Here is a 144,179-nt window from a genome sequence, read left to right on the forward strand (position 1 = left end):
AAAAAATGGAGTGAAAATATTACAAGCAGAAAGCCTTTCTAATATAAGTTTTTACCTCATTTTTTGCGCTAACATTTATTCAACCCTGCCGAATGATCAGCTGTGTCTTAAAAGGATTAACATATTTATAATACATACAGTGTGCAAACCATAACACCTAGTTACAGAAAAGATGTTTTGAAAATTATTTCCTGTTTACAAGTGCATCTTGGTCAGACAACATTAAATGGTTGTTTCTCCTGTGAAATTCTGAGGCTAGGCTGAAGATGCCAAATTTGGCCAGTGATGCTTGGAGTACAATCTTGACAGGTACTCTCTAAGGCAAAGGAGAACATGTGTTCAGCAGCACCAACGTGAGCTTCTACTATTCCCTCTCTCACCATCATGTGCACAATGGAGTCTCCAATCAGCAGGGTCAGGTCACAATTAGGAATGGGAAGGCGAAGTTGACAAAACATCATATTACTCTATAGTCCCTGCAAACCCTCCCTCATTGCCAGGCCTTCTCATTTTCTCCATTCTGAACCGTATGACCAAGAGTTTAAGTCAATACTAGTGCTGCTCTCTTATATAATTTTCCCTTTCTGTATCTGTAGTAATTAACATGTAACAAGGACTGAAGGTGATGGTATCCTGGAGTTCTGGTTCATACACCTCTTTTCCCAACAAAAACCAGGAAATTAATTTTACCACCTCTGCTACAGAAATGGAAAAGTTAAAAAGCACTCCACTCTCCCAGCAAAACCTTGAACGAAAGCAACAACACATCTTGAAATCCTAGTTAAATTTATAGGCAAAACTGGAATTGAAATGAAATGATTAATAGAATGTTTCCCAGAGATCAACATCCTCATGTATTTTCAAATAAGCCAAGAATTCAGCATTATAATCCTTGCCCTGTGGGAGTGGAAGTTAAGACACAAACTGATAAAATTCAGATCTTAAGATACCCCTGCAAAAGTGTTCACACGCAACTGTGTAACTGAGTATTTTTTGTAGCCACAACTTACAGCATGAGTATTAAAAACATGTCTGTAAATGTATAAAAGTGCAAACTTCTCAACAAGATACTGTAATGCTACCATAATGGACAGTAGGGGGAGCCAAATCCTACATCTCAGCTTGTGCTTAGCCTCCCCAGACACCAAATCAGCACATGCATGTGTGTGCCCAGAGCACAGAAGGTTAGTTTATTCTGTGAATAAATAGGGCCAGGGAAGTAAGAGAAATGACACAAGAGAAGATGTCAGAATCAGCTGGCATGGGACTCCAGTGAAATACTGTGTGGAACTGGACAAGCTTGGAGAGAATTATAACACAGAAAATCAGATTGCCTGACTGACACAGAGGAGCAGTGTAGAGCACAGAGCTGCTTATACTTATGGAGAATATTTTTTAAATAAGAACAAGCTGAAACAAGCTAAGGTATCTGATGGGCACGTACTCAGGGTAGCTAGCCGGTCCTGCTGGTCACACTGCCGGGGCTATGTTCCGATTTTACTGTTCTAACTCAATGGGAACTAGCCTGAGTAAGTCTCCTTGAGCAGGGAATTACATCCCCAGCTAAAAGGGGAGACATACCGTAAGACTGGTCTGTTCTGGGAATGGAGGCTGGAGCCTTGGAGCCCAAGCTTACTTTCCCACACTACAAAAGTTCACTGCATACTTCTTGATTGAAAACCCTTCCCGGCCCTCTGAACACTGAAGCAACACTGGAAGGAAACAAAATCTGAGCTGCTTGAATAGATAAAACATCATCATCAGCGAAAAAGACCAACAGAAAACCATTCTGGATTTCCCCTCTCAGTCCCTGGAGAACACATTAGCTTTGTTAGCTGGGATAGAGGTACTTTAATCACTGCTTTCCAAATGACAGCTTTTAAAAAAAATCATGTGTGTGAAATAAGAAGCCATCATTTGGGAAGAGAAAGCCCAAGGAGTGAAGGTTTTAAAGGATTAACACAAAAGATAATCTAATGTTATGAAAACCCTTCACTGAAACAGACATATAGATAGATGTAGACAGAGAGCCACAAGGAGAAAGATGAGAAGACCCAACAGAAGGATGCTCTTATATTACAAAAGTAGAGAGCTGTGCACTCTTAATTTAGTGGAATATTTTTTACTTGGTCTACGTCTTCTCTGGAGCCTTATCGGGGAGAGAGCACTTTATGCAGTGTGTGCTCATGGATTACATTTTAGGCCGTATGAGGGGCTAGCGAGCTGCTATTTATCCCCACACATAGCACCATCTGGTGCTAGCACTACAGCACTGCAACTTTCCCCTGAGGAGTGGGAAATCCCCAAATATTAGTTGTTTGTTGCTGCTTCTTTGCGGGGCAACATGTTTGTGGGCGGCTGGTGGGAGGCCTGGCCAGAGGAAGCTAAGGTGCTTTTAAATGATTAAAAAAATAAACAAGAAAAAAAAAAAGTGTGTGTGTGTGGTTGGACAGGTGTGAGGAAACAGCACATAACGATAAAAGGGGCGCAGCAGCTAAAGACAAAGCGAGGTGAAGTCAAAGGTATGTGGAGCTGCTCCCAGAGCTTACTGCTCAGTCCCAGTTAGGATTCAGTGCAGATAAGACTGACTCAGGCCAGGATTCAGTTAGCTCTCTTACACTGTAAAATAAGGAAGAGGGAACTATCTAAAGATGTCACCTGCATTTTGTTATGGGAACTTTAGAAGTTCATTTACTTTTTAGGGGCTTTTAACTTAAAGTATCCTGGATACACAGTGAACTGCTGATTTCCCCCCCCCCCCGCCCTTCCTCCTGACACTGATTTTACAAATCCGTGAGTCACAGCTCCCACGCTACAGCTATAGTGGGACAACAAGCACAAAACCAAGCCACCACTGTGGGCCCTTAGTGCAAATCCTGCAGCAAAGAAAAAACAGATCTTAGGGACTCTATACATTTGTTTCAAGTCCAAGCAAACGTCCCATCCGTTCCATGTTCTTGTCAATTGTGGCTTGACATGTGATTTCCTTGGCACACTCCATTGGAAACCAACCTCTCTCACCATCCCGCAATCGTTCACCTTCATGCCAACCTGCAAGGGAGAATGGGGAGGCAACAATAAATACATGTGTAATATACTGTGTATGGCATGTTTATAGAGAGACTCCTGTACGCACAGTCTGTCACTGTATCTGTAATATGGTTATGTTTACAATGAGTCAAGTATAAGGTATAGACAGGCTACACTGTTTGGAAACATTGTGCATGCAGATTAGGAATAATAAAAATAAAGCAGTAAAGGTACAGTATATTTGAAAAACCACACACCTTCTTTGGATCTCAGGAATATAAACAAACAAATCAGCCTGAGGTTTTCCATTTGTTTTTTACTCTTTACTGTCAAACAACTGGGTTAAAGCTAAGGGTTGCCTTCTGCAAGGTGCTGAGCACTCAAGTCCCACTGAAGCTACTGGGAGTTGACTGTACTCAGCATCTTTGCAGGACATGTTCAGCATTGTTATAACATTTTTATTGTGGTAGCAATAAACAGGTTGGGCCCCAACATGATTAGCATTTACATAACAAATGACAGTCCCTGCCTCATATGCTGCAAGATTACCCCTTAGACAGTCACCATGTACTGAAGCACAGCACAAGATGTAAACACCTTGAATGTGTGCAGTATTCAGACAAATCAACAAATACATTACTCACAAAGCAATGATGACTCTTGAGAGAGAGAGAGAGAGAGAGATTTAAAGAGGCCTTAACCTAGTTTCTCCTCTATGGGCACTTGGCTCCTTGGGGGGAGGGGGAATTATACCCACATTGCTGCACCTGAAATTAATTATCTATGCAAATCCTCTGAGTTGGATGGAAATGTACTTGAATGCGGCCACAATGCCTGCATAAAGAGTGGCTGTCCTTCAAGAACCTAGGCCTAAACCTATGGCTTTCTGTGGCGTGTCTTCTAGGCTGACACGCCATTTCATTGTGAAGCTGATACTAGACTAGGACTCTGTTTCCCAGCTTGACTAATCTATCTTGGTGGTAGCAAACTGGAAAAATGTTTACTCACCATCATTCACTTTTTGATAAACCAGAACCACATCGGCAACCTGAAGAGACAGTTCATCTGACTGCTTTGCAGTGTAAGTTCTGACAATCTCTACCTGTGTCAATGCTGAGGAAGAAACAGGATAAACTGAACCACATGATGTGTATAAGCAACTGAATACCTTTATATTTAAGCAACATACTCAAAAGTCATTTTAACATCCCATTTTAGAATGTGCCAAAACAACCCAAGTAATCTCAGTAATGGAGCACATTAAACATGCTGGCTTCCCAATGGGGAACTACACACAAACATGAATTTGGTTCAGACATAAAATCAGCTTGCGTTCTCAACGTAGTCACTAATAGGCTGATACAACTGGCCAAAGCAGTTTTAATGAATGCAAGTAAAATAACTCCTTGTACCACACAAACCTTGAAAAAACTTCCTCAGCAAAGGTCTTGATAAACAGCATCCACAGAAGGTCAACAAATATGTGCTATGCTAGACCAAAAGGATCATCGCAAAGGAAATCTGGATAATTTGGTTTTTTGGAAGGAAACACATTTATTCTTACAGTCTACACTTATTCAAGCTATCCACTGAGGGGCAGTATATTTCTATTTTCACGTTAAGTTTCTGAAAAGTCTTACTGTCTCTCACTTACTTGTCCTGTCTGCATTCTGTCTGTCACTGTTCTGTCCAAGTGCAGTAATCCAGCGAGCTCTTTCACTCCTGCAACCAATAGAGACAAAGTCAGTTTCCAAGACACCTGACCCTTAGAGTGCTAGAGATCACACCTTTTTCAGGATCCTAGATTTAAATCTTTCTTCTTTCTCCTGGGAAGAAACCATATTACTTTTTTTTTTTTTTTAATTAATTAAAGTCAAGAGCTTTCTTAAACATAGCAAGATATATTTTCCTGTAAACACTTCATGATTCAAGTAAAGTGAAACATATTAAGTGACCAACAATAATGGATTGCTTAGAAGAGGTGGTATTCCAATAAAGGAGGAACAGAACAACATTCTACACATTTGGAAACTGTTTTAAGAAAGTTGCCTAAAAAGGATGGTCTCTTGTGCATATTTTCATTGTTTTAATTAAGCTTCATTAAAATAAGCTTTGTCCTAGTATCTGCAACTAATGGCCTTCATATTAATTATTAGTCTAACACACACCACAGAACTTAAATAAAAATAACATTTTAAATGTGTATTTATAAGCAGCCTTCTCCACAAAAAATATGCAGCATATCTGGCAGATTTAATGGGCACAGCACACCATTCATATGTAATGTAAGCAGACAAAAATCTTCTGTTTCCCTGTAACTAACAATTGGCTGGATGTATATTTGGAAAGGAAAGCAAGTCCCTTACAAAAATCAAATGGTGCTCTGAAAGGGCCACGTTCTGTCACTGATGTGCTCACTTGGGAAGTCAGAGAGATGTGCCACAAACATACAAGAGCAGAATTGTGCCATAAAAGAATAATTTAAACTTAACCTTGGAGAACTAGATAATAAGGTAAAAATTGATTTCAGCTAGAATATCTCAATATTTCTGAAGAGACGGGCAGAGGAATAATTAGATTCTAAGTATCACACAGTTCTCCCAAAGGAACAAATTGCTAACAGAACAATTTTTGAGGGGATTGCGTGTGTGTGTGGCGGGGGGTGTGTGTGTGTGTGTGAAATGGGGGTAAAAGAGTGGTAATGGACAGGAGATGAAGGAAAATGGTAAGAGATTATGTAAACGATATCCAAATAAACAGCAGAGCCATAATAATTAAATCCAAATGGATTTGGGTTTTGACAAATTAAGGTCTGAATCTGACGCATCATGCCTTGGTACAATACAAAGTGTGACTGTTTCAGTTAAACTAATTCTTTTGTCTTGTTGAAGGGAGTCTCACACACTGAGATGGTTTAGGCAGCAGGAAAAATGCCACCCACCTGCTTCAATGGGTGGGGGAACTTGATGGGGCCAGTGATGAAAGGGAGTCCCAGCAGTTAGCAAGGGAGACCCTTGCTGAGGGACACCAGGTAGCGCCTCCTGCCAGGAGTCTCTGGCAATCATTGTCCAGCTGTGGGGGAGGGGCCACCGAGGTGAGGGGGGGTCGTCTCTGGCAGTCATTGGGCCAGCATTCCCCAGCTCCCAGTATTTAACCCGGCACGGGGGCCATGTGGAGCCTCTTTTGGCTCTGTTCCAGCAGGCCACCCTACCCACCTGTCAGAATCCAGCCTGACAGAAGCTTTAGGTCTAGCTGATCAGCTGTTTGGGGGTCTGTAAGGAATTTTTTCTCACATGGGCCAACTGGCAGAGGACCAGGAAAGTTTTTTTGCCTTCTTCACAGCACTTCCTAGCCAGGAATGTGCATGGAACCTAACTCAGGTAACTTGGGGGTTGAGTGGTTAATGTGTTGCAACTTGCGGCCAGTTACCAGTGTGGTTAAGAGAATAAAATGAACGGTTCCCAGAGGTAAAAGACCTGGGATTTTGGTGATGGGCCTCGGGCTCACAGGATAAGGTGAGATCTTGTGGCACTTGCAGGCCAAGGTCCTCACCCTTCAGCACCCTCTGTTCTCCTCATGTGGGTTGGGGAAGATGCTAGGACTCAGAGAGAGCCAAGTCCAGGGGTGTATGCTGAGGAGAGCCTACCCAACTTACAGGTTATATGGGAAGGAGCCATGTAACTTCCACACTGGAACCAATGAAATGTCTGTAGGGGGACAGCAGGGGTGACGGCAGGTAGTGCCCCCCTCCTGTGCTAAAGTTTAATAAAAGTTGGATCATGTTACTTCACTCCATGCATGTGTCTGTCCTTGTTTCTCCACTGTGTCTGCCTCAATGCATTTCAGTAAAAGGTTAGAGTGCTTTTAAAATCTGCAATCAACATTACTTTTAAAAAACAGTTACTGTACATGAAAAAGATGAAAAGCCTTTATATTCCATGTTTCAGATGAACAACTATGTGCATGAAACTGGCAACATGCTCAGAGGTTTATCAACTAATACAATATTTCAGTACATCAAAAACTGTTTTCAAGGGAATAAGAAATCAAGAGAACTGAAAAACAGAAGCGTTAGGGCAGTCTGAAAAGGTCACCAGAAAAGAGAATGTCATCTTGAAATCTCCCCTCGCTCCCCCCCAGTCTTTTGAAATGCTGCCGCTAAAAACGTCTTCTGACATTTGGACCAAGTCTTTGAAACCCTTTCCCTGGCATCCCCTCAACCTCCCATGTCAAATTCAGAGTAGATATGGTGATGAAACATAATCCTGGATGTGAACTTTGAGGTGTTTGGAACCTAAGCCTTACAGTTGGCTCCCCTTTCTCTTGTGAGTAAAAATCCTTTATGCAAACCAAACTGTAGGGTTTAAAAATCTCAAATATGAACCAGAGCCCCAAGATTCAGTTCTGATTTGGGCACCCATCTCCTTCAAAGCTCTGTACAACTCTGTCACTGCCTGCATTTTGGCTATCATGTGCTCAAGATCCCCATCTTGCTGCCTATACACCTCCCAAACGTCTCATTTGAGCGCTTCCTTGTGCTGCCTAATCTATCATGCCATATTCTAGGCTTGCAAATTCCTCCTTAGAATACATTTGTCCCACAAGTCCTTTCCATTATACCCTCCTAACAGGATGCTGGCTTGACTCAAGTGGGGGTTATACAATAAAAGTCTAATGATATTGTGCTCTCTTACAAAGCATTGGTTACACTGCCTTGGGGGCATAGTGTTGTTTAGGTTACCTTACTTGAAGAAAATTATGATTAAATTAAGGACACAATGGTGTAAGGCAACAAAGAGGATAAATGGAATACGGAGTTGTACTTAGATTGACAAAATTAGGATTATTTAGTTTTGAGAGAAGATGCTTCAAGGGTGACATGATTTAGACGAGGGTTATTGCCTCCTGATTATTAATTAATCCTGATTATTGGTGGTTGCTGGGCACACCAGAACTAGGGGATAAAGGTTTAGTTGAGAGAGAGAGAGAGAGAGAAAGAGAGAGAGAGAGAACATCTGTTGAAAGAATTTGAGGTATTAATTTACAGAGTGATAAATAGTTGGAATGGACTTCCAACTTAATATACATGACCAAAAATTAGATATTATATGAATAATATTTTAATATTGTACATTAAATTCAGCAAGTTAATGGGATATTAGTAGGGCTGGTTGAAATTTTCTGATGAAATATTGGATTTTTGCCAAAATATTTAGTGAAAAATGTCACCTGAAAACCAAACAATTTCCGTTAGGAAATGCTTCCACGGTGCCTTGTAGGAATTATTGTTTCTGTATCTCATGTTCTCATTCTCCTCTATGGGCCACGTTCCATGGCCAAACTCCACCTCTCATGATGCACCGTGGAAATGGAACTCCCATGAGGCACAACAACGGCTCAGCAAGAGGGGAGGTGCTGCCTCAAGGGAGATGGAGACTGTCCAATAGAGAATAGGAGTTTGAGGCATCTGAACTATAACTCCTATGAGGCACTGTGGCAGCATTTCAGATTGAAGTTTTTCAGATGAAAGTTTGGGGGCTTGGTTTTGGGGGTTTTTTTGGCCAAAAAGTAGAAATTTTCCCTGGCCACCTGCTCCCTGCCACCCCAGTTTTCCAACCAGCTCTAGGTAGTTTTGTGATTAGAAAAATGCACTTGTTGGCTGGAAGAAAATTTTGAAGAATCCTTCTTTCCCCACATAGGCTTCAGGCCATTTTGCATGGGAATATTTGTATTGTCCTCTGGAATATAGAAAGTAAAAACACAATTTTAACATTTTAAAAAGTTATTGCATCACAAATACTCCTCCCTTTTCCACTGAAAATTTCCATACATGAATGGCCCACAGCCCGCTTGTCATCCTCCACAGACAAGGTAATCATCAAGTGCTGATCACATATTGATGACTAAAACAAAAATGAGAGAAAGATCCACTAGCTTCAAGAAGATTAGCACTCTGTCCAGGAATACTGTATCTTTGTTTCATCATTTGTAATTCTGTACTGTACTACCCCACTAACTTGTGTAGTCATTTACAGCTGTGCAGAGGAGTGTAAAACTCTACCATTCTGATCTGGTGGCATTTTACACCCACTTTGCACAGGTGTGAACAATAGAAGGTATAGGACAATGGAAAAAAATAGATCTTCTCTATCTCAGGCCTTGTGTACACACTAAAGGTATGATTTAAAATCAGTTTAGTTAAATTGACCCAAAAACCTTTGTGGACACTCTTAAATCAACATAATTCTAGAGTATGCTGATACAGCTTAAATTAATTAGAAGCAAGTTTATGCTAAACTGAAATACACCACTCTAAAATTAATAGAAGAGTGTATTCAGTGTGCTTTGAATGGGTTTAATTTAAACCTGGTTTTAACAAATGAAAAACATACTGCTTACGGATTCATATTTTCCATTTTTATAACTGTGTTGTAGACATTTTTAATAGGAAAACAATTATCTTCATGGCACCTATCATTCCTCTCAGGCAGCTCAGAGAAATAACAAATGGTAATTGACTGCGCTGTAATGTAAACATTAGCGTCTTTCTAATCTCTCAGTTCATTGCACTGTACACAGAAAAGAACAAAACATGCAATGGTTGGTGCATATACCATCTAGGCAAGAAAATGTTTCTAAACTTATTCCAACTATAAAAACAAAGAGCAAATATGATTTTGAACAATGTGCAAAAGCTGAAATGCACTCTCTTCTGAAACTTTCAAATAAGGTGTCAAGAGTCAGATTAGTCTTGTGTGGAAGCCAGTGTGGTGACCAGGTGAGTTGAAATAAAGACAAAAAATAGATGCCAGTGCCAGTAATGGTTTTTCCAATTCTAAGTGACAATTTAATTTAAATAATTGTAGTCGGTGGCAGGAGCCTTACAGCTATCCCAAGAAGAATGTGTAAGAGATGGACTTTAATAATGCTCATTAAAAAGCACATTAGATTTTCTGATGAATGGCTCTTTATAGATATTGTTTCCCTTTTTTGACCCAAGTGGCTAGTCACAGTTTGGGGCCCTCCGGATGTGCCAGTTGGGAGGAGAAATTGGTGATAGTCAGCTATGCCTTTGATGCAGTTTTGTTTATTTTCAAAGAATGTGCAAAGTTGTGTCTCTCTGAACACAGAAGGAATCAAATAGCAGGAAACAGCTTCTCTCTCTCACAGCACCAAGCACACACTTTTCAGCTCTCTTGCAGGGCCCTGCTTTCAGGCGGGCTCCCTCTATATTTCAGTCTCTTTTGCTTTCCGACACACAGACCCATACCAAAAACAACACTCAGCAAAAGCACCTGGTCAGTTCACACACTATTTTTGTTTTAGTGGAGGCGTATGCTTACAGCTGTCTTAAGTGAACGGTGAGTTCACACCTATCAATCTCAATGGGGTTTTAACTCAACCCATAACAAGGTTTAATCCAGCTCATAACAGCAGCTCCCCCACCACCTCAGCTTCACCCATAGTCCCGATGTGGCCTAAAATGATGATATCCAACAACCAATCCCAAACAGAATGAAAAGAAATAATTTAACATATTAAAAAGGATACAAGGTTAACTATTTGCATATGTACAGTTTTTCTGTCAAGATGTTTTCACATTACCAATCCCCAAACATTTTATGTGCACCCAATTTTCTCTCCCTAGATTTCGTTTAATAAGCAGCTGAAAAATGCCTATTGTTTCCAGGAAACTTGCTGGCTACAGCAGGCCCTGATCAGTTTGTTAGAACAGGGAATTAATCTCTAACAACTTTCCCAGCCTCAACTTCCACAGCTACATTCTCAGATTCAGGGGGCAGTTAAAGTGCAGCTTGCAGAACCCCCCACACTCCTCCAATTCTCCACCTACCAGACTGGGGGGAGGAGCTCTGGACCTCTGCCTTACAGTGAGGTGGTGGGGTAGGACCTTCTGCCCAGTGGGGAGTGGGGTCTTGGGCTTCAGCAGGGGCAGGGCTGAAGCCATGAGGCCTGGCAGGCACTTCCCGCAGGGCTGAAGCCCCAAGCAAAATGGCCAGACAACCAAATTGTGGCTGAGAAATTAAGTGCATCGTCGAATTAACAACAATGCATTACATTTAGAAATGCAGCGATCTCTACACCTATAAGCATCTCTAACCCATTCAGTTTGGCCTGCTTAGTGCAGATATTTTCCTTCTTTGCTTTCTCTACTTTTAGCATCCAGTCTTAAAAGAGAGTGTAGACTGCTATCAAATTCCTGTCTGGATTCTTCCTCCCACCAAACTTTGTGGTATTGGCATTTTTGTTTTTTACCTAGTGCCATATAACAAAGTAATTCTGTAATTGTCAAGAACACAAACTAGTAAAAAATAGTAAAGTTTTACTAAACGTCCCCTCCCCCCCAAACAACTAAAAAAAGCACACAGTTTTTGCCACGAAGCATGTCATTCCAGAACATGTTTTACTCATCCTCTGATTACAGTAATGAGGTCTTTAAAGAATCATTAATGATCTAAAGCTTCTTTCAGGGTTATTCTAAACTTTGAAAGCAAATCTACGAGTAAAACTTTCCAAGCACGGATATGCCCGGAGCATTGTGTGGTTAATGTTTTAATGTGTTCCCTCCAGTCTTTACAGTCCAGTGAGACAGATAAAATCTTTCACTTTTGTGGAGGGCGGCTTGGATGCTAATGGCATCTCAGAGATGGCCTCTCACAGGGATTTGTACCAGAGAGAACAAGACACTATTTGTTGCTGTTGTCTAAAGCAGAACACTCCCTGAAACAGCTCCAACAGAACAAGGACCACCTCTATCACTGCTTCCCCTAGACTATGCAAAGTTCTTTCAACACAGCAACTACTGTTTAACAGAATGCTGTATCTTCCAAGCGTTGTGGTAAATAATACTCTACAAATCAGTCACAAGAACAAAAATTACATTTTTTTTGTTACTCCTAATCTGTTACATCTTAAATTAGGACTGTGATTTGCCACAGCTCCTGATTGTACTATAGTCTGTGTCTAGACCTAATTTTATAAAATGCCAAGATGCTAAAAATATTAACCAACAGTTAAGACTGATATTCTATTACACCAATGAGGGAAGAGGTTCAGAAGGAATTAAGGGTGCAGAGGAATTGTTTGTGTCACTGTGGTCAGTATTAGTTACGAACTTCAGAACTCATTTCGAAAGGGGGTCTTGAATTGCAACCTTCATAAAACCAGCAATTTTCCCTGCTTTTCTGCTCAGTTTTGGTTCCTTGATTATCCAACATGCACAGGCAAATATGAAATTTCACAAACAGGTGTGCCTGCAATATTTATTAATGCAGTTAGGGAGAGTATGAAAATGTGGCCCTTGACATTTAATTTGCCTTTGAAAAATTCTTTCCTTTGAGATTTTAAAACATGCATTAGTTATCTCAGAGACTGGAGCTATTAGTGCTCCAACCCATTTGGATGAATAGACATTCATGCTTTCAAATAAATGCATATTATTTACCCTTCCAGTTTACTGTATGCACTTATTCTCTGGATATATGCAAGGAATTATAACCACCACCACTTTATGCTATCCTTCATCAGAGAATATTTACAAATATTAAGATGCACAAGGCAGGAAATATCATACCAGTTCTTCAGATGGGTAAACTTAAGCAAGAAGATGTTAACTCAGCGGGCCAGTAATAGAATCCACATCTCTGGAGTCCCAGCCCTCTGCGCCAATACTTAAACCAGTGTTGTCAAGTGGATAGGAATCGGAGTAGTCCACATTACCTCTCAGATTGAAAAACAAACAAAAAGCAATAAAACTTAGTGTCTGGTCATGTGCTTTAGCCACTTTATAAAAAGACCAGGTAGGTGAGCTAATTACCTCACCACCTTGTCTCTCTAATATCCTGTGACTGACACAGCTACAATTACAGTCACTTTCTGTAATGCAACACCCCAGCTCTTTTATTAGTTTCCTTTAGAATATCTAAAACAATTAGACCATGGTACTGGACATAACACTTAAATTTCTGGAAGCATTTTTGTGCATTTAAACTCAAAATTGTATTTCATGTGCTATGACAGATTGAAAATGGCCAAAATAAATTACATTTAGAGGAAAAACAACAAAAATAAACCCCTCCCAAATGGAGATTTAAGTTGCAGCTCAGACTGAATTGCTAAGGCCATCCTTCAAGGAACAAGAGACTTCACAAAAGAACTCACTTCTTCCCACTATCAATACATGCACAAGAGGGTGAAAGTGAAGTGACAGGAGTAGAGGCCTGGCTTGGTGGGATACACAGTGAACCCTACACTTCCTCCTCATTCTCAGACACTTAGATCTAATTTTTCTGACCTAAATCCCTTCCCTACGGCGCTTACTTGTTTTCCTCTTCTTTCATTATTGAAAGAGCTTTGGTTATCCAAATTATTACTGCATGAGCTGTGAAAAGCCATGAACTGGCCTTGTGTAGCAGTATTAGCATACAAACTTTTTTCTTTTTTAAATCTGCACAAAATCAAATTGTTAAAAATACTCAGTACCACTAGGCTAATTCTTCAATTTAAAGAGACACTGAAACAAATCAAGACTTTATATTTTTGATTAGAACACTCCACCTACATTTTTGGCACCGGTGGACCCTGGAGAATGCCTATGTTCCTAGCATGCAATAAGCCATAAGTGGTAGAACTGAGTATGGAGCTATAGTCCTTCCCCACAACATAAGACTTGTATATGTATTTCACTCTGCCCTGTACTTTGGAGAAGACAGGCTTTGGGAACATCCCTAATAGTTGTGTTCTGCTGCCAATGTAAACTGTCAACTGTTTTAGTGCTCCAGGTGTCTCCTTGCTTTGTCTACATGGTAGAGCCAGCTCTGCAAGATACAAACCTAGTGGCTTAAAGGCAAATATCCTTGTAATTTTGATGCCTTTATAAGGTCTAAATCAAATCAAAATTATAACAAAGGACATCAATGGAGAAATATAGCAGGGATGGACAGATTCAACAGTGCACACCACTTAGAAACATAGTACACAGAAACCAATAAATAATCAGCATAACAAAAGTTGATAATCATTTGCTCTGCCTCTTCTTAAAACACATTAGTCCTATCAATCTAATTAATCTTTTAAACGTAACAGTCAGTAGTTGCAAATTATAACTCAAAACTACTTCTTTTACTATCTGCACTACAGTTCCCAAATTAGACTGATTATATGGCGTTCTCCTCAAATTGTGTGAAGATAAACCACTATGGCTGACTGTAAATTAATATGATTGTGTCCTTCCCTGCAAGCTTCCCCCACAGATTTTTGCTTTGAATTTTCTCACTGATATAAAGAATTATCCTAATAAAAAGACTGTCAATTTACTTTCTGATGTTGATTAAATCATCAACAGGCAGGCAGGAAAGGAGGCAGAAAAGTTAAAGAAAAAATGCATTCATCAAATTGTCTCAAAGACTGGTTACTTGGATGGCTTATTACTGATTGCATTCACCATGACTCCCTTTGTTATGAGAGGAAAAACTTTCTGTAAGGGTTTTCAATTACTAGGGAGGAAAAAAAATCACAAAATTAAATCTGAATAATTTACTGCATGTTGATCAAGCATGCTGATAATTCTTGAGACACACAAGGTGGATGAGGTAATATTTTTTATTGGACCAATTTCTGCTGGTGAAAGAGACAAGCCTTCGAGCTCCACAGAGCTCTTCTTCAGTGCTGGGTGTAGAGCCTGAAGACTTGTGTCATTCACCAACAGAAGTTGGTCCAATAAAAGATATTCCCTCACCCACCTTGTCTCTGTCATATCCTGGGACCAACATGGCCACAACAACACTGCAAACTACCACTAATTCTTAGCATTCAGCAGACTTATCCCAGTTGAAAAACAGCCCAGATTCACTTGTCTACTTTGAAGAATATATTGTGTTGTCATTTCTATTGTCCATGTCAGTTGCAAGCATTTGTGATTCATCTTGATGAATGCACACAAAAGGGTTGTTTGGGTGGGTTTTTTGGCTTGCATATTCCTCTTGGAGAGAGTAGACCTAGACTGCCTTTGACTTCAATGGGCTTTGGATCAGACCCCTAATGAAGGCACATTTGTGCCCTGTACTGCAACCTGCAATATGTACAGCTAATAACTGGTAGGAATTGTATTAATTGTAACTTTCCAAAATGCGTGTAAAACTACATGAAGTGCTTTTATATTTACAATTTTAATCAATTTTGTTATGTTACAACAAAAAAATTAAAACATTCATAAGATAACAAAGCTTGATACTCATTTTAATTTAAGTATCAACTTTAATCGATGAGCACCCCAAACTGGGTTGAAAACTTCACTAGATACATGTACAAATGACTTTGTCTACCACTGTATTACAGTGACACAGGTGAAACAAAGCATTTGTGAAATAGAGCAATCACTTAACAGCAATCATCAATAGTATATAATGCCTAGGATAGGAAGTGAGAATGGAATATATTCCAACAAAAGGTGATTTTAAGTAGAAAAATTATTCAAGGTAGAATTTGACCAGGATTAATACACTTACTGCTGCAAAAAGTGCGAGCGGCTTGGCTACACTTGCAAGCTAGAGTGCATTAAATCAGCCCCGGGCGCCCTAACTCCTGAGGTGTCCACACTGGCAAGGCACGTAAAGCGTCTGGACTCTGCAGCTGGAGCACTCCTAGTAATCTACCTCCACCAGAAGCATAAAGCTTGATGTGCCCTGGTTGAAACGCCCAGGCGTCAGTGTGAACAAGGTGTTGCATTACTGTGCTGTGATTGGCCTCCGGAAACATCCCATAATCTCCTGAAGTCAAGTGGCCACTCTTGTCATTGTTTTGAACTTGGCTGCAGGCATGTGGATATCCCCTTTCAAAGCTCCGTTTCTGACAGCCGGCTGCTTATCTGCTCCGGGACAAGGCAAGCCATTACTGTGGAATGCTGCGGCTGGGAGTGTGAGAGAGAGAGAGGCTGGGGGAGGGGGGTCTGCTGCTGTCTGAAGTTACAAGACAGCATGCTGACACACTCTCTGATCCCCAAAACACACTGTCTCTCCTGCCACATACACACATCACACTCCCTCCCTTGCCATTTGAAAAGCATGCTGCAGCCACTTGCACACTGGGATAGCTACCACAATGCACTGCTCTTTGTGGCTTTGCAAGAGCTGCTAATGTGGCCACACCAGTGCACTTGCAGCTGACAGTGTAAATACACGGCAGCGTTTTCCCTGCTGCGGTCTCTGAAGGCTGGTTTAACTCCCAGCGCTCTACAAATTAGCTGTTACCACTCAAGAAAGATCTTGGAATCATTGTGGATAGTTCTCTGAAATCATCCACTCAATGTGCAGCGGCAGTCAAAAAAGCGAACAGAATGTTGGGAATCATCAAGAAAGGGCTAGATAATAATACAGAAAATATATTGCCTCTATATAAATTCATGGTACTCCCACACCTTGAATACTGTGTGCAGATGTGGTTGCCCTATCTCAAAAAAGATATACTGGAATTGGAAAAGGTTCAGAAAAGGGCAACAAAAATAATGAAGGGTATAGATAGAACAGCTTCCGTACAAGGAGAGATTAATAAGATTGGAACTTTTCAGCTGCGAAAAGAGACGACTAAGGGGGATATGATAGAGGTCTATAAAATCATGATTTTATAATAGGTAGGTGTGGAGAAAGTAAATTAGGAAGTGTTATTTACTCCTTCTCATAACACAAGAACTAAGGGTCACCAAATGAAATTAATAGGTAGCAGGTTTAAAACAAACACAAGAAACTATTTTTTCACACAACACATGTCAACCTTTGGAACTCCTTGCCAGAGGGTGTTGTGAAGGCCAATACTATAATGGGGTTCAAAAGGGAACTAGATAGATTCATGTAAGATAGGTCCACCAATGACTATTAGCCATGATGGACAAGAATGGTGTCCCTAGGTTCTGCTTGCTAGAAGCTGGGATTGGGTGCCAGGGCATGGATCACTTGATGATAAACTGTCTGTTCATTAGATGGGGGCACTTGCCATTGGCCACTGTCAGAGGACAGGATACTGGGCTTGATGGATCTTTGGTCTGACCCAGTATGGCCATTCTTATGTTCTTATCTGCAAGTGTAGCCCAAGCCCAAGTGGCCAGGGCAGATACTGTAGACAGATAGATGGATATCACAACTGAGTATGTATGAACTTTGAGATTTCTCTCCCCTGAACACAATCTGAACAAAAACAAAAAATCTGGATTTTCCCTATTGTGTTGTGTGTTGAAAAGCATCTGTTTACATTTCTCATTGAAGAAGTCACAAGTAATTAGCCAATAAATTAAGTCAAATATATATTTGCAGTTTGCAATAGATTGCTGGATGGATTCTGTAAGTGCTCAAACATTACGGTTCAAATCCTCAGCTGTGTAAATCAGCATGGCTACATAGGTTCCAATGGAGTTACATTGACTTAAATAAGCTAAGGATCTGGCCCTCTGACTGAAAACTCCCTTGTGTCTGGGAAATACTAGATGAGTTTTCCATTTATAAATGCCCTACTCCAGTGTTTCTCAACAGCTGGTCCCCGAGATCTCCCTGACACAGTTTAGGAAGGCATCAAGCCTGTCCCTAGTATCAAAAAGGTTGAGAAACACTTCCAGTCAGAGCCTCCTGACAGGAAAAGCACAATACAAAGACCTGCATACGCCCCCGAGTGATTCTTCTCCATTTCAGAAGCAAGCACAGTTGCTGCCAAACTCTTAGATCATCTCAGGCAATTGTTTTAGGCCTTGAGGCATGATAACCAGTGCATTCCTGGAGTTACTGCACACCTTGGTTTCCCATCTCACTCCTTAAACCATCCAAGACAAACAGGCTATGTCTACACTGGGATTGGGAGCAAGCCTCCCAGCTAGGGTAGACGGATTCATCTAGCTCCACCCCCAACTGCAACATCCACATGGCTATTTTTAGTGTGCTAGCTTGAGCCCCACTAGCACGAGTCTGTCTACCCGGACTGGCTCACATGCAGCTGCAGTGCAGACATACCCATCCCTCCACCACAAGATGTACTGCCTGGCATATTTTTTGCTGCTTATATAACACAAACTGCAAAGTCATTTAACTATTCAGTGGGGGCTCTTGACATGGGTATGAAATTACTGACATCAAATCAGAATGCTTCAGTTGTAACCAGGTTCTATTTCAGAACATACTAGTTTCATATGCAAATCAGTTTTGATTATGTCGTTTTTTCTCCTCCTTAACTCTATTCCTGCTCTCTTACTGCATCAGAGCCTGAAGTAACTTCTGCTAGTAAGGGTATTGAGTAGCGGTCTTCATACCTAGAGCTATGCCATTGTTTCAGTGACTGGAGAGTTGACAATCTTCATGGCACAGACATTCTGATTTCTTGGCACCAAGATCTAATACAAACACTGTGGTATCTCATAACAGACAGATTTTTCAGTACCCGGGATTCTACCTCGTTCACTCAATATCCCTTGTCCCCCAGCACACAAGACCAATGAAGGAGGAGTTAAGAGCAAGTAACCACTGCATCACTGATGGAGGTACATCCCTGCAGTGGTGGATTAGCCACCGGGCCAATGGGGCCGGTGCCAATTGAGGCACCCCTGCGCCCCGACCTGCTCCTGCTGGGGAGTGGGATCGGAGCCCAGGGGCTTGCCCTGCTCCACCTGGCACTTCTGCCAGGGCACGGGGTCAGGGTACGGGGGTTTGCCCTGCCCCACTTGGCACTCCTCCTAGGGCATGGGGTCAGGGTGCAGAGGCTTGCCCTGCTCTGCCCACCCAGCATTCCTGCCAGGGAGCAGGGGAAGCCCCCGTGCCCCGACCCCATTTCCCAACTGGAGTGGGGGGACTACAGGCAGAAGGGGCGCCCACTTGCTCTGGCCCAGGGCCCCACAAAGCCCTAATCCACCTCTGCATCCCTGATTCTTAGGACTGAATGTATTTTCCCAGTACTAGGTAAAGTTTTAGTCTCGGCTGGAAATCAGCTACAAAAAAATTACTATTATTTATCCTATATTTATTCTCCTTTTAAAAATTATACCCATGGACTACAGGCTTTTAAAAAAGCTCTATTTATTCTGAATTCATGGCCCGTGAACTAACACAGCTCCTTCTTGAAACAACTCCTCATGTGAGACATCAGAACACCTCCATGAACTATTGGGGGGGGGCTCAATCTTGGGTTCAAGGACTTAGCGCACCTCTAACATATTTCAGAATCAACACAACAAATACGATCACATGCATTATTAAGGCTGTTTACCAAACTGAAGTATAACCAGTGAATAAACATCCACAAAGAAGAGTTTGTTTACACAGACTCAGTGCAATGTAATCAACTGTGTGCTGTATGGTTAGTCATAAAATGCAGAGATATATAATTACTCAATCCTTTCATGACAGGATTATATGAGACAACGGCTGCCTAGTTTGGATTTATTGTTTTTAAAAAGAGTTTCTCTATAAAAATGAGTTAATGATAGCAGATTAACCTGTAGCAAACAGGAGTGCAAGTTTCTGACAATGCAAAAAAATATTTCATATACATAGGTATGTTTTACAGAACGTATAAGAAAATGGCTTTAAGTGGTGTAATTCACCCACATCTCACTATGAAAATTGTCTCCTAACAGCTGGGTTTAGCACCTTGGACTGTGCCCCTGAAGCAATTTCCCCCCCTGAAGTCCATAATGTAACTCACTCACATCCACTGTGATAATTAAACACCACCATTTCCACCAAGCTGTTATAAGGCAGTTTTCATCCACCTAAAAGCAGACACATCTCAAAGTGTCTTACGAAGGTGGGAAAGGGTTATCCGCTCTTCACAGATGGGAAACTCTGACACAAAGGGGCGACTGACTAAGATCACATTACAAAGATAGTAGCAGAGCAAACAAAACTCAGGTCTCATGACCGCCAGTCTTGGGTTCTATCCGGTGGACCATGTGCCTCCATGAATCTATGGCCACACTAAGGATTTTGGAGAAGGCCAGCAAGATGGTTCTTTGGGTCTCCTCTAACTCAAACTTAACTGTCTCATTTCTTATAGTAGGGTAATGATTTATGAGCAGCCACTGCCCTTCTCTGCTGCAGGATAAATGGAGCCCAGCTCCATCTATATCTCTGCCAACACAGTTATATTTTCAGATTTATTCCTTGAAAAATGGTTGATTTGAAGGCTCCTAGGCCCTGCCACCATCAGCCAGAAGGCTGTGCATAAATTCTAGTGAATTCTGCTTTCATCTCCAACCCAATTTTTAATCCAGAATAGGCAGTAATATCCATATTAACGTAAGTGCTCAAAATACCCATCACATATCTTTCCTCAAAGCATGGAGATCGATGTCTGCCAATGAAGTATAATTTTATTTATGCTCCTTTATTGAAAACACTAACTTCTCCATTTTTGTGTCATTTGACACTTTTCTTCTTCTCCCTTTCACCTCATTCACGCCATCCACCGCCATATTTTATTTTTTCCTCTTTTTAATATTCCCTTTTCTCTAATTTAATTCTATTTCATATTCACCCACCTTCTGTTTTTAAACTGTCCAGGAAAACCTGAAGATCTCTGACAAAACACCATTCATGAACAACATTCAGATTGTGCCTAGATTTTACCTAAAGGCTTGTATACATTTAGTTCACAGCAGGCTGGGCAACTCAACCCCATACTAGCTTGCCTCATACTAAGTTTCTGTGTGGAGCTTACTTTAATTTTCTCCCACTGCAAAGTGGGGTTGATCAAAGCACACTAACGAATTATTAGTGCACATTTGCAGGGTTCACATGGACAGTTAGTGCATGGCAGGCTAGTGCAGAGTAGATTCACACCTAAGCTTGTGGCAAAAAATGTTCATGTAGACAAGCCCTTAGATCAGTGGTTCTCAAACTTTTGTACTGGTGACCCCTTTCACACAGCAAGCCTCTCAGTGCGACGCCCCTTATTAATTAAAAAAACTTTAAAAAATATTTAACACTATTATAAATGCTGGAGGCAAAGAGGGGGCTTGGAGGTGGAGGCTGAGAGCTCACGACCCCCATGTAATAACCTCACGACCCCCTGAGGGGTCACAAGCCCCAGTATGAGACCCCCTGCCTTAGATGGATGAAATATTTAACAGCTAACATTTGTATCCTCAGAATGACTCTACTGCTAAGACATGTAAGCCTTTTTTCATTTGCTAAAGTCACTGACTGACAGAGGCCAACTCACCACAGTTTACATCCGCAACAGCATGGTGGGTTTGAGGTATGCTAGGTTAAAATTAATTTCACTTTTAGATCCTGTTTTGTGGCCAGAGAGGTTTGGCAAAAATCACTTACAACTTTTGAACAATGAGTTTGACATAAAGTAACCTCCTACACTTAATTGCGGGGTTATCATCACTAGAAGAATGCATGACCCATGGTTTAAAACATAACAGTATTTTCTGTTTCAATATGTATTTGACTCTTTCATGCTTCTGAAAGAAGAGACAGTGAAGTAGTGAAGTGTGTGGAAGTATAGCATTGTATAAGTATAACATTGTATAAGGGGACATGCTGGATACATTGTATATGAGAGGGCATGCCAAAACATGTTACAAAGTATCTGAGGGAGCACATGTAGGGACAGTTAGCTTTTGAATGGAGAAGCAATTAAGATAGAGCCAGCACGTCTAAGAAGCAGGCATCAGAATGGAAGGTGTGAAGGGCAATTAGTTAAGTTAACTGGAAGCTGTTAAAGGAGATTGTTAAGCGTGGCAGGTAATTGAAGATACGTGACTGGTCTCCGGGATCTCGAAGGGTGGTGACTAAAATCTTTTTCTTCTTTTGTCTGTAACTTCTCTGCAACTTGTTCTCCAGCAAGCTGTATAAATTAAGAGACACAAGCCCCACTCGGGGGGCTCACTTCTAAATGTATTAGCAGAGCAGCTTTGCTAATAAAACAGAGTGGCCTGATAAATTGTGAGTCAAACTTTGACAATTGTTTCATTTATCCAGAGGCAGACATAGAGATATTACCTCTCATTAGGGTTTTCCCTTAATGTTCAAACTTTAGCCCTCCCTTAAGAGCAGGAGTAACAAACCACTTTGTCCTCAATCGCTCTTGAGGAAGTCTGATCGACATGATCAGCTGGAGAAGTAACAACTGTTCAAAGACCGATAAGATCAGGTAAATCGGGATTGTGATCTTGAGGAAGAGGCAGTAAAAATTAGTTTTAAGAGGCCAAACACCCTGCATAAAATTGTTTGCATGTACAATGGCCACCATCACCTAGCCAGATTTAGTTAATCTCTGTTGAACATATACACGTTGGCACCTTTAAAAAGGACTTAAGGCTGCAGTCAGTGGAAAATTATCTGGGTAAGGTTGATGTTGAAAGTTGCAGGAGTGGAAATAAGGAAAACACTTTTCACTTTGAACTCTCATGAAAACTTTTTGTGAGTGATATTTCACCTGAGCCTTCGGTGACCATTCTGAAAGATTCTGCTTTGGTAAAGCTGCCAGAGGCAATGACTTATATACACAGAGCCTTGCACCCTCTACAAGTCCTTGTTCACTGAATTGAACGTGGAATTTGGCATTTTGCCAACTTGCTGCAGAATTTCATGTTCTGGCCATGGAATCTGCCCTTTGGATGCAGCCAGGCACCTAGCATTTTGTTCTTTCTGCCCTCTTGGGATCTAGCTGCAGCTTCCTCTGTCTGTGCTGCTCTCGCCACAAGGGGAAGTCTCACTAGCCACACATTCTCCTGCCCTGTTGCCCACAGAAGGAGACAGAAAGCAGGACAACAGCTCTCCTGGCTTGTCAGGACTGCCCTTGCCTATTTTTAAAAGTGTGTGCTCTGGTGCAGGTGACAGTCTTGGGCTGAGCTGTAGGTACTGAGCAGAGCTCAGCAGTCATCCTATACTCTAGTCATAGAACTCCACAGAACCTAACAGCCAGCAATTAATTATGCTAGTGCAAAACTGCAGATAGCTACATATTACCATTATCTCAAGTATGGAGAAGTTTGCATCTAAGTTCTCTTATACTGATGCAGGTTTCAGAGTAGCAGCCGTGTTAGTCCGTACCCTCAAAAAGGAGTACTTGTGGCACCTTAGAGACTAACAAATCTATTTGAGCATAAGCTTTCATGAGCTACAGCTCACTTCATCGGATGCCGATACTGCTGCAGAAATGGTCTCTAATGCACTCCACAGAGTTTTGTAGTGTACAGATGTCAAATAATATCCCAGGCTAACATTTCATATTGCTCTTTAAGTATGGGCTGTATCTTGACGTGGGTTGACATTATATAATTTGCATACACATTCAGAGCACAGGAGCATCCATATAGTTTCTTTGTCTTGTTCTAGTTTACCATGGCTCCAGTCAAGTTACTGATCTGACTAGTGAGACATAATTATATGAGCTTAATCAGCTCAAAGAACAGATATTCTGATTGGAAAAAGAAAAAAAAACCCTCCCTGTACAGAACCTGGAGTGGAATTCATTTGATACACATGAGAGAAATACACGAACTTCCCCAGGAGGCAAATTCAAGTGCCACTATAACTGCTCCCTTAACTGTTATGGGTAGAATTTTGCATATTCTTTGTTTCTACGCCATTTTGGTCCAACACATTATAAAACTATAATAAATAGTGACTCCAACACTTAAAAACCACAAGCAAATCACATACTGTGCATACTTTTAAAATCTTATATGAGCCAACAATATGCAGCTTACTTCTACTATAAGATGAACAGGTTAAGTTATTATATTTGACCAATACATTATCTAGCAGACTGGGTCTGGAATTGAAAATGCTGTTTCATTGAAACCAACATTTTTGGTGGGAAAGGGTCAGTTTAATCAGAGTCAGAGAGCAATAGCTGCATCCTATAATAGTCGATAGCCCAATGGTTAGGGCACTCACCTGGGATGTGGGAAAAGCAGGTTCAAGTTCCTGCTCTGCCTGATTCAGACTACTTGCTATTCTGGTGTGGGTCTCTCAATCTCTTCACAAAAAAAACCTCAATGTAGAATGGGGAATTTTTGACATCACAAATTTTTTCACAGGATGGTAGAACAGCTTCTGGCCCAGCCCTACTATCCAGTGCAGTTAGTGTAATGGCTTAGCCCTGGTCTACACTAGGGCTTTAGGTCAAATTTAGCAGCGTTAAATCAATGTAAACCTGCACCCGTCCACACGATGAAGCCCTTTATTTCGACTTAAAGGGCTCTTAAAATCGATTTCCTTACTCCACCCCTGACAAGTGGATTAGTGCTTAAATCGGCCTTGCTGGGTTGAATTTGGGGTACTGTGGACACAATTCGATGGTATTGGCCTCCGGGAGCTATCCCAGAGTGCTCCATTGTGACCGCTCCGGACAGCGGTCTCAACTCAGATGCACTGGCCAGGTAGACAGGAAAAGAACCGCGAACTTTTGAATCTCATTTCCTGTTTGGCCAGCGTGGCAAGCTGCAGGTGACCATGCAGAGCTCATCAGCAGAGGTGACCATGATGGAGTCTCAGAATCGCAAAAGAGCTCCAGCATGGACCGAACGGAAGGTACGGGATCTGATCGCTGTATGGGGAGAGGAATCCGTGCTATCAGAACTCCGTTCCAGTTTTCGAAATGCCAAAACCTTTGTCAAAATCTCCCAGGGCATGAAGGACAGAGGCCATAACAGTGACCCAAAGCAGTGCCGCGTGAAACTTAAGGAGCGGAGGCAAGCCTACCAGAAAACCAGAGAGGCAAACAGCCGCTCCGGGTCAGAGCCCCAAACATGCTGCTTCTATGATGAGCTGCATGCCATTTTAGGGGGTTCAGCCACCACTACCCCAGTCGTGTTGTTTGACTCCTTCAATGGAGATGGAGGCAACATGGAAGCAGGCTTTGGGGACGAAGAAGATGATGATGATGAGGTTGTAGATAGCTCACAGCAAGCAAGCGGAGAAACCGGTTTTCCCGACATCCAGGAACTGTTTCTCACCCTGGACCTGGAGCCAGTAGCCCCCGAACCCACCCAAGGCTGCCTCCTGGACCCAGCAGGCGGAGAAGGGATTTCCGGTGAGTGTACCTTTTAAAATACTATACATGGTTTAAAAGCAAGCATGTGAAAGGATTAATTTGCCCTGGCATTCGCAGCTCTCCTGGATGTATTCCCAAAGCCTTTGCAAAAGGTTTCTGGGGAGGGCAGCCTTACTGCGTCCTTCATGGTAGGACACTTTACCACTCCAGGCCAGTAACACGTACTCGGGAATCATTGTACAACAAAGCATTGCAGTGTATGTTTGCTGGCGTTCAAACAACATCCGTTCTTTATCTCTCTGTGTTATCCTCAGGAGAGTGAGATATCATTCATGGTCACCTGGTTGAAATAGGGTGCTCTTCTTCAGGGGACACTCAGAGGAGCCCATTCCTGCTGGGCTGTTTGCCTGTGGCTGAACAGAAATGTTCCCCGCTGTTAGCCACGGGGAGGGGGGAGGGTTGAGGGGGTAGCCACGCGGTGGGGGGAGGCAAAATGCGACCTTGGAACAACATGTGCTACGTATGTAATGTTAACAGCAAGGTTTACCCTGAAAGAGTGTAGTCACTGTTTTATAAAATGTGTCTTTTTAAATACCGCTGTCCCTTTTTTTTCTCCACCAGCTGCATGTGTTTCAATGATCACAGGATCTTCTCCTTCCCAGAGGCTAGTGAAGATTCTCCTTCCCACACACTCGTGATGAAATGTTCTCTGAGCTCATGCTGTCCTCCCACACTGACAGAGCACAGACGAATGCGTGGAGGCAAATAATGTCAGAGTGCAGGAAAGCACAAAATGACCGGGAGGAGAGGTGGCGGGCTGAGGAGAGTAAGTGGCGGGCTGAAGAGAGGGCTGAAGCTCAAATGTGGCGGCAGCGTGATGAGAGGAGGCAGGATTCAATGCTGAGGCTGCTGGAGGATCAAACCAGTATGCTCCAGTGTATGGCTGAGCTGCAGCAAAGGCAGCTGTAGCACAAACTGCCACTACAGCCCCTGTGTAACCAACCGCCCTCCTCCCCAAGTTCCATAGCCTCCACACCCAGACGCCCAAGAACGCGGTGGGGGAGCCACCGGCCAACCAGCCACTCCGCCACAGAGGATTGCCCAAAAAAAAGAAGGCTGGCATTCAATAAATTTTAAAGTTGTAAACTGTTAAAGTGCTGTGTGGCATTTTCCATCCCTCCTCCACCACCCCTCCTGGGCTACCTTGGTAGTCATCCCCCTATTTGTGTGATGAATGAATAAAGAATGCATGAATGTGAAGCAACAATGACTTTACTGCCACTGCAAGCGGTGATCGAAGGGAGGCGGGGAGGGTGGTTAGCTTACAGGGAAGTAGAGTGAACCAAGGGGCGGGGGGTTTCATCAAGGAGAAACAAACAGAACTTTCACACCGTAGCCTGGCCAGTCATGAAACTGGTTTTCAAAGCTTCTCTGATGCGTACCGCGCCCTCCTGTGTTCTTCTAACCGCCCTGGTGTCTGGCTGCACGTAACCAACAGCCAGGCGATTTGCCTCAACCCTCCCAACCCGCCATAAACGTCTCCCCCTTACTCTCACAGATATTGTGGAGCACACAGCAAGCAGTAATAACAACGGCAATACTGGTTTCGCTGAGGTCTAAGCGAGTCAGTAAACTGCGCCAGCGCACCTTTAAACGTCCAAATGCACATTCTACCACCATTCTGCACTTGCTCAGCCTGTAGTTGAACAGCTCCTGACTACTGTCCAGGCTGCCTGTGTACGGCTTCATGAGCCATGGCATTAAGGGGTAGGCTGGGTCCCCAAGGATACATATAGGCATTTCAACATCCCCAACAGTTATTTTCTGGTCTGGGAATAAAGTCCCTTCTTGCAGCTTTTGAAACAGACCAGAGTTCCTGAAGATGCGAGCGTCATGTACCTTTCCCGGCCATCCCACGTTGATGTTGGTGAAACGTCCCTTGTGATCCACCAGAGCTTGCAGCACTATTGAAAAGTACCCCTTGCGGTTTATGTACTCGCAGGCTTGGTGCTCCGGTGCCAAGATAGGGATATGGGTTCCGTCTATGGCCCCACCACAGTTAGGGAATCCCATTGCAGCAAAGCCATCCACTATGACCTTCACATTTCCCAGGGTCACTACCCTTGATATCAGCAGATCTTTGATTGCGTGGGCTACTTGCATCACAGCAGCCCCAACAGTAGATTTGCCCACTCCAAATTGATTCCCAACTGACCGGTAGCTGTCTGGCGTTGCAAGCTTCCACAGGGCTATCGCCACTCGCTTCTCAACTGTGAGGGCTGCTCTCATCTTGGTATTCACGCGCTTCAGGGCAGGGGAAAGCAAGTCACAAAGTTCCATGAAAGTGCTCTTACGCATGCGAAAGTTTCGCAGCCACTGGGAATCGTCCCAGACCTGCAACACTATGCGGTCCCACCAGTCTGTGCTTGTTTCCCGAGCCCAGAATCGGCGTTCCACAGCATGAACCTGCCCCATTAGCACCATGATGCATGCATTGCCAGGACCCATGCTTTCAGAGAAATCTGTGTCCATGTCCTGATCACTCACGCGACCGCGCTGACGTCGCCTCCTCGCCCGGTATCGCTCTGCCAGGTTCTGGTGCTGCATATACTGCTGGATAATGCGTGTGGTGTTTAATGTGCTCCTAATTGCCAAAGTGAGCTGAGCGGCCTCCATGCTTGCCTTGGTATGGCGTCCGCACAGAAAAAAGGCGCGGAACGCTTGTCTGCCGTTGCTCTGATGGAGGGAGGGGCGACTGACGACACGGCTTACATGGTTGGCTTACAGGGAATTAAAATCAACAAAGGGGGTGGCTTTACATCAATGAGTATTTCAGGCAGGACTTCACGGAGGGTTCCAATAAGAAATGGTGCACCTAAGTAATTGTTCTTATTGGAACAAGCAGGTTGGTCTGGCCTCTGATTGATACATGGCTAGATTTACCTCGCTGCACCTTCTCTGTGAGTGACTGCAGTGTGACCTAGAGGAATGAGTCCCCTAGACGGGGGAGGGGGGAAGCAAATGAGTACAAAACAAATCTGGTCTATATCTTGTTTTGATCCACTCCATCTATCTTTTACATCTTTGGCTGGCAGCAGATGGTGCAGAAGGACTGCAAGCCATCCACATCGCATGGCTGCCCGGCAGAGGACGGTGCAGTAGGACTGCTAGCCATCCTCATCTCTTGCCTGCCTGGCAGAAGACGGTACAGTAGGACTGCTAGCAATCTGTATTGCCTGCCTGCTCACCATAAGATGGTTCAATAGGACTGACTGCAGGACTAAAGAGAATGACCTGATCAAGTCACTCCAACTTTAGTCCCTGCGCACATGTCTGCCCAGGCACTCCTGGCCGACGTGGCCAGGAGCACCTCGGACATGACGATGACGGCTACCAGTCGTACTGTACCATCTGCTGCCACAAGGCAATGGGTTGATGCTGCTGTGTAGCAATGCAGTACGACGTCTGCCAGCACCCAGGAGACATACGGTGACGGTTACCTGAGCAGGCTCCATGCTTGCCGTGGTATGGCGTCTGCACAGGTAACTCAGGAAAAAAGGCACGAAACGATTGTCTGCCCTTGCTTTCGCAGAGGGAGGGAGGGCGGGAGGGAAGGGGGGCCTGACGATATGTACCCAGAACCACGCGCGACAATGTTTTAGCCCCATCAGAGTGCTCCATTGTGACTGCTCTGGACAGCACTCTCAACTCAGATGCACGATTGTTTGCCGTTGCTCTGACGCAGGGAAGGGCGACTGACGACACGGCTTACAGGGTTGGCTTCAGGGAGCTAAAATCAACAAAGGGGGTGGCTTTACATCAAGGAGTATTTCAGGCAGGACTTCACGGAGGGTTCCAATAAGAAACGGTACACCTAAGTTATTGTTCTTATTGGAACAAGGAGGTTAGTCTGGCCTCTGATTGATACATGGCTAGATTTACCTCGCTGCACCTTCTCTGTGAGTGACTGCAGTGTGACCTAGAGGAATGAGTCCCCTAGACGGGGGGCGGGTTTGCAAATGAGTACAAAACAAATCTGGTCTATTTCTTGTTTTGATCCACTCCATCTATCTTTTACATCTTTGGCTGGCAGCAGACGGTGCAGAAGGACAGCATGCCATCCACATCTCATGGCTGCCCGGCAGAAGATGATGCAATAGGACTGCTAGCAATCCGTATCGCCTGCCTGCTCACCATAAGATGGTTCAATAGGACTGACTGCAGGACTAAAGAGAACGACTTGATCAAGTCACTCCAACTTTAGTCCCTGCGCCCATGTCTGCCCAGGCGCTCCTGATCGACCTCACACAGGCGACCAGGAGCACCTCGGACATGATGATGACGGCTACCAGTCCTATTGCACCGTCTGCTGCCAGAAGGCAAGGGGTTGCTGCTGCTGTGTAGCAATGCAGTACCGCGTCTGCCAGCACCCAGGAGACATACGGTGACAGTGAGCTGAGCGGGCTCCGTGCTTGCCGTGGTATGGCGTCTGCACAGGTAACTCAGGAAAAAAGGCGCGAAACGATTGTCTGCCCTTGCTTTCACGGAGGGAGGGAGGGAACGGTGGCCTGACGATATGTACCCAGAACCACCCGCGACAATGTTTTAGCCCCATCAGGCATTGGGATCTCAACCCAGAATTCCAGTGGGCGGTGGAGACTACGGGAACTGTGGGATACCTACCCACAGTGCAACACTCTGGAAGTTGACTCTAGCCTCGGTACTGTGGAAGCACTCCGCCGAGTTAATGCACTTAATGCACTTAGAGCATTTTCTGTGGGGACACACACACTCCAATATATAAAACCGATTTCTAAAAAACCGAATTCTATAAATTCGACCTAATTTCGTAGTGTAGACATACCCTTACAGTGTCCAGAGAGATATCTGGATTTGGCAGCAGTTCCGTTTTGTTTTGTTACTTTGACCACTACAGTTTAGGCCTCTCATCAAGATGCTGTACAGGGACTCTGCTATGTTTTTTAGACTTGCTGAACAAAACAGAGTAGAACTGAAGAAGCTCCAGCACCTTAGATAAAAGAAAAATGCCTCAAATGGGAGGAGAGGGAAGGAGAGTTGGAGAAGTTTTTAGTTATGTACTTACTGAGTCTCGGTCCCCAGTAGCATCTCCACCTTTTCTCCTGCATGGTTGCTAAGGACAGTTAATCTGAAGAGGTGACTTGTAGAGCTCTGCCGCGAGTACAACATAGTGGAACTGTTCTTTACAGGTGAGGAATTCAGCTCCTCACTGTCACATTGTTCAACCAACAGCTGGTCCCTCAAGGAATAATCTGTGACATTGTAGCTCTCCTCACTGCAAAACAAGGAAAAAAACCTAACACTTTTGCTCAGAGTAAACAATTCTCCACTAAACGTGTCCAGAAGCAAATTCAGGAGTAGCACTCATTTCCAATGCTTTTCTATGGCACATAATTATTCTGACACTTTCAGCCCTTTAGCAAAAAAGTTTTTTTCAAAAATTTAAAAAGCATCTGCTTGTCAAAGATGCAGAAGAAATTAATCTTTGCGCTTTAAGGCACTTCAGTCAGCAGCACAGTTTACATGGCTTTGACACTCCTTGGGTGATGTAAGCTTACCTTACTCCATAGCAAATGGAGAATAATGTTTTCTGGTTTATTTTCTGTAACTCCTAAGCAATACCTGACATCCAAAAGCAACTCTGTTTTAGAATATAATTTACTAGAATGTTACACACTTTGTTGCTTCTGTAGGCTGAGCACACTACACACACCAGGGGCTCTCTCCACCCCCCGTATGCCACCCTACCATCTACTTCTATTTCAGGGACTCCTTGCAACCTCCACCCTCATGCCAGGGACCCTGTGCACCTCCCCTTCCCCCACACGGGGGGCTCTCTGTCCCCCCCATGGCCCCCATCGCCCATATAATTGTCCCTCATGCTTCCCCCAATTGCAGCTCTCTGGGTGCTCCTTCATACCCCTCTTTCCCTCCACACCAGGGTCCCCCATTGTTCCACCACCACGGGTTCTGTATTCTGCCCCCCATTCCCATCTTCTTTCCCCTGCCCACTCAGTATGCACCCCAGGCCCCCCACAGCAGGGCTCTCCATTCTCTCCCACTGCCAGAGGTTTTGTTTCTGTTTACCCCCCATTTCTCCCATGGCCGCGTCCCCCATTTCTCCCTCAGCCATGCCAGGGGCTCTTTGAGCTTCCCCATTCCCTTCTTCCCCCATCATTCTTTTCCCCCCACCCCACTTTCTGGCTCGGAGAGAAGTTATTCAGAGTGTCAAAATTTTTTTAACTGTATTAGGAGGCTGAGTAAAGCTAAGCTGAGCTGGAGGGTATTACGCTGGAAGATGTTAATTGTTGCCATCTTTGATCTACAGACAATTACAAAGGTGGCTGAAGTGCTGTGCGCGCTAACCAGATGCCTGGGGCACTGTGTACTCCTCATTACTCTCATTTGGTTCCCCCCCCCTTTTTTTTTTAAATATATTTTCACTAAAATAGGGTTCTACCCAATGATTCCTAGGACAGTCCCTGAAATTTTGGACTTGATCAGATGCAACATTCAAAAGTTAGCACATTACAAAAACAAATAGAGAAATGCCACTGAATCCATTAAACAGAATATACTTTCCCCACTTCCATTTTTCAAGTTTCCAAAAGTACGAACGCCTACATTTATAATGGATTGTGCAATATAATAAACCTGTGTTTAAAAAGGAGGCAGAGAAAATGATGCTTTTTTGTTAAGCTTCTTGTTAATCTGCATGTACAGGAGCTGGACCACAATCTATTTTTACAAAGTTTCAAAAATTGCTATATGGTCATAACGCCATTATGGCTTCAAGTGAATAGTTGATAACTGCTGTCACCTATTCTTCTCACCTTGTACTGGCCTTGCGGAAATATAGTATAGTAATGTATATCTTTTAGACACATGATCTCTTTTCCCATATGAGATAAATAAAAAGATACTATCTATTCTAGTGAATACAAAAAACAAGACCACTGTGCGTGCTCGATAACTGCACTAAAAGTATTCAAAGACACACTGACAAGAGGTAGAGCTCAAAAGCTCCACTTTACCTTACAATGCTTATTATGAGGTGGCTTTGGGGAAGAAGGTGGGCATGGATGTGTCATCTGAATTCTATAAAGATATGTATTTTAACATACCACTTTTCATTTTTTTTTTAAAAAAGTGATACTCTAAAACAATACAATGTGTGTACCTCCGTGCAGGCTCTGAAAGCAGCTGTTAACTGACAAACACTCTTTACACTGCTAAGCACATTCCTGACAAAAATACTCAGAGGATTCTGGTGCAAAAGAACTAATAAATTATGGCTACAAATAAATGCACCACAGCTGTCAGCTACCCACACACATTGGGTAATAGACATTTGGAAACAGAAGAACTCAGGACCTCTTTTCAGTCGGGTAAGGATAGGTTGCACTAGTTCAGACAGTGGTGGTGGTGGGGGGAGGTGTAGAGGGGAAAACAAACACGAGAAGATGCGACATTCCATATAGTAGAGGGTGGTGGAGCGTGCGCACACGCACACACACAGAAGCTGTTTGTTACAAACCAAGGAAGCAAATAAAATGAAGCACCATTAGCATCTGAAGCACTACTCTGAATCATATTCCAGGATTATTTGGACATGCAATAGCACTTTATATATACATTTCTGCATTACTTTTGTTTAGGGTTACTAAAAAATACGATTTTAAAAAATCTGTTACCCAAGCACCAAGACTTAAAAACTGACACTCCTTCTCCCTAAACAACTTAGTCATTCGTTCTCCTAAATCTGAACTACTCTAGCTAATCAAAAAAATCTCTCTTTGCCATGCCTTCAGCTGTTGCGTAAGAGAATGCCTGGTCAGTTCATCTTGTTACTTGAAGTTTCTGTGCGCTGTCAGTAAACAGTTACTTCAACCCCTCCCGGGCCCCAATCCATTAACATTTATCTGTGACAACAGGTGCCTGAACTGTGGAGTCTCCAGACATCAGAAACATGCCTAAGCACTCCACACTGTGAATCCAAGCTAGTTTCTTTTATATTTGTTGTTTTAGCCAACTTATCCATTCATGTCCAATTAGTGTAAAGAAATGCTAGAAAAGCCTTTCAAGGAGAAGTTCATCTTAATTACATTTCCAGTTCTTTAAATTGTTTACCTGCATTCAGCTACCAAAACATGAGTTAAGGAGCATTTGAAAGAATTTGCACCACTTACTTTGGAAACAGAAAAGGAGTACTTGTGGCACCTTAGAGACTAACCAATTTATTTGAGCATAAGCTTTTGTGAGCTACAGTTCTTTTTGCGAATACAGACTAACACGGCTGTTACTCTGAAACCTGTCATTTGGAAACAGAATTGCTCAGCTAGAAAAAAGGCAAATTGAAAGCCTTTTTTCCTTGCATTGGAGTGTGTGTGTGTGTGTGTGTTTCCCGTAATTGTCTTATATGTGATTGTAAATTCACCAGCTGTTCATCAAGATGAGATACTTTTTAAAGGCAGCTGATAACTACCTAGCTCTATCAGTTTCAGTAAGGCTACTCTGGATTGTAAACTGTGACAAGGCCCCCACTACTAAAACCAGGCATGGTCATTTTTCAGATTTATTGCCCCCCAAGGGATTGATGAAACAAAGAAAAACCCCAAATCTACTAATCTTCTGTACAGCAGCACAGAAAAAAAGGATCTCATGGTCAATATATTTCTCAATTGTTTTTGATTGTGCAGTAAGAAATTCTCCTTAGTTCAAACCAGTATAGTATTTATAGTTATATTAGCTATACTGGTATGGACTACTAATCCACGAATTAACCAGTCGCCAGGATCTGAACCGATTAGATACTAACCATCTAGCAATGAGATATGAATAGAAGACAATAATAATTCTACGTTTCACAGTAACTGCTCTGTTTAATTTCAGAATGTTTGCTTTATTCAGCTCCCCTTAAACAGATAATCCAACTGAACCATTGCTCTTTCAGAGACTGACTCGATGAAGTGAGCTGTAGCTCACGAAAGCTTATGCTCAAATAAATTGGTTAGTCTCTAAGGTGCCACAAGTACTCCTTTTCTTTTTGCGAACACAGACTAACACGGCTGTTACTCTGAAATCTCTCTCTTCAGTGAGTCAAAATCCATACTAAAGCTTAGTCAAGTCATGGACTTCACTTATAGCCTATGGGGTACAATATGAGTTGCACGGCTCCACTGAGGTACAATCTATTTTGTAGGTCTTTCCTTATTGTCTGCAGTAGAGAGATAACAGAAGTGGATAGTGGTAATAGGTGAAGTCTGAAAAACAAACTGACTCAGGATAATAGGTGGATATATACAGAAAACTGAACACCTTTTAAGATGAATTCTACATATTTCATAAGAATGCCCATAAATCCTTATCAATTCAACAGTATAATAGTAAATGACTCTACATTCATATGAAGAAATGCATTTTTAATCAACTTCAGAATATTTGCTACAATGGAACAGCGCAAAAGTCCATTCTGCCTCAAAGCATGAGCCCCTCCTGATGCTTTAGTACCCTGTGAAGCACTAGGACCATTCTTTTCTGCCCTACATAGCGAGCGGTTTATGACTGAAATTTGTGAATTAGTAGTCCCTGCCAGCATAGTTTAGGTAACTATGAATATTCTTCTTATTCACTCACTGGGATTGTTTACACACATATTTACTTTTGTTCTGCACAATCTCCAAACACTTATTTTATAACTTTGTGAGAGCAAATTTCTAAGAGATTTAGGAATTGAACAAAAAGTCTGTTTGCATTATATTCTGGTGCCTCCAAAGAGTGTGTGTTTTGCCCCTACTGATGTTGGCAGATATACATCAATTCACAAGCACATGCACTGTCCAACAGAAGATGGGAGACTGAAGTCATTAATTGCCTGAAAATACCGGATGCAAGCCCTGACAAAAGTCGCATAACTATTTAGCACTAAAAAGATTAAACAGCAACTCAATCAACATCCCATTTTAGATTATCTAATATCTATGTTCATCTTTTTGAGATTACAGTAACGTTGATGCTTATTTCCAAGAAGTTCTTTCAAGCTTTCTTCTCTAGGCAGTAAATCACACAAAACAGACAAGAGTACAGCCCCAAGGTATAAGATTTTACATCGCACACGATCATATTATTGTACAACCATGCAAGATAAAATCAGCACCCAGTCAAATCAGAACATATGGTATACGCTTCTTCCCACACACAACTCGAGACTTTTCCCCCGTCAAGGTTCCTTCCCCACTCTGAACCCTAGGGTATGGATGTGGGGACCTGCATGAAAGACCCCCCCCTAAGCTTATTCTTACCAGCTTAGGTTAAACGCTGCCACCACCAAAGCGTTACACAAAGAACAGGGGAAGTGCCCACTTGGAACCACCGCACCCCCCAAATATTCCCCCAACCTCTACACCCCCTTTCCTGGGGAAGGCTTGATAAAAATCCTCACCAATTTGCATAGGTGAACACAGACCCAAACCCTTGGATCTTAAGAACAATGAAAAGCAATCAGGTTCTTAAAAGAAGAATTTTAATTAAAGAAAAAGTAAAAGAATCACCTCTAAAATCAGGATGGTAAATACCTTATAGCGTAATCAGATTCAAAACATAGAGAATCCCTCTAGGCAAAACCTTAAGTTACAAAAAGACACAAAAACAGGAATATACATTCCATTCAGCACAGCTTATTTTATCAGCCATTTAAACAAAACAGAATCTAACGCATATCTTACTTTGCTTACTGACTTTTTACAGGAGTTCTGACCTGCATTCCTGCTCTGGTTCCGGCAAAAACATCACACAGACAGAGAGAATCCTTTGTCCCCCCGCCCCTCAGCTTTGAAAGTATCTTGTCTCCTCATTGGTCATTTTGGTCAGGTGCCAGCAAGGTTATCTTAGGTTTTTAACCCTTTACAGGTGAAAGGGTTTTTCCTCTGGCCAGAAGGGATTTAAAGGTGTTTACCCTTCCCTTTATATTTATGACACCCCCTTTTTCTGATTTTTTTTTTTAAGTAATGTCTCTGCTCAGCAGAACAAAGATTGAAGAGAGCTAGCTTAAGATTCATTTCAACTTCTGGAAAGCCACTTGTAATATGTCATTGACCAACAGCTCTGCTTTCCTTCTTTCTGCTTCTTGAATTCAACCAAAACATCCAATTTAGACACTGGCAAGGTTCAGAAGGCATCAAACTGCACAGAACCTCACTGCAAACTCAGATATTTAAAAATACTTATTCCCTGTCCAAACAAAGTCACAGTGAATTCAGTGTGTGTTTTGTTATGGGACTGTGACATTGCACTCCATATGTTTTATGGAAATATGCTTATGAGTGTGAATATGATGTAACTGAAATATGCTTTATGCAAAAGGTCTCTTGAAAGGTATCATAACAAAGGTTCTAAACTACTGAATACATTCCTTCTATTTGTATGCATGTATCTTTTTTTAATCTGAAGCTAGAAATATGAAATATAACTCTGAGATCCTATTGTAATTATGCAAAGTGTGGGCCATTAATGGTGGTTTAGAATCTTGATGGCTCCCATTGACTAGGGCAATTAGTTGTAAATGGCTCTGTTTACATGCAAACCTTCCGGTGTATGTGTGGGCCAGCCCTGGAAGAATGGAGGCTGGGGTCTCACAGGACATGTGAACATGTCAATGATACTGGAATCCATCTTAAACCTGGTGCTTTTCCATTTAGAAGGAGGGGTGGGGACCCAGAGAGACAAAAGATTCCTGCCTTGTGCCAAAGCTATAAAAGGGGGTGGAACAGAACAAAGGAGACTTCCAGTCATGAGAATTCCCCTAGTTTCCACCTAAGATGTCTGCTGGAACTAACAAAGACCATACCAGGGGAAAGGACTGGGCCCAGACTAGGAAGGAGTCTAGTCTGTGAAAGAAGCTTATTAGAACATCGCTGAGGGGGAGATATTACCTGTAATCAGTTTCTTAATGTATTAGACTTAGACATGCTTGTTTTTGCTTTATTTTGCTTGGTGACTTACTTTGTTCTGTCTGTTATTACTTGAAACCACTTAAATCCTACTTTTTATACTTAGTAAAATCACTTTTGTTTAACAAGAAATCCAGAGTAAGTGATTAATACCTAGGGGAGCAAAGAGCCGTGCATCTCTCTCTATCAGAGTTATAGAGGGCAGATAATTTATGAATTTACCCTGTATAAGCTTTATACAGAGTAAAACTGATTTATATGGGGTTTGGATCCCATTGGGAACTGGGTGTCTGGTTGCTGGGGACAGGTAACCTGCTGAGCTGTTTTCAGTTAAGTCTGCAGCTTTGGGTGTGTGGACCAGACCTGGTCTGTGTTGCAGCAGACTAGCGTGTCTGGCTCCACAAGGCAGGATTCTGGAGTCCCAAGCTGCCAGGAAAAACGGGCTCAGAGGTAATTTCAGCACATCTGGTGACAGTCCCAAGGAGGTCTCTGTGACCGAACCCGTCACAAGGACTATGTCAATTATTTTAATATAATTAAATAAAAAACCTGATATCATCTAGATAAGGTTCCTCTAAGCAGTGGCAGGACTCTGTGCCCTAAATCATATATCACCACTGTACAAACCAAAGTAAGCAGTACTATATAATAGAGTAGGCGAGCCAACAAAGGCATCAACCTTGTTCTGGCTTATCTCTCTGTCCATGTAATACTGTAAGCCAAAGAAATGCCAACCCAGTGAGTATGTTCTTGTAAGGATAACGGCCTTATATAGCACTCCATGGGTTTTCTTATGAATAATAGTTTTGGACAGATTCCATCACTTGGCATGGACTTTAACTTGGAGCTGCAGCACCTTCATTTGTTGTAACTAGCCAGATCTATAATCTGAACCAGCGGTTCTCAAACTGTGGGTTGGGACCCCAAAGTGGGTTTCAACTCCATTTTAATGGGGTTGCCATGGCTGGTGTTAGACTTGCTGGGGTCTGGGGCTGAAGCCGTAGTCTGAGCCCCACTGCCTGGGGCTGAAGCCCAAAGACTTCAGCCCTGGGCAGAGGAGGGGCTCAGGCTTCGGCTTCAGCCCTGGGTAGCAGGGCTCAGGTTACGGTCCCCCCTGGCTGGGGCTTTGGCTTTGGACCCCCGTCCTGCAGTGGTGTAATCATTTTTGATGTCAAAAGTGGGTCATGGTACAATGAAGTTTGAGAATCCCTGATCTGAAACATCATTCTAATGTGGTGCTACTCTCTCCCTTCTACTTTATTTTGAAAATATGAATATGGTAAGTGCATTTATGAATTAGAAATACAACCGTAACGGTGCAAGCAGTTTTTGTTTGGTCTGTCTACTGTACAGGTAAAAATGTATGTTATTTTACAGGACTGTAGGAAATCAAAGAGTTTTAATTTTTAATATTAAGTCTCAAGGTATTAAGAACAGAGTATACAACCAATGACGCATACGCCTTAACACCTCAAAAATGTATTTCCTCTCTTGCAAAAATATAGTTGTGGGGAGGGAAGTTAAATGACTTTGAGATATTTACACTCTACTGGAGGGCTGGACCTCCTATTTTAATAGTACTCTATATCTGTATACTCTATAATATTATATAAAGTATAGCTGCTTAAAACAACATTTGCATTATATCTTACTGCTGGCAGTCTCTATAGGAAAATAGAGATTTTGATATTTTCAGTTCAAGCCAGATTCTTGATCTTGATAGTTTTACACTATCATAAAGGAATTCCTTCTGACTTACACTAGCGTAAACCGAATCAGTCAGATCCCAAATCTATTTTGTTCACAAGGAGTGAGAAACAGCTGCAATTGCCAGACAGAATGAAATTTCAGTTTTTGCACTAAAATTAATACATGAGAGTCTTCAGTCCCCACACACCCAGGAAGTTAATTTCCTGAGGAAGCAGCGTGTATTGCAAAGACAGACAGAGATAAGCACAGGTGCATTCTATTGGGATTGTCATACTGGTGCTCTGAATAATTAATATGATTCCACCCCTTAGGGGGAAAAAAAAACAAAAAACAAAAAAACCCCAACAACTCATACTCATCCCAAATCTCAAAATGCCACCTGCAACCAGGAAATAGCAGCTCTGGCAGACAAACAAAATATGCAGATAATATGTAAAAGTTCAAAGACTACACTATAGCAAGCAATTTTAATGATTTTTTTAAAAAACAAAGACCAATTTTGAGTTAGATTGTAATCTGCAAGTTAGTTTTCTAGGCACCAACTCAGCAACAATATAGGATTTCCCACAGCAAGCAAGCTCATACAAGATTGCAGAAGCATACTTTAGATATATGAGACAAAGAAGACAGAACTATTGTGTTGCTAAACTGGACTTCCTTAAGATTTGAAGAATTCATTTTAATCCCCGAGATGGAATAATATTTTACAATATTGGAAGATTTCAGTAAATGTTAAAAAAAATTAAAAAAAAAACCAAATAAAATAATTAAGCGACATGCAGTTGAAGAGTTATGAGCAGCTTCCACTTTTCAGCAGGCAGGCAGTTAAATTATTAGTTTTTGCAAGACCCCATTATAATCCACCAAGAAGCCCAAAGCCCCCACCCCTGCCCCAGCTCTTCCTGCCCCCACCTCACCTCTTCCCACCCATTTCCATCCCCTTCCCCAAGCGTGCCCCATCCTCGCTCTTCCCCCTCCCCCAGCAGCACCTCCTGCACGCCATGGAACAGCTGATCGCTGTGGGTGGGAAGCACTGGGAGGGAGAGGGAGGAGTTGATCGGTGGAGCCACCAGCGGAGGGGAGGCAAGGGGGGGAGGAGGGGAGTTGGCTGTTGATGAGTGCCCACTAATTTTTTTGCATGGTTCCTATGCAATAGCTATGCCCTGAGACCCCCCAGAAATCTCCAATAAAATCATGGGGGGTGGAATAAAAAAAAAAAGACAGACTTGACAATCCGGATAGTTCTAAGCTAAAAGTAGTTGTTATTGGGGCACTGGATAAGGTACACCACATGTTGGGATAGGCATGTGTGGAATCCAGGGATCTTGAAAGATGTGTTGTGGGGGGGTGTTGATCATTGCAGCAGTGGAGCTATGTCTGCAGGTTTTGCATCTGCTCTTCCGGCAGGATCTGGTGCTGCTTTGAGAGTTGGTGTGTCCTGGTCTGTGGGGAGCTCGTGTCTTATGATAAGCTTAGAGAGATTGGGGAAGGGAGGTGTTTGAAGGTCAGAAGTGGGGGTCTAGGAAAGATTTATTTCCTGAACTAAATGCCCCAACAACTATGTGGGTAAAACCAGACAATTCTTCGCTCTCAAATGTACTCACACAGGAAAATGATAAAAGACAAGAACACCCTATTACCTGTTGGCGAACGCTTATCACACAGCGATCACTCAACATCGGACCCATCAGTCCTCACCTTCAAAGGAAACCGGCACAACACTTTCAAAATATGAGCCTGGGAGCTTAAATTCATTACTCTGCTCGACACTAAAAATCAGGGACTGAACAGACACACTAGACCAGTGGTCTCCAACCTTTTTACGCAAAAGATCACTTTTTGAATTTCAGATCAACCCAGGATCTACTCTGCCCCTTCCCTGAGGCCCCACCCACTCCATCGCTCACTGTCCCCCACCCTCACTCACTTTCAATGGGCTGGGGCAGGGGGTTTGTGTGTGTGTGTGTGGGGGGGGGTGCAGGCTCTGGGCTGAAGGGCAGGTGGTTGGAGTGTGGGAGGGAGCTCCGGGCTGAGCCTGGGACAGGAGGTTGGGGTGCAGGAGTGAGGGGTGCAAGCTCTGGGAGGGAGTTTGGGTGCAGGAGGGAGCTCTGGGCTGGTGCAGGGTGTTGGGCTGTAGGAGAGGGTGAGGGGTCCAGGCTCTGGGAGTTTGGTGCAGGCGAAGGCTGTGGGCTGGTCCAGGTGATTGGGGTGCAGGAAAGGGTGTGGGCTCTGGGAGGGAATTTGGATGAGGGTGCGGGCTCTGGGCTGGGGTGCGGGAGTGGGTGCGAGGTGCAGGCTCCGGCCAGGAGGCACTTACTACAGCTGGCTCCTGGTTGGCGGCACAGCGGGGCTCAGGCAGTTTGCTTGCCTGCCCTGGCCCCACACAGCCCCCAGAAGTGGCCGGCTGCAGGCATATCTCTGCAGCCCCTGGGGGGGACAGAGGCAGTCCATCTCCGTGCGCTGTCTGCGCCCACAGGCACTGCCCCAGTTCCTGGCCAATGGCACTGCCGAGCTGGTGCTCGGGGCGGGGGCAGCGCATGGAGCCCCGTGTTCCCCCCGCCTAGGAGCCAGACCTGCTGCTGGCCACTTCTGGGGTGCAGTGAGGTGTCAGAACAGGTAGGAACTAGCCTGCCTTAGCTGGGCAGCACTGCCGACGGGACTTTTTAATGGTCCGGTTGGCGGTGCTGAACAGAGCCACCACAACCCAGTGCCTTACATTCCACGAGCCAGTACTGGGTCGTGACTCTCAGTTTGAAAACCACTGGAATAAAAGACTTTACCTCACCCTCCTGGCCTCTCCAGTATCCCGAGTCCAACATGGCCACAAATACACTATATAAGTTAAAAAAACAAAAAACAAAACAAAAAAACAAAACAAAAAAACCCCCACAACCCTAGAAAACGTAAGATAAAAAATCCCAAATTATTCCTTCACTCTTTAAAATGGGTCTTTTTAAACCAATAAAATGTAAGTACCTCCTATTTTAGCTTACCACCATTAAGAATACTTGCAAGTTACACACTGAAATCTTCAGTATTTCATTACAAAAGTTGCTTCCTTTTGTTTGTGATGCGATATCTAACTTGCCTCTTTAATTAGGAAACTGGGTTTTTCCTTTTGGGGGGGGGCAATCTGGTACACAAACCCAGTTTTGCGAGCAGCTGCGAACAGGTAACATTCCGAAGTATTATTTGACCTTTGGGTGGTTTCCAATTTATGAAGTCCAGCTGCATTCCATTGCCAAGATTATCTCAGGAGTTGACAAGCCATGCAGCCGTTAAACAGACATGATTTTAGTGAGCTAAAAACATTTAATAACTCTATATCCTCACTAAAATAGAGGTATCCTTGCAGTTTGTGAGAAACCTTTTAATAATCTACAATATTGCAGTCTGAGGGTCTTTTTTGAATGGGTGAATAAAGAATGTCCGCTTCAACTATAGTTAAACATAGCATGAACTCACTACTTCTTGAGTAGAAAGGCAGGACCACAGCATGCCAGCTCAAATGCAGCCACTCCAGATTGAAAGCTGGAATCCTTAACCAGACCTTCTTGATCCCAGGACTGTGTGCATAGGAGCTATCCAATCCAGGCAGGTTCAAGAGGGAGCTCTGTTCTATCCTTAGCGGAATGCTGCCATGGCAAACACTTCCAGGCTTCAGTGAGAAGTTATAGGGCTGTTCCTACAGACAGTTCATTTTCTGAGCTCTCTGACTGGTTGGGAAAATGTAGGTTATAGAAACAACAAGGAGTCCGGTGGCACCTTAAAGACTAACAGATTTATGTGAGCATAAGCTTTCATAGGTAAAAACCCCACTTCTTCAGATGCATGGAGTGAAAATTACAGATGCAGACATAAATATATTGGCACAAGAAGAGAAGGGAGTTACACTGTGATAAATGGCAACATATGAAGAGTTCTCTGAACGTAGCAATTCCATAACAGTGCCTCGGGTCAAGTTCAGAATGGATATGTTTTATATACACAACTGTAGCAAGAGGAGAGGGGATGGCCCTGGAAGTTCAACCTGGGAGGAACACATAAAAGTAAGATTAATATTACCTAACAAAAATATATAGATTTCTATTGGGGTACCTTTCTTTTAAAGCAGCGCTGTCTGTATCTCAGGTGTCACATGTAAACCCTTGTATAGGTAGATTTAGCCTGCTTGAGGTATTTATGTGAGGTATTTACATTAAATACTTGGTTTCTGTAGAACTGAATATTCATTTTAAAAAACTGCTTGCTCTCATAGTTGTGAAGAAAACCTTCAAGATGTGACCCAAGTACAGCCAATAAAGGGCTGTCCACCTGATACAAAAAGCCTGAAATAACGACTTAAGAGACAAAGGGTGTGAATTCCTCTGCCCCCTAGGATGTTTACATTTGAAGGGTAATTACTGGACTTTAATGTCAATGTGAACCATTTCATTAGCAATCATATTAGTAGATGTAATGGGGATAAGGATGAGTGTGAAGCACAGAGGACTAGAATTTGGTGTTGCTGCAGGAAGGAAAATGCAGAGGAAGAACAAGAAAAAAAACAGGGAAGAAGGACGGGAAAGGTAGGAAACAAAGTAAAAATAGTGGTGGTAATTTTTCTCACTGAGCAATGATGAATACAACATATACTGAATACATACATAACAATAGCAGCTGAATACTTAAGCTGTTACTTAAGGGCCACTGTCTACCATTAAATCTTTGACATCAACGGGAGATCCGCCATGCATGGTGGTTAGTGACCGGCACTAAAGTTATGCCCCAGTCCATCAACCATAAAAGTGGGATTTGAGTCTCTCCAAGAGTCTGACACCCTGGATACATGCAGTCTTCCATCATGCATTCAAGAGATAGAAATCAAAGTTTGTATTAAGAAGGCCAGAAAAGTTTACGTAAAAAGTCCATGTGTGATTTTTACATTAAAAATGCAGATATCGTCTACGTCCTGGAAGAGTCCACAGAAGCTGGAGAATAAACTGAATCAGGATGACAAGAAGCTGAATGCTAAACAATGGAGAAGGGATGGAATTTTTAGCCACTATTTAAAGCTCTGGGCCAGAAGGTAAAAAAAGATGCTGGATTCAGGCTATAACTTGCCAACTGTTAATTCCCCCCAGCAAGGTGGGATGTGGAAGACAGTGACTCAGTTGAGGTAAAAACAGCGGAGCCCAGGCCTCTCACACTTTTGAAGGAACAGTGAAGAGTGAAGCAGTGGAAGAGCCACTCAAGCAGGCTCCCTCAACCAACCTTGTGGATTTAATCATTAGAAATCCATTTGGTGTTAATGCTCTATGGCCCAATGGAATCATGCTGCCAGCAGGCCAGCTGCACAAAAGCACAGGGACTCACTGGGTGTCTCCTGTGATCTGCTAGCTTCAAGGGCCAGGCTGTTCTGCAGCAGACGCTACAGTGCCCTAACCCCTCAAAGAACAAGCATGTTGAAGCAACTCTGAGTTTCCTGCTTCTTTGTGATACACAGAAAAGTAAATGGGGCCCTAAGCGATCCCCAAAAGCGCATTTAATATACTTATGCATGATTGGGCTGCAAAGCAGCACGATGTTTAAAGCATAAGCCTCTAAAATATTTCAGAGTTCCATGGGATTTGGCCATATGATGCCCATTAAAGCAAGGGGAATTGGGTTGCTAAATCCCATTCAACTATTTGAGAACATAAAAGGTAGGCCATTAAGTCTTACCATTACAAATGCAGGATGAGCTCAAACTAGGGGCTGTGGGTGGATCTGACGAGGAAAGCACTGTAGGAATGAAAGCCTAAAACCTGATGCGGAGCATGCCTACATGTACAGTATCATGAGGTTTCTTGACCTTTATCATCTTATAGCTAAATCTCACTGAACAAATGCTTTTCTGGAGTGCTTGCTCACTGTAATACACAAATGCAGTTCTTTTAATTAAACTTCTGGTAGGTAAAACTTTTGTAACAAAGTCTTTGTATCAAGATTTGAGGATTTCAGTAACTCAGCCAGAGGTTAGGGGTCTATTACAGGAGAGGGTGGGTGAGAGCCTGTGGCCTGCAATATGCAGGAGGTCAGACTAGATGATCACGCTGGCCCCTTTTGTCCTTAAAGTCTGAGTCTAAATGTAAGTACTGCTCTACATGCTGAACGTTGTTGGACCAACACTGCTTATCAGTTATCTGTGGGACTACTCTGACATATACCATCAATCCTGGCCTTTAAAGAATTTGGACTTAATCACTCCTCATTGTGCTAACTGAGCTCTACAAATATGGTTAATGACTTGGACAGGGCAAGTGAAAATAAGCTTCAGGATACAGAAAGAAAACTCATTTTGTACAATTTCATGCAGCCGAATGATTAGGACTTATAATGCAGGGGTGCAACAAAGTTAATTTTATGGCAGCAGTGAAAAAAGCATGTGAAACCCAAATGTGCAAATGTAAACACAGTGTCTTAAACGTGAATATCACCTTCAAAATATCCCTGGTTACATCTTAAAAACTACAGGAACTGTACCAATGGTGTTACTACAGTCATTAAATTATTTAATGTTATAACATGTGCAGAAGCCAGTTCAAATTTAACTTTGAAAAACTGCATGGGAATGGATTTTTTTTGCACAGCTAAGGTGCAATGGATCACATAAAAGAATGTAATTAGTAAGTTTGTCTGCATTTGTGCAGTACATATTTTGTGATCAGAATGACTGTGGTAGGATCACAGGAATCAATACTTTTCAACTTCACGTGTTTATTTAGAAAGATCTTGGTACAGTGAATATATAAACTCCATAATTAAGATCAAGTTTTATTTACTGTAACTTATAGGGTCCACTAGGATCTCACAGATTCCAACAGCTGGAAGATGTTATAAATCAAAAGAGCCAGAGTTCGGAAAGAATACATTATTACAAAAAATTATCTTAGAATCTGGGTAACCAAGCTATTCCACAGGAAACCAATAAACAATATAACACAGATAATAGACTTTTTCATTATTTTCCAATTCAGAAGTTTACTTAGCTACCAGCACAATAAAATATTAACTCTAGTCCCCTGAGAACAGAAAGAAACACACTGTTTAAAGATGCGTGATACAAATCTTTGATGCGCTGCCAATGTTTCAAAAAGGGGCTCCCATAAAAGTGTTCCCTGTAGCCTGTGATAAACCCTGTGTCCCAGTGGTGTGTGTACTACAGTGAACAGGATGGGGAGAAATCTATTCACTTGAATATAACCAAGAACTAAGGCAGCAAACAAATCATGCCGTACTTTGCTGGAAGTGTTCACATTTTGTTTCTGAAAAATGCATAAACTACAACAGAATTAGAGTATAGTGCTCAATCGTACTGTTTGAAGCACAGGCTCAAGATTTTCGAAATCATTTTTAAAATACCTGATATTTGGTGTAACTGGTCAACCCAAAAGCAAAACATTTGCTCTTCAAAAACTATTTTTTAGTAACCACAGGAGCAAATCATCTCTGTCAGGAACGACAGAGCAGCATCTGCAGAGGGCATGAACTCCATCAAAGGCAGAGGAATGACCATAACGATCCCTTCAATTTGGTGGTGGAATTTTAACAGGGTGCTCCCAGCAGCCTCCTCTATCACATCACTGATACCGATTCTCCAGGAAAGAATAGTATGGAGAGACATTCCTGTTCTACATATTTATTTATCTTGCTAAAACGTATACCTTTGCTGAGTCACTATGACTGGATTGGATTTTCATTTCTGTTTGACCTCCAACCAATGCAATTCTGAGTATGATCTGATGGAGAAATAGGAGAGACTCAAAAATGCCTCCTTAATTCATTCATTCTTTGTCAGGCACAGCATACCAAAATGTATGACTACAAAACTGTAGATGTTTTGACAGCACTTAACGCATTTTTAGTCAACATTTCCACTCACATGAGGTTTTGTTTTTGTGCTGCAAGCGTATTATGCATAACCGCTTCTTCTCATATCTTCCTCATTCACTCAAATATGAAAACAGTTGCTAAAGGAATAATCTAAAAAGGCTTTGGGAACAATAAATTATACTTGAGGTAAATATTGAATAAACTTAGCCGTTGTGAAGCCAGGAAGTTTACGTTCTCATTTCCCCAGGGTGACTCATGCAACATTCAAGACAATTGTGGCTCGCGTGTGACTCAAGGAATTAGACACACATGCAGTTTTAGAGTGTCGAAGCGCTTACCTCTTCTTCTTTGTGATAATGAGAACATCATTGAAGAGGAAGAAGTACACTTGCTGCTTACAGGTCCTTTTAGAGAAGAGTCCAGTGTCTTCCACATATGCTGTTAATTCACCCCTTTTCACTAACCACCGGGAAGAGGAGACCAGTGGAAATGGCTACAAAATAAGAAAAAAACGTTTTAATCATAAGTCACAAGCCTTCTGTGAGACAAAGGAGTATCAGGATCACTTGGAAAAATGCATGAATAAACTCAAAAACATAAAGATAGGCGTACAGGTGTCAAATAGAGACTTCAAGATTCAAAGTAATGTACAATGCAGGAGACACCTGCCAACAGTGGATGCTTTAGAAGTACTGGCTACCTTCACACTACATCTGCTCAAATCAATTAAGAACAAACAGAATCTGGAACTGAGCACACTGTGAAATGGACCTACCAGCATATTTCCACCTAATGCAGAACTAAGTAAATCTCTTCAAAAGGGCAGAAATAAAATGGCATTTAAATATTCCCAGCCCACCGTCTCTCATAAAGCAGAATTCAAGTCACAAACAGAAAAATTTGCCAGATTAGAATACTGCAGTTACTAAAATAGAAGAGGTCTGAAAGTCAGTAAAGTCACAGCAAAGGTTAAAAACCAAAAGCAAATGTATCTGAAAGTCAAAAACCCGTAGCTATCAACTCCTAAACATCAGAAAAAGAACAGTTACTTGCCCTACTACAGTAATGGTGGCTCTTGGAGAGGATGTTGTCAGGTATAGATCTTACAGTAGCGCACATGTGCCCCATGTGCACATGCCCTTTTGCAGAGCAGTCCACTGGAGCCGCACATGCATCCCGTGCCTCCTCATGCTCCTCTATGAGAGCAAAATGGATTGGACTGGCTGCGACTTTCCCTTTGTTCCCTCACAGTTCAAAGCCCACGGTTGCAGAGGACTCTGAAAAGCAGGGATGGAGGGTGGGCGTGGGACCCAAACCGACTGCATCTTATAGCTGCTGTTGGGTAAGTAACCCTTCTTTCTTCTCAAATGTGTGTCAGTATGGATCCCTTTGTAGTTGACAGGCAAGCAGCATCCTCTAAAGAGTGGAAATGATTAGTGAAATAATGATTGCAGCACCGCTCCCATCAACTTGGCATCTGACCTGGCTGCCATTTCAAGGGTGTAATCTTTAATGAAGGTAAGTGAGTTGATCCATGTTGCTGCTTTGCAGATCTCAAATAGCAGCATATTTCTGAAGCTCAAGGATCAAGATACTGCCTGTGCCCTAGTGGAGTACGCCTTGATATTTGGAGGCACAGGGCCATCGGCTATCTGAAAGCAGGCAGAAATACACTGCACGATCTACTCAAAGTCTCTACGATGAGACACATTGGGCTTCTGATGGGCTGAATATAGCCACAAAGAGGTGGGGACATAACCTAAAAGGCTTGATCCTATTAAGGTAATAGAGCAGGGGTAGTCAATTATTTTTTTATCAATATCCAAATTTCTTGCTCAAGGTATAGTCAAGGTCCAGACTCCAGAGCAAATAAAAAAAACGAACAATAATGATCATAAGTAAATAAAAAGATTTCAGGGTCCATTCAAAAGTGTCTGGTGGTCTGGATTTGGCCCGCTGTCCGACTATTGACTACCGCTATAATAGAGCTCGAGACATCCAGAGCCCACAGCTTCTTTTCTCCCAGCATCAAGTGAAGTTTTAGGAAGAACACTGGCAGGTTTACTGACTGATTGACGTTGAATTTGGAGACCACCTTAGGGATGAATTTAAGGTGCAGTCTCGACACAACTTTATCTTTCTAAAAGGCTGTAAAAGGAAATCTGGTTAGAAGGGCTTGGAACTTGCTGACCCCCTCCTTGCAGAGCAACTATAAAAACACATCTTGAGGGTAAAGGGGCGTACCAAGCAATTTGACAGTGGCTCAAAAGGAGGCTCCATATGTTTTGGGAGGATGACATTGAGGTCCCACCTGGGGTTGGGTCTCTAACAGGAGAGTAGTATGCAGAAGGGCTTTGAGGAAAATGGATACTGTTTGATATGAGAAGACTGAGCAAAACTGCACCGGAATGTGACTTGCCAACGTTACTACAAGGTGGACCTTGAGAGTTAAACGCTAGGCCAGTCTGAAGCTCAGCACGTAGTCGAGGACTCTCAATCTCAGGGTCTATACTCAGTCTAGATTGTCAGGTTCTCAATATGGAAAATCTTTTCCATTTAGAGGAGTAGGATTTCCTAGTAATGACTTCCTGCTCTGGATGAGAATTTCTTGAATCTGTATAGAGCTGTGTCTGTCTGTAGCCAACACCCAAGCCATTAAGTGCAATGATTGTGGGTCGTGATGCAATACCTAACCATGATTCTGAGATATTATGACTGGACAGGCTGGGAGATATACTGGAGGCCAGCTGGATATTTGCAATGGGTCTGACAGATAGAACTGCCTTGGCCAGGGAGAAAGCTGTCTAGACAAACATGCTAGTTTGATAAAATTCAGCCTTGGACACTGGAAAGCATGTTTTATTATTTTGTTTGTTACCATACCTGTTTTTTTTTCCCCTCTTACTTAGTATCACTTACATCTATTTTCTTTACTATAAACCATCTCAGTGCTGTTATACTGAAGTAAAGTGTCAGTCCTCAGCTAAACTAACAGGCTGGTGTGTGCACTCTCTCTTTGGAAGCAGCGAACTTAAAAATTTCTGGGAGTGTCCAGTGAGAGGGACTGGACACTGCAGAGAGACATCACTGGAGAACTCTGGAACTGGGGTCCACTGACGGCTATGTGCAAGGCAATGTTAAGACTGGCAGCGTCTCAAGAAGTTAGCTGATGAGGCAGGGAGCTGACACAGATTAAAGCTCCAGCAAAGCTCTCTCTTGTGAGGCAAGGAGGTAACACAGTAGCTTACGGTTCTGGGTGCCCTGAGGAGAGCGTCACCCCAGGTTGTTGCTGGTTCCTGGAACATGCCAAAACAACAGGATTATCCTGATGACACCATGTCCACAGCCTGATGGCTTCTTGGCAGAAAGGGGATAAATTAATGCCTCCTTGTTTGTTTATAACAGTGCACTGAGGAGGGGTTGTTTGTAAAGGTCTCCCCTGAGGAATTCTGCAGAACAGACAGAAATCCTACACAGGCCAAGCTTATGGCCCTGAGCTCCAGGACATTTACACAGTTTCAAGTCATCCTGGGACCAGGTTCCCTGCATCTGCAGATGGTTCAACCTGTCCCTGAGGTGTCTGTGAGGAGTGTTGTTGCCAAGGCAGGGTCACAGCATTCTTCAGCTGCAGCCATGAATTCAGCTACCACAGGACCTGAGGTGGATCTGTGGCTCTTGTTCAAGTGGTGACTAGATAGTGAGTGATCTGCCATAGAATTAGGGACTGCACATGAAGCCTGGCAATTGGAATCACATATGCACATGCTGACAAGTAGCCTACTAGTCCTAAGCAAGCATGTACCATTGTCATCAGATCAGATTTTACGCAATTTGTCACTGATTGAAGAGACTAGAACCTGTCCTCTGGGTGGTAGGCTCTTGCCAACTGAAAGTCTATGACAGAATCCCTATGGGCTATCATCTGTGATGAGTTGAGAGACAATTTCTCAAAGTTCACTAGGAGGCCTAGCGGAGGAAACAGGAAGAGGACATACTCTAGGGCTGTTGCAGTCTCCTGTTGAGACCTGCCTCTGATCAGCCAGTCTTCTAGGTAAGAATAGATGTGAATGCCCTGTCTTCTTAAACATGCTGCTACCACTGCCAGGCATTTTGTGAATACTCCTGATGGCATGGAAAGTACTGGTAATGGGTGGAGCCTATTATGAATCTTAGGTCGCATTGTCACTGCTGTGGCGATGGATCTAGTCACGGTGTTTGAAACATCCATTGCAGCTTAGAGGGCGTTTTAGGCACTTACTGGTCCTCTTCAACGATATCCTTGAATACTTCTCAGGTGGGAGCTTAGATAGAAAGGCCGTTACTTCATCACAATTCAGGAAATTATTATTTGGCCAGAAGGGTCTGACAATTTACACCTGTAGCTGAAAAGAGGTATAGCAGTAGGATTTCTCCCCAAACAGGTTGAACTTTGTTGGGTCCTTGTCCTTTGGGATGCTTTTGCTGGATGTGGATTTCTCCTGCACTACTGAGATGACAAAGAGGTGGGCGTACAAGTACTCAAACTTTTTTTTTTAGGGACTTAATACCATTTTCCCACCCTTTCTGCAGCAGATGGTATAATGGCAGGTGTTTGCCACAGGGCCTGTGCAAGGTACCCATTTGTTGGAAGGCTGATCCTGGGTGGGCCTGACATTGCTAGTACATCAGGTATCAGGTTTATCAGACCCATCAGGAATGATTAAGAGGGCTGACAGCTGAGTGGGAAAATATTCTTCAAGCATGTGAAAGGTTTTCCAGAAAGCACAAGAAGGCACAGGATGCATGCATAGCCCCAACGGACACAGCTGTTCAAAAGACTCCAACCTTGCTTGCATGAGGCGCATGTGCTCCTACACGGGGATCTGTACGGACATCATCATCTCAAAGACTAACATGGAAATACTTGGGCTAAGTCCAAACATCTATGTTAAAAAGGTTTCTGGCTAGGATTTTATTTTCTTTTTATGATAATGAAAATGTCTGATGTATATTTCTATTTCTCCTGTACATAACTTAAAAGTATTAATTTTCTTGGTTCTCCCCCAAGAATAGTTATGAAAATTGTTATAATTCTAGTTACTTGTGTGTATGCTTGTAAACTGCTTGTAAAAACAAAAAAATATACCTAAAGTTTAATGACCCTTATATGAACCAACAGGGGTTCTAGGACTATAATGTATCCTTATAGATGGTTGCAGCAGGAAATCAGCCCCCACCAATTCAACACCCAGCCAGGAGAATATGACACACCTTCTGGGACAAGGGGAATATGGAGAGATTCACTGCTGCAGAGTTTATAAACTCTGCTAGAGAGAAACTCTGACTGCATTCTTGATGTGAAAGCCAGGCCCTATTGAAGTAAATGTCTAAACTCTCATTGTCTTCTGGAGCTTATAAAATCACTGAGCGCGCCAGTCTCAGCCCCTCTTTATGAGACACAGATAATCGCAGAAGACCTAGCGAGAGATGCTGGGGCTGGGACCAGGGAAACCCACTGGGTCAGGGCAGACTGTGGCGCTTATCAATCCTGCCTGTTCATGGTGTCTCTCTTTCTCTAGTCCTAGATGCCAAGGGGTGCCTGAGCATGGTGAATGTGTCTGCTCCTGCACAACTTTAAAGCCCCATGTGAGTCACAGCGAAGTATCCTGAGGTGAGTGCTCATGTAGTCGACCAGAGACCCTGGGAGACTGGTTAAATTCTGATAAAGCTAAAGGTGGGTGGAGGGAGTGTCAAAACTGAGTTTATAATGGAAAGCCAATCAAACTTTAACCATGAGGGAACACACTCTTTCACTAATATCCTTGTGTTTGATGATCACGTGAACCAGAACCAGTACAGGAGGAAAGGAAATCTGAGAGGTCTTTAATCCTCCATTATTGTGGCAGAATCCTAATACCACTAACCATTTCCCATAGTCCATTATGAAATTTTGATTCTGCCCCTCCCTCTGTTATCTCACTGTTCTATCACCACCAGTGACTGATTTTTCAGCTATGGAATTTCTCTGCACCTGAATTTAAACTTTCTTGGCTGCTGCTGAAACCCATTACCTGTCTTGTCATGTTTGACTAATGAAGACAACTGCTTTATTTCATCTCTAGAACACCCCTTTACATGCTCATAAAATATTTCTCCATGCAGCTGTCAGCCCTTGTAATCATTCCTTATGTGTCTTATTTTTCTGGCTTTTAAGTATTTTAGCTGCACTTTCCTGAACTGTCTCCAATTTGTCTGTATTTGTACTGTAATATTATGTCCAAAAGGGAACACAGTATTTCAGCTGTGATCTCACTGGTGCAAGAATTAAAGGGTGAGAATAAATACATCCATAGTTTTAGAGGCAACAACTTTCTTCTTGCATATGAAATATATTACTGCATATGCCTTTTTAATGACAGTAAAATAATAAAATTGTTCACAAAGTGCCCTTCCTGCCTATGCTATACAACATAGAAAAGCCAATATAAAATACAGTAGATGCTGGGCCAGAATCTCTCTCTCCACCCCCCGCCAGCTGCTTTTCACTTAACAAAACTTGCAAGTTCTTGTTCAATGAGGACTTCCCTTTTAAGTGTCCACAATTTTCTATTATCCATTAATTTAATCTCTTTTCTACTATTTTTTCCAAGTCATAAATATACTAAATATTGTTATGCCCTCTTTTAATCTATATATGACACCACATAGATGCTACTCTCCAAGCAGATAATGAACCAAACCCCAATTGCTCTCAGTGGACTAGAGTGTGCAATCAAACTGGTTTTATTTAAATTGAGATTATTCCAATTTACATCCATGCAACAGTACAGAATTAGGTACTGTGTTTGGTTTTCTAACCAGATTTGTAACCAATTTACAATAATTCTAACTAACCCACATTTCTCAATTTTTCCTATAAGAATATCATATAATTCCCTTTATCAATAGCTATCTCACCTTGTCACTGTCACCTCATTGTCACCTTGTTCAAACTCACATCCCATGAAAGGTCTAATTCAGCGGTTCTCAAACTTTTGTACTAGTGACCCCCTTCAGACAACAAGTCTCTGAGTGTGACCCCCCCCCTTATAAATTAAAAACACTTTTTTATATTTAACACTATTATAAAAGCTGGAGGCAAAGCGGGGTTTGAGGTGGAGGCTGACAGCTCGCGACCCCCATGTAATAACCTCAAAACCCCCTGAGGGTTCATGACCCCTAGTTTGAGAACCGCTGGTCTAATTAGTTCAGTACTTGGATATGAAACTCATAAGAAACTCCTCACTGCTGCAGGAGGTATTGAGTTTCATCATTATGAAATCAAAGTAATAAGTTTCCACAGTTTCATAGCAATATTTGGCTTGAAATTTTGGCTCAGTTTGAACCAGAAACTCAGCCCACTCATCCAAAACTCAGGGATCACGAAATCATGTGAATCAAACCTAACATTGCTAAGACAAATGCCGCTTCCCATCTTTCTCCACCAAGTGATCAAGACTCCAATTTCTGTTGGAAGTTGATCCAATTAAATATATTAACTAACCCATTTTCTCTCTTTAATATCCTGGGACTGACACAAATACAACTAAATTAATATCCCAATATCATGTTTTCATAACCATGCAAGCACAGCTCTTGAGTTTCAACAATGGTCTTTGACAGTAGCAGTCACAAAATGCATGCTGCTCCAAATAATTAAATTCTTATTTCTGTCTGCAGGAAAAAAGCCTCTCACTTCCCCAGTACTGTACATGAAATCTCAAACTGAACAACACTGAATAAATATTCTCTAATCTCAACTAAAAATTAAATCTTCAGGATGGGCAAACAGCTGAGTAAGTACATAAAAAGGAAACTAAACCATTTTTGGAGTGGCTTTGGTTATTCAAGCTTCACGAACCAAGTTAGATTGAATGAAACATTGTAGCAATTCTAAGAATGTCATATGGGGGCCTAGAGATTATTTTATAGTTTAAATTATGTGTATTTCTAAGAAAGACAGTCCCAAGATATTCAATTATTTTATACCTAAAAAGGGCTTAACTAAGCTTTTATTTGCTATTAACTCAACATACCTCAAAATTTCTTTCTATGCCAAATAAATTCAGCATATGGTTTCCTAACAGGTTAGATTCCAGAGAACACTTGCTTTGACTTTTAAAAATATTTTTTTCTAACTGTCAAATATATGTAATGCTGAATGCAGAATGTCTTCTTCCTATATACAAGAAACAGGCTCAGCATAATAAAGTGTATTGAAACTATGCCAAGAAAAATCAGCCTTTTACAATCCAACTGGCAAACTCTCAAACCACAGTTAAATTTTAAACCACCAAGGAGTCATGTTTAAGATATACAGAATGGTACTCTAGCAAAAAAGCTAAAGAATAAAAGTTGCTTTTATTCCCATGAAACTGATGAGAGGGGGAAGTTGCAGTATACATTCTAGAAGAGGGTACACTGTAAGAGATTGATCCTTCTGCCTAAATCAAGAACAACAGATTATGGACATCTTTTGTGGTGAAAATAAAGAATATAAGCCATTTACAGTGGCATTTTGAGAGCCTTTTGGCTATAAAAACTCCTAGAAATTACTTAGACTTGAAGGCTCTGGAATGAAAAATCTGAAAAGATGGTCTCCCAAATCTCTTGAGAATATTATCCCAAGGTCGTTAGTGAACTTCATGATCACCTTATAAAGAATTTCTTATTTTGTTTTTGTTATTGTAAGTGAATATTTACACCCTATTTTTCTATTTTTATTGGATATATGTCAATAAAAATGCTGTGGACCCTTTGAAAAGTCTTGCTCCAGAGTCATGAACTTTCCCTAGCCAAGATGGGGGTACAGAAATCCTTTAAAATATACAGACTTTAAAAAAAAAACAATACGCAAAATGGTACATTTTGTCACTGCATTAGTAAGAAGTATTCTTGAGAAATAATGTCATCCCATGGGTATGATATTCCACTTACAAAATGTTGTTTTAAATGAACATTTTTGAGGTACAAAGAAGATTTTTTTCTATATTGTTGATACTTTGAAAATGCCACCAAAAACTTTGTAAATCACATTTGACTCTTGTTCGACAGGCCACTGATAAAGGAAACAAACACCACAATCTGTAACTTTGGTTGTACTCAAAAGATTTGGAAAATATCACTATCATATGCAGCCCTTTTAATAAGTACTAAACTCTAATCATTTTAATGAGTTTAACACAATATGTCAACAGGCAAAACAGCTGTGAATTTAATAATGTCTGATACTTGTTTTTTCCTGCTAAACAATATATATTTTACCACTTTTAAAATATGTTTTAGTTAAATTATTACAGTATTTTTAAAATGCACTGCGCTTCTCATAGTATCTTCTTAGTTTATTGAAAATATCCAAGAGCTGACAAACCCAGAAAAGGTGGGGAGAAAGAAAGAGACAGAGAGAAAAAGACCAATGAACGGTTCTATATATCATCTGTGTTTAAACACTTCTACAGAACTTCATGAGTTAAAGAGACAAGGTGAAATCCTAGCTCCACTGAAGTCAATGGGAATTTTGTCATTAACTTCAACAGGCGGGCAAGGTTTCACTGACAGTGAGACGCCTTCTGTCCGAATATCCTGGTTTTTATGTCAGGTTTCAGAGTAGCAGCCATGTTAGTCTGTATTCGCAAAAAGAACAGCTTATGCTCAAATAAATTTGTTAGTCTCTAAGGTACCACAAGTACTCTTGGTTTTTATGTGTAACTCGTGTAGAGAGTGACCAGATGTCCCGTTTTTTGGGACTTTTTCTTATATAGGCACCTATTAGAATCATAGAATATCAGGGTTGGAAGGGACCTCAGGAGGTCATCTAGTCCAACCCCCTGCTCAAAGCAGGACCAATCCCCAACTAAATCATCCCAGCCAGGGCTTTGTCAAGCCTGACCTTAAAAATATCTAAGGAAGGAGATTCCACCACCTCCCTAGGTAACGCATTCCAGTGTTTCACCACCCTCCCAGTGAAAAAGTTTTTCCTAATATCCAACCTAAATCTCCCCCACTGCAACTTGAGACCATTACTCCTTGTTCTGTCATCTGCTACCACTGGGAACAGTCTAGATCCATCCTCTTTGGAACCCCCTTTCAGGTAGTTGAAAGCAGCTATCAAATCCCCCCTCATTCTTCTCTTCCGCAGACTAAACAATCCCAGTTCCCTCACCCTCTCCTCATAAGTCATGTGTTCTAGCCCCCTAATCATTTTTGTTGCCCTCCGCTGGACTCTTTCCAATTTTTCCCATCCTTCTTGTAGTGTGGGGCCCAAAACTGGACACAGTACTCCAGATGAGGCCTCACCAATGTCGAATAGAGGGGAACGATCACGTTCCTCGATCTGCTGGCAATGCCCCTACGTATACATCCCAAAATGCCATCGGCCTTCTTGGCAACAAGGGTACACTATTACCCCCCACCCTCTGTCCTGTTTCTTCACGGTTGCTATCTGGTCACCGTACTCAGGTGAGTAGTGTTAACTTGTGTAATTACTTTTTGTTTAAAGCTCTAGCTGCTTGGTGTTCGTAACTGAGATATGGTTAGCAATGGCATCTGTTGCTCTTTGAGCATTCACAGCCTCAGCCGCTCTCAGGAGACAAACTTTTAGTCTTTTGTTGAAAGGTCAGTTCAGCATCATGGCTTCTACAGTCCCCAGCTAATTTGCTTCATTTTCTCTGGCTGTGAATCTGTCAGTCTTAAAACTTAAGGAAAGGCAAAAGTTCTGCACATGCTAAATGAGTTCATGAACGGAAATATCATACCTTGATTCTAAATTCCAGCTGGTTGTTAATTGTGTACATCATTTCTGTCCTTTCCATTTTTCGAGCCCCTTCGTTGCATAAACGGACCAACTAGAAAGAAAAAGGAAAAGTGTTCCTACTTTAATGTATTTAGATATTGCATTACTAGTTTTTCCTTTACATGGCAACTTTTCTGTGGAAATGCATACCACTGAAGAAGCAAGAAAATCAAAGAAACTGATTTTTTTTTTACAGTAAACCACAAAGAGGATTGATTATTCCACACAGAGCAGTACAAGTGGCACAAAGTATTTAACTCAAAAGGATCGCAGATCTTCAGTCCAAAAAACTTAATGGGCACCCTGAGAGAACATAAACTCTAACTCTGGCAAGTAAGTGAGTTGTATAGTTGTGACCCAATGTTATATGCTGCCCTTATAACTGCAGATATGCAAACTGTTTATTGAAGGACCAAGGCAAACGTTATGATGCTCTTTTGGCAAGCTAAGGAAGGTAGTATTTTACAAAACTATTCACTCATGCTTTAGAATGTGATTTGAAAATTTGTCATATTCCTCTAGAGCCCCGCCCCCAAAAAGGGAGGAAGATCAGGCATCCAGATACGTTAAATGGAAAAAATAAAATACACTCCTTAACCCCTTCCATGGGCTCCCCAAAAATCAATGGGCCCCTTCTTGTTTCTCAATTCCTGGAAGGGGAGAGAGTTATGTCTGAGCAACAGCATACTCCATTGATTCACTCAGTTCCCCAGATCCTTCCCGTAACACAGCAATTCAATGAAAAGGATAGCTAATGTACTGAATGCTAACACCATGACTCCTGCTAATCGCTGTCAGTGTTGAGTAGTGGAGAGTAGGATGAAAGTAGGAACACAAATCAATTGAGTCTGTCTGGATAGCCTTCTCTAAGCTAACTTGCAGCATCAAAAGTCTAGAAAGGACAAAGGAGCCTTCCAGCTTTTCGAATAGGAAAAAAAGCTCACCTTTTATTTTGCTATAATTGTTGTTGGGGAGATAGGAAGCAGCATGTTAAGCAAGTTAGGCTGTTATATTTTTAGTGGATTTTATATAGGAGACAAATTAAACTATTTTGTTGCACACGACTAGGCAATGAATTCAGTACAACAACTGAGTATTTGAAGACGATGGGGACAAAGCCCTTATACACTAAGCTCTAGATATCCTTCCCTGAGGAAAAAAAAATTGTAAAACATTTGTTCTACAGGAGGATTTGTATGAGTCAGGGATAAAAGTCATGCTTATCGGGTATAGTTAAGCAGCATCCGGAGAAAGAGGTATGAACAATATCAGTCAGGCAAATTCTCCTCCCCTTTCTCCTATTCAGTCTGAATACTCTGTACACTACAAGAAGTTCCCACAATAAAATTCAAGTGTGTTGGCCGCAGTATTGTGTTACTGCAGCAGTTCAGAATTTTTTCTGAGAAACAGAATCATTTAAATGTGAAGCTGATCTGTCAGTGACTGTTCCTGAATAAAGCAATTTGACATTTTCATCCTTCATTACTCTTCCACTTTAAGAGAAAAATTGTCAATTTCCATGCATAAATAATTTAAATGAGCCAGGAATGCTCAGAGCCTAAGGCAGTGTCTAATCCTAACATGTAGGGAACCTTATTTCCAATAGGGGTATGCCCAATCCATCAAATTTAATGACATTCAATTGTGTACTGTAGGGTCTCAAATTCTAAGATCTCAGAGGCTAGTTTCTAGATTTCCATTTCAAACTGTCTTTCTTTTTATTTCAAAAAGCTTTCGAGGCCAACAGTTTTCATTGTGAAGTTGGAAGTTGTCACCAATGCCAAATTCTAAAACCTCATTATCAGCTTTAAAAGAAACCCACTGGAGGTTATTATAGAATTAATTATGGGCAATATTTATGATTTGGGTATTAATGGATTGCTCCTCTATTGTTGCGTGTACTCAATACTTGTTCCAAGCTGAAAAGAGATTTTCAACACAGCTCTTATTGACTGAAATGGTTTAATTTCATTAAAAAAAAAAATCCTTAAATGTTGTTAGGTGCTCCAGTTTTCTAACTCTAGAAAATCCATGGCAATTTCCAGGCTTTGGGTGTTGTACCACTTTCCTTTTTTTGGACAATGACGGGAGAATAGAACCAAGTTGTCCAATTTCATTATGAAATGCGTGATCAAGAAAATAATGAAGGAGGTAAATAATACATCAAATAAGTGGTGCTATATATAATAAAAATAAGGGGCCAAAGCCATTTGGAAAAACAAAAGAGAGCATGTCTCAGATTGGCATATTGAATTGGCCAAAGCACACCGCACAACTGAGGAAGAAAAGAGTCTAAATAGAAGCAGGTTGGCTGTGTAGGATTTGCTTTTTAAAAACATACCTTGCTCACTTCTTTTAATGCTCGTTTGCAGATCTCATATTTTGGTGAATCTTTAGGGGTTTTCTGGCAGATGGTCTGAAATAAAAGTCAATCAGTTCACAAAACTGAAATCTGTATATTGTTAAATCTAAAATCAGATGAATACAGAATTACAGTACAATTAATGAAATTAAACATGGAGGGGCAACATAGAAGCATATTTTCCTACCAGCCAGAACTCAGTGCACATAGGGTGTGTCCTATTTATGTGCTCTTCAGGGAGCGCAGCATGCCGATACCAATCTATGGTTTAATGCTGAGGGAGGGGGTAAGCCACGGACCTGCCTGCTTGGAGCACCATGTCCTCCCAAAGGCCCTGGAGAGAGCAGAGCCTGTGCTCCCTTTCAATTGTCTCTGGCCCTTAAGACGACCATGGAAAGTGAGGAGGGAGGGAAGCTCTTTGCACCCTTTATTCCTACTGTATAAAGGTTCAACATAATCCAGTCACTAATGTTCAAAGCACTGTGGAACTTCTGCTGAAAGCTGGCTAACCACGTGAGTTGGTCATGAAAATAAAGTTCGGCCAAAATAAACACCTTGTATCAATATGTTCCTAACAATGAAGGGGCTAAATTATGTTTTTGGTAGAGTTACACAAATATTGTAAGACCTTTAATGTGAAACCATTCTTCAGGTGAAATTATGTTTTTACAGTCTGAATGTAAGAAGAGAATCATACTTTTCATATTACAGTTTAAGTGAAACAACGAAAACTCACTATAAAGAAAAAATTTCAACATAAAGTTTAGAAATTATCTCCTAGAAAAAACTGTTTTGTAATTTTCCATTCTGTTCAGCTTATTAGATGCTTTCATGCCTGAAGAATAGAGGTATCCTGAATTTAAATAGTTTGGATTTTTTCTTTTTCTAAACAAACACAGGGATTTACTGAACAGTAGAGTAGCGCCCATGTGGCCAGGATGTCTAAACTAGCAACTGTAGATATATATAAAGGACTATTATTTAATCAACCACTGTGAAGTATTGAACACATCCCCACAGTTATAGCAGTATTCATGATTACAGAGGAGACTGACGTGCATAAGTCCTGATCTGGGTCCTACTAAAGCCAGAATTCAGGTGTGGATTTTAATCCATATAATTGGCAGCAGTGCAGATCACATTCAGTCCTGGCATCCAAACCAAAATGCCACAGACCTCATGAGTATGTATGTTTCCATCAGATTTCCACCTCTGCTTCCTAGCACGCTCCCTTACTGTAGGCTCTCCCAATCACTGCAGCTGTCTGTTGGGAGAGAGATCCCCACACACCCCAACATAACAGGCTGGTTACTAGCTATGGATGTAAATGAGGTTTCCCTAGTGGCTTCCCCGCCGCATTGAGGGCACAGGAGCAATTACTAAAATTGTTGGCTACGGATCAGATTGTGACCCCCTTAATTTTCATAGTGCCAAAAGGACTATTCCTGTGAGAAAAGTGGGGTGCACAGTCTGGCCCTAAAGGAGGGGTCCTTTAGTCTGCATGGCAGAAAGCCTATGTTTTGAACTGAAGGACCAGGTTCTAGGCCCAATTCTGTATGTATGTAACGTCTATGGTAGTTGTGTCTTAACTTTGACTTCGACATACAGTTTCATTAGAGACTGGTGCCCAACTGTTTGACTTGATCTTCTACACAGTTCCTTGGTCAGTGCAAGTGCAAATAAATGCCACTACCCACTTCACAATTTCCTCTTTGTTGTTGACAGACCAGTTTATACAGCCATGGCTCCAGTCTAAACAAAGTAAGGTGGGAATGGGCCAATAACTAAAAAAAGAAAGGTTGCTTAATTTCCAAGGACACAATATACACATAAAAAAAAGAATCTCTGTTCTCACATCCATCAGCAATGGAAGGCGTGTAACCCTCTGCATTGGAAGAATGAGGAAAGAGATCATAGGTAAATTCCTGCAGTCTTCATGGGACTCAATCCGTGACAGCATTTCTTTGAAGGCTGGATTTGTAGCTCTGAAGAAAAAAAAGAAACCACAGGTTTTTAAAAGACTGCTTTAATTTAGAAATGTGAATTTCTCTTTTCAAATAGCAGTGATGTCACTAAATCAGAGGAAGGGCAGTCTGAGGGAATCTCATCCTTTTAGTGTTCGACAGTTATATTTAGAAATATTATACAAATATAACGGCTATTTAGATACATCAGTGCGCGCATACACACAAAAATCAACAAAATGCAATACATGATATAAAGGGAAAAGTATAAAAGCATTGCTATGAAGAAACTAGTAAAACTGTGCTGGTCAATGAAGACAATTTAGCACATGACTGCAAATAGGATTGGACTCTACAGCCAAGTATATTTTCACCCTCAATTACATCAATTACATCAACATGTGCTTTAAAATAAGCATGTGCTTAAGTGATTTGCTGACTTGGAGCCCAGATGTTATTCTTTAAGAAATCCTGATTGCTGCTGTTAAGGGGATGATTTAAAAACATGCATTTTAAGCATAATTTCTTACAATAGTTTCTGGAGCGTTCGCTGTTGGTAGACTTCATTAGTACAGTATTTCACATATGGGTCAAATGTTGATGCAGTATGCTTTTCAACAATATCACTAATATCCTCTATGAAGATATTGTTCTGATGCCTTGCTTCAAGTTCTTTAAAGAACCTGCAAAGGAAGAGAAGAAATTACCAATTTCACTAAACATAATTCATAATGGTTTGCCTCTTGCAGCATTTCAAACTTCGCCTGACACGATATGGGATCATTTCACAGAACTTTTAACCACATAAACAAACAAGGGGCAATACAGGGACAATCTGAGAAATTGGGGGACTCTGTAGGGGAGGAAAAGATTAACTGATGTGAGATCCTCATCCCGTGGGCTCAACTGTCCATGTATTTCTTGCACAATATATGTAAAGGAAATGCGGCGTAACCCATCAGACTCCAGCAGAAGCAAAGCTGGTCAAGTTATTTTTCACAAACGGTCAAAACAGAAAGAGTACTACTAATAGGGTTGCAATGGTACTTTTCAACAATACGGCTGAAAAGGAAGTGAAACTACTTGAAACGCATCATCTATGGTTCTATGAGCACTGAATCTTTTCTCCTTGTAGTAATGGACGTGCAACAATAACCGGAAAACTTCACATCAACTTAAAAGTCAACTACAAAACTAAAAAGAAAAAATTAAATTGCTGGTTGATGTGCTGAATGACCTGGTGAACAAGTAGAGTTCCCACCCTGCTCCAAATAGAGCACACGCTGCCTGCTCTATACCATTCAGCATACCATTGAAGTCAAACCCAGAAAGGAGATACTGAAGCCTAAAAAACTTAGGTTGACCTAAGCTACGTCACTCACGGGCATGAAAAATTCACACCAGAGACACGGTTAAACCAACCTAAGCCCTGGTATAGATACCGCAGCGTTGACAGAAGAATTCTTCCATCAACCTAGCCACCACTTCTTGAGGGAAGGGATTTACTAGAGTGATGGTAAAACCCCATCTGTCGCTGTAGCAAGTGTCTACACTACAGTACTGTAGTTACTGACAAAGCTGCTGTGATAAATGAAGGGGGTTGGGGGTAACTCCCTTTTATGGACTTCCAACCAGCCAGTAGCTATAAAATCCCTCTTAATAGCTGTTCTCTAATTGCTCTACCTGTAAAGGGTTAAAAAGTCTCACTGCTATGCATAGGTAAAAGGAAGTGAGTGGGAACCTGGCCAAAAGAGACAAGGGAAGGTCTAGAACTTTTTAAAATTGGAACAAGACTCCCCTTTTGTCTGTCTGTTGTTGTTCTCCCGGGGAGAGGTGGACAGGGCAACAGCTATGCTGTAAGACGCTTGGACCAGGTATGAAAAACCATCAGTATCATACCTAGAAACTACTAATTTAAAACCCCAGACATGTAACTAGATCAGGAAATGTCTAGGAAGACGCAATTAGATTTATCCCTTTTATTTCATTATGGCTTGTGGATTCCTCTGTGCTAACCCCAGGTGCTTCTGTTTTGCTTGTAACCTTTAAGATGGACCTCAACAAAGCTATTCTTGGTGCTTAATTCTTGTAGTGGCTCTTTTAAAATCTAGCAATAGCCCGAGTTCCCAGATGTATTTTTTCTTTCTTTCTTTCAATAAAATTTATCTTTTTTTAAGAACGGGATTTGGATTTGTGTGTCTTAAGAGGTCTGTGCACATGTTTAATTAGCTGGTGGCAACAGCTGATTTCCACCCCCCACCCTTCTCAGCTCTTCCCTGGGGTGGGGTGGTGTGAAAGGGCTTGAGGGTACCCCATAGGAAGAAATTCCCAAGTGTGCCTTCCTGGGTTCTCAAAGGAGTTCTGCACTTGCGTGGTGGCAGCATCTACCAATCCAAGGTCAGAGAAAAGCTGTAACCTTGGGAGTTTAATAGAAGTCAGGAGTGGCCAGTACTGATTTTTAGAATCCTTGTGGGCCCCCACCTTCTGCACTCAAAGTGCCAGAGTGGGGAATTAGCCTTGACAGCTGCTGAAGAACATGGTTATAAAAATATATTCAGCGTTGTCTCCCTTGCAGTTTTTCTCTATTGATAGAGCAGTCTTTCCTGGCTGTAATGACCCGTCTCCAATTCTAAGAGGCATAATCTCACTGGAAAGCCTCTAACCCCTGCCCCTCTCATTTCAAAGGATGAGATAATATAATATAAATCAATGACAATGTACATTAAGTACTGTCCATGTGATCTGGAGAAGAGTAGTGGCTGGCAAAGAACACCAGTCTGCAGTTCTATCTCCTACTACATATGCTGACTTACTCATTGTGAACTGGTGGTTTGCCAAAAGAGTCTCTGGAGGCTTTCAGAATTCTACTAATCAAGCAGGGCAAGTTTTCAAGTTGGATCATCTACTATGTTATGAACTACAACATTCAGATTTAAAGTACAGACCAACTTAGGTGCTGTCATGATCCACGGATATCGAACCCAGGTCCGCAGGGTTTACAGGAGTGGCCAAGCTCCAACCCTGTACCTGCCAGCTTGCTGACAGCTGCGTATCTGGGACCCATGAAACCCAGCCCCAGTTTGAGGCTCCACCCCTGAGGTCTTACTGATGGAGTCCCAAAGCAGCCAGCTGGTCCAACAGGAAGCTGTCTAAAAACTGGGCTCCACCCTGCTCCTGCTCCATATGTTGACTTCCTGGCATCCTGACCAGGGTTGACTCTTGGCATCTGACTTGTGGTTCCTGACCTCCAGTTTGTCTCCTGCCTCAGACTCCCTCGTATCTTGACCAGGCCTATCGTTCCTGACTCATGGTTCTGATCTCAAGTTTATCTCCTGCTTCTGATCTCCCAGTATCCTGACCCAGCTAACTCTTGACTCCTGTCTTGTGACTGTGGACTCTGGCTCTGACACCACTAGGTCTGGCTGCCTGCACAACCCGACTGTGACAGTTGCAGGCAGTGACTAGAAACCATTTCCACCATTTTTGTAGTTGGTAGAAACTCCTGTATAAAATTAAATCAGCAATATGCTAAGAAATGATGAACTATGACATTTCTTCCCATTTCATATTCTGGCATGCTGAAAAGATCATAGAATCATAGAAGATTAGGATTGGAAGAGACCTCAGGAGGTCATCTAGTCCAACCCCATGCTCAAAGCAGGAGCAACCCCAACTAAATCACCCCAGCCAGGGCTTTGTCAAGCTGGGCCTTAAAAAGGATGGAGATTCCACCACCTCCCTAGGTAACCCATTCCAGTGCTTTACACCCTCCTAGTGAAATTGGTTTTCCTAATATCCAACTTAGACCTCTCCCACTACAACTTGAGACCACTGCTCCTTGTTCTGTCATCTGCCACCACTGAGAACATCCTAGCTTCATTCTCTTTGGAACCCAACCCCCCCTCAGGTAGTTGAAGGCTGCTAATGTTTGAACTAGAAAATTATCCTTATGTTTTAAAAATTAAATCATATTTTTGGCATCAGGTGCTCAGTCCATAATCTTTTCAGGGAACAGTAAAAATCTAGGGTAGGAATGTTTTAGAAGACAAGGGAAAATCACACTTATTTAAAAACAAAAAAAACAACCTACCTAGAGCAGCAGGCTATTCTTATACAGAGTGCTATGAATCAAGATTTGGATCAACAGGTTCCCTTTGTGCATCCAGCTTGCTATAGCTTATCAGTAAACCAGCTACTTCAATAAATCCTTTAGGTTTGAAGATTAAAAATTAGTTCTGATCAATCACAAGAGCTGCTCATCACAAACTGTGTCTGGCCTTTTAATACCAGAAGACTTAAATAAAGTGTTGCTGTTTCCTTTAAATCTAAGAAATTTTTCTGATTAAACTTTGAACCCATTTAAACTAAAGTCAGACAAGACCTTGAAAGAGGGTCTAATTCTTTCACCATATCTTTGGTAATCCAAATAAATATCCTGTAATTCGCTAATGTAAGTCAGGCTGCCTCTTTTTTAAGGGCTATATAAATTTATTTAGAAAATGCATCTTCATTGATTTCTTAGATCAAGGAACAACAGACTAAGCTTTAGTCAATCCTAACTCCCTAACGAGAAAGGAAGACTCTCTCCAAATGCTTGTTGCTTTAATTTGGCAGCTCTTTGTTAAGAGCCTTTCTATATTTTAAGCTGATCATTAACCTTCAGTTAAGCATTACGCAGGAACAGTGCCTTGATATTTGTGCTGGCAATTTGCTCATGCTATGTTTTCCTGCTAATATGAACAGTTTTAACCCCTGATTTACCATCACAAATGCCACCACAGTTAATTGATATAATTCATATGAGCTAACTACTGTAGGGGCCAAATCATGCCCTATTTACACAAACAAAATTCTCACAGACTTCAGTGGGAGTTTTGTACAAAGCAAACAGGAATTTGCTCCAGCTAGTAGCTCTGAGCGCCCTAGAAGGAACCAACACCTTAAATCAACCATTTCATTTTGGCAAACATTTCCTCTCAAATTAACCACAAGAGTTACTGAACAAGACTGACAAATTTGAAGACACTTGGCAGTTGAGTATGCATTTACGTGGACACTTGAGTCCTTTAACCAGGATAATTTAGGACTGGATCTGTCTCACATTAGGACACACTAAAGTAAATCGGATTGCTTCACAAGTGGTCAGTTTGTACTTCTATTTCTCCATGTGCTATTGATTAAAGGGGTCTCTAAGTAGGGAGGTAGACAATCAGTACTTAATTTCCTTATCCTATGTGCACTATTTAATATGAAAACTACAACTATAGCAAGAGAATATAACTCGGACATCTCTAGGTATAACTGGGTCCTAGACTGCTTGTTCTGTTTCCTTTGCCGTTGTAAATTAGGGCTCCATTCTTAGAAACATTGAGCATTGTTGCCAGGTGCTAGGCCTTCAATTCCCATCCAAAGTCACTGGCAAGTGGGGGTTCTCTGCACCTCACAGGAGTGCTCTTCACCTTGTAGGATTGAGGACTCAAAAGATCCTTTTCCATCCTCATATTATTTAATGTCCTCCAGTTCTTAATTCATAAAAAGCCATGAGAAACAGGCTTACTCTGCATGGATTCAGGGAGATGTGTGGCTCTTCTGGTGTCTCGGCCTTTTCTTCACTGGTTGTCTAGCTAAGTACAAACATTATTCGCTCTCCTCTGCTCCCTGCCCCCAAAGAAAAATTTCAAACTGCCCACTAAAATTATTTCACTTATGTCTTTCTCCACCCAGGTTCTTATTGTTTAAATTACAGCATATTTATTGTTTCACACAGGGGACTAGGATGTGCATCATGTTCTAACATGCTAATTTCTTCTACAAACAATGTAATAGTTTGGTGGGCTTTTCAAAATCCTTCCACCAATTTCTGAGATCACCACTAAACAATGGGTCAGATCCTCAGCTGGTGTAAGTGAGCATACCTTATTGACTTTGATGGAGCCATAGTGATTCATACTAGCTGAGATCTGGCCTTAAAAAAAAAAAATCACAAGTCAATCTTATCACTAGGAAGGTTTTAAATTAGGGCTGTCAAGCAATTAAAAAAATTAATTGCAATTAACTGCTCAATCGTTCTGTTAAACAATAACAGAATACCATTTATTTAAATATTTTTGGATGTTTTCTACATTTTCGAATATATTTATTTCAATTACAAACACAGAATACGAAGTGTACAGTGCTCACTTTATATTTATTTTTTATTACAAATATTTGCACTGTAAAAACAGAAGTGTGGTGGGGCAGTGCCCCACCCTCAGGCCAGACTGGGCTACAGCAGGCCAGAGCAGCTACATAGACAGGCAGTCAGAGAGGGCCTGCGGGGAGCCAATCAGGGCTGAGCAAGAGGCAGCCAATCAGGGCCAGGCTAGGCCCTATATAAAGGCTGCCCAGGCGAGAGGCAGTCAGTCTCTCCCAGACCTTCAAGGGAAAAGGTCTATCTCTTGAGTGAAGGAGACCAGCACCCAGAACAGTGCAGTGTCGGGTCATCACCCAAGACTGCTATAACATAATATATGGCAGAATGTGGGGAAAAACAGAGCAGGTGACATACAGTTCTCCCCCAAGGAGTTCAGTCACAAATTTAATTAATGCATTATTATTTTAACGAGCATCATCAGCATGGAAGCATGTCCACTGGAATGACATCCGAAGCATGAATAGGTATGAGTCTTTAGCGTATCTGGCACGTAAGTATCTTGCAACACCAGCTATAACAGTGCTATGCGAACACCTGTTCTCACTTTCAGGTGACATTGTAAATAAGAAGCGGGCAGCATTATCTCCCATAAATGTAAACAAACTTGTTTCTCTTAGCGATAGGCTGAACAAGAAGTAGGACTGATTAGCGCCTACAAGTCCAAAGTCTTACATTGTTTTATTTTTTGAGTGCAGTTCTGTAACAAAAAAATAATTTGTAAAAAGCACTTTCATGATAGAGATTGCACTAAGGTACTTAGTATTTTTCAATTCACCTCATACATCTTTTTTACAGTGCAAATATTTGAAAAAATAAAAAGTGAGCACTGTACACTTTGTATTGTGTAACTGAAAATGTAAACCTAAATATTTTCAATTGGTATTCTATTGTTTAACAGTGCGATTATTTGCAATTTTTGAATTAATCGTGCATAACTGCGATTGACAGCCCTATTTTAAATATTTATTTTTTAAGCTAGACAATAGGGATATTAGAGGCTTGATGTCAGTTTCTCATCTCAGTTATGCTGGTGTAGATCTGGAGTAACCCTATTGACTGCAATACTTATGCTGCATTTACACCAGCATAAGTATTGCAGTCAATAGGGTTACTCCAGATTTACACCAGCATAACTGAGATCATTATCTGCTCCTTCGTCTTAAGAGGCATTTAACATATTCCAATTATTTAAGCATTGTTCAATGAAACCTAGAGTTATATCTTGCATTATTATTATTTACTGCCGTCCCTATTCAGCACTTCACATGTTTCAAAAGACTTTACAAATTTTCTAAATTCCTGTAAAGTATTAGCCCCACTTTACAGATCTGGAAAATGAGACAAGTGATTTGCCAACGGGAACATAGTAAATCTACTGCAGAGACAGGATAAGAATGTATGTCTTCATAATTCTTGATCTTGTACTCACTCCACTAGTCCATTCTGCTTCATGCAATCAAAGCATTTACTCTTTGCTCACAAAGTCTCTCATTCTAAATGCAAAGTGTTAAATAATATACAGAGCACTGAAATGCTTTAGAAGCTACTCTGTTGCTGCTATAAGGATGCTAAGTTCCTTTTCTCCAGCTCTAATATAAGAAGGAATACAGTCAGAAACCCAACAGTAGTAACTTGGCCATTAATAGTGTACAGTCAAGCTGCTTTAACTAACATAAAAGATTTGCCAAAGTGCAGGATTAAAAAAAGACTTTAAAGGAAGTAACTGTTTTGCATTAGTTAGATAACCAAAATATAAATAAAGTGATTGCATAAACCATAGTTTGCTTTGCCTGATATCAATATGGGACTCTAGTCTTTTTGACACTGGAGTCCTCACAGTGGGGCGAAGTAGGGGAGGAATAGGAAGGGAAGGGTGGGGCTACTTTTGCATCAAATTGCTCAGCTTATATCCATTTTGTTCTCATCAGCGTAAATGACTTTACAAAGTCTGATGTGTTTCTGAAAATGCCTAACAGGTTGACCAACCAAACCTGGAACTTCATTATTTCCCTAATGAATAAGTATGAACATCTCTCAGAGAAATGTTCAGTTAGACCAAGCAGTGACAGTTAACAGCAGTTTTTGCAGGGCAAACTGTTTAGAGAGCTCTGCTACTCCAACAGGACTAGAAAAGCTCTGAATCAATGTACTGCACCATGTATAACTGCACACCATGCATACCATTTATACCATATATACTGCATATCATGTATAACATGTCGGAGTTATTGCTTCAAACCCTCACACTAGCTTCCAGCATCTTTAAAAACTACAGAGAAGTACAGATAACATTTATTTCTGAAAGATTTATTTTCCTCATGCTGTAGCCAAAAGGTCAGAGTAAGAACACTGCACATTTTAGAGTGTTTTGTGGATTTTTATAACTTCATTTTAGTATGCATACACGAAACTGAGTAGAGCACAGCACACGTCTGTTTTACATGACTTCATCTGGTTTATTGTTTAGCTTGAGCACATTTTAATAATACTACTACTTTCCCCTCCTTGTTACATTATAGTTGACAGCCCTCCAGGACTGTCCTGGAGTCTCCAGGAATTAAAGATTAATCTTTAATTAAAGATTGTCATGTGATGAAACCTCCAGGTATATGTCCATCCAAAACCGGCAACCCATTGCTACCTAAATGCAGTTGTCAGAAGCTACACCCACAAGTGACAAATTAGTTTTGTCTTCATGGTCTGTTGCTAACACTGTCAAACTTCTGAGTTTAAAGGCACACTTCCCTGCTACACACTTTTTGCTGTAACAATTTGTTAAATTTGGCATTTAACCTCTGTACTTTAAAAACAGCTCACTCACTGGATTGACCTTGTGCCCATTTACCTATATTTACCACAGTATTTACAATGATAGAAAACAGAAGCACAAAAGCTGGAAAGAAAAAAAACAGAAAACATAAGCAGAAAGGCCATTGTTATCCCAGAGGAATGAACAGGATAAACTAAAGACTATTTCAGGACTCCTGGATGTGAGAGGTCACTAACCACCTATTTCAACTTGCTGCTTTGCCAAACCATTTATATTCATCAGCAGGTGACTCTCCCAGGATGGACAAAAATCAATGATTTTTAAAAAATTTATTTAAATAGGTTTAGTTTTAGAAACTAAACATATTTAAAACTGACAACCTACATTAAGGCCTACACTATTATAATTTATTAAAATCACTTAAATAAAAATCAAGCAACACACACTTGCTCCCAAAGTTTTAAATAGTCAAACCACAGAACTGTTGGAAGTCACTGGATAAAACACATGGAACCAGCGTTTGTTGAACCAGCTTTTGACAGCAGTAGCCTTTTCTGAAGGTGCAAAGAGTATTTTCTTCATTGAAATTTATTCAACTAGTTTAGTTCAATGACTCGTTCATTCAGAGTTAAAGTAGAAAAGCCTGTTTTCCTTTTCTAATGGATGAATAAAAACTAGGTGTGAAAGGGTGATATCTACTAGTTCTAAAATCTTGAAGGACACAGTGACCAGAAACAGTCAGTTGATTTCAATACAGATACTTCCTTTGTTTCATAAATTAGTTTTAAATGCAAAACATGTTTTGGTAAATGTCTTGTGTATCCAGCACACTTAAAATAGCTTTAATTTAAAATAAAATGCTATTTTATGCATTTTAATTTAATTTAAATTTCCATCCAAATAGGGTTTGGCACAAATAACAAGTAAAACTTTATCATCATCAGGTAAAACATTAAGCTACATAATTGGTTGTATAAATGCAGTGTATCTTCCTGGTTAGCAAAAAAGCACCAACTTTAGGGGAAGGCTATATTTAGTTGCCAATCAAGTGTTATTGTTACCAACCAATGAAAGTAGTTATTTTCCTTCTTTAAAAAAATGTCAAGGACAAATGCAAAACATGATTAGGACTGATTTATTTAAATCAATCCACTTGGGACTCTAATCTTAAACTTAATTCTAGCCTCAATAAATCGAAACCACAGTCTAACCACCTCAACTGAAATAGTCTTGCTTCATGAAGTCACATTTGCAATGTATTTGCTTAAAAAAAAATCCATAACATTCCCACCCTTTACACAGTGATGTTTGGTAGACAGATAATTTTTATGTATTTTAAAGATTATCCCATCTGGGTTTAAATGTATTCCTGTTAATTGAATGCCTGGTATCAGAACAGTGAAAAAACATTTAACGTATGCACAACTTTGGCTGGTAAAATACCAGTAGCCTTAGTCTCTGAGAGCCTTTCCTCGAACATCAACATCCAAATTCTTACAGAACTTGCTAACTTAACTGCAGCTGAGGTCATAAATTTTGGCCACTTTCTATATATGTACATTAGGGCTTGATACTCTGTGCACTAGTCAGGTATGTGTTGGCTCATTCAGGAGCATACACTGAGGCAGCACAGAATCAGGTTAGTTTCCATAGATGCTCCCATAAGGCAGCTCTCTCAGGGCCCCATCATACAAATACTTAGGGATGACTTTAGTGGGACTACTCAGCAATAAGCATTAACCTCACTATTAAAATGTGTAAAAAAAAAAAAAAAAGTGTATGATTATGTAATTAAAACACTGTATCACAATGCATATACAACATGCTCGGCCAACCTTAATTGTCACATTTCCTAATTTTTGAGTATTTGACTTTGCAACTAACATTCTTCTACTGTAGTTTTTGTAGATGAATTATACATAGAATCAAATCTTGTCACCTACACTGAAACTCCTACATAAATACATTCAAGGGCTGTTTTAATTTCACCAGCTCCATAAAATTTCACCAATTTTAGATTTTTACAGTAATAAACTAGTACACAGCATCAGAATATAGTAATTAGCAACTTTTAAAATGTTTTCTTACCAAAAAATATCTGATTATTGCTTATCTATGTGAGTGGTATATTTATTTCTAAATGAAGAGTGGCAATGAATGGAAGGGAAGAATAGTACTTTTAGTCTAGAGCTACAATGGTATTGGGCAGGAGGGGAAGAAACGCTAACAATGTTTTGTATCAAATTTAATTTTGGTACAAAACCACAGCATGAACTGGTCTTAACTGCATGATGTTAACAGAGCAATAAAAGACTTCATGTCTGTTTTGTCAGTGTATGCTTGTACAAGTCAGTCACACGGTTCTGTCTGGTCATCCACATTGCCAGAAATGTAGCTCAACAGCCTTGCTTTTAAAATTGTTTTGAGCACCATTTAGGGATAATATAGCAGGTCTCCCTGAAAACTGCAGGCGCGTGCACACACCTCCCACCCCTTTTGACAAAAACAAACTATGCTTTCTAAGCTCTAATACTCAAGGACTGATTCTGGCAAAATCCCATTTCTTGCAAAACATAGGATCACAGCTTCAGATTTTTGAACAACTTACTTGGAAAGATGCAAAATACGTGTTATATAAATTTATTATTTACATACAATACTTTTATATAGTTTTTCTCTACAAATGTAGAACTGGAGACAATAATTCTTCTTACATGAATACTGTGACAGCTTTCTAAAGAAAGATTAAACCAGCTGTGCTGCAATAGGTACTTTTCATGCTCCCTGCCTGCTCTGGCCCCGTGGAACTCCTGGAAGCAGCCAGCATGTGTCTGCGGCCCCCGGAGGGGAAGTGGGGGCAGGGGGTCTCCACATGCAGCCCCCACCCCAAGCGCCAACTCCGCAGCTCCCATTGGCCGGGAACTGCGGCCAGTGGGAACTGCGGGGACGATGCCTGCGGGTACAAGGGCAGAGCACAGAGCCTCCCTGCCCCCACTCCCAAGGGCTGCAGAGACATGCCGTCCACTTCCAGGAGTGGTTTGGGGCCAGGGCAGGCAGGGAGCCTGCCTTAGCCCTGCTGCACCCACCAACCGGGAGCAGCCCAAGGTAAGCACCGCCCAGCTGTAGCCCGAATCCCTCACCCCCTCCCACACCCCAACCTCTACCGCAGCCTGGAGCCTGCTCCTGCACCCAAACTCCCTCCCAGAGCCCGCACCCCCTCCTGCACCCAAACTCGCTGCCCCAGGCTCAGCCCGGAGCACCCCCAGAGCGCACCCCAACCCCCTCCCCAAGCCCGGTGAAAGTGAGTGAGGGTACGGGAGAGGGGATGGAGTGAGCAGGGTGGGGCAGGGCAGGGTTGTTTGGGTTTGTGAGATTAGACAGTTGGCAACCCTATGCTACCAGAATAAAGCACTTAAGAGCCAACAAAAAAGCACACTCAGCTGAAAGGATATGTATGTGTAACAAGCTTCCAGAGGAGATGGGATGAAATCAGTAGTCTGACCTCCTTCAGAAAATGCTGCAAAAACTTACTTGATAAAGCTTTTCCAACCATAACTAGAATATTCGAATCTCTCTATCCTATCCAACCACTCCCCACCCCCCCAAAAAAGCTTACCTCATTCAGAGCTTTCTATAGGCCTGAAAAGATGACAAATCAGAGACTCCATGAAGCCCACTTGGCTACTGGCATTCTATTTTACATAGGAAAAGCTTAGACACTATGGGCAGTTTGAAAACACTATGATAGACAGAAGTCTCATCAGCTTGCATACAATAAAGCAGGGGTCGGCAACCTATGGCACGCGTGCCAAAGACAGCACGCCAGCCGATTTTTAATGGCACGCTGCTTCCTGCTGGGTCCCAGCCACCAGCCCCGCTCAGCCCACTGCTGAACCCAGGCTGGGACCCTGGCAGGCAGCAGCGTGCCATTAAAAATCCTGCCCGCTCTTCTCCGCCCCCCCCCCCGTCCTCTCCCGCAGGGGCAGGGTGAAGAAGCTTGGTCCTACCCACTGCTGCTACAGGGCAAGCGAGCCCCCCCCCCTTCCCCCAGAGTGCTGGGTTCCTGCCACTCCCCCTCTCTCTCCCTGCTGCCGATCAGCTGATGGCCCTTGCAAGGGAGGGGGAGAAGTGGAGCCCCAGCGTGCTTGCTGCTCTGGGGAGGAGGCAGAGAAGAGGTGGGGTCAGGGCATATCCCCTCCAGCCCCCTGCCATGAGCCGCTCTCGGCAGGGGGCTGGGAGCACCCCCACGACCCTAGCCCACGCCCCCAGCCCTCTGCCCTGACCCCTGTACCCCCCTCACATCCCCCAGCCCCATGCCCTGACTCCAGCACCCCCCCACAACCCCAACCTTGACTCCAGCACCCCCCCACACCCCCAGCTCTCTGCCCTGACCCCGGCACCCCCCCACACCCCAGCCTCCTGCCCTGCCCCCAGCACCCCCATGACCTCAGCCTTTACTCCAGTCCCCCCACACCCCATGCTCTGACTCTTGCACCCCCCACATTCTCATCCCCACCCTGAGCACCGAACGGGAGCTCCTGTACACCCCCCCCCACATTCCTGCCTGCACCCCTCACACCAAATGGGAGCTACCCAGGTAAGCACTCCACACCCAAACCTCCTGCCCCAACCCTGAGCCCCCTCCCTCATTCTAGCTCCTGGCCAGACTCTACAACCCAACCCGCTCCTTCACCCCCAGCCCTGTGCTCAGTGCAGAGAGAGGGGAAGAAAATGGGCTAGAATCAGGGAGAAGGTTGGTACCCAATCTATGTGGGCAGGGCCGGGATCCCGCGCCGGCAGCTGAGACCCTGGCTGGTAGGAGCCAGTGGACAGAACCCCGGACTAGCAGCAGGTTGAGCTGCTCAGTGGTCCCGGCCGCCAGCCCCGCTCAGCCTGCTGCCAGTCTGGGGTTCTGGCTGCCAGCCCCTTGCCAGCCGGGGTCCCGGCCGCAGGCCCCACTCAGCCTGCTGCCGGCCTAGGTGAACGGAGCCGCAGGCTGAGCAGGCCGGCGGCGTAAGATCAGCATTTTAATTTAATTTTAAATGAAGCTTCTTAAACATTCTGAAAACCTTGTTTACTTTTTATACGACAATAGTTTAATTATATAATATATAGACTTAGAGAGAGACCTTCTAAAAAACGTTAAAATGTATTACTGGCAAGTGAAACCTTAAATTAAAGTGAATAAATGAAGACTCGGCACACCACTTGTGAAAGGCTGCCGACCCCTGCAATAAAGTGTAATGTGGTAACCTACCACTCTGGTGCTGAAAAGTTCAGTACACATGGAGAACATGGAAGCTAGAGAAAGCAATGTTACATGCAGTGTAAAGAATCATCATTTTCAGTTGAACTTAAGTGGTAGCTGTTATATTTAATCCCTATTATTGCTATAGTTCAAACAACTAAATTAAAACATCCTTAATAATCATTCAGAACTGAAGGGATGCTATGCTACAGATAACTGGGTTCATTTAATCTTTTTGTCATATAAGTATACTGTGCATACTCTAACAAAGATCCTTATTTTCTTTCCTTACATCCACTGTGCATTATGGGAGAATTATGGGTTCCTCATACAGCTTGGTACCTCTCTGTTTTACTTCCAATATAGCAAGCTACCACTTGCAACTTACTGAGGGAGAAACAAAGACTGATAAAATCAATACTCCTTTTCTTTGGCCAGTTCTCGTGTTCCTTCTCTGACCACTAACACTTACTTTATTGAAGATGGTATTGCAAAACCAGAAAAAAAAATTTTAAATGCAGCAGAATTTGTAACACAATTTGCTGCTGAGAGTTTTAAAACTGCATCTGTAACCGTAAATTATTCCATTCTAACGTTTTAGCATCCATGAACATCTCAGTTACCGTTATCTAGTCAATTCACATTAGACAGTTGGATGTGAAAGTTTCAAGGTCAAGCAAATCTGAGCTAGTCAAATCTAATGTGGAGGTACATCACAAACAAGAGTTTTTTTCTGGTTACTGGGTGGCAAGTCCAACAATGCGTTCAATAATGTTGAATATTTCTGTTTTTATTCCTTATTTTAAGAAGGTGGGGAATAAATCTGTTAAATTATTATTGCACTGAAAAAGAGTGAACTACTGACTAGTGGGGAGATTTTCAAAGATACTAACTGCAGTTAGGCAACTGATTCTCATTGAAAGTCAATGGGAACTAGACACCAACTCCATTTGGTGCCTTTGAAAATCTGTACCTGTGTATCAGCACATAAGGAAGCACAATGCATATCGCCCCACCCATCCCTAGCAGTGCACCTTTTAAGTCATTTTCCAACTTCGTCTTATGGGTGGGGGATTGAACTATACTTGCTCACCAAGGGCCATGGTGTTCCAAGTGCAAAAGTCATCAGAAATCATTCCTAACACTACTATGAGACATAATTTTTGGCTGGAATATTTTCAGTTTTATGGCTTGGATAACTCAGATTTCTGAGATTACTGCTGGTGATAAACTTATTTGTTGATACATAAGTACAAAGAAATATAAGACTAATTCAACCAATCTTTTTAGAGGGCTGACATACAGAAGTGCGCGTGTGTGTTTTCTCATTGAGGGAGTTGTTGCCAAAAAAAAGCAGATTGGTAATTTACTGACATTATCAAAGATAAAAAGTTAGATAATAAAGAATCAGGCAGGATAAGGACTATTAATTCATGTGGGAAAAACAGAAGACAATCTGAACTGAGCATGAGCCCCTCTAAACATACTTGATCCTAGAGGCAAAAGAAAACTGGGACATAGAGAAGTCCTAGGCAACAGATCTGACAGAAGAGTGTAGAATAAATCCACAGTTATAAAAGGGAATGCTCCAAAGGGAGCTCCTATAGTGAAACGCTTCTCATAAATATGTGGCGCAATGAGTTATGTGCCATCTGTGTTGTATTTCTATAGGGAAGACATACTGATGGAATAGAATTCTCCAGAGTCATAAATCTTTCAGAAAGGGGCACAAACGGAGGGAATTCATTTGTCAGAATACCCTTAATAGAAGAACAACACACAAAGAATACTGACAATCAAAGTAGGAGTGAAGAAGCTTCTATAGATGGGTTGCTAGGTAATCAGATAAATTTCACTAATGCTCTGTTTTAGGTTTATCACATAATTGAGGCCAATTTATCTGAATGGGGAAAGAGCCAGAGGTAAAATACAGAGACATTTTAACAGTGGCTAGATTAATCTAAGAAAAGCTGCAAAGTTTTTTTAACTGCAAAAATGATGACATTGAACAATCCTTACCTTGGCAAGCACATCAGCCTTACTGTTAGGCCTCAGTGATCACATACTTCAGAATTCATAAACACATTATGATGGAGCAGTTAAGATTACATGTGCATTAGCTTTGCTATTTCTTGACCTTGGAGGTACTTAACTATTCTTTCACCAGCGCCTTTTTCTATGGAATATACATGTTACTTCTTTCACACTTAGATTTGCTGCTGATTCAGTGTAAAAGAGACAAGGTGTACGGACTAACTATTGAAAAAGAAGAATATAGAAACAGTATTACAGGAAAGACCAAGTAAAGGCCTTTTATGGGAAACACCTATCCAAACAGTAACAACGAATGTTTTCTCTAGCCACTTGTCTCTCCTAAATGTCTCTAAAGAGCACCAATTGCCTCAACTTTACATTAACCGTCTATCATTGCCCTAAATGTCATTTAGAAAATTATTCTTAGGAAGTGAAAGTGCATTTTGTGCTGAATGGTTGACAGAGTTATTGATACTGCAAATGCTAAAATTCATGTGCTGGCATCTACAGAAATCCATGGACCGTAGCTAGGAAATGGACACTGATACTCTGGAACTTGCTGCTCTAGAGCAGTAGTTTTCAAACTGAGGTACGCAAACTCTCACTAGGGTTACTCAAGAAAAATCTTACAATGGCAGACAATGCATTTTATTTAGTAAGGCTTGGCAATTTAATCATAGCTATATTATGACCCTATCTCAGATTGGGGTACACAGACTACATTATTTCAAAAGGAGTACGCAGCCTAAAAAAGTTGAAAACCACTGCTCTAAAGTCTCTGGGCTCCTTGGAATTTTGTGACAGCCACAGAGGGTGCAAAATGCAGGATACAAGGGGATGCTGGGAAAGGCAAGGACTGCAAAGGGGAGATGCAGCAGTAGGGTGACCAGATGTCCTGATTTTATAGTCCTGATATGAGGCTTTTTCTTATATAGAAGCCTATTACCCCCCCCCCACCCCCGATCCCGATTTTTCACACTAGCTGTCTGGTCACCTTATGCAGCAGTCCCCTGCAACGTGGAGCCAAACTCTGCTGCAGATCTCTGCATAGTTTTACTCCGAGTAGGAGATTTGGGCCGAACACAGGAGTAATAGGGTACGGTCAACAAGTCAGCACGCTGCACGGGTCCACAGGCCACCAGCACTGCGAGTGCAATAGACTACAAGTAGTAAAACTCCTCATGAGTTGTAACAGTAACAGCCATGAATCAGCTGAGTAGGTGGTTCTCACACCTTGCTTCCAGATTACATGGGAGGGTTTTGTCCCTCCCATCCCTGTTTGTCTGCCCTCTTTCTCAAAGCCCATTCACTCAGATCTACTGCCAAGGAATTAGATTTTCCCCCTTACAGATTAACCCATTGTGTCCAATGTGAAAAATCAGAGTTCAAATCTTTAAACATAAATTGGTAATGCTAATACTGTGGTTTTACCTATCCGTGTGCTTCCAACTTGATTTAGAAGCAACACCTTGAGGGGTTAGAGTGTAGCTAATTCTCCTTGTGCATTCAGTTTAGCACTTGGCCTGTTTCTGCTGAAATGGCTAAAAAAAAAAAAGGACAACTGGGATACAGACACTTGTCCACTATAAACTGGACTGAGAAAACCAACTCATTTCAGGCCACTGTAGAGTCAGCAGATGGTAATGACTGTTAGTCTCTGTCTTAGATTACACTCAAACTGGTGATCTAGAATTTGTGAAAAATTCTTTCGTTACCATTCACCTACTATACATGAATATATTACACAAACTCCAAACAATTCACCATTTCTAAAGATCAAAAACGATTAAGAGTGTCAGTATGTACCATCTCAACAGTCTGAGAATGAGAGAACATAACAGGAATATTCACCAGCAGGAAGAGTATTATATGGCAAAAGCAAAAAGTGCACAATATCAAGATATGGGCAAGTATAGATACATTAGTTTGATTTACAAAGCAGTACTATTGAAAAGCTACCTGTTCCCAACACAGGTATGTCTTACATGTGTAGCTCATATGCAATATATATTTAAAAAAAAACATAAGAATGGCCACACTCTGAGTCAGACCAATGGTTAGTCTTTCAACAGAAGCCAGTGCCAGATGCTTCAGGGAACATAAGCTCCCAATATGTGCTAGGTTCCTCACAAGCCACATACCTCTGAAATCATTAGGCATTACATAGTCTAAACAACTTTGTGAATCAGTGTGTTTTCTATTTCCTTGTCTTTCTTCCCTATTAACACTAATCTTTTGATATTCTATAGGTTTCTAAGCATTTGTTGAACTAATGGGAGAAAAGGGAACACCGCAGTAAAACTCCCAACAGTCTTGTAAATTTGTTGTTTAGGGATGTCGGATAAACTGTTTTCAGAGATGCTTAAATAATTTCCTTTTGACTTTTCCTTTCCAAGACAGATTCTTGGGAAACTGACCATTTTTGCTCAATGCATTGAGATTCAAGCTCTTTATTTGACTAGAAAACTGATTTATTCTCAGGCTATACAAACTTTTACTTCAGCGTACATCAGCCTATTACATCCCCATTAGCTTCTCTCCCAAGACAGTCCACCTCTCACTGAATTTTGATAAAATTCATGTGATTTTATACATACTGTATATCCTTTGTGAACAGGCATATTATATAATCAGATATATACTCATAATTATGAGACTTTAGCTTTTTGAAGTAATCTTGCAAAGTACTTTATAGCTAAACATGACTGTGCATATTGCACCCTACACAAATTATTCAAATCAACCCTTCTTTTCTGAGGAGAGATATGTCAATAAGCTTCCAAACGCAGAGACAGGCTTTGCTGTCTGTTTTTTACCTGTTACAAAGAGAGCTTTGTTCAATTAGGAATGGCCTTGTCATTTATTAGAAGCTTATCTTGACATTTCTGGGGAGCTTTTCCACTGAACATGTTCAACCTCAAGATACCAGATATAAACTACATGTGATCTTCATTAAAATGTAGCATGTTTGCCAGTGCATTTGTTTTTCAGTAGCTACCTTCCTGTCTCAGAAGCCAACGAATTCCAGCTATTACCCTAATATGCAATTTGAGACTGTGTTTTTAAAAACAAAAGGAAGTTTGGTTAGAATATACCATGTAAAATAGGACAGCTGTATTAAATTACTACACTTTCGTGACTGGGGAATGTTTTTACACCACCTTTGAAACTTTTGAAAAGGAGGTCAAACAGTTTTGATGTACTAAGAGAGAGGTTTTAGTTGCAAAATCCTTTCCCATGGGCTTGTTTGTATAGATGAAGCTGCAGAAAGATAGTATTTCAAAAGCACCTTGTTCACTATGGTTTTACAGAATCCCGTAATTGGGGAAATAAAATATGCTTTAAGTTTTGAGAAAGGAACAACAACCCATTTTTCACTCCAAACTACAAAAAAAAGTTCTTGAGCCACTAACTAAATTTTCTAGACAAGCAGAAATAAAATTATAATTTTAGGCCAGTTTGTTATTTTCCATTGTTTCCCCTCTCTCCTGCTCCCCCTCCCCCATTATTTTGAAGAAAATTATTTAAAAGGAGTTAGAAAGATTCCTCTAAAAACTTTTGTTTTCCTTTTGCTACTTTAAAATTCTCATTTAAAAATAGTTTTAGTGAATTTAGTTATAAGAAAAGCTGAAGATTAACACTGGATCCCAGTGTAAACTTGATCACTGATATGCCAGTATGCTGTGCCCTACAGGAATGATCCATAGGGCAAGGAAAGTTTCTAGGCTAACTAAATCGTTGCTATGTATTAAGCTAACAAAAACAGGTGCCAACTACTACCTATTGCAAGAGTGGTTTTGTAACATCAACACCTGTCCATTAAGAACTGGAGAGAGATAACCAACTCATATTATTCTACCAAACAACCGTCAGACAATATTGGTTTTCAGAATTGCCAACCTGGGGCCTTGCAGATGAGTTACCTGGAGATGAAAGATTCCATCATCAGCCATAAATGGTGGGCCATTTCATTTTATTTGCAATGCCCTTACTAATAAAACTACTAATTCCTTAGAACACAGAATTATTTAATAAGTGGAGTATAAAACAGTCAGTGACAAATGTGAGAGAGCACTCTAAGCCGTTAGACTAAAAGACTTACCTAGACAGGCTCTGGGTTCTAATTCAGACCAAAACATTCAATCTTTGTGGGTCAGATTTTCACATCCTTAGTCAGGATGCTCCTGACTCCTGTTGGCTTCATTGGGACTACTTGTGAAGTAAAGATCTCAGAATCTAACCCTGCCCAACTTGGGACAAGAAACTTTTAAATGTACTTGTGCCATTTACCACAAGTTGAGTAAAACTAAGACATCACTAGAAAAGAGATGCTGTATCTGTGTTGTGCTTTATGGGGAAATTAATCCAAATATTGAAATGTACAGACACATTCCAATCAAAATAGTTATTAAGTATATGGCAGCAGTGTGCTTTCTCAAATCATTTTGTCCACTCAGATCTATACTTAAGCCAAAATCCAGATTGTGCTTGTTGTATACCACTTCCAGTTTCAAACTCTGAGAAATAAAATCATATTACAGCACAACCTTGGGGGATATGAAACTATACTACCACACAAGGGACATAAGATTCACTGGGATACTTGAAATAAATGGGAAGCAAGAGGTGAGGTCAGTGGGGCTAGGAGCCTCCAGAATTTATAAGATGCACTAGGGTGAATGGGGAGAGTCTTTCCCCCATATGGCCTACAAATTCTGCAGCCTTAAATGCTAAAGAAATTCAAGCCACAGCAATTTCTACATAGAAAAGGATACAAAATGAAGGACCGAAGAAGAGGGAAAAGGTAGCAAATGCAAACGTGGAAGGATGGTCTATGATTGAGGTGCTAGCCTGAGACTCGGGAAACCTGGGTTCAGTTCCCACCTCTGCTATAGCCTTCCTGTATGACATTGCGCAAGGCACATAGTGCCTCTGTGTCTCAGTTTCCCATCTGTAACATAGGCATACTAATCCCTACCTCAGATGGGTGTTGGGAGGATCAATACATTAAAGACTGCAAGGTGACAGGGGCCTTTGTTTGAATCCTTCATCCAGTTTGCTGACTTTCATATTAGAAACCAGGAAGAGAAAAGAAAAAAAAATAGCAAAAGCTTTAATTTCTTTTACTTATTTGGGACATAGCAATTCAGGCCTGTCAGCCAGTGTAGTACCCACTCACCAGGCTGTGGACAATGCACAAACTATAGTAATACAACCCCTGAGAAATTAATTGGATTGAGAATTACATATGTACCTACAAGTGTAGCATACGCATACACACTCCATGAAAAAATTACTTTGCCATTTTTAGAGTACAAGAAAATGACTGAAAAAAGTCTTAATATAAGTACAAATAAAAGTCTGAACAATTGGCCAAAAAAGAAACAAAATTAGACTTTACAATGTTAGCAACCATTTAAAGATTTGCAGACACATCCATTTCATATGACCTCTGTTTATCTAGCACTTCTTCCTCTCTCTGCTGACTGTCTACTCAAGAAAGTTCCTTTCCAAACACAATGCAGCTTTCTGAGACAGGTGCTATGACATACACAGACACTGTTCAAGAACAGTAAAGGGACTATGCACTTTATGAAAAAGATAAAATGGAATGCTGCACAATGACATTCAACAGAAGGTAAACGGTTACTCACTGATTAGAGAATGCATTTGCAAGAGCCAGTACTTGAGGACAAATATTAAACTGTTGCTGAATTTAGGACAGTTCAATAGACTCATATTAAGATTAGTTTAAAAATCCTGAAAGACTAGATATGGCTGTTTTATTTTCCTATTTTTGGTTATTAACGGTTTAATGATAAAAACAAATGTGTTTTAAATCCAACAGGTAATTTTAAGAGTACATTAACTTATATTTTCAATTTTCCCCTCTTTCTGGGCATCTATCCCTACCTGCCTAATTAGAGTGTGTTAAAACAGTGTTTCATGTTCTCCTGAATTTAAAGTGAACTGCTAAGCAATATATTTTTGCATACTTCCTTGGAAATAGTAGACAATTCTTCAACTATCCAGGACTGGAAGTTGTAATGGATATAGACAAGGCACCTGTAGTTGTACTGGATAGTGCAGACCACTGTACCCTAGAGATGCAGTGTTCTAACATATTTAGATGTATTTATATGATCCTCCCCTCCAGCTACTGTAGGTCAGTTTCCCAAACTGATTAACAACAACTGGCATTTAATTAATACTTTCTATGAAATCTAAATAATTGTCAAGACACACTTCTGACCAGGTCCATTCAAGCATTTTCTCATCTAGTCACTACAGTCACAAAAGCAAACAATTATCTGCTGTTTATTTTGCAAGTACTGTGGTGAGGAAAGCATTAGAAAAAGCTAACAAGATAAGAGATGGGGGAGGGCTAGCTCAGTGGTTTCAGCATTGGCCTGCTAAACCCAGGGTTGTGAGTTCAATCCTTGAGGGGGCCATTTAGGGATCTGGGGCAAAAATTGGCAACTGGTCCTGCTTTGAGCAGGGGGTTGAACTAGATGACCTCCTGAGATCCCTTCCAACCCTGATATTCTATGAAAGATATCTCTCAATATAAGAGCCTGTTCAAGATACAGCCCGAGTCCTGCAAATATTATGGTAGGACCCTGATGATACAAGATCAACAATCTCAAGAAGCTGCACATCAAGAAAATACAATCCAAATCATTGGACTGCTTCACTAAAGGAGTCACTTTCTAACATCGATTTTTAAAAAGTTAGAATCTCAGACTGGTAAAATCCAAGCTATGGAAGTTAGGTTGATAGTCATGAAACATGGTTCCTCCGGCTTGAAAGCAGAGGGCTCAATCTTCAAGAGCTACACTTTGAACATATTGAGAGTGGTGCCAGAGCTGACATTATGCCACTTGACCATCTCCACCCAATCTTGGTCCAGCCAGAGGCCCATTGCACTGGCTTTCACCAGCCCCAAGGGGCCATTATTCCAGGCAAAGATTGCTAGAGTAGCACAAAGGAAGCAGGATCTGTTCCAGTTTCTCTTTCAATTAATGCAAGTAGCAACCAGATTTGCTGCTTTGAATAATAAAGTCTATTTAACCCAACGGAAAAGTCTGAATCCTGAAAAAATATTGGAAATAGGTTTCTGGATGTTGTCAGAAAACTTTTTTTTTTTTTTTTCCCATCAGTTTTTTTGGTTACCCATCTGATGCTCGTTTCCATTGATAGCTCCACTCTGGACAGCATCCCAAATGTTTAATGTAGTAAAGAAAAAAATGGCACTGACAAGATGCAATTACACATATGGTTATTCCATGACTTCTTATTACTGTAATCCACAACTTTTCTTTCCCCCTTCTTCACTCTCCATTACTGTCATCATCCCTTCTATCCTAATTCAGATTAAAAACTCCATGAGGCTTGGAATTATTTTAGTTGTCTGTAATGCATCATGCACACCAATGACATTGTCTGTAACAACTAAACCCTAATTAAAAAAAAAAAAAAAAAAAAAAAAGGAAGGAAGGAATATGGTCAGATTATTTCTGCAAAAAGATTTCCTGTTAGAAGAGACTTCAAGAATTGAAAATGACATTTGATATTCCACAAATGAAGAACCTAAGTCCCTGATTCTGCAAACTTTGTGCTTCACTTTATACACTGCAAGTAGGTCAATGAAGTCAGTGGGGAAGCCGTATGGACCAAATCTCAAAGGACAGCAGGTGGGAATAGTATTCAAAAATATTCTTCTATTCCCTTCAAATGCTATGACATTCCAGGGATAGAAAGAGGTAGTTTTTCTCTTATCACTTCATATCAGTATAATATCAGGCAATGATTAGTTGTAAAGTTATAATTCTGAGCTTCTACCATGAAAGACTAAGGGCATAATCCTGAAAGGTACTGAGGATCTTCAACTCCCACTGAAGTTAACGGTTTGGGCCCTAAATGGGAGTTTAATTGTTATTTAAAACAGTATCTTTCTCGCAGAATGTTTTTCCTTTTTCTTATACTGTTCATTCTATCACAGTACTTTGCTCTTTAGTATTGTGTTATTTCCTTCAAATTTATTGAAAAAGTAAATACAAAATAAAGTTTTAAAACTGATCTCCAGTATTTGCATTTAATGTTAATTTCCAAAAAACCTGTAGCTGGATATAAGAATATTTATAATATAGCTGGACATCAGTTTGGTAAAAAGAATGAGACAGAGTCAAAACTCCAAAAACTTGTCTGGATGAAAACTAGATTTGAGGATACGGTGCTTGGACAGAAATAAAAAAAAAAGTGAAAAGAGTCCGATAGAAATTTTACACTTTATTCAGAAGAGCCTACTTGATTTCAGAGCTTTAGGTACAAAAGGAAAAAGAGTAGCTTCATTATACAACTTGAAATTAAATGTAATTAATTTACCTCTAGCATACTGGTTTTCAAATTCTGACACACAATACGTGCCCCCAAACCATGTAAACAATGCAAAAAAGAAAATGTATTGTTTCATGGAAAAAAAAAAAAAAAAGAGAGAGCTATGCAGTCATTTCCAACTACATAGTACACTGTTTTGAGGTTGCCAAGAAGACTGATGACAAAACACAAAGGGACTAATTTGGTACGGATTCCATTTCATTCCATGCAGGACTGGGATTAATAAGCACAAAATTTGGACCAAAAACTAAAGAATGAACAAACAAAATGAATCTCCCTCCTCCTCCTCCAGCCAAACAAACAGACACATTTGTGCGTGTACGATACAAGCAAGATAAACACGGAAGTAGTTTCTGCAGCACCTGTTCAATTCACATAAAGAATCATTGAAATATTTTTCTGCTGTTTTGGTTTGACTTAATGATACTCATGCTATTTCTTATTTCATATTTCTAAGTACTTCGAAAGTTTTATCTCCCTTTTAAAAAACAAGAATGTTTATTTAATGCCTTAAAATATTCCAGAAGATTAACCCCCGTTTTGACATCTTCTCAAAATGATTTCCATTCAGTTTTAATGTATTATTTAGTAGCTAATTTTTCCTCTCAGCACAGAGTTATAGTAAGGCAACAATAAATCTGTTGCTAATAACTGGTAACATACCATAACTCAACACACACCTATTACGAAATCCATCTTCTCAAACATATTTTGTTGTTTTTAAACAACGAACAACTTCATTTCCTTGTCAATCATTAAAAAAGTAACTGAAGTACCACAATTTTATGCTTTAGTTATTGTATTTTACTTATTCTGAACTGCTGCAAAACGTATTTTACTATTTTAAAATATGACAGGACCATCTATCATCTGAATGTATTAGTCTTTTTAAAGCATAAAATATCAACCTTTTGTATTTGTCATTGGAGACCATTTGGTTTTAATGAAAATTAGATTTGTTTTTTTCTTGCTATCACCACAAAAATCAAGTAGAGATGCTTCCTACTGAAGTCATGAAATATAATGCACACAGTAATTTATTTCTGCGCGTAACCACCACTCTCAGAATTTCATGCAAATAAAAAAGGGTTTTGTCCTTTACAATAAACTTACTTTTTGCTCGCTTCACAGACATCAGCAATATTGGAGAAAAGATGGTGTTTTTCTGTTTTGGTCATTGTTAAACTCAGGTCTTTGGAATTTTTAAACATCCGGATCAGAATCTCCAAGCTCAGCAAGTATGAATGTTCAGATGATATTACTTCAAATATAGCCTGCACGGTAGGAAAAACAGACTTACAATCAACTGTTTTGTTTTGGATGAGTTATGGTATAAATTACAACAGAAGAATTTATCATCCAGACAGTTTGCCAATACAAGTTTGAAAGTAGTCACAAAATTTACTTTTAAATGTAAAGTGGAGTACTGCAAAAAACAAACAAACAAAAAAAAAGCGCAGCCTTTTCAACTCTGACTCATAGTCAAAGGGTATGTCTATACTGCAATTAAACATCCACGGCTGACTCACGTTTGGGCTGCAATATTACAGTGTAGACGTGGATCCCAGAGCCTGGGCTCCAGCCCAAGCCCCACGAGTACAAGTGAGCTGATACAGGCCAGCTGTGAGTTTTTAACTGTAGTGTAGACATATCCAAAGAATGTTAAGCCAAGTGTTAAACTCAAACCAGTTGTGATCTTTTCAGTTTTGCAGACATCAACATGTCTCTTAAAAGATTTGCCCACTCCAGTACTCTGGGGCAGAGAATTTAAACATAGGCAGGCTGCTACACATCCGTTAATGTGTCTTTTCAAGTTATCTACTAGGCCAACATTCTTGTGTAATGGAACCTTGATTACCCAAAAGTCTATGGGAACACTTAAAACCTTTGGATAATCAAAGATTCAGCTAGTAGACAGAACTAGGAGGGTGGACCAGTTAGCTGAGGAGGAAAGGGTAGACCTCTGGCACACATATACAGCCTCTCACAAAAAGATTTCTGTCACTGCTTCTCTCTCTCCCCATCAGTCAGCCAATATAGCACCATACCCCTGGGTCTTTCCTCCCAACTCTTCCTTCAGCTGGCTGGCATACATAGAAAACCTTAGTGATACAGTTGATCTTTGAACTGCAGAGGTTTGGTCAACCAGGGTTTTACTGTTTCAGATGTAGAAATGTATCCAGTTGTTGTAATATCCTCCCCTGCCCTGCTTTTAGTTTTTCATTTGAAAAATCTAACTGGGGTTCCTGGATCTTGCTGTATATACAGACTGGCTGATCACTAAAGAATGTTGACACTTCCTTTTTAAATAGCACCATGGGGTCCCACTGGCTCTGAGACATTTGTTATTCCATCTACTTCCTAGAAATTTTTGACTGTCTTACAGTAAGGACACTTGGATTTATAGAACTTGGCTGCCAATATAACAAATGTAAATATCTTCACATGAATTTCAGGAACTATTTGTAATTAGTGTCTCTAAGCATCTTCAAACCTGAAGGGAATATACTTCAGAAGCTGACTGTATGCTGAAAGTTCTGATTGTGGATTTTTACTAACTGAGAAGTAACATATATGTTGACAAACATGTTGAACACATTGGACCTTTCCAGCTTCTGAAAGGACTGATCAGCATCTCAAGTACAGTGGACTCTTCTGTAGATGATGTTAATGAATGCCCTTCAGTGCTTACGGGTGCTCGTGATTATTCCCTTCAGATCCCAGGTTTTTTATTCAAAATCCTTCACTTACTTCTAAAATCTCTTCTCCTTCAAAGAACTGGAATTTTAAAATTGGAAACAAGTAACAGGTATTGGATAGTTTAAAAACTCCAGCTTTAAATCAAATCCACAAAAATGTATTCCTTCTGTGATTGGGTGTACTAGGGCTCTTCATGGCCCTCTGCTGGAAGCCCCATGGTCCTACTATGCCGCGCCCCAGGAGAGGAGCGGCAAAGGTGGCTCCTCCAGGCCTGCCTAGAAAGGCTGCATGGAAGCAGCCAACTGCTGCTTTATCCCAGCAGGCTCAGATAAAAGGAGTCTTAGCCCTTGTCTACACTAGGAGTTGAGGTCGAATTTAGCAGTGTTAAATTGATTTAACCCTGCACCGGTCCACATGACGAAGCTTCCCCCCCCCCCCCCTTTTTTTTTTTGGACTTAAAGGACTCTTAAAATCAATTTCTTTACTCCACCCCCGACAAGGGGATTAGTGCTGAAATTGGCCTTGCCGGGTCAAATTTGGGGTAGTGTGCACGCAATTCGATGGTATTGGCCTCCAGGAGCTATCCCAGAGTGCTCCATTGTGACCACTCTGGACAGCACTCTCAACTTAGATGCACTGGCCAGGTAGACAGGAAAAGGCCCGCAAACTTTTGAATCTCATTTCCTGTTTGGCCAGCATGGCAAGCTGCAGGTGAGTGCAGAGCTCATCAGCAGAGATGACCATAACGGAGTCCCAGAATCGCAAAAGAGCTCCAGCATGGACCGAACAGGAGGTACGGGATCTGATCACTGTGTGGGGAGAGGAATCCGTGCGATCAGAACTCCGTTCCAGTTTTTGAAATGCCAAAACATTTGTCAAAATCTCCCAGGGCATGAAGGACAGAGGCCATAACAGGGACCCAAAGCAGTGTCACGTGAAACTTAAGGAGCTGAGGCAAGCCTACCAGAAAACCAGAGAGGCGAACAGCTGCTCCGGATCAGAGCCCCAAACATGCTGCTTCTATGATAAGCTGCATGATATTTTAAGGGGTTCAGCCACCACTACCCCAAACCGTGTTTGACTCCTTCAATGGAGAGGGAGGCAACACGGAAGCAGGTTTTGGGGACGAGGAAGATGATGATGATGAGGTTGTAGATCGCTCACAGCAAGCAAGCAGAGAAACTGGTTTTCCCGACAGCCAGGAACTGTTTCTCACCCTGGACCTGGAGGCAGTCCCCCCCGAACCAACCCAAGGCTGCCTCCCGGACCCGCCAGGTGGAGAAGGGACCTCTGGTGACTGTACCTTTTAAAATACTATACATGGTTTAAAAGCAAGCATGTTTAATGATTAATTTGCCCTAGCAATCGCGGCCAGTACAGCTACTGGAAAAGTCTGTTAACGTGTCTGGGGATGGAGAGGAAATCCTCCAGGGACATCTCCATAAAGCTCTCCTGGATGTACTCCCAAAGCCTTTGCAAAAGGTTTCTGGGGAGGGCAGCCTTATTCCATCCACCAGTGTAGGACACTTTACCACGCAGGCCAGTAGCACATAGTCGGGAATCATTGCAGAACAAAGCATTGCAGTGTATGTTTGCTGGAGTTCAAACATCCATTCTTTATCTCTCTGTGTTATCCTCAGGAGAGTGATATCATTCATGGTCACCTGGTTGAAACAGGGTGCTTTTCTTAAGGGGACATTCAGAGGTGCCCGTTCCTGCTGGGCTGTTTGCCTGTGGCTGAACAGAAATGTTCCCCGCTGTTAGCCACGGGGAGGGGCTAGCCACGCCGTGGGGGGGGGGAGGCAAAATGCGACCTTTTAACGAAAGCACATGTGCTATGTATGTAATGTTAACAGCAAGGTTTACTGTGAAAGAGAGTACCCCTTGTTCTATAAAATGTGTCTTTTTAAATACTACTGTCCCTTTTTTTTTCTCCACAAGCTTCATGTGTTTCAAGGATCAGAGGATCTTCTCCTTCCCTGAGGCTAGCGAAGATTAGAAGGCGAAAAAAAACACACTCGCGATGAAATGTTCTCTGAGCTCATGCTGTCCTCCCACACTGATGGAGCACAGACAAACGTGTGGAGGCAAACAATGTCAGAGTGCAGGAAAGCACAAAACGACTGGGAGGAGAGATGGTGGGCTGAAGAGAGGGCTGAAGCTGACAGGTGGCGGCAGTATGATTCAATGATGAGGCTGCTGGAGGATCAAACTGGAGCATATTAGTGTATGGTTGAGCTTCAGGAAAGGCAGGAGCACAGACTGCCGCTACAGCCCCTGTGTAACCAACCGCCCTCCTCCCCAAGTTCCATAGCCTCTTCACCCAGACGCCCAAGAACGCGGTGGGGGAGCCTCCGGCCACCCAGCCACTCCACCCCAGAGGATTGCCCAAGCAACAGAAGGCTGGCATTCAATAAGTTTTAAAGTGCTGTGTGGCCTTGTCCTTCCCTCCTCCACCACCCCACCCGGTGCTTCCCTCCTTCACCACCCCTCCCGGGCTACCTTGGCAGTTATCCCCCTATTTGTATGATGAATTAGTAAAGAATGCATGAATGTGAAGCACTTTATTGCCTCTGCAAGCGGTGATCGAAGGCGGGAGGGGAGGATGGTTAGCTTACAGGGAAGTAGAGTGAACCGGGGGGGGGAGGGGGAGGGGAGTTCATCAAGGAGAAACAAACAGAATTTTCACACCGCAGCCTGGCCAGTCACGAAACTGGTTTTCAAAGCTTCTCTGATGTGCACCGTGCCCTCCTGTGCTCTTCTAACCGCCCTGGTGTCTGGCTGCACGTAACCAGCAACCAGGCGATTTGCCTCAACCTCCCACCCCGCCATAAATGTCTCCCCCTTACTCTCACAGATATTGTGGTGCACACAGCAAGCAGTAATAACAACGGCAATACTGGTTTCGCTGAGGTCTAAGCGAGTCAGTAAACTGCGCCAGCGCACTTTTAAACGTCCAAATGCACATTCTACCACCATTCTGCACTTGCTCAGCCTGTAGTTGAACAGCTCCTGACTACTGTCCAGGCTGCCTGTGTAGGGCTTCATGAGCCATGGCATTAAGGGATAGGCTGGGTCCCCAAGGATAACTATAGGTATTTCAACATCCCCAATGGTTATTTTCTGGTCTGGGAATAAAGTCCCTTCCCGCAGCTTTTGAAATAGACCAGAGTTCCTGAAGATGTGAGCATCATGTTGATGTTGGTGACACGTCCCTTGTGACCCACCAGTGCTTGCAGCACTATTGAAAAGTACCCCTTGCGGTTTACATACTCGCCGACTTGGTGCTCCGGTGCCAAGATAGGGATATGGGTTCCGTCTATGGCCCCACCACAGTTAGGGAATCCCATTGCAGCAAAGCCATCCACTAGGACCTGCACATTTCCCAGGGTCACTACCCTTGATATCAGCAGATCTTTGATTGCGTTGGCTACTTGCATCACAGTAGCCCCCAGAGTAGATCTGCGCACTCCAAATTGATTCCCAACTGACCGGTAGCTGTCTGGCGTTGCAAGCTTCCACAGGGCTATTGCCACTCACTTCTCAACTGTGAGGGCTGCTCTCATCTTGGTATTCTGGCGCCTTAGGGCAGGGGAAAGCAAGTCACAAAGTTCCATGAAAGTGACCTTATGCATGTGAAAGTTTCGCAGCCCCTGGGAATCGTCCCAGACCTGCAACACAATGCGGTCCCACCAGCCTGTGCTTGTTTCCCGGCCCAGAATTGGCGTTCCACGGCATGAACCAGCCCCATTAGCACCCTGGTGCCCACACTGCCAGGGCCTGTGCCTTGAGAGAAGTCTGTGTCCATATCCTCATCACTCTCGTCACTACGCTGACGTCACCTACTCGCCCGGTTTCGCTTTGCCAGGTTCTGGTGCTGCATATACTGCTGGATAATGCGCATGGTGTTTAATGTGCTCCTAATTGCCAAAGTGATCTGAGCGGGCTCCATGCTTTCCGTGGTATGGCGTCTGCACGGAAAAAAGGCACGGAACGATTGTCTGCCATTGCTCTGACGGAGGGAGGGGCGACTGATGACATGGCTTACAGGGTTGGCTTACAGGGAATTAAAATCTACAAAGGGGGTGGCTTTACATCAAGGAGAAACAAGAACAACTGTCACACAGAATGGCCCCCTCAAGGATTGAACTCAAAACCCTGGGTTTAGCAGGCCAATGCTCAACCCACTGAGCTACCCCTCCCCCCGGTATTCCGGGCAGGACTGAATCTCCATTCAACTTTTCAAGGTGCCCCTGAAAGACCTCACCGAAATGATTGTCGGCTGCTGATTTCATGGAGGGAGGGAGGGGGAGGGGGACCTGGTCGAGTCACTCCTATTTTAGTCCCTGCACCCATGTCTGCCCAGGTGCTCCTGACCAACCTTACTGAGGTGGCCAAGAGCACCTTGGACATGACGACGATGGTTATCAGGCCTATTGCACCATCTCCTTCCAAAAGGCAATGAACTGCCGCTGTGTAGCAATGCAGTACCGCGTCTGTCAGCACCCAGGAAACGTACGGTGACTGTGAGCTGAGCGGGCTCCATGCTTGCTGTGGTATGGCGTCTGCACAGGTAACTCAGGAAAAAAGGCACGAAATGATTGTCTGCGCTGCTTTCACGGAGGGAGGGCGGGCCTGACGACATGTACCCAGAACCACCCGCGACAATGTTTTTGCCCCATTAGGCATTGGGATCTCAACCCAGAATTCCAATGGGCGGTGGAGACTGCAGGAACTGTGGAATAGCTACCCACAGTGCAATGCTCCGGAAGTTGACGCTAGCCTCAGTACTGTGGAAGCACTCTGCCGAGTTAATGTACTTAATGCACTTAGAGCATTGTGTGTGGGGGGACACACAATCGACTATATAAAAACAATTTCTAAAAAACCAACTTCTATAAATTCGACCTAATTTCGTAGTGTAGACATACCCTTAGTAGGTCAGGTCCTGGCTGGGAGCTCCTCTCTGGCCACAGGAGCATGACCAGCTGCATTTGCTTAAATTGGGAAAGAGAGGGCCTGAGAACTTTAACCCTGAGGTGTGGGGTGAAGATAAAGGGGCTGTGGGAAAAGGCCCATGGGAAAAGGCCCAAAATAGCAGCAGCTAATTCAAGGAAACAGAACATGGCTTCTCTTTATAGGGATCTGGTCTGGGACCAGGAGTAGTGGGCGGGCTTGGGTTCCCCTGCTGGCTACTGACAAAGCAGTCTAAGCTCTGAGAAAAGGACCAGGTGCATTTAGAAGCCAGAGCGAAGGGCTGGATTTAAAGGGCCCTGGTGATGGCAGATGGACAATTTTTGTTGGACTCTGCTACCCCAGAAGGAGTATGTTTGGACTGTGAGACCCAGCTGGAGGGCACAGCCGTTGAAGACCCACCAAATAAGGTTGACAACCTATAGGGGCTGCCAGGAGCAGGAAAGGCCTGTAGTATTGCATGTAGCAGCAGGAGGCGCTCTTGTTACACTTTTCTAAAGCCTCTGCTGTGTAAAGAGAAGGCGCCAACTCCAAGGGAAAACTGTAGGGATGCCAGAAACGTCAGAAAGGTGAGCATGTGGGATGTTCCCTCCTCCCCATTGCTAGCCACTCTCAGTTCCCTCCACAAGATACCTGTATAGCCAGCAGACTCAAAACAAAAAGGGATGTGACCAGAAACGTATCAGGAGCCAGATAACAGCTGCATTAAACAGCATGGTCCTTGTAAAAGTGCATTGTCTTAGTATAAGGAGATGTATAAAGTTAATGACACTTAAAACATTATATTCCAGCCTGATGGATCCCTCGGCCCTAGAGGTCTACAGAACATAGCCAGATGCTAGCTGGACTAAGGCAACAAAGCTACCTGGTCAGCTATACTTATATGGCTGATGTAGGGGGGAAAAGGGTGTCTGAACACAGCATTCTGGCCATTTTCCTTTGCTCACCACACGTATTTCTAACTTCACCCTGGCTACATTGCGTTTCCTCCAGCTGCACTCATCAAGAAAGGATTTGCCTAAAGAGAACTGCAGTGTTCCATGACTAATTTGTTCTGATCTATGCATTTTTGAACTTAAGGAAATACATGAGCCTTCCCTTCACTGTATTATTGAGGAGCTTCTTTGTTTCTGATTTTTATGAGAGCCCTCATTGACTTCTTTCAGTTTGAGAACTGCAAGGCCATGCTAGTGTGTTTGAAAGTCAGCACTAAAGCCAATTTGCTATTAATATCTTCTATGTGATGACTGCAAAGTGCAAACAAGCTTTGGTATACTACCACTTTATACCCAAAACACTTAGCATGACAGAACAAATCAAGATAATCTTAGGTTCACATATACAGCAATAACAGTAAACAGAAATAGAGAAAGCTTGAGATCATATGTACCAATTACTACTTTATAGTCAACTTAGGAGACTTTCTATGAAAGAGTCTGAAAGACTTCATTTGCATTGCATGAGCAGTTGTCTGTATCGCAATAGCTAATGAGTGCTTCATGAAAATATTAACAGACTGGTGGGAAGAGCAGTTGTGTGTAGTGGTGCAGAAGTACATGAATTCAAGATTAGAACCTGATGGTTTGAAGGGAAGTGAATGTATTAAAAAAAGTATTACTAGTTAGAGCACCATAATTATAGAAGAATTTCCTTTGGACACAATATACACACGACTTAGCATATTAAAATCACAGTTAAAGGTAGTGCCTCAATTTAAAATCTTGTTCCTCTTAAACCCCACCCAACAGTAGCAAACAAATTTTTCCAGAAAGTTTCCATATTGATGGTGTGTTACAGAAATTTAGCTAACAAACAGGCTTTTAAGTTTAAACTACACACACACACACACACACACAATGAGAATGGTGTAAAACCACCACCAACTACAGGCATAGCTGCATCCTAGGATTACTTCTTTTTGATTCCTGTAAAAGCTGCCTCTGCTGAAACACTAGCACAAAAACCTGAGGCTTGCAAGACATATTTTGGCTAAATCTAAAGGCTCTAACCCTGAAAGACACAAAGGACTTGCTCTCTCTGAGAAAGCATATGTAGATCTGACTTCAGAAAGCCGGAGTAATGGCTCCTGAGGAATTCAAAGGGATGAAAAGGAGGCCCCTCTCCCAGGCCCAAAAGTGAAAACAGGCCAGAGGGTGTAGCACAAGTGTCCACTAAGGTGACAACAGGCAGAAGGAGAACCCCTGGTTTGTTCAGGGACAGGTCACATCTCTTGGGATTTTCCTCATCCATAAATAATGAAATACATCAAAATCCTGCAGAGAGCAGACAAGAAATCCAAGGGGATGGGGGAGTTGCAGAGAAGGAGACAGTTATAAATCTTCTGTACACAATCTAGAGATAATGGCCTATATTCTCTGCTTGAGGGTGGAAGGGATATCACACAAGGCACTAGCTGCAGCTCTGATTCTGGAGCTGGTTCCATGCTTGCCCCAGCATAGTGCAGAGGGGCTGACTGGCTATGACCTCTAAGGAGCCATCCATCAGCTAGAGTTCACTGGAGTACAGCCTGCCTCAACCACACTTCTACCAAGAGCACACAGGGGGTCATCCCAGCTACCCAAGCTGGAGACTCACATGCTAGGGAGTTCCAGTTGGTTTTACTGTCCCTTGGTGCAGGCAAAGGAGTCACAGTGAGGGAGAAAATCCAGCCCATTTTATAGGGCAGCAAAGAATGGAACTAGGAGGTACTAAAGTTGTCCCCCTTATGGGCAGGTACATAAAGGAAGTTCACAAAATATCAAATCAGGCATGCTATATATTACTAAATAATCAACAATTAAAAAAATTACTTAAAGAATACCTCTTGCCTCTTTCTTTCCTCCTGACTGATCGCCTGAGACAGTCCATTCTTTTTCACCTAAAAGACAAATTTTAGTATTTAAATATCCTTATGAAAAACACTTTCTTTTACATTATCCAAGTAAACAAGGATTCAAGTTTTGTGCTAAGAATTAAGTGGCAGATTTTGCACACCCAAGTATTTAAGTATGTAGAACTTTATTTTTAAAGTTAAATTACTTAACTTGCATACACACAACATTTGCAATTTCTGAGGCCTACTTGAAAATTTGTCCCTAAATATTTTCTCTCTCATCTCAGGGCCTTTTTAGAGAGATTGTTCATTGACTAAAATTTGATGCTGGAGGAGCCCTATACATATCATATGGTAAAGATCCCAACATCACAAATTCACTTGAGGCTGACGTTAAATTTATAATTTCGCCTGGTCTCACCTTTCCTACTCCTCCCCATCCTACTCCACAGTCACTCAGTCTCAACTCCTACCTATCCCCTCTAATTCTGTCTCCCAGCCCCAGCCTCTCCCACTACATTCTACCCCTCACAGCCCCATCACAACCCTTTTAAGCTCTGCACCATCCATTCTCTCTCCTCCCTTCCGACTCTCTTAGCCTACCAGACTAATCTAAAGTTAAATCATCATCAGCAACTTTTTTTTCCCCTCTACCTCCCACTCTGTTATATCATCCCCATTCCAATGATATTCCACCTCCCTCTCTGACTTTCAGCACTTGGTATGTCATTTCACCCCTACATCTTTTCTACACATAATTTCAAACAGTGATGTGGTTTTGTGTTAATTATATACACACACACACACACACACACACGCGCGCGCGCAATTTGGGTTTGTTATTTCAATGAGACAATGCATATTTGAATATACAAACTGGGATATTTCATATCTGCAGTTTGCGTGCAATTTTTCAGGCCTTAGCATGAACCTACCTCTGAAAAAATCAAGCCACATCTAATTAGATGTCTAAATACAGACTAAGAAACCTGACTTAGGCAGCAACGTTTGAAAACGTGGGCTTACATGAATGTCAAATTTTTCACAAGTAAAACATTTCAATAGCCCCTTTTAAAAAACAAACAAAACAAATCCAATTTAAACCTGGTGTTTATCAATAAAAACATCAGCCTTCCATATTAAGGCATCACAGATAGTCTCACTAATCGTGCAACTATGAGCTAAACTTTGAGAATCATTAGAACCAGGGCTCTCAAACTTCATTGCACCGTGACCCCCCTGCTGACAACAAATACTACTACATGACCCCATAAGGGGGGACTGAAGCCTGAGCCCACCCAAGACCCACCACCTGGGCAGGGGAGAGGGCAAAGCCAAAGCCCCAGGGCTTAAGCCTCAGATGGTGGGCTTGTAACCTGAGCCCCATCTCCCAAGGCTGAAGCCTTTGGGCTTCAGCTTCAGCCCCAGGTGGTAGGGCTCAGGCTTCAGCTTCAGCCCCGGACCCCAGCAAGTCTAATGCCAGCCCGGGCGACCCCATTAAAACAGGGTTGTGACCCACTTTGGGGTCCCAACCCATGGTTTGAGAACTGCTGCATTAGAAGAAACTGAAAATGCAGGACATTATGTGAAAGTACAGAATGTTGAATGTTTATTTTTATGATCTAAACATTAAAACCATATAGTAAACAATTCCTTTCTATTGGTAATCTGATTTCAGCTTGGGTTAACTAAGTTAATAGATCATTTCTCCCGCCCCCGGGTTCTCGATGCAGGAAATATCTAAACAGAGACAGACTCATGGTGCTTGCCTGCTATAAACCTGGGTAAATATGCACCTAAATGGCTCTCTTTGTTTCTTCTATTACTTCCTTGATAATGGGTCATAGTATTTACTTCACCATAGAGGCAGCCTATGGAATTTCAAAAGCATTCTAGACTTACTGCCAATAGCTGCATTCAGCCACTGACTCTACTTGTTTTCATATGTTCGCACGCTGGCCATAAAGTTCAGAGAGTAAACTTAGTCCTAAGAGATCTTTGGTACAAATTACCTAAAAAATGAAGGACTTAAAAAAAAAATTTAAAAAAAAAAAAAATCAGATTTTATTCAAAATCTTGAGAAATAATAATAAATAAGTTTCAGATATAGGTAAGATAAAGAACTCAATTTAGAAAACAAAATGGAAAATTAATCTTTTTCAGTTCCTCTGCAATGTAAGCGTAAATTTAAAATTGGGAAAAAACCCTTGAGATTAGATTAGGTGAGATTGGACTGGACGTCACAGTGAGTTTCAGTCCCAGTTCTGATGGCACGTTAAAGACTAACAGATTTATTTGAGCATAAGCTTTCATGGGTAAAACCCACACTTCTTCAGATGCACGGAGTGAAAATTTCAGATGCAGACATAAATATACTGGCACATGAAGAGAAGGGAGTTACCTCACAAGTGGAGAACCAGTGGTGACAGGGCCAATTCGATCAGGGTGGCTGTAGTCCACTCTTCATCTACTACTGGGAAGTGTCAATTCCAGGAGAGGCAAAGCTGCTATTGTAATGAGCCAGCCACTCCCAGTCCCTATTCAAGCCACAGGAAGGAGGCCCTTGAAGGATTCCACCTGGATTTCAACAATTTCCACCCCACCATCAACCTCAGCCTGGACGAGTCCACACAAGAGATCCACTTCCTGGACACTACCGTGCAAATAAGTGATGGTCACATAAACACCACCCTATACCGGAAACCTACTGACTGCTATACTTACCTACATGCCTCCAGCTTCCATCCAGGACACACAACACGATCCAGTGTCTACAGCCAAGCCCTAAGATACAACCAAATTTGCTCCAATCCCTCAGACAGAGACGAACACCTACAAGATCTTTATCAAGCATTCTTAAAACAACAATACCCACCCAGGGAAGTGAGGAAACAGATTGACAGAGTGAGACACGTACCCAGAAGTCACCTATTACATGACAGGCCCAACAAGGAAAACAACAGAACACCACTGGCCATCACGTACAGCCCCCAGCTAAAACCTCTCCAGCACATCATCAATGATCTACAACCTATCCTGGAAAACGATCCGTCACTCTCACAGACCTTCAGAGGCAGGCCAGTCCTCGCTTACAGACAGCGCCCCAACCTGAAGCAAATACTCACCAGCAACTACACACCACACCACAGAAACACTAACCCAGGAACCAATCCCTGTAGCAAACCTCGTTAACTACTCTGTCCCCTTATCTACTCTAGCGAGACCATCAGAGGACCCAACCACATCAGCCACACCATCAGAGGCTCATTCACCTGCATGCCTACTAATGCGATATATGCCACCATCTGCCAGCAATGCCACTCTGCCACGTACATTGGCCAAACCAGACAGTCCGTACGTAAAAGAATAAATGGACACAAATCGGACATCAGGAATGGTAACATACAAAAGCCAGTAGGAGAACACTTCAACCTTCCTGGACATTCTATAACAGATTTGAAAGTAGCTATACTTGAACAAAAAAACTTCAGAAACAGACTTCAAAGAGAAACAGCAGAACTAAAATTCATTTGCAAATTTAACACCATTAATTTGGGCTTGAATAGGGACTGGGAGTGGCTGGCTCATTACAATAACAGTTTTGCCTCTCCTGGAATTGACACCTCCTCATCTATTGTTGGGAGCGGACTACATCCACCCTGCTCAAATTGGCCCTGTCAACACTGGTTCTCCACTTGTGAGGTAACTCCCTTCTCTTCATGTGCCAGTATATTTATGTCTGCATCTGTAATTTTCACTCCTTGCATGTGAAGAAGTGGGGTTTTTAACCCACGAAAGCTTATGCTCAAATAAATCTGTTAGTCTTTAAGGTGCCACCGGACTCCTTGTTGTTTTTGTGGATACAGACTAACACGGCTACCCACTGATACTTAAGTCCCAGTTCTGGCACTGACTCCTTGCTTGTGCATACAAATTACTTCACCTTTCTCTGTGTCTCAGTTCCTCTGTCTGCAACACGGGCATAATACTCTTCCTTCCAAACGTTGGGAGCTGGTTACTGAATTTGGAGCTAAATGCTTCTCTGGGCCAGGATCCATATACAGAGACGAGGCACCTCAGTCAGGAGAGATGGGACAGGGTTGTTTTGTGGGGTTTTTTTTGCATGCTGCTATCTCATGGAGTGGAAAAAAAGAAAGCAGAGAGTCTGAAAGCACTACTATGTGTGGTCAACACTATGCCATTGTCTTCTGGAGAAAGACATGGAGACTGCAGAAGGCTGGAATGTGGAAGAAAGAGAAGAAACCAAATTTCTGTAGGAGGACTACTGTGACGATGGGGGGCGGGGGATACAGATGCAATTCTGAGGGACAAAGGGAAAACCAGGTCTGATCATGTGGCCAGATTTTGTGGGCCTCATAATGACTGTGGTTGGGAGCAAGGGATCAAATATTGGGGGGGGAGCACTACTGGGACCAGACAAGAATTAGGTATATAAATAGTGTTGGATGAGTCTGGAGAGGAGGGTGTTATTCCAATGCTCTGAAGTGTAAATTCTTCAAGACTTGAACTTATAACCTTCTTTCATAAACTGTACCGACCCCCAATGCCAGCATGTAGCTAGTGCCTAGGTCCAACTGGGACCTCCTCTTGTCCTGGTAGGCATGCTCCCTTTCAGCCATCTGTACCTGGGGACTCACGGCTGGGTCCTGGGGCTGGCAAGGAAGGTCAGTTAACAGAGTGCACTCCAAACACTATCCACAGTTTCTTGTACCTCCACAGAAACAATCTGCTCTCAGTATTTATAAAGGTCTATGAAGATGAAGAGTGTTTATAAGTGTGTGTTATTATAAAGGGCTGTAGCTGAATGTTTCCCTCAACAGGCAACTAGGGATCAGCTGTGAACAGGAGAGCGCGCTATGCCTTACGAGTGAAATGGCATGTGTATGCTTTGTATTTTAATTAGCAATCATAAAAAGAACAAAACAGACTACTAGGAAAGGTGGTGCCACCTTTTTTGATGCTGTTGAATATTTGCTAAAAATTTGCAGAGACAGGGAGTACCTATGAACATGTACAAGAGAGCTCTAGAATTCCTGCTGCTACAAGTGACTAAATTTCCAGTGACGGTGCTATCACATTTTCTGCATTAGTTTTCCAAAAATTGCAGTTTTGTGTTACAATTATTTTGCTAAATATGGGCATGTGAATACAAAGATAATTCCTCTTGTTGGCAAGTGGTTCAGTACTGTGCACACAGAAGTCAATGACAGAACTTCTCTGACTTCAGTGGGAGCAGAACTGGGACCAAAGTGAGTACAGAACTACCCTCTCTACTCTCAGAAGGACTATACCATTTCCACTTTGCAATGAGGCAGGGATGCTTTGGCAACAATAGGTTGACAGCAATGGGACCACTGAGACACTAACTAGTGATCCAACTGGCTGGCAGTCTCAGGGGTTGGCATACCCATACAATTGTCTAGCTCACATTCTAGCACCATTTCAGTTTCTGCTTCACTGCATCTGCTTGGGTAGGTGTTTTAGGCTGTGCACTAGTCTGGGGAGCAGGACTTCCCCAGGTCAAATCTCAGAATACCCAGTTAAGAAACACACGAATAGCCAAACTGGATCAGATCTGAGATCCATCTAGTCCGGTATCTGATCTCTAACACGGGCCAGTATCAAATGCATCATAGGAAGGTATAAGAACCCTGCAGTAAGTAAATGTGGGAAGTCTACCCCAGACATTAGGCCTCATCCTGTTCTCTTAATAGTTACAGATTGGCTTAAACCCTGAAGCACGAGGTTTAATATCTCTTCCAACATTTTTATCTTGAAAACAAATCTGGATATTCTTTATATCCATATAAGTGAATCTTGGCCTCATAAGTGAATCTTGAAGTTCTTGGACTCAATGATTTCTCGTAGCAAGCCAAAATATGTATTTCCTTTTACCAATTTTGAATTAGCTACCTTTTAATTTAATTGAATGTTTCTTTGTTCTGATATAATGAAACAGGGAGAATGGAAGTTCCTGATCTACCTTCTTTAAATCATGCATTATTTTAATATGCTTTTATCATGTCTCCTCTCATTAGTCTGCTTTCTAGAGTAAGCAATTACAGTCTTTTCAATCTCTTTTTTCCATGTCCCTGATCATTTCTTGTTGCCCTTCTCTGAACCTCTCTAATTCTGCAATATCCTTTTCTGCAAAATCCAGCTCTGTGCTTATGGGTAGAAGAGAGGAGTGGTTAACAGTAAAAGGGCTGTAGCCTTAGGCAAAATAGTTAAGTGATCAAATAACTCAATGAGGAAAATATTGGAAAGTAAAGCACAGAGAAGCGAGAAAAAAACCTTTTTAATACACTGCATGCGCTGTAATTTTCTTTTTTATTATTATCTATATAGCAACAGTACCTACGACGGGCAGAAATGGCACTATCCAAAAGGATAGTGAAAGACGAACCCACCTAAAAGAACTCAGAATCTAAGATGACAAACAACAAATGAAGATTTGGGGCAGGGGAAGAGAGATAACATCCGAGCTCTTTCTCTGCTTCATTGTTAGTTAGATAATGTCTTATAACCATCATGATAGAAGTGGGTCTTGAAAAGGAATTTGAACAAGACACATTTAAATGCCATGACATTTCAGAGCTTTGAAATATTCTTCAAAGCTCAATGTTACTTTCACATGCATATGTGTAGCAAGAAGATGGGAACACCAAAATCACTAATTATACCATCCAGGAAGATTTTGCTTATAACTCCCAAGTAACCAACACAGTACCTTCAGTTTCATATTTGTTCTAATGAAAAGGCTGACCTCAGCCCAAGCCTGCATAGCTGGTTTAACCAAGTTCTGCATGTCTAAAGTTACCTTTTCAGAATTTCCAGATTCATTTTATTCTTCACCTTTTTATATGTTTATAGCTTAGATAGCCAATTTATTTTCTTGCCCTCATTACAGGTTGTGAAATTTACTAGTTTGGCATGATTTACTGGACAATCTTGTATTTAGTTCTTTAATACATCACTGCACCATTTAGCTTTCCCACAGAACTGAAAACATAGGCTCTTTGAGACCCAGTGTGTCACATCTCACAGGAGCTATGCTTGGTTTTCAAAGCCCTCTCCTACCCAGTACTTCTCTCACTCCCCCACTTACGAAATCAAGTAAAGAAGGGTAAGCAAACATCCTGATACAAAGTCTGATGTGCTGGGGGTGAAGGATGAAACATGTTATGCAAGGTGACCATTAATAACTACAACCATGGCATATCAACTCTAATTTAAATCAGACTTTTTTATGCTATGTCTGGCACCAGTGTAAATCATCAATAAATGTTCAAAAGCAGTTATTTTGTAATGGGCAATACTCAATAATAGGTATCCAATAATGAAAATAATACTTTAAAGAAGCCTGGCTCACAGAACTAGATATAGAGATATATAGAGAGAGACAGAGACAGAGACAGAGACAGGGCTTGGTTATCACACTAGCATCAAGAATGTAACAAAGAAATAGGTGAACTCCTGCCTCCAGTCTCCTTGTTATTTACACAAATGCAAAGATAAAACCCTAAAACATATTGACATTTGTCTTTTGTTGCATAATATTAGTTTGTTACTATAACTAAAATTAGTTTAAATTCTCAATTTGCTAAAGAAAAATATGGACCTGTGTTGCTGGAGTTTTCTTTAAATACCAACAAGACTTTTATTGCATTGACTGCATTTTAAATTGATCCATACAGAAAGATAGATTTCATTAACTGGCAACGTAACAGCGTGATAAGTCAGTTGAACTTCTAAGTACTTAAATAAGGTGCTCTTATAATCACAAAGGCATCTATATAGCTGTCCATAGTACAAAACGAATGAAGACTTTAACTTATAACTAATGCACGTAAGGGTAGAACTTCTCCTATTACACTACCTGGAACTGCAAAGGAGCCAACATCAGTAAGACAGCTCTTACGAAATTTACAACCTAAGTAGGATTTTATTGAATCTTAACAACTAGTGCTTCAGTGTGAACAGCCAGCAGTCCAAGTTGTCAAGGCACACAACCTGACCTGTTAACATGTGACCTCTATTTTACATCCAAGCTAATCCTTTTTAACTCCATATATAGAAAAGATGTTCTGTTATAGCTTAAGAATGCAATGAACAAAACTTTCCCACTCCATAGGCATCATCCAAAAGCTATAAACAGCAGCATTCAGAGGATTAAGTTAGGTACAAAATCGTGGAACTTCTAACTTTTTCTTATTCTCACCAGACATAACCTCAGGATTTTCCAAATTGTACCAATTTAGCATTATTGTTCCTTTGTTCACAGAATCATAGAATATCAAGGTTGGAAGGGACCTCAGAAGGTCAAAGCAGGACCAATCCCCAACTAAATCATTCCAGACAGCGCTTTGTCAAGCCTGACCTTTAAAATCTCTAAAAAAGGAGATTCCACCACCTCCCTAGGTAACCCATTCCAGTGCTTCACCACCCTTCTAGTGAAAAAGTTTTTCCTAATATCCAACCTAAATCTCCTCCACTGCAACTTGAGACCATTAGTCCTTGCTCTGTGATCTGGTACCACTGAGAACAGTCTAGATCCATCCTCTTTGGAACCCTTCAGGTAGCTGAAAGCAGCTAACAAATCCCCCCTCATTCTTCTCTTCTGCAGATTAAATAATCCCAGTTCCCCCAGCCTCTCCTCATAAGTCATGTGCTCCAGACCCCTAATCATTTTTGTTGCCCTCTGCTGGACTCTCTCCAATTTTTCCACATCCTTCTTGTAATGCGGGGCCCAAAACGGGACGCAATACTCCAGATGAGGCCTCACCAATGCTGAATAGAGGAAAATGATCACATCCCCTCGATCTGCTGGCAATGCTTCTACTTATACAGCCCAAAATGCCATTAGCCTTCTTGGCAACAAGGGCGCACTGACACATATCCAGCTTCTTGTCCACTGTAACCCCTACGTCCTTTTCTGCAGAACGGCTGCCTACCCACTCGGTCCCTAGTCTGTAGCGGAGCACGGGATTCTTCCATCCTAAGTTTAGGACTCTGCACTTGTCCTTGTTGAACCTCATCAGATTTCTTTTGGCCCAATCCTCTAATTTGTCTAGGTCCCTCTGTATCCTATCCCTACCCTCCAGCGTATCTACGACTTCTCCCAATTTAGCGTCATCTGCAAACTTGCTGAGAGTGCAATCCACACCATCCTCCACATCATTAATGAAGGTATTGAACAAAACTGGCCTCAGGACCGACCCTTGGGGAACTCTGCTTGACACTGGCTGCCAACTAGACTTGGAGCCATTGATCACTACCCGTTGAGCCCTATGATCTAGCCAGCTTTCTATTCACCTTACAGTCCATTCATCCAGTCCATACTTCTTTAACTTGCTGGCAAGAATACTGTGGGAGACGATATCAAGAGCTTTGCTAAAGTCAAGGAATAACACGTCCACTGCTTTCCCCTCATCCACAGAGCCAGTTGTTCCCATATATTAATACCTTTATGGGGTTGCTAGTAATATCGTGGTGATGACTTAAACAGCTGGATCTTAGTTGGTTTCCTGTCACCTCTGAGGAAGCAGTGCTGTGCATACTGAATGAAAGACTGCAATAAGGGTGGTGAACACCCATCCCTCTTCTACACACAGAATTTGCACTGGTTTAACATACAACAGTTTAAAAATTATTTAAATCAGTGCCAAAACACTTATTTATAATGGCTTATTTCAGTTTAACTTAAACCTATGTTTAAAATATGCTAAAATTTGTTTCAAGCCAAGTTTGTATCAGTTTAAGAGTGGCCACATGGCCTTCTGCACTGGTTTAACTAAACTGATTTTAAAATAACACTTGTAGTTAAACTGATGCAACTTTGCTTGTCTGTAACCCTCTAGCTATGCCCAGAAACCAACCATGTGTCGGTAGAGAGGGGAAGATCAGCGAAACTGTCCCTTCTCTCTGTACATTTTGGAGTTACTCCTGGGAAATGAAGGGGAGTCAAAGAAACCACCTGCCAAACAAAGTGAAAATGACACGGATTACTTCTGTTAACTAAACCACTTTAGAGTGGCAAAAAAACACTCTTACATAAGTAACAAACCTCTACCAATAGCCCAAGAAATTTGTTGAATAATGAAGTCAAGAGTTTTTCCTGCAGCCAATTCACCATATTCCTACAAGAAAGCAAACAGAAGCCTCCTCCAATAGCATGAGCCTTTCCTTTTTTACCAGTATAAGCGAATTCAGAATGCTCTCATAGCTTTGACAGACACAGCATGTGTTTCTGGCACTGCAAACTCAACCTCATCCTTTTGATAGGATCATAAAAAGGAAACTCTTCAATACTCCTCCTTCTTCTGACTACTACAAAAGCATGTAGAAAACTCACAGAAATGCCTATACACGTACTTAGATTGCATGCTCTTTGGGGCAGAGACCATCCTTTTGTGCTGTATTTATACAACACCTAGCACAATGAGGTCCTGGTCCATAACTAGAGCTCCTAAGTACTATCATAATACAAACAGAAAATAATAATTTTTTGCTCTCCATCTTCCATGCCTCCAAAAATCATCAACGAGGAGAATTAATCAACAATATGCTTAAAAAAAACCAAAACACACTTTTCTAAAGATAGCAGACAATCTCTGCATAAGAGGTGCAAAACTGTTATGTGCATTAGAGAGATGAGTCTGGCAATTTCACAAAACATGAGAATGTGAAATTATCCCTGTGGCTGGTGGTTAGAATTCCCGGGTTTACCATCTACATTTGTTCCTTTCATATTTCACTATTAATCATGAACTCTTTGGTCACTATTTTTAATGCACCAAATATATATGTAGAAGCAAAGAAATGCAGCAACAAAAATAATATTTAGCAAAAAGTCACCACATTACATACAGCACACTGAAATGCAGCCCCTTTGGAGAAGGCGGGGGGGTTGTAAGGTGTGATGCACGTGTGGGGGAAGTACACTGTTGACTAAAGGCATCCAGGCAAACCTCTATTCTTATGAAAAGTCTCATGGGAACTGAAGAGCTTTATTGCTGTCACCAGAGAAGCTTAGGGTCACATGCAAAAAGCACGTGTATCTGAGCACCCAATTTGCATGTGCAGTTACCACAATGGTATACACCTAGATTGTACATGCAAGTATTTGCATGTGAGGACATCTGGTTGAATGCCTAACTGTCCAGTTGTATCTAGAACTGTGTGCATTTATGAACTTTTAAACACATGACCATGACCTTTTCAAATTTGAAATTCAGGAGCTATATGTCCATGCAAAGCACAAGAGCTCTCAGGTTAAAATGAGCTTCTCCACTCACAAAAGCCACTTTCTATGACAGTGAGCATCAAGGGGAGTAAACCTCCAGTCCTCCATGGTCTTCTTCTAAAACTCAAGGGTTGTGTGTAAAAAAAGAGTTCACTCACGGTTTATGGTCCTGATCTAAAGATTGTCCATAGCCCTTGCATGCAAAGAAAAAAGTGCAAACACATAGAACTCAGTTTAATCTAAAGGGCCATGTCCACCCTAGTAGAATCAGAACCAGTTTATCCAGCAAGTCTGGATATTTTGAATGTGATCCTTCAAACAAGGGTAAACTGCAGCAGTGTAAAAATTCTATCTATTCTAGGGGGTTACCATGATGTGGCTACACCAGTGCTAAAATCCTGGCGTAGACAAGGCCTGAGCAGTAATCACTGTGCCCTGTAGGAAGTGTTTGCAAGATCAGGTCCTTAAGATGGCAAATGTGCAATTATTTTCTGGATTGTGGCCATTCAGCACATCCTTTAGTTTGCATTTTTTTAAATTATTTATTTAAGTTTGCAAGTCATTTGTAAGAACGTAAAGCTGAACTGCAATACACTATCCTTTGTTTTACACACATACATTTTTAAAAACCCTTTATTTTGATTGCAGTGTTGGTGTAGCCATGTTGGTCCAAGAATATTAGAGAGGTGAGGTAATATCTTTTTTCCAGCCAACTTGTGTTGATGAAACCCCCCCCCCCCCCAAGCTTTCAAGCCTACACTGAGCTCTTCTTCTCTTTCACCAACAGAAGTTGGTCCAACAGAAGATATTACCTCACCACCTTGAATCTGTTTATTTTGATTGACAATATATACACCAAAAAATGTCCTGTTAATCCAGAGCAATCATTTCCATGTGTACCAAATGATCCTCCTCCACAAGCGTAGGCCAGCATTTCTACTAGAATGAGACTGAAATTACTAAATCCTCAGGTCACACTTACTTTCTCATGTCACCCACTTTATTTAATTTTGCCTTATGTTTTTGTTCTATAGATACTTAATTTATCTTAATACTTCACAGATACTGGCTTTTGTCTTTTTCAGTGAAGAGACATTTCCAATAGGCCTTACTCTTCAAGATGATTTAATAAAGAGATTTGTGCAGGTAAGAACTGAGTAAAGCAGAGCTAGGACTTCAGGATTTGGCCCCATATCTGTAACACATGGGCAATTACAACTCCGAGTATTAATAAAATGTCCACAATCACTTTACATTTGAAAAGGGGCTGGAAGTCAAACTTCAGGCAGAAAATGCCACGGGCAGATAAAATCCTTGCTTATATATATTCTTGCATACTATATTTTTACTGGCTATATAACCGTTAAATACTCACCACTGATAGCTGACTCCATGTTGATCTCAGAGGCGTATACTGAATAACTATCCTTTCCTCTGATTTTTGTTCTTTGGACTCAGAATCTTCATCAGAATCTATGTCCAGAGCCTTTTCTTTGTAGTTTTGATACAATACCGCATTTTCTACAATGCAAAGGAGAGTGCCATTAATTGTCAGAAAGTTATAACTTTTGAAAACAAATGGCATAAGTAGCATTTAAACAATGAAATAAAGCGAATTGTAGATGTTGCTCACAAACTGCATGAAGACAAAGACAGTGTCTTATTAAAGATGGACAGTGGCACAGTAACAATGGATCACTGTACCATTATTTAAAAAAATGCCTTCTGACTGAATTAAAGAACAGATGTGTCCTTTGTTGAGGAAAGCCAGAAAACAGGTTTATTTCCCCCTAATTTGTTGTGCAATGTGTCATAAGCTAAAGATTAAAAAAAACAAAAACATCAGTACAGTAAGGTCAATCATCCAGGTGTGTGATTATCTCATGCACATAGTAAAAGGTATTAAGAACCTATTACCAATGGCAATTTTTACACTATTAGCCTTAAAAATTTTTCATATTTCATTGGGGAAGGGGGAAAAATAATCCCAAATTTTGACTTCAGAACTTTAAAATCAGGACTGACCAAGACAGAGCCTGTGGGGCACACCCAATCATCTTCCGAGACATGCTAAATGTGGGGCCTGCACACTTTCATGTGCACTCAGATTCCTCTTCTATGTGCTTCAGTGCTACCAGTATTAATGCAACAAAACCACATGGGGAAGGAGCACAAACATGGAGACCAGCTTCTTCTAGTGCTCACACTCTATATATTAAGCACAAGCACATGGAGAAAGAGGGAACTCAAAATACAGGAACTAAGCCACGAAGAGAAGAAACGTTTTATAGGAGAAAGGCTCATGATACTTTGAAAGGCAAATACTTTTATAGGAGAAGGGCAGGTGTTTTTTACAACCTACTATTTGTAGGAAGGAAAGTGAAAGAGATTGAGCTCCTCAGTGAGTCTTTAAGAGTCTGCTAAAGTCTTTCATCAAACTGGTCAGATTTGCTTTAGCTGCTGTGTCCATTAGCACTTTGCTCAAGGGTTGTACGTAAGGGCTAGAGTTTATAAGGTGTGTACACACATCATATAATCATAAACACATAGCATAACTGCATATGGTGCTGTGTAACAGGGGAGCTCTGCCAAAAAAAAAAAAAAAAAAAAAAACCCTAAGACTTTGCCCAAAATGTTTACAATCCAAAGAATTACATTAAGAAAACAGAGTGGGCCAGGATCATTATAGACAGCATGCTCCAAAGAATATGTGAGATTTTTATAAACTTTTCGAGGATGGAAGCTTGGCATATAATAACTGAACCCTGAATGCCATTCTAGGGAGCAAAGAGTAAGAAGTGAACAACAGAGATGAAGGGAGCAGTCAGAAGAAAACCTTGGACATAGAATCAGGAGAGAGGAAGGAGATATCTTAGAAAATGAAGGCAGGGCATATTTGTGGATTGCTTCAAAAGCAACGAGTTGCTTAAACAATGCATGAGACCTGAGAAGTTAAGAAAAGAAGAGGAGACAAAGCAGTGGGAAAGGAAGATGTTCACAGCAACTAGGTTTTGAATGGACTTGGGGAGAGATCCAAGATGGGCAAGCAGAGACAGTGCCGATTACCATAGTCAGGAGAGATTACAAGAGTATGGACTAATGTTTCGTTGTAAAATAGAGAGGAGGGGACGCAGCCAGTTCATCAAAAATCAGAGTCAGAGGAACAGGGAAGAGCGGAGACAAAGATGACATTGAGACTACAAGCTTATGGGTCAGAACGGCAACATGAGAAAAAAGATTATGTTAGACTGCAGGGATAGTTTTCATAAGCATTGGTGGTTTACACCTAAAATCCAGAGAATGGCACCTTGCCACCCCCCCAGTTCTGCAACCTGAATCCACATAGGTTAATCCTGACACTCACATAGACCCCAATGAAGTCAAAGGTCTATGTATGAGGTCTGACCACTGAAATCAGCTTGCAGGAATTGGCTTTATTTTATGCAAATCCCATAGTGTTTTTTATAAGAGCTGAAGCTTAAACTATATACACAAATACATATAAATAGTTCTTTTTTATATTCCAGTGTAAGGTATTGTTTACCTGCCTTTCTGTATTCTTTAAGCAATTCTACAAACAGAATTTAATGGCAGTTGTATGATTATTAAAAGTATTTCCAGCTGATAACTGAAATCTAAAAATCTTGAACTAACATGCTTTTCTTTGATAAAATCTACAGTATTTTGACATATTGTTCTGTTGAGGTCAGCTTCTCTTGAGATTTATTTGGTCATTTGAAAGCTTGGGTTTTTATCAGAACATGCATTCAAATAATAAAAACCAGTCTCCACAAAATCCAGTGCTTACCTTCCCCATCAAATGTCCCTTGTCCTTTCGGTGCTTTCTTCTAGGATGTTTTTGTAAAGAAAAGAAACATGAAAATAAGAATACAAAGCCACTGACTGCAGCAAAGGTTACGCTATTTTATTTAATATTACCTAAGGCACTGAGTTAATTATTTCTAGTTTATAAACTTTTGACAATTAGCAAATTATTCACACAACCATTGTTTCACTACAGGTGTGACATTAAAGTTGCTATGGACTTTCTTCTAATTGCTTAGTCATTCATCACGTTGCATTTTTCCTACAAACTGAATAAAAAGCTATTCAAAATTATTTCATACTATAACATTACAAGAGTTCAATAAACTCGCATTTCATTGGCTCTGAGCTATCCTATCAAGTATACATTCTTCTTGTTAGAGGGACTAGCTTTCCTTCTTCTCATGCTACAAAAAATTCACATAAGGCACCATGTAAGCTATTTTCTGAGACCGTAACAAACCGTCTAAAATAAAACAAACTTATTGGTGAACTACATTTTAGACCTTTATGTGCTTCAATACTATTAGTTCAACTGGCAAAAACAAACAACAACAAAAACCACACTAGCAACAACAACAAAAAGTCATCTCTGTATAAAGACAGGGCAATATAATGTCTTCCTATTTTAAGCAGAACTCCTCAGTGCTTTCAATGGGGGAGGTCTGTAGGAAAAAAAACTAATGGAATGATACAGCCTACAATCTGACCTACTGAAACTGCTTGTTTGTGTAATTTCTGTGAAAGCTCCCAACCCCCACCCCCTTAAATTTTTTGTTTGCCTGAGAACTGTCATACACTTGATAATTATTCTACTAGTTACAGCTATTATGCCTTGCCTGGAGTGCTTTACTGCACAATTCCAAGTCACCCTGCAGAGCTTTTTAATCTACCAATTTATTAAAAGCATTCGATGCTTGAAGGGTAGATTGCAAATGAAACACAACAAAAAGACAAAGATTAACATTTTTTCAAGCCAGAAAAAGTTTTTACTATTTTTTTTAAGCAAGGTTTTGTGGCATAATTATAATATAATTAATTTAGCAAGAGAAAATGTAATAAAACTATTATTCAAAAAGGATTAAATCTGAGGACTGAAATAGGACATTCTACTTTTAGGATACACCTGAGGCTGTTTCAAGATACTTTAAAAGGACTCTGTCAATTTAAAAAGTTCACTTCTACCTGAATTTTTTAAAAACATACTGTTACAAGTAACAGGCAAGGTTACGATAACTGAAAGAGATTGGGGGGGGGAAGTAGTTGGACTATTTTTTTGCCACTGTATTTACTTTTTACATTAGGCAGCACTTTGTGAAGTCAGTTTAATTGTCTCCCCTATTCAAATGTATATAGGGGTGGGATAAACATTTTTAAATCTAAGCAAATATGAATGCAAAACAAAAACTAAATTGACAGGGGGATTCAGTGACAAATGTAAAATATGAAATTACCTTTAACTCATATTTTAAACTGGCTAGGTTTCAAATTAATGGTATCCTTAAAAGTACTGTTTTCATTACAGTAAAATTGAGGAAATGTTAAGTGACCATTTATACCTGTCAAATGTCACAGAGGAGTTTCTAATAGTAAATAATGAACTCCAAAACAAATGCATTAAAAGAAAAATACTTAGACTGCTAATCACTACCTTTAAAGTGGCCAGTACCATTCCAAAAAAAAAAAAAAAAAGTAGTGTAAGTTTCATCTACCAGTTTACTCACCTTTATTCTTCCTAAACTAGAAAATTTCTCCTTGTCCTCCACAACAGCTTTAAGTACTGGCTGGGACATTCTATTTTTTTTCTTAAAATTTGTAGAACTGTCAAAGTCAATGCCACTCACTACTGCTCTTCGATAGGAAGTAGACCTCAATCCTCTTCTCAATGCCCCTGGGCTATTCAGGTTACCTTCGGTCTCTCCATCACCATCAGCTACCAAAGGCATATTAAGCACTTCCAACATGCTACGGACCTTGAGGACCCTTTTGTTCGGCTCCACATTCTGGTTGCTGGTTTTGTTTGTCACTTTTATCTCAGAAGCTAAACTTCTAGGAATGATCTGTTGTTTCCCCACTTTGAGCGCAGCAGGACTATTTGTACTCAGAACTATTGACTGTTTTTCTGGGAGTTGGTTCTGATTAGATGTCAGTCTGTGGAGAGTTAAGTTTTGCTGTGAAGGAGCTGTCTGGGAAACCAATGAGGGTCCCACAAGTGCCTTTTCTGGGTTTTTAAAAAGCTGGTAGGATTGTAACTGCAAAACAGCCATTGTGTTATTACTCAGTGAAGGCATATTTCCAGGTAAGGACCCAGGAGTTGGCATAAAAGCAGTCTGTTCATCTTCTGGGATAAGTGCTGATTGACTGGAAATCATCACTGGACGAAGCAATGTGTCATCTGGCGAGGTTACTGTAAAACTTATCAAGTTATCTGAAACCAGTTTCAGAACTGGAGATGCCTGGTCAGAAGAAAGTTGGGGGGAAACAGCTTTATACTCTGGAGATCCTATTTTTCCGTTTGGCACAGATCCCATCTTGGACTTAAAAGAGGAGGGGCTCCTTTGGACTAATCTGTTGTCTGGAGAAGTAACTATTGTTTCAGCGGGCTGAGTCACAGTGAATGTACCCCTGTCTTCCACAGGGAAATCTGTGAAGAGGACCCCGTTGGGGCTCTGGTAAGACTGGGGTCTAGGTTTGCTCTTGGTGCGTTGCTGGGGGGTCGATCTCCTTCTCCACCATGGCGTTATGTTGTTACTAGAAAAATCCATTTCACTTTCCCCATCCATAGCAAATTCCTTAGGGTCACCACTAGTGCAAGAAGGAAGCAACAAATCCTGCAAAGGCTCAGTCCCCGCACGCTCTCCTTTTACTACGAGGAAACAGCAGTAAGCACAACTTTGTCATTCCACACCCAGCCCCAACAGGACTTACAGAAGGAGTTTTCTTGTAATGCCACTTACACCGCCACCCCCGCCCCCGCTGCGGTGACCGCACGGCGTTAGAAGTTGGAGAGAGTTTTCAGAGAGTCCCCCCCCCCCCCAGCAGCCGCTAGAGCTACAGCGGCTCCCCCCGGCCAGGGAGCCGAACTTTACAGCCGAACTTGGCGGGTGCAAACCCAGACCCGCAGCCCACCTGCTGGGCGCCCCACGGCCGGAGGGGGACCAGCACCGAAGGAGCCCACCCCATGCCTGCGAGCCCCGCGGCGAGAGAACTTTGCACAGAGCCACGCGGCCCCCTGCGCCTGTCCCACAGCTGCCCCCGCCGAGCCCGGACCCAGGCGCAACGATTCCCCGCGGCGCGGCTGCTGCTGCTGCTAGGGACTCACCGCATGGCCGCGAGCAGCCGCAGGAGGGAAAGCCCCTCTCGCCCGGAGGGCAGGGGGTGGACGCTCCCGTCCCCACCTGCCGCTCGCTGCCTGCCTCTGCCACGGACTGCAGTGCACGGGCAGCCCCCACCGCGCTCTGCTTCAGCGGGATTCCCCACCCACCCACGCAGCCTTCAACCTGAGCCGTCCGCGCCCCGCCCGCCGGGAGCTAAGCGCCGCCCCGGCAGCCCCGCGGAGCAGGGAGGAGAGACACCGCCTCCCTGCGGGCACCCGGCGAAGCCCCGCGGCCGGCCGCGCTCGCACCGAGAGTCACGGCTCCAGCGCCACCCGCGTCCCCTCGGGGCGGCGAGTCCCCGGCCCCGCTGTTTCGGGTGGCTGCGAAGCCCAGGCCCCCGGAGGTCGTGGGAGGGTTCAGGACGCCCGGACTGGCCCCGAGCTGTGCGAGTCGCCCAACCCCGGGCCTGTTGGGGAAGTCTGGAGCCAGACGGTCTTTGTCTCAAGCCAGCGCTGCTGGCAGTTGTAACTTTGAGCTGGGAGCAGGGCAGCGCTTGGGCATAGCGTGGTCCAACACACGAACAACATGGAAACTGCAGGGGTGGAGCGCTAGGGCTGCCGTTAACACAGTATGGTCCAATTGTTTCATGGGGCAGCGGGCCGAGAAGACATTAGGCCCCGAGACTGTGGGAGTACTCAAGTGCATACAGGGCACAGCTGCAGCAGGCCACGTCTGCGCGACACTCTTTAATAGTTTACACGAGTATAACTGCATTGCTCATGGTGTGAAAAATCCACCCCTCTGAGCGACGCTGGCCTGGTGTGGACAGCGCTCTATCCACAGTAGGGCTTCTCCGCTCAACGTAGCTACAGCCTCTTGCAGAAAGGGACTAGCTACACCAGCCACAGCAGCTCCTCCACTGGTGGCATAGCCTCTCCAGTGAAGTGCTACCGCAGCACCAATAAAGCTACAGCATTTAAGTGTAGGCCTGCCCTAGGTCTAGACAGGAATAGGGGCCTCAGTTAGCATCCAGCTCACCTTTCAGAAGGTTTCCGAGTTTTGTCTACACAATGGTGTGCTGGGAAAACTCATTTCAGATGGACTTCAGGGAATTCATTTAAACCTGAAAAATAAGGGATTGCAAACCAAGACCTTGACCCTGCTTATGCAGGAGTACTCTCATCAGGCCTGCACTCTCTTTGAATTCACTACTGCTGTCCATAAAGTTAAGGGTTTGTATAAGTGCAGAATTAGGGACTAAATCTGAAAGAGAAAAATCACACCCTGGAAGAACCACCACCCACTTCAGATCATACAGGGTAGAACTCAAACTTGTACATGTGTGAATAAAGGGATGTTTTGAATGGAGTGGGAAATTTCAGTGGCCCTCTACACCCCAGTCAGACATTTTCTTATTAAATGTAATACTAATCCAATCAAAAGTAGCAGTGACAAAAAGTTAGTACTAGCTGAGTAAGTCTAAGTAAGGTGAGTTTTGAGGCCAACGCCTGGTCCCTAATAGATAAGTATCTGTATCACCTAGACCACCACCCTTGTACGTAGCACTAGCTTACAGCACTGTAGTGCCCAAACATTCCAAGAGGCCATGTATTGAATGTACATTGCCAATTCCTCCCTTGTTCAGGGTTGAGATAAACTAAGGGTCACAGCCTTTCAGTACAAAATGTGTGCATAAACAAGAGACTGCAATCTCCAGGAACGACAATCCAGCAATTTCCAAGAGAACCACAAATATTTCAACACTATGCATATTAAAAATATTTAATGTATTTAAAAAAAAATCACAAAAGCCAGCATTTTGTAACAAAATTGCTGGACAGCAGTACCATCTCACGTTGTGTCTTCCTGTGTATATTTAGAGATTTGTGGGGTGGCCACTGGCAATACTGAAGATGGCCAAAGGTTTGCATAAACAGTTTCTTCCAGCAAACTTGTTCTTTCTTCTCGAGAGGGAATCAGAGTTGGCTAGCTCAGATTCTTTTGCTGCATGCCAAACAAAGGTTAGAACAAATCTGGGAAAAGGGTAGAACTTTTTGGTAAGAAAATAGGAAATACACAGCAATTCTATTGGCAGTTAATTCTTATGAATTACATAAGCTTGAAAAATTGTGGTTGTAATGATTTTGCAACTTTTATATGGCTTTGGTACATAATGTATCTTTTCAAGAGAAATAAAAACAGACTAGGTATTGGGGAAAAAATTTAAAACTGCTTCACACATGTTCCTCATTGACTGTAAAAGACTCCTCTCCTATGTACCATACTATGATACCATGATTCAATGTAATATAATTCACTATAATATGATTCACTCATATAATGCAGGCTTAAACTCAAGGACATTGAAAGTTGCACCGGTGATAAATCTCGCTCACTTATTTTAGAAGAGACAATTGTGCCCTTATTTTCTGGGATCTGTACTATTTGTCCAGCTAATGGGGTCAGAACAACCCCGTGGATGGACACTCCCTTAGGGCTGGACTGGCACCTTGCAATCCAATTTGAGTAAGGGGCAATGTATAGTTGTGGAGCACCATGCTCGAAGGAGGGAAGTAAGCTGCTCTAGCCCTTTTCCAGCTGCAGTTTACTTTCACTCAGTGAGGTTAGCTGTGCTGTGTCAATGCAGGAGAGGGTGGAGCAAAGATTTTTTTCTTTCCCTCACTCCTGCCCATGTACCTGTACAGAAAAGGAAGTAGCATCTCAGTAGTAGTGAGTCTCCTTCCCATGCACCGGCAGCAGATGCAGGTTGTTTCCTGTGCAAAGAGCGATGCTAAAGCAGGTTAAGTTGAGAAAGTGGAACTTTATTAATCCCTTCGGCCTGTTCTGTCAATGTAGCAGAGTTGCTTCCAGCTTAACTTTCTGGACTTCCCTGTTTCTCTGGTGTCCTATCACTAATAGCCCCCCCTCCTCTCCCCCCAGGGGCCCTCTAACTCCAGTGCCACTGATCGTAATACATCTTCCCTATTTTACAAACAAACATTAAAAACAAGTAATTGATGCCCAGATCCCTATCCTTTGGCAAGAGGTTGCTAGCACATAATAGAGATCTTAAGATAGTTTGGTGTCCTCAACAGGTGACCATACCAGGAGCATCCTATCTCTGTCTCACTAGACATACTCTGAGACAGGTGACAGACTGCAATTAAAAATCCATGGCTGGCACCTCAAAGTCTAGCAACTATTTCTCTGTGGAGTCTCTTCCTTCCCTGTGGGCTTGGCCTCAAGATGGCTCTTTGTTTCTCTGTTCTGGGTGTTGTATCTCCTGGCTCATAAGTGCTTCCTGTTTCTTCAGATCCCTTGTCTCTCTTGTGTAGTCACCTCATATGACCTGGATGCCACTGAACCCCTCACAATTCCTTTAGTTCACTCCATCCGGTGTCTCTCTAAATGCTGGATCCGCACAAGAGTGCCTGTCTCCAAGGCTGGTAGGTTCTTGGCTGACCTGTCGTACCTTAGTGTCTGCTTTTTCTAACTGCTGGTCATCTCCTTTTGGTAGTGTCCCCATCCTTCTGGCTGCAGCAGATCTCCCCTTATTGATAACATGGGTTTGGTCCTTCCTGCTATCAGTGCCTGTGTGGGACTGTTTTGGCACCCCTGACATAGGGTACTCCTGTGCGCCAAAAATGCTAGCAAGGGGTCTGAACCAGAAGAAACAACCTTGTGAAACAGCCTTGTGTAATGCTGTTTTCACAACTGATTGCACATTACCATTACTCTGTGGGTATTCTGTGGAGGAGATATTGTGGTGATCAAACTCCCATTTGTGTGCATATTCCTTAAATTCTTTCAAGACAAACTAGGGGCTGTTACTGACTACAGTGTCTGGAATGCCATATCTTGCAAAGTGGGCTTCAGTTTGACAAACACTGACTTGCTTCTTATATCAGGCAGGATATTGGCCTCCCAATTTTGAATTCCACTGTAATACAATACTGCATTTCCTTTCAAGTAAGTCCTTTCCCACCGGTCAGGTGAGCAGGTCATGTGGTAATAATCATACAACTGGCAGGTTTCAGACCCTTCTATCAAGGAGTGGAGTTGTGTAATTATTCCCAGGTAGTAAACACAGTTGTCAATGTGTGAAGCATGTATTTTTTCATAATGAGGTAAGACAGCTCCCTGCCATGAAAATACGATTCTATCCTGCACACACAACTCATCTTTAATTTGAAAATGTGGTTCTGCTCCTACTAGTAGTTGGCTTTTATCTTCTGGCCACTCTTCTAGTATTGTTCTCTTGACTGCCTGTAGTTGGATGTCCTTTCTGTAACCTCTTTGATTTCTATCAGCTTCACTGTTGAACCTGAGAGAGAGCAGCATGTTAACGGAGTCAGTGTCCTGATCTCCTTCCCACAACTCACTGATGCTAGATATATATATAGCCTGGATTCTAACACCAGTAATGGCCCTGAACAATGTCTGATCTCCATCTGGTAGCACTGCAGGCACCACAACTTGTTACAATCTCTTTGGAGCACTAAGGAGGGACTTTGTCATGTTTGCCTCTAGGGCAGTTGTCCTCAAACTGTGAGGCACACCCCCCCAGGGTCACAGAAGAACATCCAGGGGGCACGGTGAGCCTGGGTCAGCCCCCTAGGGGCAGGGAGGGAATGCCACTCAGCCCCACTGTGCCCCTTGTTCTGCTCCAGCCATGGCTCTTCTCCCAGCCACAGCTCCCTGCTGCAACCCCCCGGACAAAGGTTGCCAGGTGCCTGGTTTTTGACCAGGAAGTCCGGTTGGAAAGGGGACCTGGCAGTGTTCAGTTAGCACTCAGAGATTCTGGCGGCTCCCCCATCCTGCCCTGAGCGCGGCTTCCCCTTCCCCACCCTGCCCTATTCTTGGAGTACATGGCTCCCCCTCCCACGCTCACCCCACCACCCCCAGAGCGTGGCTTCCCTGCCCCCATCCTGCTACACTCACTCTGCCTCCCTCTGCCCCAGCTCCCAAGTGGCTGCACACCACATAAGAGGCATAATTGAAAACATTTGGGAACTACTGCTCTAGGGTTTTGTGGTCTGATTACACTATTACTGGATGGCCATCGGTGTACTGATGGAATCACTCCTCTCCAAATACCACAGTCCGAAGCTCTTTTTGTATTTAGGCATATCCCTGTTCAGTCTGTGACAGGGTTCTGAGGGCATAAGCAACCGGCTGCTCCTGCAAAAGAGCTACACCCAGTCCTTTCTCCAATGCATCACACTGGAGTGTCAGTGGCTCTCCTGGCTGGTAGTACTTTAGGAGAGGAGAGAGGCATCCATTATCAGTTTCAGTGCGTTAGATGCTTGCTGTTGGGGACCTGCCCAGTCCACTCAACATCCTTCCTTATGAGTCAACATACAGGTTCTGCTACTACAGCCAGGTGTGGACAGAACTTTGGAATGATACATTTTCCATCCAAGAGGCACTGTACCACTTTCACATCCACTGAAGCTGGCATGTCTCTGACTCCTTGATCTTGTTGGAATCTGTTCAATCCCTCAGTTGTGAGCAGATATCCGAAGTATATCATCTCATGCTGTCTGAGTCGTATTTTTGCTGGATTGAGTTTTATGTTCTTGTCCCTGCATCATTGTAGAAAAGCTTATAATTTTCTGGCATGGTCTCGTTCAGCTTCTGTATCATTACTCCCTTCACCTATGAGGATATAACCTGCAATTATTTTCACCCCAGGAAGTCCTTCCAATGCTTGGGTGAATCTCCTCTGGACCACCTCTAGTGCTGGGCCTATGCCCATCCGCATGAGCGGCCATCTGTTGTGACCAAATAGCATTGCAAAAGTTATCAGCATGCTGGAGTCTTTATCCAGGTTTATGTGCCAAAACCCATTCCTCACATCAGACCATAAAAATTTTGGCTTTGGAAAGTTCAGGTAAGATGTCATCAGTTGTGGCCAGTGAATATAGTGGCATATTTTCAATGCTCACTTCAGTGGCTCTCTCTATATAGATGCATAATTTGCCTGATGGCTTCTTCGTCACCACCATGTTGCTTACCAAGGTTATACCAGCCTCTACAGGTGGTAGGATATCCCTGCTCTGTTGACTTTTGAGCTCCTGGAGTACTTGATTATGTAGTACCCCTTGAATTTTCCTTTGTGATAAGCACGCAGGTTCCATTGTCGAGTCTACTTCAAATCACAGATTTCCTCTGAGATACTCGGTATCTTTGGAAAACATCCCCATATGCTTTCAAAATTGTCTCCATTATCTATGGACTCATGGAGAGAGTTATGGTGTTATCACCACTGTCTGATGTGCCATCCCCCTCTTGTACAAGTCTGAATGAATCTTTCTGAGACCTTCCTCTGCTCTTGCATACACTGCTAAAATGGTTGAACTTGCCACATTCCATGCAATGCTATCCTAGTGTGGGGCACTTCTTTACCTGTTTACCTGAGGAAATGCATCTCACTATGGGTATGGAACCCTGACCACTTGCTCTCCTTTGCAGTTGTCTCACTGCATGTACTTCTGGGAGTGTGGTGCCTCCTTGGGCTTACATCCTCTCTCAAGGCTTCCGCTGCACACCCCATGTCTAAGCATCTGTCTAATGTAAGATTGCCTTTCTGGAGCAGCCACTCCTGCAAATGGTGATCCCAAGTGCCAGAGACTATCCTATCATAAAATTAGGGAGTCTGTCAAACCCCAACTCCCCAAAATTGCATATAGCAGCCACTGTGTGTAAGGCAGTAACATAGAGGTCTATCCCCTCCCCTTTGGAGTCATCTCTAGAGAAAAACCTGTGTCTCTTCACAGGAACATAAAGTCTGGCAAGTCAAGTGTAAAAGTATAATTAGACAGGCCAAAAAAGAATTTGAAGAGCAAAGAGCCAAACTCTCAAAAACTAACAGCAAAACACATTTTCAGTACATCAGAAGCAGGAAGCCTGTCAAATGATCAGTGGGGCCACTAAATGGCTAAGGTGCTAAAGGAGCATTCAAGGAAGATAAGGCCATTGCAGAGAAGCTAAATGAATTTTTTGCATCAGTCTTCACTGCATAGGATGTGAGGCAGGTTTCCATACCTGTGCCATTCTTTTTAGGTGACAAGTCTGAGGAACGGTCTCAGATTGAGGTGTCAAAAGAAGTCACCAGGACTAGATGGTATTCACCCAAGAGTTCTGAAGACACTCAAATATGAAATTGAAGAACTGTCCAACCTAACATCATTTAAATCAGCTTCTGTACCAGATGACTGGAGAGTAGCTAACGTGACATCAGTTTTTAAAAAAAGGCTCCAGAGGTGATCCTGGCAATTATAGGCCAGTAAGCCTAACTTCAGTATCAGGTAAATTTGTTGAAACTATAGTAAAGAACAGAACTATCAGATACATAGATAAACACGATTTGTTGGGAAAGAGTCAACATGGCTTTTGTAAAGGGAAATCATGCCTCACCAATCTATTAGAATTCTTTGAGGGGGGTCAACAAAACGTGGACAAAGATGATCCAGTGGATATAGTGTACTTGGACTTTCAGAAAGCTTTTGACAAGGTCCCTCACCAAAGGCTCTTAGGCAAAATAAGCAGTAATGGGATATGAGGAAAGGTTCTCTGATGGATCTGTAACTGGTTAAAAGACAGAAAACAAAGGGTAGGAATATATGGTCAGTTTTGAGCATTGAGAGAGGTAAATAGTGGTATCACCCAGGGATCTGTTCTGGCACCAGTACTGTTCAACATATTAATAAATGATCTGGAAAAAGGTAAACAATGAGGTGGCAAACAAGTTTACTCAAGATAGAAGACTTACAAAGGGATCTCACAACACTGGGTGACTGGGCAACAAAATGGCAGATGAAATTCAGCATTGATAAATCCAAAGTAATGCACATTGGAAGACATAATCCCAACTATACATACAAAATGATGGGGTCTAAATTAACTGGTATAACTCAAGAAAGATCTTGAGTCATTTTGGATAGTTCTCTGAAAACATCCATTCAGTGTGCAGCAGCACTCAAAAAGTTAATGTTAGGAACTATCAGGAAAGGAATAGACAATAAGACAGAAAATATCATAATGCCACTTTATAAATCCATGGTATGTGCACACTTTGAATATGGCATACAGTTCTGGTCATCCCATCTCAAAAAAAGATATATTAGAATTGGAAAAGGTACAGAGAAGGGAAACAGAAGTGATTAAGGGTATGGAAGAGATCTGTAGAGGAGAGATTAAAAAAGACTGGGACTTTTCAGGTTGGAAGAGAGACAACTAAGAGAAGATATGATAGATCTCTATAAAATTGTGAATGGTGTGGAAAAAGTGAATAAGGAAGTGTTATTTACCCCTTCACATAACACAAGAGCTAACAGTCACCCAATGAAATTAATAGGCAACAGGTTTAAAAACAAACAAAAGGAAGTACTTAATGCACAGTCATTGCCAGGGGATACTTTGAAGACCTATAACAGAGTTCAAAAAAAGAACTATATAAATTCCTGGAGGATAAATCCATCAACTGCTATTAGCCAGGACGGTCAGGGATGCAACTCCATACTCTGAGTGTCCCTAGCCACTGATTGCCAGAAACTGGGAGTAGACCAGAAAGGATGGATCACTTGATGACTGTCCATTCTTTTCATTCCCTCTGATGCACCTGGCATTGGCCACTGTTGGAAGACAGGATACTGGGCTATATGGACCATTGGTCTGACCCAGTATGACTGTTCTTATGTAGAGTAAAATAATAGTTTTACTTACCTGTTGCTGTTGGCCTCCTGCATGGCCAGGTCTCTGAACAGCTCAAACTCCATCTTCCACTGTGTCAATCACTGGGCAAGGTGTGTGTCTACAAAATCCAGGGCTCTGAGGGAGGAGTTAGACGGATATCCATGGTTCATGCTGTCAGCTGCTGCACTTCAGAGAACTCACAGCACCAACACTTTCATTTGTAAAGAGTGATGCTGAATTTAGGTTAAGCTGAACAAGTGGAAATTTATTAAACTCTTTGGACTGCTCTGTCCATGTGGCAGAGTGCCACTGGAGTCAGGCTGGAATCCAATGTTCCACTTCCCTGGTGGCCTGTCAATAACAGTCCCACCAGGGAACATGGGCCCTCTGACTCCAATTCCACTGGTCATGATACACAGGTAGCCTTCACAGCTGAGTAGAGAGGTACCTTACACCCAATTACACCCAATTTTCTCCCCGGTGCAGACATGTAGCAGAGTTCACAACTGAGCAGTGTGCTTCAATAAGATGCACTGGGAGGACAGACTTAAATGCTAATTTATAACTCCTTGACCAAATCTTATTGATCACTAGCTAGAAAAAACAAAGCATGGATAACATGACAGAAATGCAAAATATACTGTACAGAAAACACATTACTAAGGCTGATTATTAAGATGTTCATGCTATTAGAAAGTTTTGTATAGCTGAGGGTACTTCTCTCTGTCTTATTATTATAATAAGGATTATAATAGTCCTGGTAGTATTTAGGTACTCTAACTCCACCTTTTCCTTCTAGACTCAAAACAATTAAAATCTGTTTCATTTTATCTGAAATTTAAAATTAATGAAAAAATAAGAAAAAAAGTGATACTTTTCAGAATACTTAACATAAGCAGATTTCAGAATAAGTAATTTTTTTAGGTCCAGTATTAATTGTTCATACCAGGGGTCATATGCTAAAAGGCCATCAGAATATATTTAGGGTACAAAAACCCCAAACAAGAACACTGATTTGGTATCTCCTCAGACTTCCATAAGTGAACTTCCATAAGTCTGAGGAGATACCAAATCAGATCTGAACTTCATAGCTCAACTTCTACATCAGTACTGTATAATGGACCTGAACTGGAACACCAGAGCAGAAATCTCTTGAATTGTGAAGAAGTTTGAATTCAGATCTTCACTGTTTGGCTTAGGACCCTCTTCAGACTGGAGCTTCATTTACAAAAACAGAAAAACCACCACAACTGGGACTGTGTGGTGCATGCCTACTGTCTATTGCTGTTAATCTTGGCCTGGGCTGTCCAGTCTTCTGCCACCCAAATTAGTTTTTGAAATAGCATTAGGCCATTTCTGTCTGAAACAGAGTTAAAGGAAACAGCTGAAGTAGCTGGAGCCAACAAGAGCTTTGTTATACTTAACCCAGATTTCCTTGCACCTGGCTGAGAGGGCACTGTGCTTTCAGTACCTGCAAAGTGTGGACTTGATTTTGCCACAGATTTTAACTTTAAAATAATAATACAAAAAAGCTTTGAACTTGAGCCTACAGCCAATCTATTCTACAACATGCAATAGTAATACAATAGAAGAAATGCTTTGCAGAGTGGAGATCTGCCACCTAGCAACCATTTGGAAGGGTTTTCTTCAGTAGCCTGAGACCCACGACACAGACTTTACAGAAGAGAGCTCAGGGGCTAAGGGAAGGGTTGCAAGGCTGCTCTCTGCGTCTGTGACACAGACAATTGTTGAATGAGTGATTAGGACTTCATTCTCAGGGAAAAAACATGCAGATTAAGAGACCTGTTTAAGTCAGGCTCTGCTGTTGACAGGAATAAGGGATGTTCATTTTGTGGAAAAATGTGTTTACACTAAAAAAAGAAGGATCCTGTTTCACAGAGGCTTTGGACTCTGCAGAGGACATTTCTGTGATGATGGTCATGTTTGTTCTGAGATGGGGATTTACTTGATGCAAAATTATTATAGGAGATTTAATTACTTTGAGAGTGAGAACAACTAAAGTAAGGACAGATTTTATGGCAAAGTGGATTACAAAAACCTCTGGACTACCCACAAATATACACAGGATTATGGAATCAGTAGGATGAAAACCAGCATGTAACTACATGAGTGTTTCCTCAAACAGACCCTGATTCAGCCAGGTACTTAAGCACGTGCCTGTTAACTCACTGAAGTCAATGGGATGATTCTGTGCTTAAAGATAGGCACATGCTTAACCAGCTGGCTGAACAGGTACTTAGGAAATACATCAGAAGTGGCAGAATAATTTGAAATCTAGCAAAACTCTTCACAAAAAACCTCAGCTTATTGCTAGAAATCATGCAGGTTTCCTTTCTTCATGGGTTAACAAGCAAAACTGCAACTTCCCAGAGCCAAATTTCTACTCAATGCCATATTTCTGACCACAGAGTGGATTATGAATAGACATGATACAGATGACAGTAAGTTAATTGCCTTACATTCACTAGAAGTTATGTTATTCGACTGAAGAAAAAAAAATCAAAAAAGAACATATTAAGAGTTCTTTCATATTAAAAAGGTAAATAAGATTTGTCCTAAGCCTTCTTAAAGGGTGGGCCTAGGTCTCAAACAGAATGTAAATAAAATCATTAATTAAAAAAAATTAAAAAAAAATCAGGGAAAAAACAAAACATATGGGGAAGAGCCAAGCACATGTACAAACACAGATAAAACCTAAACAAACGAAACATGTACTCCACAAACAATACAGGAAACACAAAATCTGACTAAAAATAAAATGAAACAAACCAGGAAAAAATTTAAATGAAAAAAAAAAAAAAGTATATGTCTCAACAAGACAGAACTCCACACAGTCATATGAGAAAAACACATGCTTCTCTCAAAAACAAGCACAAGGGGGAAATGCCACAGCCATAAGTGAGGGAAAACATAATGTATTATGTTCAACCAGAGATTTTTATCTCTACTAACTGCAGAATACAAGGAAAAAAAACACATCCCAAAATTTAAAAAAAAGGAACAGGTAGGTCAATTGTCAGTTATTGTTTCATAGCACATGAATGGGAATGTTAATATTATGTAGCCAGGATTTCTTTTTGAATGATCTTTAGAAAGTTTCTTTTGTATACTTTTCTATCTGTTTCACCATCAAATCTAACTCATCATACAACATTGTTAAGAGGTTTGGTATTGCTCCAGGCACATTACTGAAATAATCAGCATTCCTAAATCCACCATAATTAATAATTGCAGTACTCACATTTTACAAGATTGTCTGATTACATAGTTCTTTATTTATGCTGTAATTAATAATTGTGTTTCTATAGCAACCCCCTTGACCCCACACACTGCATTTTAGACACTGTACAACAGAATACAAATTTATACAAAAAACAATTAAAAATATAAAACAAAAATAAATGTGGTCTTCAAATATTTGAGGAAAGAATTAGATATATTGCAAATAAAGGCTGTTATAAAACAACTTAGAAGGGGAAAAGCTTTAAGGTGTTTTTCTAAAAGTGAGAGAGAATGAAATGAGATAAAGTTCAAGGGAGAGTGAGTTACACACCATACAGGGCCGGATTTACACCTTACACACTCCTAGGCACAGCATCTTCAGTGCCCTTCTCCCCCCCCGCCACCCCACAGCTGACCATTTTTCCATAAAAAATGAAACCTTTAACCCACTTTTAACTTTTAGGCGCCCCTACACATATGCCAACTGTGCCTAATTGGATATCCAACCTTGACACCATAGGGCCCATCACAGCAAAAGTGCAATTGCTTGACAAGTTCAGATGTGAAGACGGAAACCTGATACAGCTTGTGATGTGTGAACTCAGATACCCATCAGTAAAATGCTCAGCGAGATGGTCTCAAAGGGAACCAAGGCCAACTCTGCTAAGGGCTTAAAAAGCACAGGTGCCAATTTAAAGTTCCATCCACCATTTTCAAGCCAATGTAAAAGAGTAGGACTGGCAATGGGCTTGATCCTGCAAGACGCTGAGCAGTTGGGCCCTGATTCATCAAAGCACTTTAACAGTGCAGGAGGTTAAGTGTTGGAACAAACTACCAAGGGAAGCAGTGGATTCTCGATCTCTTGATGCCTTCAGATCAAGACTGAATGCCTTTCTGCAAGATATGCGTTAGTCAAACTCAAGTGTTTGAGCTCAATGCTGGGATAACTGAGCGAAATTCTATTGCCTGTGACAGACATGAGATCAGACTAGATGAGCAAATGGTCCCATCTGGCCTGAAAATCTGATCCATGAATCTACTCATATGCTTAAAGTTAAATGCATGTTTAAGTGCTTTGCTGGACTGAGGCCACCGTGCTTCAGCACCTTGCAGGATCAGCCCAGTGGGATTGTGATGACTCAAACCGGCGAGCTGTTGGGCCACTGCACTCCGAACACGCTCAAAGTGATGGAGCAGCCCCACTGAGAGCCCTAAAATAGGGGAGTTAAAATAGCTGTCACAAGGGCATACATTTGCTTTTTGTGAGCTCACCACCGAAGAAGTAACCACACAAATTCCTGATCTCGATAGTATGGTTTACAGACAGCATAGATCAAAGATTCAAATAATTTTGAAATATTATTTGATATTGTCAGTGAGCTTTGTCACAATTGTGATGAGATGATCCTGTATTAACTGAAAAGCCATTTGATAATTTATAAATAGAAAACCTAGCTAAAAAAAAAAATCAGAGTTTAAAACACTGCATTGACTTATCCAAAGGAGACTGAGAAATACTTTGGATCTAATGTTAATAATGGAGTCACTTTAAGGAATCAAAACTACCATATGGTATTGTTTTTTGGAGCCACCTTGAGAGTCAAAAATTAAATAAAATAATAGTGTCAAGGGAAGCTTCAAATAGATTAACAGGCTGGGAGAACAGGAGCCAGGGACTGCTAAGTCTTCCTGCCATGGGCACTGGTGTCAGGTTAGAAGGCAATAGGAGCGGAGGGTGCTCAGCAACATACTGGACCTATCTCAAACTGTGGTAGTGCCAGAAAAGTGAGTGCATAAAATTGCCACCTTGTTACTTGTCTTATCTGCGGCTTATGTGCCTTCTGAGTCACACCGCATGCATATTCCTGCTTTACTATTCAAAGCAATTTCTACGACTCTTTGTGGTCTTCAGTGATCCCTTAGGGTACATGTATACTGCAAATAAAGGTGCAATTGTAGTGTGGGTAAGCATAACTGTACTAGCTTTAATCTAGCTAGTATTGGTAATGATAGCAGTGAAGTCAAGGTAGCACCGACTGTGGTGCAAGCCAGCAATCAATATATAATCAGGGTCCCCGGTGGGCTTGTACTGGGGCAGCTACACTACGCTGAAGCCTGTGCCACTATATCTTCATTGCTATGGGTACCTGCACTAGCTAGATTAGAGCGAACATGGGTATGCCTACCCACCCTACAGTTACACCACACCTTCATTTGTGGGGTAATCATACCTTCAGTGCTTCAGGTGCTCTGCCTGGGATCCTCAGCCCTTAAAAGTCATAGTCCCCAAAACTACACTCTGAGCTCTTCAGAGCTTGCTTAGCTTTGGAAGAGCAAGCTTTCTTTACCTAACCCGTCCATCTATCAATTTCTATAATATATACACAGGACCAGATTCTCAGTTGGTTCAAATGGATATTGCTCAGTTGAAGTCAGTAATGTTGATTTACACCAGTCGAGAATATGACCTATAATATCTAGTCAATATTATCTGCATTCTGCTTTCCACATTATTAGCCATATGTAGTAGTTGTGAAAGCACATTTATAGGCAAAAATTTGGCCCTGCATTTTGATTCAAGTCTTTATTGCAGGTGATAGTGTATGAAGCAAAAAGGATACAGCTTGATTTTCAAATGTAAGTTGATCTTGCAGAACTGTTAAATTCTGAGCAAATGATTTGATTTTTAAAATTACTTTACTAACCACTTTATAATCAGGTGGCCCCCAAAGAACGAAATATACTTAAGTCATCATAAATTCCAGAATCTTTGATGAATGTGACCCCTTAAGAGTATTCAGAACACTCTGGGAATCTGTTTGGATACAAAGAAAAATATACATTAAAATTGGCAGAATAACTGGCTGGCATCAGATGTGTTTATTATTGCATGTAATTTATTTGGTAAATCCTATTGTATTTATTATCCACATCTACCAGATGCTCCTAAACAAAATATGCTCTGCCAGATCAATTCTGTATGTACTTGATGTCTAACTTAAACAGCATATGGATGTTAACATAATTCAGTTACCAATTCATCCACATTTTTTTCTATGTAGAACCTGACAAAGTGTTTCTGATGTGATAGTCTAATTTTGCATGTCTTTAGTTTCTGCAGCTCTTGCATTCTGTGCTATTTATGAATGTTCTACTTGATCTTTAGTTGGATGCTCAAAATTCACTACCTTGCCCATAATAATAATATAAATATAGCACTCATTTTAGGGCTACCAACTCTTCTGTCCAAGTGAATATAAGTGAAGCACATTTTCATGCATCTTCTTCATTGTTATTTAAACGCAAATGGATGATGGATAACGTCTCAGATGAATGGGGCAATAGTAAGAATTCGGAACTAAAGACAGGACCACATTTTTGTGATAATACCTTAGCTTCAATAAACTTTAAATCAATCAAATACAAATTTACATGTAGTTACTTATAAGAAGATAGTTAAAAAGCAAGGGACAGGACCATGCTTTCTGGCAAAATATCTGTGGGAGAGTAAAACATACTTTGAAAACTCTTCAAGATTCCAATTCCAGAGTTTTCAAGGAGTCATGAAGTTGGGGGCTGTTATTGCCTCCCCATAGAGTGGACTGCAACATAGCTCTTAAACCCTGCAAATGTCCTGAGATCTGCAGGGAAAGGCTCGGGACATTCACAGAAGAATGGGGTATTCCATGGTGTGTCATGCTAGCAATGCTGCTCAGCCTTTGCCTCTGCTTTTGCTAGGGAATTTAAAGCATGAACCAAGAAAAATGACAGCATCAACAATAATTCTGGTGGATTTGCAATAAGATGTGCCATTTTGGATGCTGTGCTTTGGCCAGGCCTCTTCCAAACCAGCCCCACATCTCTAAAACCTGAAGAGCTATGCAGATGTGCTTCACCAGGCCTGGGGCAGATAGAATGAAACCACAGAGTATGGCTACACTGCAATTAAAAACCTGCAATGGGCCTGTGCCAGCTGACTTGGGCTCACAGGGCTCAGGCTAAGGAGTTGTTTAATTACAGTGTAGGCATGGAGGCTCAGGCTGGAGCCTGGGCTCTAGGACTCTACGAGGTAGGGTCCCAGAGCTTGGGCTACAGCCTGAGTGTCTATACCGCAATGAAACAACCCCTTAGCCTGAGTCAGCTGGCATGGACCAGTGACAGGTATCTAACTGCAGCATGGACTAGGTCAGAGGGGGGCAATCTACGACCCACAGTACCCTTCCCTCTGGCCCCTGAGCTCCTGCCAGGGAGTAGGGTCAGGACAGGTTTGCGGAGGAGCCAGCCCAACTCCCCAGCAGCATGGTGAGTGGGGTGGAGGCTAGCCCCTGGCCCCTCGCCTTCTTCTCCCCTCCCTCACAGTCACAGTTCCCCCAGCTCCAGCAGGGTGGCATGGGGTTTTGGGGGGCTGGATAAGGGGGGGGCAGACCACACCTCGCTGTTTGGGGAGGCAGCCTTCCCTCCCCCAACCTTCCCTACCAGGCCCTCCATATAATTTCTGTACCCGATGTGGCCTTAGGGCCAAAAAGTTTGCCCACCCCTGGACTAGGTTGACCAGATAGCAAGTGTGAAAAATTGGGATGGGGAGGGCAGTGGGGGGTAATAGGGTCTGTGATACAGCATGGCCAGAGGGCAGCAGGAGAGTGTTTGAAGGGAGCCTTATTCCCTGTATAGGGAAGAAAGTTTGCTATAAATTAAAGCACCTGAAGTCAGTCACATGATAAAAACTGCCTGCTTCAATCAGACAAGAGGAGGAGTTGAAGCAGAGTGGATTGGTGTTGGAGCAGAGAGCAGTTTGGAGGAGTTGAAGCAGAGGAGAGTTTGGAGAAGTGCTTTGGTGGGCTAAGAAGACCAAGACTCTAGGAAAAGGGACACCTCATTTGTGCAGAGGGAGGGCAGGAAGCCCCACAAGCTGAAGGCAGGAGAGGGAAGTAGCCCAGGGGAAGGAACCGCTAGTTCTAGTGGTTTACCGCTATCCCTAGGGTCCCTGGGTTGGGACCCGGAGTAGAGGGCGGGCCTGGGTCCCTCCCTCTCTACTCTCCTCCTCTAGGACACTAGTGGGGCAGTTAATACCCCAGTTCAGGGGCAAGAAACAGTGTCCTGAACGCCCCCCCAAGAAGAGAACGCAAAACCCATCATAGTAGTGCCGGCAATTTGCCACAGGTCCTATACAAGACAAAACTCCTAATATTGGGACCGTGTCCCAGTAATACCCATAGACATACCGTTAGGGTGAAGCCCAGTTGTACAAACTTCCTGTTTCCTCCTCTGGCTTAAACAGGGGCTGCAGCCCAATCAGGATCCTTGGACCTCTCCCAATCAAAGTGTAGGGGTGAGGCTTGAGCCCCAGTTGGGCTTCATGGACTCTGGTCCCAGCTGCTGCCTGTGAGCTGCTGGGTGAGGACTGGAGAATGATGACCCTCACAGACTTGGCTTTGAGACCCACAGGCCCTCACAGGAGGGGACAAAATTGCCCTAAGTGGAAATGCCCAAATGCAACCAGTTAATAAAATATAAATGTTAATAATTGAATCCATAACTTGTATTCACATTATTCATACATTATTCTTTAAGAAAAATCACTTTTTTAAATGACAGAGGCAGGCTGTTGACTTCCCTCAGTTCAAGTTTAATGCAATACGCTATCATTTAATTAGCATGAGTGAATGAATAAGACTCGTACTGTCTCACAAAAAACCACCAGGGGAACAGAGGTGACAGAGGTCATTACAAAGTGAGACATCCAGGCCGCTGGTAAAATACATCTGGTAGTGCTTTCTTCATTGTCAGGGACATGAGCCTGTGGGGAGCTCCACTTCTTGCCAATGTCAGGAGCAGACTTTTACTGAAGGATACGCTTGTCAAATTCAATAGCACAGGTGTCCCAAGACAAGCTCAGGAAATTTATAAACATACTGAGCAGAAGAGGAAGGAGCTCTTGAGCCTCAATTTTTTCGTTTCTGTGTGAATACAGGTTACGAGATATCTTATTTGAAGGCTAGTCAGCTCAAATGTTACCTTTAAACCAGGTACATCAGAAGATACAATATGTCAGAGAAAAGTTTAAAGAAAACGTTCTTTCAGCGGATTTTAAACTGATCAAGAGATAAACAGGCTGTATAACACTAACTTAAGGTTATTTTAGAATGACCGTACCATACAGAAATAATGAAGAACCTGTGAGCATTTGTATGCTGATCTTTTCAGATGAGTTTGTAAACAATAAGAAAAGGAGTACTTGTGGCACCTTAGAGACTAACCAATTTATTTGAGCATAAGCTTTCGTGAGCTACAGCTCACTTCATCGGATGCATACTGTGGAAAGTATAGAAGATATTATATACACACAAAAAGCATGAAAAAATACCTCCTCCCACCCCACTCTCCTGCTGGTAATAGCCTATCTAAAGTGATCACTCTCTCTCTCTCTCGTGAACAAAACTTACCCTGCAATTTCTTCTCCTGGCAGCCAAAGGCTGCTGTAGGACCAGGCACAGGAACTCAGAGCAGGGAGACTCTCTCTGGTACTCTCAATGATCCTAGGCAGCACAGAGAAGGAAGCAGCCTGACTCAAATGCAGATAGAACAAGGGATGGATCTGGCAAGGGGAGGGGGAGTAGACTGTGAGAGGAGCCTGGTGAGGGTGGGTTGATCAACTTGAGTTTAAGCTGAGTCAACTTGTGAGTCATACAGCCATTGTAAATCATGAAAAGAAAGCAAGGTCATCTCCTACCACTACAGGAATATATATTTACCTCTCCTCCATACATAAACACTCAGAGTGGAATTAAAAAATTTGGCAATGTGAAACCATTCCAAATCAGTTAGGCATGATAATCCGTTACAAGTATAAATACAATATATTGATTTATTTTTCAACTTACTTGTTCTGTTCACACCACACGTGACTTTAGAGCAAATGATTTTTTTTTCTAATATGTCTTAGGAATTAACGATACATTTAGTAGTAAATAAATTGTACCAGATATGTCAGATAGAACATACATATGCCTTCAATCATATAAAGCTGAATCCTTATATTTCATTAGTTTCAAAAGAACACGTCACTCCAATAGCTGGAGAAGAGGATAAGCCAGAGGTGGGCAAACTACGGCCCAAAGGCCACATCCAGGATGTGGGACCCTCCTGCCTGACCCCTGAGCTCCTGGCCCGGGAGGCTCGCCCCTGACCCCTTCCCTGCTGTTCCCCCTCCCCCGCAGCCTCAGCTCACTGCGCTGCCGGCGCAATGCTCTGGGTGGCGGGGCTGCGAGCTCTTGCCAGGCAGCACAGTTGCAGAGCCACAGCCTGACCCGGTGCTCTGTGCTGCGCGGTGGCACGGCTGGCTCCAGCCAGGTGGTACGGCTGCCTGTCCTGGTGTTCTGGGTGGCATGGCTGTAGTGCTGCCAGCCACCGGTGCTCCAGGCAGCCCTGTAACAGGGAATGGGGCGGGGTTGGATAGAGGGCAGGGAAGTTCAGGGTGGTGGTCAGAGGATGGGGGTGTAGATAGGGGTCAGGGCGGTCAGAGGGCAGGGAACGGGGGGGGGGTTGAATCGGGGCAAGGGCCCTAGGGGGCAGTCGGGGGAGGGGGGGTTGGAGGTCAGATAGGGGGCAGAGGCTGGGCCATGCCTGGCTGTTTGGAGAGGCGCAGCCTCTCCTAACCGGCCCTCCATACAATTTCAGAAACCTGATGTGGCTCGCAGGCCAAAAAGTTTGCCCGCCCCGGGATAAGCAGAGCAGGGTTAATTGTGTACACATTGAAGAGCAGTACAATGCAGCGAGCAGCTATGGCTGCGATGACAAGATGACAAAAAGAGAGAGACAGTTTTTTTATATATCTCTAGGTGACAGGTGTTAAACTTTACCTTCATTCTTTTCGAAAGTGTTCAGGTGATATAAGAGCCTACATTTCACTTTCAAAATGACTGAGGCAATACATTGGATCTTTGCACACACAAATGATGAGGTATCCAAATTTCAGTGAGCAACCATTGTCATTACACACACAAATTAAGAACATAAGAATGACCATACTGGGTCAGACCAAAGGTCCATCCAGCCCAGTATCCTGTCTACTGACAGTGGCCAATGCCAGGTGCCCCAGAGGGAGTGAACTTACCAGATAAAGATCAAGTGATCTCTCTCCTGCCATCCATCTCCACCCTCTGACAAACAGAGGCTAGGGACAAAATTAGGCAACAGTTGTGTACAAAATTTAGCTTGTTGTAGTGGGCACCTGTTCTTTTAAAAATCATGCCCTAAATATTGGAAAGGGTGTATATGGAGACATATGTAATTTCACATGCCAAACCTATGCTTTCAGACCTCAATCATTTCCATTGCTACATAATTCCACAGAAATTTTTATTTTAGCACACATATGGCTTGCTACATAGTCACACAATTAATTGCCAGGCTTCTAGCCAGCCTCTGCTGTGGAGGGCTGTCACTTGAAAGTTGCTAAAAATAGTAATTATAAATTATTATTTTTTGCGGATTTTTCACTCAGCATAGTGAAATTTAATTTGCAGGGAATATAATATTTCCAGTTTCAAGGCCTGATTCTCATTTACACTGAGGCCCTCTTTATACTACTCTGGCACTTTAAAGGGGCTTTGGTTTAAGAATCAGGCTCCTAAAATATAAAGTGATACATGTATTCATTTGGGGTGAGAAGGCCCATGCAATACTCTACATGCCACATTAATTCCTCTTAAGCCATAGGGTGGGATTTAGTGACACAGGCACACGCAAGCGTGTCTGTAGCATTCTGAATTTCATACTTGATGCTGAACAAAATGAAGTTATTAATTCATTCTACTTAATTTTTCTTCCATTCCCTCATCTGTGCTGAAGATGGCAATCAGACCTGCACAATTTTATGCAAAATTTAGTATTTATCCAATTTTTTTGTAAATAACCATAAATCTGGATTTTGATGCAGATGGACGTGACAGATGTCTTTCTACTCAAAAGAATAAAATGATAAATTGCTAAAGATATTATTTTTATTAGAAGAAAACTTTTATTAGCCAGATATGATTGGGTAAAGAAAATGCCAGTTGGATATTTACACACCCCTATGTGGGAGAGAGTATTGCATTATTATTAATTATGAATGTTTCTAATAGTGCATACAACATTCTAGGTGCTGCACAAACTGTTGTGGAGTACAAAGGCGGCATGGTGTAGACAGGTGTAGCTGTAGACGCTGTAAAAAGGAGCTTAAAATTTTATAATGGATTTCAATGCAACTAAAAGCTAGCCTGCTAGGAGCATACTTAAAATAGGAACACTCCATTGCGTCCTTGATCAGTCCAAGTCTTTTGAAGATTTTTTTTGTTTTTGCAAAGAAGAGTTATATTATGTACCTTATTACCTTAACTTTAGGTTAGTACAGTGATTCTTAATGACATCCTTTCTAAAAGATGTCTTTCCCCAATGTCTTCCCCAAAATATGCAAATACATACCCTTAAAATTCAGTTAACCCCATTTTGTAGATCTGGCTCTGATGCAGCTCCTTCTGTATACATTTGCATCCAGATCTATAAATACATCCTTTTATTTACTCTTAAAATTTCTAACACTCGTAATCACTGTATTACAAAAAACAAACTCCTTCCCTCAACATGAGAGGGTAAAATGGTCTCTTGATATTTGTTGTGGGTAGAAACGTTTGTGGATAAGCAAAAATTATACTCCTGGGTAAGTGAGTGCTATCCTTGTAGAAAAGCTGAAGTAATTTATCAGTCTGAAATTCCAATAGCAACCTATTTTCCCCCTTTCATCTGTAGCCAACAACTTAGGCTCTCTTCCCTCGCAGCAAGTGACCTCTTCCCATCCCCAACCTAATGGTGTCTTCCTGCAACTGTGCTGGGCCTCTGTCATTCTCTAAAAGTAATGGACTGTGAGCCACTTCAAATCCCAATGTATGTGTGAGGGGGTTGGGACTCACAACCCCAGCGCCTCCTGTTGGTACCTCCGGGAATTAGCTCAGTCCACGTGGAGCACCCTCCGCTGGTGGTGTTCTGTCCATCTCTCACCCTCTGTTGGTGTCTGGACCCGCGTTGCTCCCTTCTCGCGGCATCCTCTTCAGGACACTGCCCTCTAGCAGTGCCCCCTAGTCCATGCTCACCCCCTTCCGGGGGAGGTTAACAGCAGTCTTTCCAGTTTGCCCCAGCCACAGTGGCTAAGCACACCCCCAAAAGTCTAACCCCTTCTGTCAGGGGTCGGGTGCAGTCCTCTATGGCCACTTCTAACGGCCAGGTGTAATACAAGGGGGAAAGGGGGACCCAGGCCCACCCTCTACTCTGGGTCCCAGCCCAGGGACCCTCTGGTGGCAGCCTCCCTGCCCACCTTCGCAGTGTCCAGAGATCAGTCTCCTACAGCATTAGCTTAGTGGAATAAAGAAAATAGCTGTCAGCGTACCTTCTTCCTACATAGTTTGTAGAGCTAGTCAGGAATTTTCAGATTAAACGTTTATTATTGGAGAATGCTGATTAATCAGAATCAAAACTGTTCAGTGGAAAGGGTTGGTTTTGACAAGTCTTCCAATAGAAAAAAAATGAAACTTGTTTTTAAAATTTTCCACATTTTCAAAACAAACCCCTTTTTCTGGTTTGAAGTTGTGTTTCAAATTTTTCATCTTTTATACAAAAAAGGTTTAATCTTTTAAAAGAGCATAAACAAAACAAAACATTTCAAAATCAAAATGAAGTGTTTCAATTGACTTTTTTTTTTTGGATTATCAATTTGCAATAATTTTTGAGATTGACTATTTTTTCCTGATTTAGGATGGGGGAAAAAAATTCAAAGTCTATTTATTTCCGTCAGCCCTTGCACCACTTATTCACATGTACTTCACTTTGTTTACTGTTAGGCTAATTTTTAAGTGTAAACCAGATCAACCCAACTATGTCATTCAGGGCTGTGAAAAATTGTGTGCCCCCTGAGCACCGTAGTTAGGTACCCTAATCATCAGAGTAGCTCCAACCTCTGAGACACATGGATTAACTAAACAGACAGAAAGCCCCCTTCCATTGATGTAGGAAGTGTCTACACTATGGCGGCACAGCTACAGTGGCATAAACATGCCCACAGATACAGTCCCAGTGTTTCAGATCCCATTAATCCTGCATCTGACAGGAGAATGTTTAGTGGAAGAGTCCCTAAAAATTTTATCTATAAACCTTTTCTACTGATTGTTATTCATAAAATATTGCCATTTAAACAGCTTAGCATTTTAAACTTTGCATATAGCACCAGGAAACTCAATGTGAAACAATGTCTGACATAGTTTGATACATTTTGTGGTTGCTATTGGAAACTGAAGAAAGCTTGGAAGCTGGCAAACCAATGTCTGAAGCACAACGTTGTCTTTGTTGCTGAAGGATGCTATTTTCTTGGTCTGTCCTTTCTTTATTCTCTTTGTATGCACGGTGCACACAAACTACCTGTACAAATGACCGGGGGCACAGGGGATCATTATTGTCGGAATATCTATAAGGAGCTTGTTATCTTTTTAAAGTTTAAGATAAAGAACAAACTTTTTTTTAAAAAAATTTCTATGAAGTTAAAATAAGAATTCTAGAAAGCTATTATGATTTAGATCAGTTTCTTTAATAATAAATCAAAGTATGGCCCTGATTCACCACTGTTATGCCAATATTACACCAGTGTAACTCCATGGACAAAAATGGGCTCCCACTGGGTAAATGAGCTATTTCTGTAGCACCTTCCATTCAGTCAATCTGATATAAATTAAGTGCCTGATCTGCTCAAGTATGGCTACAGGAGCTGCAGTTGTACCCTGTGACTGCACTACAGGTACACCGTCAAACATTTCAGTGAGGAGTAGGGCTCTACCAAATTCATGCTCCATTTTGATCTATTTCAGTCAGAGGATTTTAAAAATAATAAATTTCATTTTTTCAATCTGAAATTTCAGTGTTGTAATTGTGGGGATTCTGACCCAAAAAGGAGTTGGGAGGGAGGGGTCACAAGGTTATTGTAGGGGGGATGGGGCACCTGCCTCACACTGGGCTCTAAAGGGTTAATAGAGTTATAGGGAGGCTGCACAGAAGGCAGCCAATCAAAGGACGACTGAATGAAGCAGCCAATCAGGCCCATATAAAAAGGGAGCTGCAGGGCAGAAGAGGGCAGTTCTCTGCTGGGAGCCCAGGGAGGAAGGACTGTGTCTCTGGAGGTCTGAGAGAACTGCCAGCACCCTGGACAGAGCAGGGGTGCTAGCAGCGACTGGGGGAGCAAGAGACAGCTCCTGGCTGGCTGCTGGGGTTTGCAAGCTGAGGCAAGAGCAAAGATGAAGGTGTGGCCAGACAATTTGCTGCAGTAGCCACTAAGGGAAGTGGCTGAACAGCAGACTACAGGTTCCACGGAAGGGAGAGTACAGTGTGTGGCACTGCCAGAGGGCTGTGTCATTGAAGAGGACGCCACGGTCCTAGAGCAGGAGTGATGGTGACGAGGCACCCCCTAAAGAGGGGGCACTACCATGCAGAGCTAATTCCCAAGACAACCAGCAGGAGGTGCCAGAGTGAGTGGACCCTATCACGGGGTGGTTGTGGTACTGCTGCCCTTACTTCTGTGCTGCTGCTGGCGGTGGCACTGCCTTCAGAGCTGGGCAGCTGGAGAGCGGTGGCTGTTGGCTAGGAGCCCCGCTCTGAAGGCAGAGCCGCTGCCAGCAGCAGTGCAGAAGTAAGGATGGCACGGTACGGTATTGCCACCTTTACTTCTGCACTGCTGCCTGCAGAGCTAGGCCCTCAGTCAGCAGCCACCACTCTCCGGCCGCCAGGCTCTGAAGGCAGCAGTGCAGAAGTAAGGGTCTCCCACGTGAAATCTGTATAGTATAGTAAAAGCACTCAAAAAGACCAGATGTCACAGTCTGACACGTTTTTCATGGCCATGAACTTAGTAGGGCCCTAGTGATGAGCCATTCCCCTCATTGTACCAATTCTTTTAGATAGGGACATACTATGTGCAAAATGGTTTACTCTCTTTTAAGTCTCAGTTCTCAGTGATCCCAGATCCATTCCATTAATCTTTGTCCAAACAGCTCGCTTGTTTTCTTGATGTTGGAAATTCATCTTCTTTCTAATCAACAATATATTTAGAAGGTAGCACCTTTTGCATCCATTTTTGAAATCTGAGGATTCTCTGCCCATCATCAATTTATTAGACATGCTCATGACTTAATTTTGAACCATCTGGTTCACTTAGATGCATTTTAAATTGTCAAAATTTATAGTCCCTAGTGTGGGTCAAATTCCACCACAATTCCTTAAACTACAGGCTTAATTTTTTAATGGTTACTAGTGTTTAACTGTTCCAGACACAGTGGGGCTCCTATTTTCTAGCAGGCTCTGGTGCTTTTCTCACTTGGAACTGCTTTTGTATTATATTTTATTATTCCCTCTTTCATCCTTCACCTTAGCGGTGACTCCTCTCCTAGAGTACCACACAACTGGAATGTCAAAGTTCATTGATATCTAAGTATTCAACTGCTTCTTAAAAAAGGTCCTTACTTAAAAACTCCTCATTCCAGATTAAGTTGGTTTATTACAACAATTTGTAAAACGGGCCACTCTATCTTGAATGGTTCCTTAAAATATGTGCTAACTATCTAGGCTAAATAATCTGTTCCACCTTGCATTTAACTGTGATGTTCAGAGTACCTTTCCCAGACCTGAAGAAGGCCTCTGTGTAGCTTGAAAGCTTGTCTCTCTTACCAACAGAAGTTGGTCCAATAAAATATATTATTTCACCCACCTTGTGTCTCTAATATCCTGAGGCCAATACAGCTACAACACTGCATACAAGGCCTTTTAAAACCATTTTAATTTTTCCTCTCCCTACCTCCCTTTAGAAGAGCTTGTAGTCACGAAATTTAGGGGACTATTATCAGTGACCTGAGCTAGCCACAAACAATATAGGACAATCCACACAGCCCTAACGTGCCATTTCAACTACCTTAAAGATTTATAGATATAAAAACATACATATAATATGTTTTGCTTTAAGGATTTTTGTAAGTGCTACGGATAGTCTTCAAAACACTTCAACACACAAAAGTGTTAAATTAAGTTTCAGAGGTTGCTTTAATTTATGTTGTTTTACAATAGGCCATACATTAAGGATTAGCCAGATAACACTTGCACACCAGCCCTTACTCCCATCACACCTTCTCGCACTTGTTGCGCACCAAGCCTAGAGCTGGCAACACAAGCTTTATGCAACATTACAACATCCCTAAACCAGGAGAACATCCAGCTTTCCAGCTGCTTTCCTGCACAGTGCAAAGTGGCCAAAAGACAGACCCAGAACCTCAGCCTATTTTCAAATAGAAAACAACCCATGCAACTTCCCCCATTGTAACAGACTTCAGGAAGTATTTCTTCACGCAGGAGTGTAGTGTGAGTGAGCACCAGTGTTGGGATTGGGAAGATTTGTGTTTGCACAGGACTCTCTGAATGTTCAGTGCTGCATACGTGCATCGTCGGCCCACAACATTTTGGCACCTGAGGCGGGCAGCTCAAATGACACCCCTATGCCCCCTTGCTTGGGCCAAAACTTTGAAAGCTCTCAATTCTGCCTCCTTCCTATTCTACTCCTCTGCTACCTACCCCAATAAAGGAGAACTAACAACTTAAAATGCCTTGTTCAAAAATTTTAAGTAAAACTTAACTTTCGAATGCCTGAACAGTAAATGTAACTTTTCTTGTCTGCATAGTAAATACACTGGCATTTTTATCTGTTTGAATAATCAAAGTGGTGCCTTCTGTGCCTTCTTGGTTGCAAAGATTTGAACTGCTTCCTGCTGAAGGTCCACAGTCTGGGCCAGATCATGCTCTATTGAGATAGTTGCAAGGCCGACCAGCCTCTCCTGTGGAGCATAGATGCGCTTTTTATAAGCTTCAGCTTGGAGAAGCTGCGTTCTCCACTGGCAACTGTTACAGGAAGTGTTAGAAGTATGCGCAAAGCAACGAAAGCATTTGGAAAGAGGGTGGTCATCTTATTTGTGCACGTATATTCCAGAACAGTCTTTGAAGTTGATCCTGCTGAAATGTATCTTGAAAGGGCTTTCAGTTCATCACCTAAATCACTCGCATCAATATTGCACAAGTCATCATGTGTCAACACTGTCTCTAGTGCCCTGCATTGCTGGTGTGGGTCTTCTTCAGGTATAGTGAGGAGTTTTGGAATATCATACAACATCCCAAATATACTGCTGTGTTCCTTGAGCTGCATGAAACGTTCAACTGACTGTATTGCACAATCTAGCACCTGGTTAAAGAATTCAACTTTGAATTGTTGTTTGGGGGGGGTCTCTTATAGGATTATCCCGTGCCTCGTAATCAAAATGTCATCTTCTTCGGTAACTCTTGTATTCTTGAATGGGTGGGAAAATAGCTTCAGTGTGAAGTTCCTCTGCCAACTTCTGAAGAGTTCACAGAACATTTTGAAATTCCTCATCTGACCGGTAAGACTGTAGGTATGACTTTGCTTTGTCCAGTTGTTCCATTGCTCCAGATATATCAAGGTCAACACCTTGGAGTCTCTTACTGTTTGAAGTAAATGTTATAAGCATGTCATGCCACAACACTAAGCCACACAGAAATGTGAAGTTATGTATGTTTCTGGTGATTCCATTTCCCTCTGCCACTGTTCTCTCATGAACAGTTCCTGTCATTGCATTATCCTCCATAATGGCAACGATGGCATCCTCTATCTTCCCAATTTGGTGTTTGATAGGCTTTATCGCCTCCACTTGACTTTCCCATCGTGTGGCACTCAGAGTTTGTGTCAGAGGATGTTCCCAGATGTTGCTTCAAAATTTGCCATCGGTGAGTTGATGCAGAAACAAAATACATAGATGCTTTGAATTACATTTAAAAAATTCAGCAGCCTCACTAGAAGCTGATGCTGCATCACTGACCACCAAGTTCAATGAATGAGAACTGCATGGGACATAAAAAGTTTGAGGGTTTAACTCTCGGATCAGTGTCTGAACTCCTTTGTTCTTTCCTCTCATGTTGGCACCATTATCATAGTCCTGACCTCTCATGTCAGCTATCGCAATTCCCGTATCATCCAGCTTTTTAAGAAGCACATTTGTCATACCAGCTCCTGTAGTATCATCAATGTCAATAAATTCTAGAAAATGCTCTGACAGTCACCATTGCAGGGACATTTTCACTAGGTTCTGTTGTTGTTACAAAACACACCATTAAAGTCATCTGTTCTGTATGGCTGATGTCAGGTGTGCAGTCCAGCATAACAGAGTAATATCTTGCTGACTTCAGATCTGCCACAATCTTCTGTTTGACTTTTGTTGCCAGTAACTGTATGATCTCATTTTGAATGGTTTTTCCAAGGTAGTGGCGTGTGTACATTTCTCGGGTGGTGACTCTTCTTAGATGCTCCTGGAGTGCAGCATCAAACTCAGCCATCAGTTCCACAATTTTAAGGAAGTTTCCATTGTTTGGCACATACAGCTGATCTGAAGTGCCACACAGTGCTAGGTTTTGGGTAACAAGCACTCACAATGGCAATAAGCCTTTTCAGAACATTTTTCCAGTAAAGACTATGATGCAATCTTCTCTTGATGCTGATCTATGGTGGTCTTTAACCTTAGTCTCATCTCAAAACTCTTTCCACCTATGGAATGCTCTCTGGCGATTTGCTGCCTTCTCATGGCTTGCCAGATTTCTAGCCAGATTTTTCCCGTCCTTTGTTCCTGTAGAACCCAATGTGGCTGGAAGACTAGGCTGGAAGAGTTTGCAACAAAAACAGTATGCAGCATTCTGGGTTTTTGAGTACATAAGCCATGGCCTCTCCACTTTGTCACCATTGGGGATTTCACACCAGTAAGGTGTTGGATGGAAACTTCTATTTTCATTGTCTTTGGGGAACATGAAGTTTTTCACTTGCTGTGCCCCATGCAGTACAAGGAAG

The 144,179-nt window shown here is 42.0% G+C and overlaps 1 protein-coding gene and 1 long non-coding RNA gene across 3 annotated transcripts; both read right to left on the reverse strand.

Moving 5' to 3' along the window:
- Nucleotides 1-2,772: 2,772 nt before the first annotated feature.
- ARHGEF26 (Rho guanine nucleotide exchange factor 26) lies at nt 2,773-115,426 on the reverse strand. 2 transcript variants are annotated; one of them, XM_074963748.1, is made up of 15 exons: nt 115,282-115,426; nt 113,684-114,825; nt 111,943-111,982; nt 109,510-109,655; nt 96,857-96,913; nt 87,475-87,635; nt 62,250-62,402; nt 61,611-61,740; nt 59,735-59,809; nt 57,356-57,445; nt 46,922-47,076; nt 30,137-30,346; nt 4,685-4,752; nt 4,039-4,143; nt 2,773-3,051 (listed from the first exon to the last, which is right to left on the reverse strand). In XM_074963748.1, the coding sequence occupies exons 2-15, from the start codon at nt 114,740-114,742 to the stop codon at nt 2,909-2,911; spliced, it is 2,592 nt and encodes an 863-aa protein (XP_074819849.1). In that variant the 5' UTR covers nt 114,743-114,825; nt 115,282-115,426; the 3' UTR covers nt 2,773-2,908. The 2 variants fall into 2 exon arrangements, with proteins under 2 accessions (XP_074819849.1, XP_074819848.1); XM_074963747.1 differs by having other exon boundaries at nt 111,943-111,979; nt 115,282-115,413.
- Nucleotides 115,427-124,031: 8,605 nt separating this feature from the next.
- LOC141993474 (uncharacterized) lies at nt 124,032-133,780 on the reverse strand. The gene is made up of 3 exons (XR_012640868.1): nt 133,660-133,780; nt 132,439-132,688; nt 124,032-124,108 (listed from the first exon to the last, which is right to left on the reverse strand). It is a non-coding gene; the product is annotated as an uncharacterized LOC141993474 (long non-coding RNA).
- Between the last annotated feature and the right edge of the window lie 10,399 nt (nt 133,781-144,179).

Source organism: Natator depressus, chromosome 9 (genome assembly GCF_965152275.1).
Source record: "Natator depressus isolate rNatDep1 chromosome 9, rNatDep2.hap1, whole genome shotgun sequence".
NCBI classification, from domain to species: domain Eukaryota; kingdom Metazoa; phylum Chordata; order Testudines; family Cheloniidae; genus Natator; species Natator depressus.

Bases quoted from the DNA above. Each gene is read 5' to 3' on its own strand.
- ARHGEF26 (XM_074963748.1), bottom strand. From the start codon at position 114,742: ATGGATGGGGAAAGTGAAATGGATTTTTCTAGTAACAACATAACGCCA. The intron at 109,656-111,942 runs GTAAGCACTGGA...TTTGCATTGTAG, and splicing joins AGGGACATTTGATGGGGAAG to AAAATGCGGTATTGTATCAA. The intron at 57,446-59,734 runs GTATGTTTTTAA...TTTTCTTTCTAG, and splicing joins CATTAAAAGAAGTGAGCAAG to TTGGTCCGTTTATGCAACGA.